This window comes from Oryctolagus cuniculus, chromosome 7 (genome assembly GCF_051225735.1).
Source record: "Oryctolagus cuniculus isolate XC-2025 breed Fujian yellow rabbit chromosome 7, ASM5122573v1, whole genome shotgun sequence".
NCBI classification, from domain to species: Eukaryota; Metazoa; Chordata; class Mammalia; order Lagomorpha; family Leporidae; genus Oryctolagus; species Oryctolagus cuniculus.
The window spans coordinates 86924107-87068285 of NC_142873.1; the positions used below are offsets into that span (position 1 = coordinate 86924107).

The 144179-nt window shown below is 44.0% G+C and overlaps 1 protein-coding gene and 3 pseudogenes across 1 annotated transcript; 2 read left to right on the forward strand and 2 right to left on the reverse strand.

Moving 5' to 3' along the window:
- Positions 1-8672: 8672 nt before the first annotated feature.
- On the reverse strand, positions 8673-9130 carry LOC100356890 (ATP synthase peripheral stalk subunit d, mitochondrial pseudogene; annotated as a pseudogene).
- A 10426-nt stretch (positions 9131-19556) lies between these two features.
- On the forward strand, positions 19557-23309 carry LOC100340929 (survival motor neuron protein-like; annotated as a pseudogene).
- Positions 23310-29214: 5905 nt separating this feature from the next.
- Positions 29215-119372, forward strand: LPAR3 (lysophosphatidic acid receptor 3). The gene is made up of 3 exons (XM_008264963.5): positions 29215-29411; positions 59422-60178; positions 117643-119372. Exons 2-3 carry the CDS (start codon positions 59443-59445, stop codon positions 117972-117974), a joined length of 1068 nt encoding a protein of 355 aa, XP_008263185.1. The 5' UTR covers positions 29215-29411; positions 59422-59442; the 3' UTR covers positions 117975-119372.
- Positions 110548-110908, reverse strand: LOC149125644 (large ribosomal subunit protein eL31 pseudogene; annotated as a pseudogene).
- Positions 119373-144179: the final 24807 nt, after the last annotated feature.

Here is a 144179-nt window from a genome sequence, read left to right on the forward strand (position 1 = left end):
CTTTGTTGCCCCAGAAGGAGAATTATCTTAGCTTCAACCTTGGAAGGAAAACTTCTGGATCCACATCCTCTCATTTCCATACAAGCATAGATGTTAGTGTGGGTACCTGTCAGCCAACATGAAGTAACGAGCCTGCTTCCTAGCAGCCAGTCACTTGGCTCAGTTACAGCTGGTGTCAAGAAAAAGCTCAATCTGTAGTCCTATTAATCCTAATTAAAATACCTATTTACATGGCAGGCTTTGTGGTGCAGTGGGTTAAGCTGTCCCTTGGGATGCCTGCATCCCATATCAGAGTACCTGATTTGAGTCCTGGCTACTTTGCTTTGGATCTAGCTTCCTACTAATGCAACCTGAGAGGCAGCGAAGATGGATGGCTCAAGTGGTTGTGTCCCTGCCACCCACATGAGAGACCCAGAAGGAGTTCTGGGCTCCTGGATTTGGTCTGGACCAGCCCTGGCTGGTGCAGATATTTAGGGATTGAACCAGCAAGAAATCCTCTCTCTCCCTCTGCTGCTGCTGCTGTGCCTTTTGAATAACTCATAAACATTTAAAAAATATTTACTAAGATTCACAAAAAGCATAACACAGCTAAATACATACCACAACACCAACCCGTTATGCCTTCTTCCAACTCTAAGCTTCCTGTGAATCCATCCCAGGCAGATTAGAAGTGGTAAACCAACACTCCCTCAATGTATGGAAAATGTGGAGGGCAGAGGAGAGAAAAAACCATCAGGAAGCCGGGGAGCCAGGCTGGTGTCAGTGGTGAGAGAACTCCCATAGCCTTGCAGGCTGATCCGCGGCAGGGAACACAGCAGGCACCTGGCACAGATCCTGGAGTTCCAGTTCTCTGTATCGTGCTCAGACAGCCAAGCCATGACCTTCAGACGATCCACACCAGCACAGTGACCCCGGAAGACCAGCAAGCTACTTTGAGGGGAAACCGTCCTTGCCCACAATTATTCCTGGACTATCACTACCAAGCCCTGGCCTGATCTTTGGGGAACTGCATTTCATCTTTAACTCAGACTAACAGGGACGCTGCTTCCCATATCTTTTCTCTTGAGGAGCAAGTCCCTGGAACAACCTTGAAGGAACCATGGCAATGGACAGAAGAAGAGATGAGTGGATCAGTGATGATTCTTCTCTTTGATTGTTATCTCCCTTTCACAAATGATTCCACAGTCCTTCTGGAAAAGATGAGCATAAAGAGATGATAGCAGACATGGGACTGTTACTGGTGGAGGTGGTTAATACGGTGATAGCACGAATTTGCCTACCCCACATTTCTCTTTAGGTTTAGCAAGGCCCTGACATTTAGCCCTTATGCAAAATATTCTGTCAAAGTTTCTACATTTGAGTGATTGAGACAACAGGCTTGGCATTTACTGTTGCACATAAGAAATAAAGCCATTAGCAGTAGGCATTTTGTGCAGTATTTAAGTCTCTGCTTCAGACATTCACATCCTGTTTTGGGTCTCCACCCCTCTGCTTCTGATCCAGCTTCCTGCTAATGTGCACCCTGGCAGGCAGCATGCATGGATCCCTGCCATCTACGTAGGAGAGGTGGATTGGGTTTCAGGTTCCAGTCGTCAGGGCTAAACCCAGCCCTGGCATTTGGAGAGTGAATCAGTGAGTAGAAGGAAGATCTCTCTCCCTCCCTCCCCTCCCCCGATCTGACTTTCAAATAAAATAAGTAAATATATGAAGTCTTTTTTACAGCAGTATTTGGTTGAATACCTACTGCTTATATGTTTAGTTGCTACTAATCTCAAAATTCTCTTAAGCTACATGTCAGGATCTCCATTTTACCAAAGGAAAACAGCAGAGAGGAGATTACCAAGACTGGCTTCAAATCCACAGCTTTTTAACTCCAAAGCCTTCTTTTTCTGCTGCCTGCCTTGAAAATGATTATACACTGAATGGAATTGAAATAGCAGAGAAATGGTTAGCCTACTTAAGGAGAACTGTGACTTCTATTTTCAAACAACACCTTGTTGAGCAACATTCCTTGCACTCAAACAATGCTGGTGCTAATGGCAAATCGTTTTTCCCTCTGTGGGAGGGTTGACAGCCCCACAGTCTCCCAGCTCACATACTGACTGAATTTCTAAGTGATTTGGAAGGGTTGTTGCGCACCCCTGAGTCTCAGAATCCTTGTCTGTATTACAAGAATAATAAAATGGAGAGTGCGGAGAGGTTAAGTAACTTGTCCAAGGTCACCCTGGGTGGGGAGTCAGAAACAGGCAACCCATCTGTTGCTGTGGATTTCTTCTGAGAGGAGGAGCTCAGTGGGGGCAAAAGGCGTGGAGTCACCACACAGACCCCGGAGTAGGGTGAAAGCAGGCCAGAGGCGAGCAGCCTGCACACTCGTTTATTTCAGTTGCTACAGCAGCTTAAACAGCCGAGGCAGCCAATCCAGTCAAGGAGCAGTTTATGCCATAACCAATCACAGCCAGTTGCCAGGCAGGCTCCTTCGCCAGGTGGGTTTTGAAGTTATTCCTGAGTAACTGATGCTCACGTGCCAGCGGCCATCTTGGCATGGCCTTCTCATTCCACCACACCGTCTTTAGGAGTAGATAGCTCACAAAGTTGACGTAAAATCTAGGAGGTGATGGACCTAAAAAGCTGGCAATGGGATAGACTGGACACATGGCATGAATGAGGATAACAAAGTAATAAGCCTGATTTTTTAGTACAAGAAAACATAAGAATCAGAGTTTGACAGGGACATCTCAAATGCCAATCCTTGTTGACCTAGCACGTGTTTTAAATATCCAGTGGTATAAAATATATGCTGGTAGACTGATCATCCCTCCTTCCTATCTCCTGTACAGTAAACCAGCCTGGCAGTCCTGATTAATGAATCAAAGTCACTATGCTCACAATTAGGCTCTCATCCAGCTTGCTCCTTAAAAAAAAAAAAAAAAAGATAATTATATCCACTGAGGTGGAGTTTCTGGCAAGTGCAAATAATGAATCACCAAATAGTTCAGATTGAGAATGATAGTTGCCCCATAAAACCCAGTCTCAGCACCTCTTTCATCTCACTGGCTGAAAGCCAGGAGAGCTGGTATTAAAATTGTTCGTGTCCTTTTCATGCCTTGGTGTAGTTTGATCATGGCTGGAGTCAGTGGCTGTGAATTAGAACATGTCCTTCATATTCTCTCTCTCTCTCTCTTTCTAGCGGATATTCTTTTTTTGAACTTTTATTTAATAAATATAAATTTCCAAAGTACAGTTTATGGATTACAATGCCTTTTTCCCCCCCCATAACTTCCCTCCCACCAGCAACCCTCCCATCTCCCGCTCCCTCTCCCATTCCATTCACATCAAGATTCATTTTCAATTATCTTTATATACAGAAGATCGATTCCGTATAAATTAAGTAAAGACTTCAACAGTTTGCACCCACACCAAAACACAAAGTGTAAAATACTGTTTGAGTACTAGTTATAGCATTACTTCACATTGTCCAACATATTAAGGACAGAGATCCTACATGAGGAGTAAGTGCACAGTGACTCCTGTTGTTAACTTAACAAATTGACACTCTTGTTTATGGCGTCAGTAATCACCCTAGGCTCTTGTCATGAGTTGCCAAAACTATGGAAGCATTTTGAGTTCACTGACTCTGATCTTATTTAGACAAGGTCATAGTCAAAGTGGAAGTTCTCTCCTCCCTTCAGACCTTCAGAGAAAGGTACCTCCTTCTTTGATGGCCCTGTTCTTTCCACTGGGATCTCACTCACAGAGATCTTTCATTTAGGTGTGTGTGTGTGTGTTTTTTTTTTGTTTTGTTTTTGTTTTTGTTTTTGTTTTTTGCCAGAGTGTCTTGGCTTTCCATGCCTGAAATACTCTCATGGGCTCTTCAGCCAGATCTGAATGCCTTAAGGGCTGATTCTGAGGCCAGAGTGCTGTTTAGGACATCCGCCATTCTATGAGTCTGCTGTGTATCCTGCTTCCCATGTTGGATCATTCTCTCCCTTTTTTATTCTATCAGTTAGTATTAGCAGACACTAGTCTTGTTTATGTGAACCCTTTGACTCTTAATCTTATCATTATGATCAATTGTGAACTGAAATTGATCACTTGGACTAGTGAGATGGCATTGGTACATGCCACCTTGATGGGATTGAATTGGAATCCCCTGGCACGTTTCTAACTCTACTGTTTGGGGCAAGTCCAATTGAGCATGTCCCAAATTGTATATCTCCTCCCTCTCTTATCCCCACTCTTATATATAACAGAGATCACTTTTCAGTTAAATTTAAACACCTAAGAATGATTGTGTGTTAATTATAGAGTTCAACCAATAGTATTAAGTAGAACAAAAAAGAAATACTAAAAGGGATAAAGTATTAAGTTGTTCATCAACAGTCAGGACAAGGGCTGATCAAGTCACTGATAATCTTATTTTTCTGAACCATTTGAGAGAAGGTTGCATATAACAGGGGCATAATATAGGTATTATGAGGCATAAGGGGGATGCCTCAGAAGTGCAGTGTGTAGTTCCTAAGCTCAAGAATAATCCCTTTTATATACTTTTAAATTTTTAAGATAGCATATTTTCATTTTGCATTATGGGAAAAGCTTCATCCTCCACTAAATAAAGAGTTAAACAAAAAGCAAAAAGGCCATAAGTCAGCAGGCACACAAGCAAGGGCCATAAACAACAAACAAATAGAAAGCTGTCAACTGCACCAACACACAACAAATGTCAAGATCATCAAAAAGGAATAATCTTTCACATAGTCACAGCACAATGACCAAACACAGAAACTTAAGCACTGAGACATGTGTCTATCAAATATGCAGTCTACAATCCAGTTTCACCAGTTGTCCCAATAATCCTCTTTCTAGCATTCTTTGCCCCTCCAGCACAAGATCCAATCCAGGGTTACCAAGGAATTTGGTTGTCTTGTCACCTTGGTTGCCTTTAATTTGGGCTATCTCCTAAGCTTTGCTTTGTCTTTCATGGCACTGAGATTTTGGAAGAATAACTGGCTGTTATTGTACACAAAACCCTTTACTCTGTATCTGTTAATGTTTCCTCACAGCTGGATTCAGGCTTTGTGTTTTTGGCAGGAAAGCCACAAGAGGAACCTGGTGTCCTTCTCAAGGTATAGCATCCAGAGACACAGGATGCTGGTCTGCCCTTGATTCGTGATGGTGATTTTTTTTCTCACCCACTCAAGTGTTGTTCAGTTTTGCCACTGTTGCCATGGGCATAAAAACACTACTTGGATATCTGCTGTGAGAGATATAATGGACGGATCACCCGCCCCACTGCCATGCTCATTGGGACCATGCTTCCCACTAACTTCTGGACAGTGAATATGTTAGTATCACAATTAGAATATGTGTATGTGCATATATATGTATATACATATATAAAAATTGAAGAGATTCATTTATTTATTTGAAAGAGTTACAGAGAGAGAAGGTGAGATAGAGAGAGATCTTCCATCCCCAAGTTCATGCCCCAGATGACCACAAAGAGCAGAACTGAGCCAAGATGAAGCCAGGAGCCAGGAGCTTCATCTGGGTCTCCCATACATTGAGCCATCTTCTGCTGCTTTTCCCAGGCCATTAGCAGGGAGCTGGATCAGAAGTGGAGCAGCCGGGACACAAACCGGCGACCATTTAGTATGCCAGCGTCGCAGGTGGTGGCTTTAGCCTCTACAACACAACACCAGCCCCACAATTAGTACATTTTCTTTTTCTTTTTTTGTTTATTCATTTTGGCTCAGGTTATGCAACACAAAAATCAGGGATACCGAAATAAAAGCAATAGGGCAAACTGTAGTGAGGCATGGCAAGACATGTTTACAAGAGCTACAAAACCCACTAAAGAAAGAACATCTCTTTACACTAAACACTGAAACTAGTTTTCTTCTCTCAAGCTATCCACATAGCTCTAAGTTGTGTCCATATCTAGTGACAGAAAGGTGAAAGGTGAGCACTGTTTTATTGGGCCCTGATTTGCTTATGTTTGTATAAATACATAATGAGAGTTTTAAAGGAGCGGCTAAGCACACAATAAACAATAATTAAGATTTTTACGGGCATGTTCCAGAAATGCTGGGTAAAGCTTTCTAATATCCAGCTGAACATCGTGGACTCAGAACAGGAATAATACCCGTGTTTATGTGATACTAAAAGGTTTACCAAGAGCTTTCACATATAGTTCTGGGCTTTAACCTCACAATAACCCTGTGCTGTGCAGTACAAGTATTATTATCTTTATTTTATTTATGTGAAACAGAAAAATAAAGGAAGAAAGTTCAGTAAAATGCTCATGGATTGTAGGAAATGTACTGGAAACTTGGTGTAAGAGGCACACAGTTTATGAAACTACCTACTGGTCTGCCTGGAAATGTTTATTTCTTTATATTTAATATTTAATGCACTTGCTAATACACTAGAGAGAGTGCTCTCAGTTTATGGAGAACCCTCACTGAAATCTGTAATTCCTTTTGCTGCTTTTTGCAATCAGGGTTTAATAAATAAAATAACACACATCCTGGGAGTGAATTTTTTTTCTTTGCCATCGTTGAAAATTTTAAGCAGCTTAAAACCTTTTGAGTTGTCATGTGGTTAAATAGAAATATAAAGAAAAAAGACTAAGAAATCTTAGTATTTTTTAGACCTAATATTGTGCGGAGGTAGGACTGGGAAATATTTTTTCTTTGCAATAGGAATATGTCTCTAAAACATGTGTTAGAATTGTGAAAAAATGGCTTTATAGACAAAACCTTGCTTTTTAGAAAAGCAACTTCATGGATAATTATTTCTTGTATATACATGGTTAATCGCTTTATCTAAAATAATGCTTTTGGTCTTATGGTCACTTTTGTTTGATATCAATAGAATTACACAGGCTTCATTTTTGTTAGTACTTGCTTGGTATATATTCCTTATTATGATTTAAATAGATCTCATTCAAATAGCAAGTCACTGGATCTTTTGGTTGAATTGTGAGATCTTATAACCTTACATTGTGTTTTCCATAAGTTGTTTTGTTCCTTCCCCTTCTCCTTTCCTTTTATTGGATTAATGGAGTTTTTCTTTCTATTTCTTTTCTTCTAGTATTTACTCTTTTTTTTTTTTTTTTTTTTTTTTTTGGACAGATAGAGATAGTGAGAGAGAAAGGTCTTCCTTCTGTTAGTTCACCCCCCAAATGGCCACTACGGCCGGCGCTGCGTCAATCCAAAGCCAAGAGCCGGGTACTTCCTCCCGGTCTCCCATGTGAGTGCAGGGACCCAAGCACTTTGGCCATCCTTCACTGCCCTCCCGGGCTGCAGAGAGCTGGACTGGAAGAGGAGAAACCGGGACTAGAACCTGGCACCCATATGGGATGCCGGCATCGCAGGCGGAGGATTAGCCAAGTGAGCCACGGCGCCAGCCCTCTCTAGTATTTACTCTTAACCTTTTAGGTTTTTATCTGAATTATAAAAATCTTTGCTTAATCAAAATCTGTGCTATTCTTCCTTAATGAGAGAACCTTGGACTTGTGGCCTCAGAATACCCCCATTACCACTTGGTCTCTCTTACACATTTCTCTTGTCTACTATTTTAGTTCCCCTTTCCATCTCCTTTCTCATTGATGGCTATTTTTACTTACTGTCTGATACAGACCATCTGCATTCAAATTTATTCATGTTTTTTCCTCTTAATGCAGGAAGATTGCTTTTTTGCACACTGCTTCTTCCTGGGCTCAACTTGCTACTTTCTTTAAGAGCTCTTTTACTGAGTCTCAGTCTCCATCTGAAACATTATTTAGTTCTTAGTTTCCAGTAACTCTTCATCTGGAAATTAAATCAGAGGTTGTCCCATATTTCTCTTGGATGTGTTGGCAACACCATTTTCCACTGGCCTCCAGTGATCCTGCCTGTTATCAGAACAAGCACTCTGGGGGCCGGCAGTGTGGCACAGTGATTTTAAGTCCTGGCCTGCAGCACCCACATCCCAAATGGATGCCAGTTTGAGTCCTGGCTGCTCCTCTTCCGATCCAGCTCCCTGCTAATGTGCCTGGGAAAGCAGCAGAGGATGGCCCAAGTCCTTGGGCCTCTGCGCCTACATGAGGGACCCAGAAGAAGCTCCTGGCTTCGGATAGGCTCAGCTCTGGCCATTGTGACCATCCGGGGAGTAAACTAGTAGATGGAAGACTCTCTCTCTCTCTCTCTCTCTCTCTACCTCTACCTCTACCTCTATCTCTCTCTGTAACTCTTTCAAATTAATAAAATAAATCTTAAAAAAAAAATAAGAACTAGCACTCTGTTTTCTCTTGCTGGTTGCTTTTAAGGTTTATTCATCTTAATGTTTCAGTATGTGTGAGTGTGTTTGTGTTACATTTAATTGTTTGAGGTAGTTGTGCTTAACATCTGAAAATTCGTGTCTTTCTTCAATTCTGAAAGGTGCTGAGTTATTGGTTTTTGAAAAATATTATTTCCTTCTGTTATTCTTCCTCATCTCACTTTATGAAACTGATGAGAAAGATGTTAGACTTTCTCATTCTCCTTTCCATATCTCTTAAATCTCTATTTCATATATCCCATCCTCTTTTCTCTATTTTCTACAGCCTACCAAATTTCTTTTTTTTTAATTGTGCATATTTAAATTTGAATGTCCAGGGTTTTGAATATAAGAGCCAGAGCTTCCTCCCATCCTTAGTTACATAAATTCTCGACTGGCCGATGAGGCCAATAGGGATAGTTCTTGTCTAATTTGGTTTCTGGGAAGACTTCATGCCAGTCCTCAATGGTCATTTGGCCAAAGGGAATTATGGTCTTCATCTTTACCAGCTTTTACTCATAGTCCTCAGTCTTGGCCTTGGCGGGAGACACGAGCTCAGCACAGCTTTTCACATCTTCTTCTTCCTCAGCATCCACTGGGGCAGTGTATTCGCTCTTGGGCACAGGGATCTTCAGGGCATTCAGCTTCTTTCCAAGCCGGCCTTGGCCATGCTGGCCTTGTAGTAGGTCCAGTCGATAGCTGGTGGATCCCTGGAGCTGAGGGTCTCATTCCAGGATTTCAGGGAGGTAGCAATGGCCTTCTGGTTTTGGCATTTGATCTCTCCAAATGCTAACCAGTCGACAGCTTTTCGAGAAAGTTTGCACCCAACCATCTTGGACCCTTCACCGACCCCAGTGACTCCTAGTCCACAGCAGCCATACTTTCTCTAGATACAACTTTCAGATCTTGAACCCTCTCTTCAGCCATTTATAAGCTTATAAGTGGCCCACTGGGTACTTTCTGTTTTAATGATTCAGTTTTTTTATTTCTAGAAATTCTTTTTGGTTCTTAATTTACATTGACTTCTTTTCCTTTTAATGCGTCTTTCTATATTTTCAATTTCCTGAATAAGCTTGACTCAATAAGATATGAATAGAAGGTAAATTTAATCTTTGCCAAATTGCTCATTTAAGCCTGATATATAATCTGGCCCTTTTTCTTATCTTTTTGGTTGTTATTTTAAACAGGTCTCATAAATGTACTAGTTATCACTAGATAATTAGGCATCTTGCAATTGTTTGTAAATGCAAGTTCAATCTTGTTTCAGTAGCTGTCATAATATTTTACCTGGCATAATAAGGAAGTTTCTGAATTTCATTCAAAGTTAAAACTCCCCTTCTTCCATGACTCGAGATTTTTCTAGCTAGAAAGTGGGAGAAGGGAGTCTGGCTGTCTTTGGTTTCCTTTTCCTTGTTTGTGCCCTCTAGTCAGTTGCTGTAGCTTCTGACCTCTCCAGTGTCTAGCTCAGGAAGTTAGGGGGATGGAAGAAAGAGAGCATTCTTAAGCGGTATCGATCTGGGACCCTTTGGTTAGCAAGTATTCAGATGCCATCTCTTTCTCTCACAGGATGCACTTCCAGGATTCTTAGATGTAACTCCTATCACACATGCACACACATACGTACACACTCACAGATCTGCATGCACACCATTAGCAAATGACAGTTGTAATCCCTGCGAACAGGCAATGCCTCACTGGTCGTCTATTGCTTCCTTTTGCTATTTCATCCCTGGCCTCTCGCAGTGTCCCTTCATAGATCACTTAGCTGTGGAGAGGCCTGTGCCACAAAGTCCACCTTCCAACCAGCCTCCGACTGATGGATCTCATTTGGTTCATACAAACCTTTCACAACCTCTTTGCTGCTACAGGGGAAAGAGCAGTGCAATGTGGGTGTAACTTCCTTTCACTCTTGCTCTGCCACCTCTGGGAAGCTTGGGCCCAGCTCCTCATTCCAGTTCTTCCTTCCCTCTGACTCTAGGACAGTGCCTCTGAGACTTTGATGTTTGCATCAATCACCTGGGGAACATCCTTACAGCGCAGATTCTGATACAGTGAGTCTGGGTTGGAGACTGAGATTTTGAATTTCTAACTACCAAGCAATGACTATGCTGCTGGCCCAGGGACCACACTTTGAGCAGCAGCAAGGAACCAGGACAAGTCTGTCAGGTTTATTGAATTGCACTCTTCTTTGCTTAAGATATAGGGGGAGCCCCTGCTCTTTTACCTGGGGCAGGGGAGATAAAACGTCTCAGTATTTCAATAACATTTCCCAGAGAAATCCCTTGGCTTGACCTCTTGCACTTTCACTTTAATAGGCTGGAGGGTGCCAATTGTCAGTGCTGGAAGAAACAGTTTTACAATCACTTACACTTGCACAGGAGGGCTGGGGCAGGGAGGCTAGCAGCTTATCTTCTAGCAGGAGGCTCTGATGTCTGTTTAGTTTTGTCCTTTGGGATGTCAACCAAAACAGAAAAGGAATGAAAGCCATGAAAACAGTGTGGTACCATCCTTTTCTTTTCTCTTTTCTTTTCTTTTCTTTCCCTTCCCTTTCCTTTCTTTTCTTTTCTTTCATTACAGTGTGTGAGAAGTGGTATATCACGGCAATTTTAATTTGTGTTTCTCTGAGGACTTTTGATCACCTTTTCATGTGTGTATCAGTCATTCACTTACATTCTTTTGTATTTTGCTCATTTTAAAATTTATTACTGACTTACAAGTGATCATTGTGTATTACAGATACAAGTTCTTGTCAAACACATGTAGAACAATTTCCCCCACTTTGTGGATTTCAATTTCATTTTCTTGACAGCATCTTTCAAAGAACAGAATTTTATTATCTTGAAGTTCAACTTATATATTTTTTCTGTTAGTACTGTTTCTTGTCTGCCAGTTCACTCCCCAAAATGCCTGCAGTGACCAGAGTTCTGGAGTCAGGAACTTTGAACTCAATCCAGGTCTCCTACTTGGGTGCCAGGTACTCAGCCACTTGAGCCATCATCTGCTGCCTCCCAGGGTCTGCATTAGCAGGAAGCTAGAATCAGGAGCTGAAGCCGGACCTCAAACTCAGGTACTCGGACATGGGATACAGACTTCTTAACCGCCAGCCAAACACCTGCCAGTGTCTAATAAATGTTTTACTATATTGTTGTATTCTCCTATAGTTTCTTCTAGAAGTGTTAAAATTTAGAATTTATTCTAAGGAGTGGGATGGCTGGGTTGAATGGTAGGGTTATATTCAGGTTTCTGAGGAATCTCCAGACTGACTTCCATAGTGGCTTGACCAGTTTACATTCCCACCAACAGAGGGTTAGTGTCCCTTTTTCCCCACATCCTCGCCAGCATCTGTTGTTGGTAGATTTCTGTATGTGAGCCATTCTAACCAGGGTGAGGTGAAACCTCATTGTGGTTTTGATTTCCATTTCCCTGATTGCTAGTGATCCTGAACATTTTTCATGTGTCTGTTGGCCATTTGGATTTCCTCTTTTGAAAAATGTCTGTTGAGGTCCTTGGCCCATCTCTTAAGTGGGTTGCTTGTTTTGTTGTTGTGGAGTTTCTTGATCTCTTTGTAGATTCTGGTTATTAACCCTTTATCTGTTGCATAATTTGCAAATATTTTTCCCATTCTGTCGGTTGCCTCTTCACTTTCCTGCCTGTTTCTTTTGCCGTACAGAAACTTCTCAATTTGATGCAATCCCAAATGTTAATTTTGGCTTTGACTGCCTGTGCTTCCCTGGTCTTTTCCAAGAAGTCTTTGCCTGTGCCTATATCTTGCTGGTTTCTCAAATGTTCTTTAATAATCTGATGGTGTCAGGTTGTAGATTTAGATCTTCAATCCATGTTGAGTGGATTTTTATGTAAGGTGTAAGATAGGGTCTTGCTTCATGCTTCTGCATGTGGAAATCCAGTTTTCCCAGCACCATTTGTTGAATAGACTGTCCTTGCTCCAGGAATTTGTTTTAGATCCTTGATCAAATATAAGTTGGCTGTAGATGTTTGGAATACTATACAGCAGTAAAAAACAATGAAATCTGGTCATTCGCAACAAAATGGAGGAATCTGGAAAACATCATGCTGAGTGAAATAAACCAGTCCCAAAGGGACAAATATCATATATTCTCCCTGATCGGTAACAAGTGACTGAGCACCAAAAAGGAAACCTGTTGAAGTGAAATGGACCCTATGAGAAACAATGACTTGATCAGCCCTTGTCTTGACTGTTGATGAACAACTTAATACTTTATCCCTTTTAGTATTTTTTTTGTTCTACTTAATACTATTGGTTGAACTCTTTAATTAACACACAATTATTCTTAGGTGTTTAAATTTAACTGTACAGTGATCTCTGTTATATATAAGAGTGGGGATAAGAGAGGGAGGAGATATACAACTTGGGACATGCTCAATCGGACTTGTCCCAAACAGTAGAGTTAGAAACGTGCCAGGGGATTCCAATTCAATCCCATCAAGGTGGCATGTACCAATGCCATCTCACTAGTCCAAGTGATCAATTTCAGTTCACAATTGATCATAATGATAGGATTAAGAGTCAAAGGGTTCACATAAACAAGACTAGTGTCTGCTAATACTAACTGATAGAATAAAAAAGGGAGAGAATGATCCAACATGGGAAGCAGGATACACAGCAGACTCATAGAATGGCGGATGTCCTAAACAGCACTCTGGCCTCAGAATCAGCCCTTAAGGCATTCAGATCTGGCTGAAGAGCCCATCAGAGTATTTCAGGCATGGAAAGCCAAGACACTCTGGCAAACAAACAAACAAACAAACAAACAAAAAAAACCAAACCACACACACACCTAAATGAAAGATCTCTGTGAGTGAGATCCCAGTGGAAAGAACAGGGCCATCAAAGAAGGAGGTACCTTTCTCTGAAGGGAGGAGAGAACTTCCACTTTGACTATGACCTTGTCTAAATAAGATCAGAGTTGGCAAACTCGAAATGCTTCCATAGCCTTGGCAACTCATGACAAGAGCCTAGGGTGATTACTGATGCCATAAACAAGAGTGTCAATTGTTAAGTCAGCAACAGGAGTCACTGTGCGCTTACTCCTCATGTAGGATCTCTGTCCTTAATATGTTGTACAATGTGAAGTAATGCTATAACTAGTACTCAAACAGTATTTTGCACTTTGTGTTTCTGTGTGGGTGCAAACTGTTGAAATCTTTATTTATACGGAATCGATCTTCTGTATATAAAGATAATTGAAAATGAATCTTGATGTGAACGGAATGGGAGAGGGAACGGGAAATGGGAGGGTTGCTGGTGGGAGGGAAGTTATGGGGAGGAAAAAGCCATTGTAATCCATAAACTGTACTTTGGAAATGTATATTTATTAAATAAAAGTTTAAAAAATTAGCATTTATGTATATGCCTATGATTCACCTCAAAATATTTTTGGTATGTGGTTGAGGTAGAGATTCATTTTTTTGTACATAGATAGCTAGTTGTTATCATTTGTTCAAAGGCTATGCTTTCTCTATTGAATTCCCATTGCTGCTTTGTTGAAAATCAATTGACCATGTATGCAGGCATGCTTCTGGACTCTATTTTGTTCCATTGATCTAGTTATTTAACACTACATGAATATCACATTTGATTACTATAATTTTATTTTCAAAACAAATAAGATAAGTCATCCATCTTTGATCTTTTTCAAAATGGTTTTGATCATTTAAAGTCCTCTGATTTGTTCATTTAAATTTAGAATCGGCTTGCTGTTCTCTCTCTATAAAGGTCTGGTGGTATTGTGATTAGGGTAGACTGATCCTGGAGATCACATTAGGGAAAATTAAAACCTTGAAAAAAAAAAAGATGTATTTTGTTTATTTGAAAGGCAGAGTTACAGAGAAAGAGGGAGAGACGGAGATCTTCCATCTGTTGGTTCACTTCCCAGGTGACCACAACTGCTGAAGCTGGGCCGACCTGAAGCCAGGAGCCAGGAGCTTCCTCCAGATCTCCCACACAGGTGCAGGGGCCTAAGAACTTGGGCCGTCTTCTACTGCTTTCCCAGGCGATAGCAGAGAGCCGGATTGGAAGTGGAGCAGCTGGGACTTGAACTGATGCCCATATGGGATGTCAACACTGCAGGCACAGCGCTGGCCTCAGTTTTCCCAATCTTTTATTACCTTTTTGATGTGTAGGATCTGTAGTGCTGTTCCTGTTTCATTGTTGGTATTGGTAATTTGTGGTTTTATTCTTCCTTATCTTGACCAGTCTACTATGGATAGATCAATTTTATTGATCTATTTAACAGACCAGTTTTTTGTTTCCTTGCCCTTCTCTCATTTGTTTTCTATTTTATGGCTTTCATTTTTATCTTTATGATTTTTTTCTACTTATTATGGGATTATTTTGCTCTTCTTTTTTCTAGTTTCTTAAGATAGAAGTTTTAGATCACTTTTTTAAACTATTTCAAAATTTTTTTATCAATATAAAGAGAGCAGACTTCATGTATTTCATAGAACATAAGAATATAATACTTCCCTCCCTTCTTCCCTCCCTCAATCCCTCTCCTTCCTTCCTTTCTTTTTTTCTTTAATTTTTGCAAATATGTAATTTCAGCTCAGTCTTTAATCACAAGCTTAATGCACTGCTAACCATAATATTCAACAAGTGAAAAATATAAAAACCACACTTCCACATGAATACAAACAAGGGCTAAAAACAACAATCGGATCACAAGGTATCTCTTTCAGGGCCCGGGCTGTGGTGTAGGGGGTAAAGCTGCTACTTGCAGTGTCGGCATTCCATGCGGGGTCTGGTTTGGTCCTGGCTGCTTCACTTCCGATCCAGCTCTCCACTATGGCCTGGGAAAGCTGTAGAAGATGGCCCAAGTCCTTGGACCCCTGCACCCACTTGGGAGACCTGGAAGGAGCTTCTGGCTCCTGCTTCGGATTGGCCCAGCTCTGGTCATTGTGGCCATTTGGGGAGTGAACCAGTGGATTGAGGACATCTTTCTCTCTCTCTGCCTCTCCTTCTCTCTCTGTGTAACTCTTTCAAATAAATAAGTAAAAATCTTTAAAAAATAAAAATAAATCTTTTAAGAAAAAGATGTCTTTCATTCCTATACTTTTTTGTAATCTGTATTGACTACTATGTATAAGAAAAAATCTATCATATTTGTCTTTTTGGTACTGGCTTATATCACTAAGCATAATGGTTTCCAGTTGCATCCATTTTGTTGCAAAATACAGAATTTCATTCTTTTTATGGCCAAGTAGTATTCCATCATGTGTATATACCATGTTTGCTTTATCCAGCCTTCAGCTGATGAACATTTTGGTTGATTCCATATCTTAGTTACTGTGAGCAGAGCTGCAATAAACACGGGGGTACAGATAACTCTTTCAATATGTTGATTTCATTTGGTTTGGGTAAATTCCCAGGAGTGGGATGGCTGGGTCATATGGTAGATCTATTTTCAGATTTCTAGGGATATCTCCATATTGTCTTCCATATGGTTGTACTACTTTACATTCCCACCAGCAGTGGATTAGGGTGCCTTACCATGCCTCCTTGCCAGCATTTATTATTTTTTGATATTTTGATGAGAGCCATTCTAACTGGGGTGAGGTGAAACCTCATTATGGTTTTTATTTGTATTTCGCTGATGGCTAGGAGGTCACAGCTTTTTAAACTGTCTAATATAAGCATTTAAAGCTATAAATATCTCTCTAGGTATTGCTCTGGGAAATTTTGATATATGGTATTATTATTATTATTATTTTTGACAGGCAGAGTTAGACAGTGAGAGAGAGAGAGAGACAGAGAGAAAGGTCTTCCTTCCATTGGTTCACCTCCCAAATGGCCGCTACGGCTGGTGCGTTGCGGCTGGCGAGCTATGATGATCCGAAGCCAGGAGCCAGGTGCTTCCTCCTGGTCTCCCATGCAGGTGCAGGGCCCAAGCACTTGGGCCATCCTCCACTACCTTCCTGAGCCACAGCAGAGAGCTAGACTGGAAGAGGAGTGACCGGGACAGAATCGGGTGCCCCAACTGGGACTAGAACCCGGGGTGCCGGCGCTGCAGGCAGAGGATTAGACAAGTGAGCCATGGCGCTGGCCAATATATGGTATTATTATTTTGTTCAAAATATTTTATAAATTCTATAATGGTTTATTCCTTAATCATGGGTTATTCTTATGTTTTTATTGTTTAATTTCCAAATATTTGGAGATTTTCTGAATATCGTTTTCTATCGGCTTCTAATTTACTACCATTTTGGCAATAGAATACATTCAGTCCTCTTAAATTTATTGACACTTGTTTTATGATTCAGATTTTAATCTATCTTGGTGAATACTGCTTGTGCTTTTGAATACACATGTGTTTTGCAATGATGGAATGTATTGTTTCACGAATGCCAGTTAGATCAAGTTGATAGAAAGTATGGTTCAAATCTTCCATAACCTTATTTTTTGCCGCTTTGCCCTATCAATCAGTGAATTAAAATCTCCAACTACAATTATGGATTTGTATTTTTCTCCTTCTAGTTGTGCTAAATTTTATTTAATATATTTTGAATGTTTGTTATTTAAAGAATTGACCCTTTTATCATTATGAGCTAATGCTGTTTTTTTTCTAGTAATAAACTTATTTAAAAATTATTACAGTATAACACCTCTTTTTAATTCTCATTGTATTGTAGATAGGTAATATATTGTTCTGTTTATAGTTGAAGAGACTGAATGAAATTGGCCAAGACTGTACAACTAGTAAATATGGTAGTGCATACTAAAGTTTTTGAACTAGATAGCAAATCTAAGAAGTCATGGGTACTTTAATTAATATCATATTCTAGGATAAAGTCCTAGGACATGTGTTATTTTTCCATCTTTTGGATTTTCACAACCTTTAACTTACATGCTTGTTCTGAGAGACCTGGGTCATTTTCTCCTTACTAATATTCATACTTTGCTCCTTGCTTCCATTGTTATTTTCCTATACTACATCTGGTCGATCAAACACGACATAAAAATCAAAGTAACTAAAGTAAGCTAGGTCCATTAAAATTAAACTAAGATTAACCTTCCTAGACAATCTTCTGCAGCAAGATAATTTATAATGACATGTTTTCTTATTGATAAGTAATATATTAATGATTGTGAAGCTAAGTATAAACTATGTAATATAATTAGTACAGTGTTTTTATGCTACATAATTCTACTTTTCTCTATTATTATCTTATTATTTCTATGTTAAAGAGAAGAATGAAAGCTTTTATTTTAAAAAATATTCTTTTACTTACTTGAAAGGCAGAGTGACAGAGAGAGAGGGAGAGACACAAAGAGAGAGATAGCTCTTTCATCTGCAGGTTCACTGCCTAAATGACCGCAATGGCTGAGGTTGTGCCAGGCTGAAGCCAGTAACCTGAAACTCCATCTGGGTCTCCTAAATGAGTGGCAGGGGCACAAGTACTTGGGACATCTTCTGCAGCCTCCCAGGCGCATTGAAAGGGAACTGGATTGGAAGTGGAGCAGCTGAGACTGAACTGGCCCTCTGATATGGGATGCCAGCGTGAAGCTTGACCCACTGTGCCAACACTGGCCCTGAATGAAAACTTCTAAGCTCTTGATCCTCCATTTTAAATGAATGAATTCTCTATTTTAAACTAACTAAAGCTAACATCTCAACTTGTTTTTTATGGTGCATCTGTGTTTGTCTGCTGTGGTATTATTCAAATTATGCAAAAACATTAAATATTAATCCATCAGATCCAGTAGAAAAAAATCAGTCCTGGAGATGAAAATGTTAGTGTCATATTACAGCTTTCTTCTGCAAAACAAGGAAAAAATTTAGTGCATAGAAGACAGGAAATTCTAGCGGGATTTATTTACAACTATTATCTTCTCATTTTTCTGGTTTACCAGGATAAATATTTGTGCAGCTGAAGTGTTTCTGGTAGCAGGTTCTTGGTGGTTGCTTCAGGCAAAGCAAATATCTACTCATTGCTTGAGCATTAGGTTTGGAAAAATTAACACATTCAATAACGTGCAATCATTGTCCACAAGTGGCTTCATCTCTGCCTGAGTAGACCCTCAACTCCTATAGCTGATCAAAACAAGTAACCTTGACGGTGTTCTCCCAAAGTATCTTGGGTGTGATATGTACACATTTCTCAGGACGCAAACATGAGCAAGTAAACATGACTATTTTTATAACAGTGGATCTAAATTCTGCCTTGACTTTTCTTTTTCTATGACTGAGACTTTTGTTTTTTAAAGATTTATTTTCTTATTTGAGAGGCAGAGTTACAGAGAGAGGGAGAGACAGAGTGCTGGTTCACTCCCCAAATGGCCACAATGGCCAGAGCTGGGCCAATCCAAAGCCAGGATCCAAGAACTTCTTCTGGGTCTCCCACGTGGGTGCAGGGGCCCAAGCACTTGGGCCATCTTCTACTGCTTTCCCAGGCCATAGCAGAGGGCTAGATCAGAGGAGGAGCAGCCAGGACATGAAGCAGTGTCCACATGGGATGGCAGTGCAGCAGGCAGAGGATTAACTTACTACACCACAGCACAGGTCCTGAGAAATTTTTTTTTAAGATTTATTTTATTTATTTGAAAGGCAGAATTACAGAGAGAGAGAGAGAGAGAGAGAGAGAGAGAGAGAGGGAGAGATACATAGATCTTCCATCCCCTATTTCACTCCCCAAATGGCCATAACATCTGGGGCGGGGCCAGGCTGAAGCCAGGAGCCAGGAGTTTTTCCAGGTCTCCCATGTTGGTGCAGTGGCCCAAATACTTGGGCCACCTTCCATTGCTTTTCCAGGTGCAATTACATGGAGCTGGATAGGAAGTGGCACAGCCAGAACTCAAACCAGTGCCCATTTGGGATGCCAGCCTCATAGGCAGGTTTACCAGCTACATCAGCTACAATGCCGGCCCCTAGTTGAGAATTTTATCTTTTCATTTTCCAAGTAGTTCAGACGTGTTCAGCAGTCTTTGTCCCCCATCCCCTCCCTGGCTTTTTTTTTTTTTTTCTGTTGTAGCATCTAAGTTCAAAGGGCTTTTGGGAGTATTCAGGTTTTGGTATAGAATGGTGGAAACTACAACTGGTTTGCCACATTCTTTTGAGAGATGATTGTCCTTCCTAACCTTTGGATGCTGGCCTCTGTCCCCACTGCATTCACTGTGGATGTTTCTCTGTAGGTATTTGCCAGCCAAGAACTGACTTCATTGCTGGGGCATCACCCTAGGGCTTAGAAAACTCAGGGTGAATTCAGTCCATCCTGTGTCTAGCATGTTTGCAACATCTTCAGTGCTTCTCTTCCCATCTTACCATGGCATGAAGCACATAGGTATAAACAATTGCTATCCAAGTTCAGGTACAAAACAGTGCATAGCTCTCTCTATTTATATTAGCCAGGATAGCTGAGGTTTTGCTGTGGTGAGGAATGCTCCCCAAATCTCAGTGGCTTTGAAGAACCAAGTTTACTTCTCACTTGCCTGGTCTCCCTGGTCAGTTGTGGTGCTATTCCATGCCCTCTTCGCTCTGGGATCCAGGCAGTTGGAGCTGATACTGCTCAATTCAGGGTAGAGGAAGAGAGAATAAAGAGACCCTGGGGCTGGTTCGTAAAGCTTACAATTTATTGGCCAAAGTAAGTCACATGGGTCAGTTTGACAATGGGGTGGAGAAGTTCAATTCTCTCCTAGGAAGAGGAAGCTTTTATTTTTAAATCACAATAACTTTAAAATCATAAACCTACTGCATTATTGCTAGGTTCCTAAACTGAAGGAAGAACTAAGTTGTCTAATAAAAACCTGAGAAGGGGAGTGTTATCAGTAACCCTTACCTGGGACTTTCAGTGTTATTTCTTCTCTAATGCAAATTCTCCACCCCAGAAACCCTATCTAGGAAACCCTATCTAGTCTCCAGGGAGGGTGGTCTGGTTCCTCATCTGTTCTATTCTAATCCATTCTCTACAGACAAATGTTTATGTTTAGCTTCTTTCATCATCGAGCCCTTTGAAGCTCTGGGGAACTTAGCCTTTGCAAATGACAAGTCATGGTGTTTAAGATGTTTTTTTCTGTTCCGAGGGCCAGAAAACCCATTTAGGAAGTTAGGAGCTGAGCATTGACATTTTTTTTTTTGTTCTTCCTGGTATTTTCCTTTCAAGATTTTTTTTGTGTCCTCCTTGGCAAATGGTCCCAGGACACAGTGGATGCTCTTAGCCCACTGGGCTGAGGAGTCACAGGGGCAACAGAGAAAGGGAACCCAAGAAAACCCCAATATTGTCTCCAAATGCAATTTTGTCACAATTGGGAAGTTGATGAAATGGCTGCTAAGGGAAAGCCTGCTTGCGTGAACGCTTTAGGACGTTGTGATTCAAAAACGACTATTCAAAGCATTCTTCCCATGGAGGTATGTAAAGCTCATTATGAAGGATTTATAGTTTCAATGCTAATTTTCAACAAGGGTATTTCAAAAAATCTGTGAAAAGGGGAATTAAGAGATAAATTTATCTTGATGCAAAAATTTTGAAATCCACACATATTCAATGTCTTCAAAAATTCATGGAAATGCATACTATGAAAAAATTTATGCATGAATTTCAAAAATATTTTGCACCAAACTAAACTTGCCTTTTAATCTAGTTTTCCGTGAACTGCTAAAAGCACTCATGTAAATGTGAAAGCTATGCACAGAAGGGAGTAGCAGAGTGGTTACCAGAGGTTGGGAAGTAGAGGGGTTCCAGAGAAGGGTGGAGAAGGGTGGCTGCTAGTGGGTACAGCTGGGTAGGAAGAACAACTTCTAATGTTCTATAGCACCAAAGGGTAACTATGGTTGACAATTCCATGTTTCAAAATAGCTAGTAGGGAGAATTTTGAATGTTCACAACACAAAGAAGTAATACATGTTTGTGGTGATAAAAATGCCTATTACCTTCACCTAATCGTTACACCTTGTATTCAGATGTTGAAATATCACACTGTACCCCATAAATATGTAAAATCATTACAAGTCAAATTTATAAAATGGGCTCTTCTGACCAGTAATATCCATTATTCAAAATTTGGCGCACTCAGACAAGCAATGGCAACTAATCCAAAACTGAGAATAAATGAAATACGTTATATTGAAAACTACCCACCATAAAAGTTTTGCCAATTCAAAATCCCACCAGGAGCACACAGAGTTACACATTTCTCTTACACTTTAATCAGTATTGGGAATCTCTCTATAAAAAACCTTTGTCACTTTGATATTTGATATGTGGTATCTCATTTTAATTTATAGTTCCTTTACTGTTAGACCAGTCAAATTTATTCTCATAAAACTGTTTGTAATTCATCATCTGCCAGTTGTTCATATGCTTGTCTAATTTTTCCATTTTGATGTTATCCTTTTAACTATTTTGAGTTCTATACATGCCTCTCAGTAAATAACATAAAAGAGATACTTCTGCACATAAAAAATAATGCCATAAGTTTACATAAAAATCAAACAAGGAACAAATGGTATCTCAACAATTAAGACCCCCATGCCAGAGTACCTGAGATCAAGTTCTGACTCCATCTTCATTTCTAGCTTCCTACTAATTCAGATACTCAAGTAATTGAGCTCTTGCCATCCACGTCGAGACAGATCAAATTCTCAGCTCCTGGTTTCAGCCCAGCCTTGGCTACTGTAAATATTCAGGGAGTCAACCAGTGGATGGGAGTGCTGTCTCTCTCTATTTCTTGGTTTCAAATAAAAAGGTTTAAATAACCCCAAATACAAAACTACTTGCAACATAGGATAGATGAAGAATTAATGCCCTTTGGCAGGAGGCTCGCTATGGCAATGGGCATTGGCAGTGGTGGTGGCAGTGGCGACATCTGGTGTCCTGGGGCTGGAGGACTCAGTGCTGTTCTGGTGCAGAATGGGCCGGAGTGCTGATTCTGACATTTGGGATGATACAGCATTGGTAAAAGCTTATGGTAAAGCTATAGCATCATTTACGCATGCACTGAAGAATGGTGGCATTTGTGAAGCTTCAGATCAACCAAAGGTCATAACTAAAAGAAAATCTGTTAAGAAGAATAAATGCCAAACGAGGAATACTGCAACTGCCTTGAAACAGTGGAAGGTTGGTAAAAAATGTTCTGCCACTTGGTCTGAAGATGGCTGCATCTCCCCAGCTACAATTGATTCAGTTGATCTTAAGAGGGAAACCTGTGTTGTGGTTTACACTGGATATGGATATAGAGAAGAGCAAAATCTGTCTGTTCTACTTTTCCCAGACATCTGAAGTAGCTAATAACACAGAACAAAATGCTCAGTAGAATGAAAATGAGAGTCAAGTTTCCAGTGAGGACTTCTCCCGGACTCCTGGAAATAAATAATATCAAGTCAAAAGCTAATCCTTAGAGATTTTTCCTCCCTCTGCAACCCCCATGCCAGGGCCAGGGACCAGGAAAGCCAGGTCTAAAGTTCAATGGTCCACTTCCACCACCATGACCAACCGTACCACCCCACTTCCTGTCATGCTGGCTACCCCCATTTCCTTCTGGGCCACCAGCAATTCCACCACCACCTCCCATATGTCCAGATTCTCTCTCTCTCTCTTTTTAGATTTATTTATTTATTTGAAAGTCAGAGTTACACGAAGAGAGAAGGAGAGGCAGTGAGAGAGAGGTCTTTCATCCACTGGCTCACTCCCCAGATGGCCACAATGGCCGGAGCTGTGCCAATCTAAAGCCAGCAGCCAGGAGCTGCTTCTGGGTCTTCCACATGGGTGAAGGGGCCCAAGGACTTGATCTTCTACTGCTTTCCCTGGCCATAGCAGAGAGCTGGATTGGAAGTAGAGCAGCTGGGACTCGAACTGGTGCCCATATGGGAAGCAGTGGCTTTAGCTGCTACGCCACAGCGTGGGCCCCTCCAGATTCTCTTGATGATGCTGATGCCTTGGGAAGTATGTTCATCTCTTATTTCATGAGTGGCTATCATCCTGGCTGCTATCTGTGCTTCCAGCAAAGTCAGAAAGAAGGAAGATGCTCACACTTCAGTTAAGGAGTGAGTGCATCATTTTAAGGTGAACCTTTGCTATAAATGCTGTGGTTTGTGGAAAACAAGTGTTTTGATAATTTAAGAAAAAGAAATGTGAAAAAATTGAAAAGTTAACATAAAGCAATAGTAAAGATATTTTGATGACAAAGCAGGTAAATAAAAGATTGAGCTGTACCCCACCAGGATTTTCACCAAACACTTGCTGGCTGGCTGGCTGGCTGGCTGTATGGAAAAAAACTCACTTTTACAATGTGTAGATCCTTAAAATCTGAAGACACCTGCATCACTGGTAGTCACACAGCCAGACTCTCTCTCTCTGGTTTGTAACGCGTATGCAGTATGCTGTATTGCTATGAAGTGCTCTTGTTATAACTTCACTGGAGTTTAGTTGATCCTTTAGAGCTGGTTTCCCATTTTCAGGAAATTCTGGGGCTAAGGCAACAAGTTAGATGACAGCTAATCATTAAACTAATGACCGGATAGATCCTGAATGTTGTAGAAAAGGACTGGCCTCATTTCTTCAAAGTATCACTGTCTTCAAAGAAATAAGGAAGTAGGGGGGAACTGTTGTAGATTAAATGTTATGTAACAGATGTCATAGCCAAATATAATGTGGGATCTGTGATTGGACTGTTTGGTTAAGAAGCCTCTGTAGGGAGCGGCACTGTGGCGCAGAAAGCTGAGCTTCTGTCTGCAGTGCTGGCATCACATATTTGTGCTGGTTGGAGTCCTGGTTGCTCCACATCTGATCCAGCTCCCTGCTAATGGGCTTGAGAAAGCAACAGAGGATGGCCCCAGTACCTGAGCATCTGCACCCACGTGGGAGACCAGGGAGAAGCTCCTGGCTGCTGGCTATGGCCTGGGGAGTGAACCAGAAGATAGAAAATCTCTCTCTCTCTCTCTCTCTGTATCACTGCCTTTCAAATAAGTAAATCAATCTCTTATTTAAAAAAAATAGAAGCCATTGTAAACACTTGGCAAGGGATAACTGAGGGAATTTGAGTACAAACTGGGTTTTAAATGATACTGGATTATTGCTAGGATAAGAATCATATAGCTTATAGAAGAATGCCTTTTAATCTGCACACTGAAGGATTTGGGAGTGAAGTGTTGTAGAGTTGTCAATATATTTTGAAAAGATTTAGCAAAATATATATGTGAATTTATGAAACATAGAAGGCAAAATGTTAATGAATCTGATTAGCATATGTGGATATTCACTGTACTATTTTTTCTATTTTCTAATGTTTAAAAATATATAATAAATTTCACATGTAGTCTGGCACATTAATATTTTCCCCTATGATTTCCTTCCTTCCTCATATATTTAAAAACGTTCTCCCCAAACTTGAAATCAAATAAGCATTAATATTTATTTTTTAAATTGTTTAATGATTCTCTTTCTCCTTTTTGACAAATCATCTCTTTTAAGCATATGAAAATTACTTTGGTAAACATCTAATCTTTTTCCTCCAAAGTCAGTAACTTGTACCACTGACTGAATAAACCTTCCTTTTCCTATTGATTTGTCATGACTATTTCTCCAAATACAAACTTTTTTATGTTTACTAGGATTTGTATATGGAATTACTATTCTGGTCTTGCTTTGTCTCTCAGCTCTTACACCAGTATCATTTTGTTTTAAAAATTCACTAAGGGATTGCTTCTCAACCTTTTGGCTAAGGTCAAGTGTAAAAATTCTTTAAGGTGACTATATACTTTTGCAAGCAACCTAGATACTTTTGCAACTGAACTATATCTGGATGACAGACACAAATCTAGATTGTCTTGGGAAAACCAGCACAAAGGGTACCCCAGGTACTATGTATGGCTTTATAATGTATTTTCTTCTCCACTATATCAAGACTCCACTCATGACTTTCATTCTCAAAACTTGTCACTCTTTTCAGAAGCATAAAAATATGCGGACTTGGGGCTGGCAGTGTGGTGTAGTAGGTTAAACCTCCCTCCTGTGGTACCAACATCCCATATGTGTGCCATTTCATGTCCTGACTGCTCCTCTTCTGATCCAGCTTTCTGCTTATGGCTTGGGAAGGCAGTGGAAGATGACCCATGTGCTTGGGCCCCTGCACCCACGTGGGAGATCTGGAAGAAGTTCCTGGCTCCTGGCTCCAGCCATTGCAACCATTTGGAGAGTGAACCTTTCTCTGTCTCTCCCTCTCTCTGTAACTCTGCTTCACGAATTCATAAATAAACCTTTTAAAACATATGCAGAATTAATTGGCATTGGGATGAATATCCAAGAAGTATTTCTACTTCTCCCCAAAGTATAAAGTTGTTTCATACTTCATATGTGATATGGTTTGCTCAATCTAAATGAATTTATGTAGAATCTGACTGTTTTGGTATCATTGAACTATTTTTTAAACAGATTGGTTTTGTTAAGATTTTATTTATTTATTTATTCGAGAAGTAGAGTTACAGACAGAGAGAGGGAGAGATAGAGAGAAAGATCTTCCATCTGCTGGTTTATTCTCCAAATGCCCACAATAGCTGGAGCTATGCTGATTCGAAGTCAGGAGCCAGTAGCTTTGGGTGCAGGGGCCTATGCACTTGGGCCATCTTCTACTGCTTTCCCAGGCCATAGCAGAGAGCTGGAACAGAAAAGGAGCAGCCAGGACTTGAACTGGCACACATATGGGATGCTGGCACTGCAGGAAGAGGCTTAGCTCTATGCCACATAGCAGGCCCCTCGGTGAACTATTTCTGTGTCTTTCCGATGGAAGTTACTCTCGTGCAGCCGAGAGCTGCTCCACGGGGCCACCTGCCTTGCCTATGCTATCTTTCTTTTCCTTTGTTTTCTATGGAGCTGTTTACTCGGTCTATCCTCAGAACATGCCAGCTGTTACTGTCCCACTGCCACCCTTCACTCTACAGCTGCCATTCCACTCTCAGACGAGTCACCTGCATAGGCATGCTTGGCACAAGTTAGAGCAGATGAACAAAATCAGCGCAGACACTTCCCAAAGGTACTAACAGAAGATCTGGGAGCTCCTGCCCAGATGCTCAAAGGTTCAAGCGGAATCTGGAACAGAGGAACATGGGCCTCTTTCCACAAGGCCAAAGAGGAAGAAAAGACTCCCATGTTGCTTTCCACCGTGGCAGGGGGCCATTTTCAATCTTACTTGCTTATTTATCTTGCAGCATTTATGCCCTGCCCTTATGTAAATGCTGGCTGGTATAGTTTCTCCAAGGTCATAGCTGTCCATTCAGCCACCACCATTCAGTTCTATTGGGCACTGTCGCCCTTTCCTTTATAGAAACAATGTTACAAATCTGTGTTCCCAGGAACCCCAGACCCCAACACCAATGTTTTTGAATGAGGGCTCAGCCACTGATGTGTAAGGCCAGGTAAACCCTCAGACTTCATGTCTGCCATTTCTGATGCTAATTCTAATTTGTTTTTTCTAATAAAAACATTTTATTAGATGTAGAGAAAGGAGACACCATAGACCCAAGGACTTGAAGAAGGTTCCCCCTAAAAACCAGGATTTGGGAGTGGGGCACGGGGGTAGGAGGGGTGTCTCTTCTTTCCAGTTCTCTTGCAGCTCATCTTTTTTCCTTTTGCTGCTCCTGCCTTTGGGTCTCTGTTGCTGCTCCTGTTCCCCTCTGTCCCTTCTTGCCTTGCCCTCAGGTCTCACCCACACTTGTTAACAACCATGCAGCTAGAACAACTTTTTCTTATTGTAACACAGATCACCAGGCCCCGTCTCCTTTCTCCCCTTGAAGGCATCGCACCTGGCTCTGCAGGACCCATGCTCTCCTCTGCAGTGCTCAGGAAGCTATGACGTAATGCGCTTCCAAGTGCCTGTGTTAATACGTCGTTTGGAACTTGGAACAGATTTTCCCAGCCAAAGAAGGTTCGAAATGGTGTTTACAGTTCCCAGTGCAGCCTATAACAATTTACTCACTCTCCATGCTACACATTTGTTGAGTCAAGTAATCACTAAGTGCTGGTGGTTGAGAATTTTGATGTTCCCAGCTGCCCTCAGTGCCGTGATGTTTGAGTCGAGCTGTTTACTCCCCTAATCCTGGTTTCATAGATCATAGGCAAGGTTTCTGCTTGTTCCAGTACACAGGATCTTTAGCGCTAGCTTTGCAAGTTGTACCGCTCTCCTCCACACAGTTCATCTGCAAGACCCCACTGAAATTTTCCAAATCCTGGATGAAGCAACAATCACAGGGTGATCAAAATCTAGCCATATCCCTGTGAATGTGTGAGGCACACTAAGCTGTCACAGTCTATAGGATGAGATGAAATGCCCTGGGTAAGGAATCTAACATGATTAAAGCATTGTTTTCAGAGACACACAGAGAGAGAGAACCAGAGAGAGAACAGTCTCTGATGTTAGAGATTACTGGACAGGTGGTTTCCTAGGATGTAGTTGTTCATGGGCACAGAGAGGAGTTGATGATCAGTGTATGTGGATTTCATGTTTTGCAACATTTATTTATTTGAAATGAGGGGTGGGGGTGAGAAAGAGATATTTTGAGATTGTCTATCTGCTGATTCACTCTCCAAAGGCCTGCAACAGTCAAGGCTGGGCCAAGGTGAAGCCAGAATCCAGAAGTCAGGAACTTTGATCCTCAAGTACTGGAGCCATCATATACCATCTCTCAGGTGCATTAGCAAAAATCTGGATAAGAAGTGGAGGGGCCAGGACTTGAAGTAGGCATTCCGGTATGGGATATGGGTATTCCAAGCAGTGCTGGACCTGCTGGGCCACAATACCCACTACAATGTGTGTGTTTAAAAAGTTGTCTTAAATTTATTTTATTTGAAAGGCATCTCTCTCTCTCTCTCTCTCTCTCTCTCTCTCACACACACACACACACACACACACACACCTCTTATCTGCTGGTTCAATCCCAAAATGTCCACAACAGCAGGAGCAGGGCCAGGCCCAGCAGGCCAGAATTCAGAGTTTGCCACCTGATGGCAGGAACCCAAGCACTTGAGGGATCACCTGTTGCCTCCCAGGGTGCACAATAGCAAGACTGGAATTCACAAGGGAGCACTCCCCTATAGGTTGGGAGCATCCCAAGACAAGTCTTAACTTCTGGGCCAAACGCTCCCTCCCCCCTCCAATTTCAATGTTGCATCCACAACAAAAGGATGAATGAACGAATGAAGGAATGATTGGCAAAGGGTTAGGAAGACAATTAGGCACACGGAATTTGTGTTTCCCAGGGCTTTGAAGCATGAGTGAGAAGGACTTTTTGCCTCTCCGTATTTCCTTCTTGCAAGCTCACCAGGCACACTCAACTCTGAGTGCCTCTGGGCCTTGGTTTTGCTTTGCAGAGTCCAGATAGAACAAAGCCTAGAACAAAGCCCTGACGACATTTGCTTTTCTTTTTTACCTGCTTCTTCTTTACCAAAGGTGGGTCCTTGGAAGCTTTATATTTCAGTTATGCAAAACAATGTATCCAGGACTGTTTACCAGGGGAGGCCAAGTAGCCTCTTACAAGAAACTTAAATACGTTTTGTCTACTGTTGCTCTAAGAAAGGATAGGGCCCTGGGCCAGATCTATGCGAACATGAACATCCGGGGGAAGCTTTGGGGTTCTAGTCTTTGAGCTTGCGGGCTGGGGCTGGCGAGGAGCGGGCCTCCCACAGGTGGTGAGCCAGGGCTGCAAGTCCTGCCGCCCCCAGGTGAGGAGGCAGGGACCGACGCCTGGCTGTCAGGCGGTCTTTCAGCGAGCGCCAGACCCTCTTCGGGCGGCCACCGCCTTGAGGACAAACCCACGCAGGAGCGCGTTTGCGGGAGGGCCGCGGCCTGGCCGGTGGGGGGCGCCCTCCCGTGGGAAAGTGCAGACGAGCGGGGCAGGGCCAGGCAGGGCGGGGCCGGGCGAGGACGCGGCCCCTCCGCCCCTTCCTGACTCGTGCAAACTTTCTTCGGGCTCCGGGCGCGTAGCAGCGGCCGCTGGAGAGGAGGCGCCCCGCCCGCGCGCCGCGTCCTCGGCTGCTCCACGCGCCTGGCCGGAGCTCGGCGCCCGGTCGCCCCGTCGCGCTCGGCTTCGAGGGCATGCGGCAGCCGCAGGGGTCCCCGCTCCTGGGCTCGGCGGTGCGGGCGAACGTGAGCGGTGAGTGCGTGCCGGGCGCGGGGAGGGTCCCGGAGCCACGACCGGCCGGGGCACGCGGGTCTCTGCCGGGCCCAGACCTCGAATTTTCGGGGCTGCCCGGTTTTCAGCTTGGGTCCCAACCCCACTGGGCCGTCCCGAGTTGGGACTCTGAGGGTGGGAGTGTGGCGCGTCTTGCCGGTTTCCGTCGCTCCTTCTCGGAGCAATGAAGAGATGCGGGCTGAGGGCCGCGTGCGCCCGTGCCGCGCGCGGGCCGGTGCGTTGGGCGCCGCGGCTGCGCTCGCTCGCACAGGTGGTTCACTGTCACCCTCGGTCTTGCTGCGGTGGCGGTGATTAGGCAAGTGTGTTCTCCACAGACCCCAGGGAGCTAACGTTTCTCAGCCTCTCTCTTCCACACGCGGTGCGATGACATGCCCGTGCGGGAACGGTTGGAACCATGCGCAGGCATCTAAAGATCGGAGAAAATAGTGATTGCTAACTAACTAGCCACCCGGCTGTGCTGGGTGAGTGGCGTGTCCCCCGTCAACCCCCACGTCACCCGCAGACAGAAGCGCTTTGTTCGTCGCAATGTTACTTTATTGCTTTCTCTCACCAAGTTCCAGCTACCCCAAATTGCTTAGAATTTTCTCAAGCATATAATTTGAGGAGTGACTGTGAGTATCGGAAACAGTTTTGGTCTTATTAAGGTAATCATTAAAACGGCCTGAAAAGCATGTGTAGGTCAATTTTTAACTGAGTAATTTTCGCTCAATGTTTCCTCTGATTTGTTGCCCCCCCCCCCCCCCCCGCTCCCCTTTCCTTGACCTGGTGTCTTGGAATTCACTTTGGAAATGAAGGGCGGGTCAACCTCTCCGGATTGCACCTTGTTTTTGCGAAGTCGGAGAAAGTGAACGTCACAGGCAGTCCCTTCTTCACAATTGGGCAGTTGCTCCATGCACCGTATTTCAGGAGGGCACGAACTGTTTCCGTTGCTGAAGGAGGCTTGCTGGGTTTATGCAGTGGGCTCTGTATCAGTGTTTGCGAACCCTGCTTCCTAAGAGGCCTTGAACTGACTCGGGGAGGCCGTCTGCGCCTGGTGAATGATGTTTCCCTCTTTTTCAACCAGGAGTGATACAGTTAGAAGCACGCAGGCTTGGCTCTGTTCACACCATGCCTGTTTAAACAAACTAGTCATTCTAAAAAGTCCAGCACGCAAACCCTGCCAATGAGGGTTGTGTACGTGAGATAAGCTTCACTTGACTCTTGGGTTTTGAGATTGTATTCACTTCATATCGTCAGAGGACTTGGACATCCAAACATCTGGGCAGCACTTATGTTGATACTACTCAATAACTAATGAGATTGGTCATTTTAGCAAATTTTTCTTACTTATTTAATTATCTTTAGAACTCAGAAGTTTGTAGCTTTGATTTAGTTTCAAATGACTTATTTCTAAGTCTAACAAAATGCATACAGCAGCTCCCAGACTCTATTAAATCAGATGCAGTTTAGGGGTCTGGCTGTTTTGTAAGATGTTTGGTAGAACAGGTCTGTTTGTGTCTTCTATGAATGAAGACAGGTGAAAAAACTAAAACATGTAACAGTCTTTTTTTTTTTTTTTGAGATTTTTTTATTTATTTGAAAGGCAGAGTTAGAGAGGAGGAGCGACACACAGAGATCATTCATCTGCTGGTTCACTCCCCAAATGTCCCCAGTCACCAGGGCTGGGCAGGACGAAGCCAGGAGCTTCCTGCGGGTCTCCCTTGTGGATGCTGGGACCCAAGCATTTGGGCTGTCCTCTGCTGCTTTCCCAGATGCATCAGCATGGAGCTGGATTTGGAAGTAAAGTAGCCAGCCAGGTCTGGAACCAGTGCCCATATGGGATGCAGCAGGCAGAGGCTTAACCTGCTAGGACACAATACTGGCCCTGTGACAGTTTCTCTGGCATGTCCATCAAACCTATTTGAGACATGACAGCATGTTAACCGTCTCTCAGTTTTGAAAAACACACACATGCACAGAGGAACAAATGCACCCACAGCACTGTAGCCAGGCAGCCACAGAGGGACACTGTCAAAGTCACATGTACGTGCATGCGTTAGGCTGGCTGTGTCTCCTTGGGTTTCCCAGCTCTCTGCGGAGGAGAGTAATCCCCATAACTTAAGCCCAACCTCTTATTTCTTTGGGCTGGGGCAAGGGGAATCACCAGAACTCACATGGGAATGACTGTAACTCACATTACCCATTAGCAGTTCTCCTTGGAGTATACCTTCGTTCAGATGCTTTCTGGCCTGTGATTATACCCGTGTGGCTGAGTCTGATTGCAGGCTTTTAAAATGGCAGAGACCAGGCCCAAAGCATTATTAATGTGGGGCAAAGGCAAGAACAAGACCCCGCAACTAGACCACCCTTTTTTCCAGCTCAGGCATTGCTGCCTGGGACATGTTAGGTAACTTCACCTTTCTGAGCTTGAATTTCCTCATCTGTAAAAATGAGGATTATAGCCACCACCCAAGATGAAAAGGCAAAGCTCTTTTGCAGAGTCTCTGATGGACAGGAATTACTCCTGAAATGCTGGTGGCCGTCTGTTCCTCCCTGGAAAGTATTGATATTAGTGTAAGCAGGAGTGCAAAGATAGATCCCAAGCCCGAAGTTACTTATGGTTTTATGCACACTTTTCCTGCATGTCTTTCCCATCACTAGCCCTTTTGCTCCCTCCCTTATTCCTCCTCCAAGTATTAAGCCCTCCTGCTTTCTGTCCTTGATGATCCTTAGTCCTTCGATTCTGTATGGACATACATGGGCAGAGCCCTGGAATCTATTCCTGCCATGGTTGGGGGAAGTAATGGTAAGGGTGGGGGACTCTCTGCTTAGGTGCTGAGAGTTTGTGCTTGTTACAAATGAGGGGCTGGAGGTACTTAGAATACCGGGATCTGAACTCTAATGCTAGCCCTGCTTTAAAAGTTTTTTTTTTTTATTTCATTTTATTTGAAAGGCAAACAGAGTTTGCAACCACTGATACACATAGTTCACTAGAGAGACAGATGGAGAGAAATCCTTTATCTGGACAGGCAGAGTTAGACAGTGAGAGAGAGAGAGAGAGAGAGAGAGAGAGAGAAAGGTCTTCCTTCCGTTGGTTCACCCCCCAAAATGGCCGCTACGGCCATTGCGCTGCGCCGATCCGAAGCCAGGAGCCAGGTGCTTCCTCCTTGTCTCCCATGCGGGTGCAGGGCCCAAGCACTTGGGCCATCCTTCAGTGCCTTCCCGGGCCACAGCAGAGAGCTGGACTGGAAGAAGAGCAACTGGGACAGAATCCGGCGCCCCAACCGGGACTAGAACCTGGGGTGCTGGTGCTGCAGGTGGAGGATTAGCCTAGTGAGCCGTGGCGCTGGCCCTTTATCCATTGATTCACTCCCCAAATACAGTCAACAGCCAGGGCTAGGCCAGACTGAAGCCAGGAGCCAGGAACTGCATTCAGGTCTCCCATGTAGGTGGCAGTGACTCAAGTACTTGATTCATCCTCTACCTCCCAGGGTGTGTGTTGGCAAGAAGCAGGATGGGAAGTGGAGTGTCTGTGGCTTCAATCAGACCCTTTGATATGGGTTGCCATAATCCCAGGCAACCACTATGTTCTTAGCTAAATTCCCACCCTCCAGCCCCACTTTGGTGAGCTTCTGCAACCTATCATATAGTACTTGTCATCCATGAATCTATTTTCTTCTTTTCACAAATGTGGATCATGCCATTTCTACCTCTCTGCCTGGGTTAAGTCACATATGTGGAAGAACGCTGCTCCCTGTGCAGGGCCATCCAAATGCTGGAATTAAAGAAGCAGAGCCTCCAGTGTGTGAGGTCCCAGGCAGGCTCACTGAGCGGGGGCTCTGCAGGGGCGCTGGGGTCTCTGCGTGGGTGCCTTATTGCTGAGTGGCCATTGCGGCTGTCCCTCCACATCCTTCTCTCCTGTCCTCTGCTGTTACACTCACTTTCAGGAGGAAATCACACCAAAGCTTGGGCAGCTGCTCCGTGGGGAATGGGAGAGGGAGGCCGGCTTCAAGCCAGAGATTACTTAACACTATGTGCTCAAGATGGAAGGCACAGGCAAGAGTTCCACAGATGCTTTCATTCCCTCTGAGAATTACCTGTACTGTCTGCTCCTCAGGTCTCAGCAGACAGAACCCGGTCAGTGACTCCCCCAGGATGTCAGGAACAGAGTGGAAGCAGCAGTCCTCAGACATTGAAGTGGGGTGCACCTGTACCACCCTCACTGCCCGGTACCTTCCTGCTAACTTGGTTCTCTAAGGTTCAGTCTGAAAAAATGCTAAACTGACTCAAGCATACCCCACACCCCAAAACACAATTATTTAATCCTGTTTGAAAGCTGTGTGTGGTTCTCTGCCTGTTCTGGTGAGCCAGGAGAGTAGTGCCCATTGGGAGGAAGGTTGTAGCCCATGGCCCTTGTCACTACCCCCTGGGCCTATGTCCTCTTCCCTTCTGTCCCTGGCTGCTGAAGCCCCTGACTCCTAGCGTCAGGTCCTGTCTGCCTACAGCCAAGAACTCCTCCCTTCCCCATGAACCCAGCTACGACCCTGCTCGCATGAACCTTGTCTCACCTCCCCAGCTGTGAGTCACTCATATACCCCAGGCTGCACAAGACTGCGTGTCACTCTGGAAAGCAGTCTGCCCAGTACAGCCTGCCTCACCCTTTCCTAAGAGTGGTAATCAGTCCCCCTAATTACTCATTGTTCCTTGAGACATTAGGCTGGAGCTCCTACCAGTCTGACCTTGACTCAGTCGTGGGCAGATTCAGTGGTTATCAAGGGAGTTTGGCAGGTGGGAGCACGGGGTTGGAGGGCACCTTGGCCCCTCCACAGGTGTACCAGCTTGCTCAAAAGCCTTCAAAGCAAGCATGCAGTCTAAATAAACACAGTGTGCTTGCTTAGTAACTGAAGCTTTAGGGGCAAGCTCCTGGTCTCCCCTGTTAAGCCAGGCTGCCCCCAAATCCAGCCTCTGTTGGAATTCTGAAGCTCCAGGCACCATGTCAGTCCAAGGTGGGCAGTGGGGTCAGTTAGAGGCATTTATTCCCCAGTGACAGCTGGCAACCCAGAGTGAAGGTTCAGAGCCATTGGTGGTAACTAGTCATTGAAGAGCAAAGTAAGGGGTTGGGTGTGGAGTCTTGCCAGGAGAACACCCAGGAATCATTTTCTTCCTGCCCTGCTTGATTTTTGATGTCATCTCTTTTAATGGGGCTAGTCCCTTCCTGGGCAAAAACTAGCATGTGGGTCTGGCAAACAGAAAATAAGCATAATCTTTGTTCTCTGTTGCCACAGCATTAGAATTAAAAAGTGTCTCTGATTTTCTTTTTCTGTCTCTATAAACACACACACACACACATACTCATTAGATACTGTACAGATTTCTTTTTTTTTCAATATTTTTTTGTAAAAAATACTTATCTTTTAATTCATTTTTTTCTGTTGACTTTTTGATGCATTCTTACCTGCATCTATAAATACATATGTCAAATCATTTTAATGTCTTTTTTTTCTTTTTTTTTTTTTTTTTTTTTTTGACAGGCAGAGTGGACAGTGAGAGAGAGAGACAGAGAGAAAAGTCTTCCTTTTGCCGTTGGTTCACCCTCCAATGGCCGCCGCGGCTGGCGCGCTGCGGCCAGCGCACCGCGCTGATCCGATGGCAGGAGCCAGGAGCCAGGTGCTTTTCCTGGTCTCCCATGGGGTGCAGGGCCCAAGCACCTGGGCCATCCTCCACTGCACTCCCTGGCCACAGCAGAGAGCTGGCCTGGAAGAGGGGCAACCGGGACAGAATCCGGCGCCCCGACCGGGACTAGAACCCGGTGTGCCGGCGCCGCTAGGCGGAGGATTAGCCTAGTGAGCCGCGGCGCCGGCCCATTTTAATGTCTTTATCTTGTATCTGTATGTCACATAGGATCACTAGTGTTTATTCTGACTCCTTTGTGAACAAATTTCAAACATTATTCCCCACCATCCTTAAACATTCCAACTCTTAAAAACCAGGTCCTGGAGTCAGTGCTGGGGTGTAGGGGGTGAAGCATCTGCTTTTTTTTAAAGATTTATTTATTTATTTGAAAGTCAGAGTTACACAGACAGAAGGAGAGGCAGAGAGAGAGAGAGAGAGAGAGAGAGAGAGAGAGAGAATCTTTCATCCAATGGTTCATTCCCCAATTGGCTGCAGTGGCTGGAGCTGCACCAATCTGAAGCCAGGAGCCAGGAACTTCTTCTGGGTCTCCCATGTGGGTGCAGGGGCCCAAGGACTTGGGCCATCTTCTGCTGCTTTCCCAGACCACAGCAGAGAGCTGGATTTGAAGAGGAGCAGCCGGATCTTGAACTGGCGCCCATATGGGATGCTGGCACTTCGGGCCTGGGTGTTAACCCGCTTTGCCATAGTGCCAGCTCCAAGCATCTGCTTTTGATGCCAGCATCCCTTATGGGCACCAGTTCAAGTCCCAGCTGCTCTATTTCCGATCCAGCTGCCTGCTAACATGCCTGGAAAGAGAGCAGAGGATGGCCCAAGTGCTTGGGCCCCTGCACCCACATGGGGGTCCTGGATGAAGCTCCTGGCTGCTAAAATCTTTGCAGTGTACTGGGTAAAGATCTTATATTCTGCAGGATGACCATCAGCCTAGGTCTCTAGAGCATTTCCTTGGAACCAGACTCAGGTTGTACATTCTTAGAAGGAATATGGCAGTAACAAAACTGCAGTTCTCAGCTCCTCACAAGAGAAGGTACCTGTTACAACCCATCCCACCCCTGGGATATTGACCTTGATCATCTCCTTGTCTTTATATCTGCCAAATCTTGCCACCATAAATTCACCACTTTGTCTTTTCAAAGTTACTGGTGTTTGTGGGGAAGTGTTCCAAGGCTGTACTAATAGCCTGCACCTCATTAAACCCCTGCCTACAGACTTAACATTTGTGATGACTTCTGCCTGAATCAGCCACTCTGTGAGGGTTTCCAAATGGTGACTCTTTGTTTCCATTACTCTTTCTACATTTATTACTTGGAATTCTACTCCAAGGAAGATGGACCTTTCTCTCTTTGCCAAGTAGTCACTTATATTGGGAAATATTCATGCATTCTCTTTGTAGCCAATAATTTGATGTCTTTTACTATCATTGTTTGTTTTAATGCTCAGATTGTCCTCTGTTTGACCATAGGGATGTCACAGAGCTGGATCCTATGTCCTTTTGACACATCTCTGTTATTCATTAAGCACTTCTTTGTTTTCTGCAAGATGTTCCATGCTCATCTTGTTCTTTCCCTGACTTACCCTTTTAGTAGAGAATGGTATTTTTTCTTTTCAAAATTTATTAATTTAAGCTAAACAACATGATATTTTGATTTAGGTATCTTGATATGCATGTACGTACTGAGGTGATTACTGCAGCCAAGCAAATTAACATACACCTCACATAGTCATTTTGTGTGTGTGTGTGTGTGTGTGTGTGTGAGAGAGAGAGAGAGAGAGAGAGAGGGTGAGAGAGAAAGAGAGAGATAAGAATTGCTGGAATCTACTCTCTTTACAAATTACTCTCTCTACAAATTTAATGCAAGATTATTAAACTATAGCTGTCATGTTGTACAAGGAGGAGTGTAGAGGAATGGGAAGATATAGACTGAAAATTACAAAGTTGCAGGTATATAAAATGAGTAAGTGTAGAGAGGTGATGTACAGTGAGAATGGTGTACTGATTTCAAGATACAGAGGTTGGTATGCCCATTGTTACTAGGGTGTCATTGCTTCTAAGTCTCCCAGAGGACAGAGCGAGGACATGTATGCATATATGTTTACACACATTTATATACATGTCTAAATTTATAAATTTTTCTGCCCTTGTAGTAGGTCATGCATTGTAAAATGGTGGGTTTATCCTAAATATTTCCAATTTCAATCCAGCACTCTAGTGAACATTTCTACTCTTTCCCCTTTATATTATTGGTATTATTGGTATATATCTTCTCTGGTGGTCAGAAACGTGACTCTTAGTATATTCAGTATTTTTACTTATCTGCTTGAAGTAACTAAACTCCCAGCCATGAAGGTCATCCTGTCTCCTCTGGGTCCCCCTCCCTTCCTGCTGCCTCTTGTCCCTGGCTGCTGGGCCTGCTGTCCTGTGTTTCTGTGCGGCTTCGTCCTTGGCTCTGGTCCCTCCAGCTCACAGCTAGATGTGGCTCCCAAGCGACAGCTCATGACAGCAGCCTCCCCTTCATGGTAACCCATTCTCCATGCTCTGTCCTGGGGAGGGAAGAAAAGAGCAGGGTAAGGAAAAGAGAAGATGGGAACGGGAGGAAAGCAAAGATGGAATAATAGGTGCATTGTAGAGTCTTTTGATAGACGTTGCCAAATTGCCCTCTCAAAAAGCTGTTACAGGTTTATATTCTCATCCATATATTATGAGGGTGCTATTTTTCCCACCTCCTTGTCAATCTTAAGTGTTATTCACTTGTTTAAATGTTGTCAATCTGATAGAACTTCAGTTTTATCGCTGTTACGGTTTGGACCAAACTTACTCCAGTACTACCCTTCTATGTCCTACCCCAAACTGTATATCAGGATTTCTCGGCCTTGGCACTGTTGGCATTTTGGCTTTATTGTGGAAGGATGTCTTGGGCATTGTCACATGGGGAGCAGCATCCCTGGCCCCCACCCAGTAGATGCCAGTAGCACACCCTGGTCCTTTTTTTTTTTTAAGATTTATTTTATTTACTTGCAAGAGTTAGAGAAAGAGAAGAAGAGAAAGAGAACTTGCATCTGTTGGTTCACTCCCCAGATGGTCACAGTACCTGGGATTGGGCCAGGCCAAAGCCAGAAGCTTGGAAGTCCATCTGGATCTCCCACATGGGTGGTAGGGACCCAAAGACTTGGGCCTTATTCTACTGCCTTCCCAGGTGCATTAGCTGAATCAGAAGTGGAGTAGCTGGGACTGGGACTGGCACCCATATTAGAATGCTGATGTCACAGATGGTGGCTTAACCCACTATGCCACAATGTCAACCCCACTCCCAGTCTTGACTGTCACAAACATCTCTAGGTATTGCTAACTGCTTCCTGAGAGGAAGAGAGGATTGGTTCTGCCTGGGTACCCGCTGCACTAGATTAAGAGCTTCCTAAGGGCATTTCAAATCTTTATTCAAGTCTTGTGCATCTGTTTGTCTTACATGCCATGAACAGTGAGGAAATGTTAACTGGACAAGAGTGAGTGAACTCAATGGTTGGATAGAATCCATTATAACAGGACCATTACATTACATGTGTATAACTCACCAATGTGCAAATTCCAGAGACTTGCAGCAGAGGGAAAGGGGGTGGAATGTTAGCGACATTCAAGTTCCATGGATTGCTACCAGACCATCATTAGTCTTTTTCAGTTTGTTTACATACTGTTTTCTTTCTAAAAATGTTTACTTATTTTCACTCTGCTTTAAAGGCAGAGTGACAGAGAGAAATTTCCATGTGTTGGTTCACCCCTGAAATATCTGAAGCCAGGAGCCAGGAACTCCATTCAGGTCTCCCACATAGATGGCAAGCACTCAAGCACTTGAACCATCACTTGCTGCCTTCCAGGATGCATTAACAGGAAGCTGGATCAGAAGTGGAGTAGCTGGAGTCAAACCAACACTCCAATAGGGGATGTGGTTATTCCAAGGGGAGGCTTAATCCATTGAGCCACACACTCAAATCATTGGTGTGTGTAGCCTCATTCCAAAGTCTGTTCATTGATTAGGAACATATAGTGCTTTGGGAGAAGGTGTTAAGCTCCATCGTTCAACATGCTAGATGTAAACAGGGTTGCTTTGCTTCTTTCTCTGAAACGGGTGAACTGACTAATCATTGCTATGTTCTATCATGTATTTAGAGTTTTCTTCTGACATTTCCATTTGGTTACATAGGCCTTCCCCCCCATAAACTCTGGTCAGAAATCCCAAGGATGGTTACTCTTGCAAATCTTTGATGCCCAGACCAGAGTCAGATTGTATTTCTCCTAGCATCAGTAAATGTTTACAAAAGGCACGGATGTCATCAAGAAGAACAAATCTACAAATTGCATTTCCCATGGGGGCAGAGCATTTGCTATGAAGAAGAGGCTCCAGTGGTCAGTGTGGTGGAAAGAGCCCCATGCCAGGAGGGTGAGGGCTGGTTGGGGTGCTTCAGTTTCCTGGTTTAAGTTTTCTTCTCTGTGAAGTGGAGAAGGTTTTACTGCCCATTTCACTGTGGGGTCAGGCAGGGAAAGAGACATGAACTCATTTTGAAAGCCATTCTACCCTGTATCAGTGAATGGATTTTGATGGATTACTCCTGACAGGGTGGTCTAGAGGAAGTGTGGTAAGTAAGATAGTTAGAATGTTAAATGTCAGGTTTTCAGCCCAGCTGGCTCTCTCCCTCTTCCCTGATTATATGTATGCATCTGGGACCAAAGGCTTTCAAGGACAGTGAAAAACACCAGCTAGTGACTCTGAGCAGGCAGCTGATAGAGGAGAAAAGGCCTTGGCCTTGGGGTGGTTCCAGTGTTCCAGTGACCTACCCAAGAGCCTCCTCCCATCGTCTCCTTCTTCCCCCTGGTCTCTGTTGGGGCCCTGGCTCTCCACCCCTTGGGAACAGGCTCACCCTGGAACTCAACGGACTTTCTACAACTCCCCTAGACCAGGAGTGAAATGCATGTTTTATATTATCTAGTAACTCAACACATTTGATTTTGGCAGAAATTGGGGCTCCAAGAAGCTAAAGAACTTGACCTAGGCCCCGTTGATGGAAACAGGAATTAAGTAGCACTACTTGTCAGAGACTATTCTAAGCATCTTATTTACTTAAATCTTCTGACAGCCTTAGGAAGAAAGCACTCTTGGCTATTCCCATTTTGTGGATGAGAAAATTAAGGCACAGGGAAATTAACTAACTTGCTGATAAACATAACTTTTAACTCAGGCTGGTTAGCTCCAGAGGCCATGCCCTTTTGCATGTGAATATCCCATTTGCCCAGCACCATTTGTTGAAGTGGCTTTCTTCCTCCTGTTCTTGGCACCCTTATTGAAGACCAGTTGATGGATTTGTTTCTGGCCTTTATAATTGTGTTCTATTAGTTTATATGTCTATCTTTATGCCACAGCCATAGTGTTTAATGACTGTGGCTTTGTGTTTGGAATCAGGAAATGGGAGGCTCTACCTTTATTCTTTCTCACGATTGTTTTGGTTATTCAGAGTCTGTTGTACCATATAACTTTGAGGGTTGTTGTTTTCTATGTCTATGAGAACCGCCCTTGGGATTTTGATAGAGATTAATTGACTCTTTAGATGACTTTGGATATGTTAACAATATTAAGCCTTTGATCCGTGAACATAGATATCTTGCACTTTATTTGTCTCTTTTGAAAAAAAAATTTATTTTGGGGCTAGTGTTGTGGCATAACAAGTTTGGCCAATACCTGTGACACCAGCATCCCTTATGGGCACTAATTCAAGTCCTGGATGTTCCACTTCCAGTCTATCTCCCTGCTAATGTGCCTGGGAAAGCAGTGGAAGATAGCCAACTTTTTTGGCCCCTGCACCCATATGGGAAACCTGGATCAAGCTCCTGGTTCCAGGCTTCAGTCTGACCTAGCCTTGGCTGTTGCAGTCATTTGGGAAGTGAACCAGCAGATGGAAGATCTCTCTCTCTCTTTCTCTCTAACTCTGCCTTTCAAATAAATAAATAAATCATTTAAAAAAAAAGAAAATGGAAAACCACTTATTTCCATATTAAAAAAATACTTATTTGAAAGGCAGAATGACATAAAAAGAGACAGAGACAGAGAGATATCTTTCATCCACTGGTTCACACCCAGCTGGCTGCATCAGCCAGGATTGAGTCAGGTGAAAACCAGCAGTCGGGAACTAACCTAGGTCTCCCGTGTGGGTGGGTGGCAGAGGCCCAACTTATCGGGCCTGCCTTCCCAGGTGCATTAGCAGGAAGCTGGATTGGAAGTAGAGCAGCTGGGACTTGAATCAGTGCTCTGATATGGATGCTGGTGTTCAAGGGGCAGCTTAGCCCACTGTGCCACAATGCTGGTCTCGATTTGTGCCTTTAAAGATTTTGTTTCATCAGTGTCTTATAGTTTTTGGTATACAAATCTTTTGCCCCTTGATCAAATGTATTCTTCAGTGTTTTATTCCTTTTGATCCTATTGTAAACGTAATCATTTTCTTAATTTCTGTTTTGGATTGTTCATTAATCATATATGGAAATGCAACCAATTCTTTTTATATTTATTTTTTGCCCTGCAGCATTACCAAATTAATTTATTAATAGGTTTCCTTGGGGAATTGTTAGTGTTTTCTACATATAAGATCATGTCATCTGCTGACAGAGATAATTTTATTTTTCATTCCTATCTGGATGCCTTTTAATTCTTTTTCTTGCCTAATTGCTCTGGCTAGGACTTCCAGTAGTATACTGACTAGAAGTGATGAGCGGACATCCTTGCCTTGTTTCTTGATGAAAAAGCTTTTAGTTTGTCACCACTGATGTGACATATTCTAACCACTTGGCTCATCTGCTTATTTCGGGGATTTGAACCCCGAATCCAAATCCTTTGTCTTCCACCACACTGTGTTGCCTCCCCTCCTGCCTCATTTCCCCTCCCCTACTGCTACCTCCTAGGCTCTGTTTTGAGCACTGTCTGAAGCTTAGTCACTGTGACACCGAGCCCATATTCAAGCAAGAAATTTCTTTCTTGAGCTATAATTATTTTAGTGTCATTCTAGGATGGCGTTGTTATTCCTGTTAAACTGTAGTATTAGAGAGCATGCACAGTTAATCTCCCAGAATGCCAGTTGTTTATTTCCTTGAACTTTCTAGAAATGTTGAGTCATCTAGCCTTCTTGGGAAGTACAGTCTACCATTTATCTAATACTTTCTGTGTGCTGTGTTGCAAGCATCACTTTTATTTAATCTTTTCAGTAACTGTCTCCAATTGTTGTACTAATTATGTCATTTTTTAGGGAAGAAGGCAAAAGTGCTGGCCAGGTCAGCCATGCGCCAGTTTAGAACCACTGCCAAAGGTGAAGAGCCTGGTGCAGGTGACACCCAGCCTCCACTCCTCTGCCCCACATTCTGCCGCTCCCATGTCACAGCCCATGGTGCTTGCTCTAAGGATGTAGGCTGTCCCAGAAGTCTACACCTCGGGCTCTCCCTTCTCCAACCTCTGTCTTAAATATCCAGGCTAAAATGTTCTTTCCTTTCTTTGTTCTGACTGAGAAACATCTACAAGAAAACCACCATAACAACTGCCATTCAGAAGAACTGGTGACCATAGCAGTCCCAGGTGCCTCAAACTGCCGAAGCCCTGCTAGGCTAGAATTCTTCAGATGCCCCTTTTCTGGGAGTGGAGTAAGCTCTGTGGCTAATCCCTGCTTCTGCTCTCTCAAAGAGGCCCTAACTCTGGCTCTGTCCCCTGGGAAGTCCTTCCTTGTTCTTGGCCCACTGTAGGCATCTTGGGAGTGGCTGTTGGACTGCATTTGCCCTGTGGGGGAGAACATGGGCCTTTCCTGGCCAAGCTGTGGCTTCCCTGGCAATATGAGTCCTTAAGGACTTCATGGGTTTCTTATCTTCTTCTAGTCAGTGCCACACGCCAGTGAACACGTCCAAATTCTGTTGTGGAGCAGGTTCCTAAGCATACCTTATCTCCTAGCCTCTGCACTTGGGTCATCTCTCTTCTCTTCAGTCACGTGGTGTCTCCTTTGAGGTCCTCTTCTGACCTGTACAACAGGTCTGCCTTGTGTTCAACAGCAGCGCTTTATTGGGAAGTCTTCAGGAGAGGCTGTGATACCATTTTCTACTCTGGGGTAAGAGAAGTGGTGAACTTTTCCAATCCTGCAAGGTACTCAGTTTCTAGACACTGTCCATCCCTTTCCACCTTTGCTTAGAAACCTACCATTCTTGCCTGAGCTCATCTCTTGCTTATACTACTTGCTAGAAGCTGCCAGGACCAGCCAGCCACACTTAGGTTCTCATTCTGAGAACTCCTTCATCTACAAGAAGCTTCTTTTTTTCTTATGTTAAGCAGCCCTGATTTTGAAGGGTTCCTTTCATCTTGTCCCTCCACTGAGGTAGTGCTCCTCACACTCTGTGGCTGAAGATTAGTTTTCTTTTCTTTCAATAGAAATTATTCTTAATTGTATCAAAAATCAATGTTTCTGTTTATATGCTGTTCAGAAACAAATCCACTTGCATCTCACAGCAATTTCAAGTTGCTAGAGTCATTTCTTAGTGTTTGTTCACAACTTCTGAACTTTTTTCCTCGTTGATGGAAACTAGTGCCAGGACTACTTTGATTTTGGGTTCCCCGGGCTTTGCTGTGGTCTGAATGTTCGGAGCTGAGTCAACAGCCTGTTTGCACTCCAACTTGCAGGAAGGGGAAAGAGCATGGACAGTGCACCCTTGGTATTTTAGGGTTTCCTGGCCGTGGCACACTTCATTTGTGAATATATTCCCTTGGCCAGCACTTAGTCATGGAGCTGCCCTACCTGCAAGGTGGCTGCCAAGTGAAGTGTCCAACTACAGGTTTGCTACTCTATAATAAAAGGAAAGCATGATCTAACACTCTGTATTGCAGAACATAAAGTTAAATAATAATACAAAAGGGGCCGGCTGTGGTGTAGTCGGTTAAGCCTCCAACTGCAGTGGCGGCACCATATGAGTGCTGATTCATGCCCTGGCTGCTCCTCTTCCTATTCAGCTCTCTGCTGGTGGCCTGGGAAGGCAGTGGAAGATGGCCCATGCACCCTCATGGGAGACCTCGAGGAAGTTCCTGGCTCCTGGTTTTGGCTTGGCCTAGCACAGCCATTGCAATCATTTGGGGAGTGAACCAGTGGATGAAAGACCACTCTGTCTCTCCCTCTCTCTGTCTGTAACTCTGCCCCTCAAATAAATAAATAAATCTTTTGAAAGATAGTAATGCAAAAAAATAATTATAAGAGAAATCAGAGGGTACAGTGATGGGCAAATGAATTAGAAGAATTGTGAGTTCGTTGTCACCCCAAGCAGAACAGGGCTTCTCAGAACTGGAGACTAGGATCTGGTCCCTCAAGGAAGCCTAAAGGTTGTAGGCTGATGTTATGTTGGGGTTAACAATGGGAAATTCAAGGGAGAAGAGGCTGAAACTCATTCTTAGGGAAATGTCCAAAAACCAAATGCCCAACTTCGGTGCTGAGTTAGAATCCACAGGCCATGTCCAGGGTGCTTGGTCAGGGACAGACAGAGGCAGGGAACACTACAGTAGTCAGGACCCACAGGGGTCTCAGGGAAGGTGGCTCCAAGAGTCTATCCTGAACCCAACCAAAACGCTAGAGAGAAAGAGAGCAAAAGATCTTACCTGGGGATAGCACTCGACCTAGTGGTTAAAATACTGGCTAGGATGCCCAAATCCCATATCAGAATGCCTGCATTTGATTCCTGGCTCCGTTTCCAATTTTAGATTCGTGCTAATGTGGACTCTGGGAGACAGCAGATGAAACCTCAAGTAGTTAGGTCATTGCCACCCATTTGGGAGATGCGAATTGAGTTCCCAGCTCCTGACTTGGGCCTGGACCAGTCCTGCCTGTGATGGGCATTGGGGGAGTGAACTTGCAAATGAGAGTGCTCTTTTCCTTTCTTCCTCTCTCCTTCTTTCTCTGCTCTTTGCCCCCCCAACCCGATCTCTCAGATCAATCAATAAATTAATTTAAAGGTTATTATTGACAAAACCAATAGATCCTACCAGTGTAAGCTGGATAGAAGCTTTCCAATTCCAATGCACCTTGCCAATTAACAATGTCAATTGTTAAACAACTAGTACAGCCGGAGGTCCCCATCATGTTCACTGTCTAAGTTAAAAACCTAGTGCTTCAAGTTTGAACTTTATCTTTTGTCTCTGGCAGCTGGGCTGAGGGAGGTTGAGAGTTCCAGAGAGCCTGCTTGCCGCTCTCACGGTGCCTTTCTTCTTGTTTATCATTAGGGCGCTTTGGGCTTCTGGCAGGTGAGTGGGAGCCTAGCATGAGCAAGGGTGTGTGAGAGGTATCCGGGATTTAGGTAATTGTTGAGGGCTCATCCACAAAAGAGGCAGTATTTCAGGAATAGTGGTCTTGGTGGACTAGAGTTCAAGGGCAAGGGGCAGGGCACAGGGAGTGTCTACATGCCAAGGCTGTTGGAGGAACAGGGACAGGAATGCTGAGGACAGTGGGAAGAGAACCAGGAAAGTGGAGCCACAGAGGCTGAGGGAGGAAGTTTCAGGAAGGGAATAGTCACTGTCAGCTCCCATAGAGAAAAAGAAAATGAGGGCTGGAAACAAGGAATTGGGAAGTATATGAACAAATAGAGCCTATTGCAAGCCAGATTCTGTTTGTGCTTCAGAGAACAGCGAGTCAGTTTACTGGTTTCTAACAGAAGTGATGGTAAGCCAAATAAATATTTAATAAGGCATGCTGAATGCCACAGGAGAGGTACCAACTATCTTGCAAACAATTTTAAAAAAGAATAGCCTACACGTTCTTTCCACTCCTTTATCATCCAAGCATCATTCAACCCCGTGTGTTCAGATTTCCATCTCTTCTTCCAGCTAGCAAACTGAAACTAACACACCAAGCAAACCATTTTTTTTTTAAAGATTTATTTATTCATTTGAAAGTCAGAGTTACACAGAGGAGAGGCAGAGAGAGAAGGAGAGAGGTCTTCCATCTGCTGGGTCACTTCTCAATTGGCCAGAGGGAGAGAGGTCTTCCATCCGCTGGTTCATTCCCCAATTGGCCACAACAACTGGAGCTGTGCTGATCCAAAACCAGGAGCCAGGAGCTTCTTCTGGGTCTCCCACCCAGGTGCAGGGGCCCAAGGACTTGGGCCATCTTCTGCTGCTTTCTCAGGGCATAGCAGAGCATTGGATCAGAAGTGGAGCAGCTGGGTCACGAACTGGTACCCATATGGGATGCCAGCACTTCAGGCCAGGGCGTTAACCTGCTGCACCACAGCGCTGGCCCCCCAAGCAAACCATTTGCTTTGCATCTATGCCATGCCCCTGCACTGGACATTGGATTCAGAAACGTGAGTAGGAAACTATTCTCACCCTTAAGCAGCTCATTCTCTGGTAGCAAAGGTTGATGCACAAAGAAAGCTTAGTGCAGTGTTGGGCGGCCTCTCCCCAAATGGCTAAGTCAGTCTTGTAGGTGAAAAGTCACTTTTCGAGAATCAGTGTGTACATGTATGATAGTTCCATTTGTACAGATTACAAAAATCTCAAAGTCAAGGATCACCTCTGATCTTCCCCAAGCATGGTTGAATTTGGATTGGAACAGGTAGAAGAGCAGAGGTTAGGAATGGCTGCAATAAGATGAGGCTGTTGATAGCATAGAGAGAGCTTATTCCTGAGCTCTCCTCTCAGTCCTCTGACCCCACATTTCTTTGTTTGGGGACTGTGTTCTGCTCATGTCACCAAGGTCTAAAGATTATCTGCCCTTATAGTAGTTCCACCAAGGCTGCAGACAGCAGACCTTTTGGGAGAGCATTTTTCCAACATCTTCTCTGGCTGGCCAAGTCACTGGGAATTCCACTGTGGCAGATGGACCAGTGGTGTACACCAAAGTACAGCCCTTGTAGCTACATCTGCATTGCTTTTGCCTTGTATCAGGCTGCCTGCTCCCACTGTCTTCCTCACAGACATCGGGAGAAGAGTCTACTGCTCCATTCTCTGCAGTGTCTAACTTCAAACCTGGCGAATCCTCCGTGTCATGTGCTTTCCATGGTGTGCAAGACCAGAAATATAGATAGATTTAGAACTGAACTTGGATTACCTTGAAGGACATTTGTGAGTTAGTCTCCAGCGTGCAGAGATCTGGGATCCAATGCAGTCATCTTTGTATTATCTATTAGTAAATTTCTCATTTATTGAACCATTATGCACAGAGAAATCTCCTAAGGTTTTGGTGTGTGTGAGGGGACTTTGAGGGCAACAAAACAATTGGTCTATGCCCTTGCGAATATAATTTAGTCTTCTTTCCTTCTCTTAGAGCTGTTATATTTATAACTAGGAAGTGTTAGGTGCACTAGATCATTCTAAAAGACTTACACATATTTTAACTTACCAAATAATGTTTCTGTTGTATTAAAACACATCTTGAAAGTCATCTGTAGACTTCTACCAGAAAGAGATGAGACAGTCAAGCTAGTAATGGGATGGGGGTACTGTTAATACAGCAGGGACAGAATTCATGGAAACTGCCAGAGAGGGTACAGTGTCCCCCAGCCGGCAACAACAAAGAGCTCAGAATAGAGAGAAGGGAGGCTACCTGTATGCAGAGGGCTGCCGGCAGTATGTAACCCAGCCAACCTACAGCACCCTGGGAGAGAGGGAGCAGGGAAGGGAATATCTCAACCTCATTCCCTCCCTCCCTCCCCATCTCTTGCTGTGTTTCTCACTGGCAGATGCTGGAAAGCAGGGGAGCCTGCTGCTGCGGTCCCTGAGGGCCAGCCCAGCGAGCTGCTGAGCGCATGGAAAAGGGCAGGGCGGGGCAGCTGATGAGCTCAGAAGGTGCAGCAGAGTTCAATGCCTTTTATACAAGGCAGGCACAGGGTGGGGGAGGGAGGCAGGCAGGTCGGGAAGAGGTGAGCCTCCTCCTTGGGTGATGAGGTCTACTTCCCAATCAAAGCATAGAATTCTTCAGGAAACCCCTCAGACTTGTTTGTTGAGCACCCTAACCCTAACCTTAACCCTAAACCCTCCCCTTGAGGGTTGCTGAATCCTCTTTTAGAAGACCTTGCTTTGAAAATACTGTTTTCTTGTCCGCAGAGAGTTCGAGGGCTCAGTCTGGCTGTAGCCTGGGAGGGTGTGATCTCTGGAAGCAAGAAGTTACTGAAGGTCACTCTTAACCTGTTGCTGGTAACAGTAGGGACAAATGGTGTAGAGCAAGAGACTGTTGAATGTCCTTGTCAGTATTGGAAGTAGGGGACGGGTCACAGGGTAGAGTGAGCAAAGGGAGGCCACACTAGGGCTGGATCAGGAGTGCTTTGAACCCCCAAGTTGTCTGGGATGTGGATCTTACCATGTAAATGACAGGTTATCTGGTACTTTATCTGGTGCTTTGAAGTTGCTCAGAATTTATTTTTGCAGATATTCAAGGTCTTTTAAGAGAAGCTTCAATGTCCACTTTCTTTTTCTTTTCTTTTCTTTTTTTAAAATTTATTCATTTATTTGAGAGGCAGAGTTACAGATGGAGAGAGGGAGAGACAGAGAGAGGTCTTTTGTCTGCTGGTTTGCTTCCAAAATGTCCACAAATTCCAGAGCTGGGCCGATCTGAAGCCAGGAGCCAGGAATTTGCTCCGGGTCTCTCACATGGGTGCAGGGGCCCAAGGACTTGGGCCGTCCTCTGCTGCTTTCCCAGGTAGATTAGCAAGGAGCTGGATCGGAAGTGGAGCAGCCAGGACATGAACTGTCACCCATATGGGAAGCCAGCACTGCACTGGCCCCCACACTTTCAATTTTGACATTTGACTCCTTCAGACAATGAAACTGCTGAAATATGATTACACGATGGTCTAAGGATTATTAGAACATACAGAATTATATATAAAGAATGTTAGTTTTAAGCATTATGATAAACATCTTCACTTTTATGAAGGTCAAGGCACAAAATGTATGCTATCTTTCTAACTTAATGAGTTAGATAAGATAAAATTTTGTAACAGATAAAGCAAACAATTAAAGGTTTACATTGTGTTTGGATAAACTGAACTCAGGAATCTGCCGATCACATGAAATTCATGTGTCACCTCTTGAGTTTAGCTCTGTGTGCTTTCACGTGTTTCTTCCTGTTTAATCAAGAGGCTTTAGACAGTCTTCAGCCATCAGGAACATCTGGGGAACAATACCTTTGATGATAGCTGTTTATTAAACATGTCCTGGGATAGGAGCCGTGTGTACACCACAGCCTCTGCAGAGCCACCCCCTTGCTTGTGGAGAAGGCAGTAGGTGAACTGGCTGACACGCCACAGGCTATTCTGCTTGCCCAGAGGGCTCGTGAGCTTGCTCTGACACAATGACCGCTTTATTCTCCTGAGCTCAGCTTGCAGTTTTCCCCTGCGTGTCATCATTGTTGAGCTAAAGATGTCTTGAGACGCCTGTGTTTCATGTTGTTTAAAGTATTTTCCCAAGCACAGTCTGTGTTTGTCTCTCCTCTGTGTGGCCACTGCCTTACTAATGGGTGAATTGTGGAGACTTTGCAAAGACTGGAGGATCAGAACTATTTTAGCTATGTAAGTGTAAGATTTGTTCATAAGAAGCAGAGTTATCAAGGGGTGGGTGTTTAGCAGTTAAAACATGGACCTTCCAAATAGGAGTGTCTGGATTCTATTCCTGGCTCCAGCTCCTGATTCCAGTTCCTTTCAGTGCATCCCTAGGAAGCAGCAGTGATGGCCCAATTAATTGGATTTCTGCCGCCTGTATAGGAGACATGGGTTGAATTCCTGGCTCCTGGCTTCAGCCCAGGCCCTGCCTTGGTTGTTGTGCGCATTTGGGGAGTGACCCAGGAAATGAGAGCTTGCTCTGTTCCTATCTCTGTCTGTTTCCCTCTGCCTATCACATAAATTAATTAATTAATTTAAAAAGGAAACAAGTAACCGAATTTTAGCAAAGTTGAAGGTTTAACTTTTTCAAGAGAAATGATGTATTAAGATAAGGAAGCACATTTGTAACAGCCTTACCCTTAACTCATGACTGGAGCATAGGGAGATTACTGATGCCATAGACAGGAGTGTCAATTTGTAAAGTCAACAACAGGAGTCACCGTGCACTTACTCCTCATGTAGGATCTCTGTCCTTAATGTGCTGTACATTGAGGCTTAATGCTATAACGAGTACTCAAACAATATATTTCACTTTGTGTTTCTATGGGGGTGCAAACTGTTGAAATCTTTACTTAATGCATACTAAACTGATCCTCTGTAAAAAAAAAAAAAAAAAAGAAAGAAAGAAATTATCAACTCCCAACTTGACTCTCACTGGGATTAAACATAACAATAGGTCTGATCTGATTTCATCATCATTTAAAAAAAATCATCTATTATTTTTCACTTTATGTTTCTGTGTGGGAGCAAACTGTTGAAATCCTTACTTAATGTATACTAAGCTGATCTTCTGTATATTAAGATAATCGAAAATGAATCTTGATGTGAATGGAAGGGGAGAGGGAGTGGGAAAGGGGAGGGTTGTGGGTGGGAGGGACGGTATGGGGGGGAAGCCATTGTAATCCATAAATCGTACTTTGGAAATTTATATTCATTAAATAAAAGTTAAAAAAAAAAAGCCCTACCCTTAAGCACCCCTAAAGTAAACATATTAACTTTATCCAGGGATATCAGACTTCCAATACTCTACTACAGACAATATGCATTTAAGTTTAATCTTGCACAAATTGCTGCTCCCCCATATATTTTACCATGACAAAGAGAGCAGTAATTGCCTATGAAACATCCAGGCTCTATTTTGAAACAGCTGCAGTGCAGTAGCTGATAACATCCTGCTCCCTTTTTTACAAATTACTTTTCATATTTATTGACAAACAGTTTTAAATTTATAGGAAAAATAAGCAGCCAGAACCGCAGCTTTCTAGATTATATCCCCCCCCCCCAAGGCAATCTCTCCTATGAATTCTGACATTACTGTGGTCTGTTTGTTATAATGAATGAACAGATACAGATCAATTATTAACTGAAGTTTTTCTACCGGGTTCCTAGTTTTGACTCAGTTCCATGCTGTCTCAACTCGGACACACATTATATTCCGTTGTTGGGTCTCCTGAGGCTCCTCTAGGCCGTGACTGTTTCTCAGATTTTCCTTTTTTTTGATGACCAGGACAGTTTTGAGGAGGAATTTTGTAGAATTTGGCAGGGATTTTGTAAAATTTCCCCCATTGGGATTTGTCTGGTGTTTTTCTGTTTTGTGTTGATTTTTTATTTTGTTGTTTGTTTTTTAATCATGATTAGGTTTTGAGGAGGAAGGGCTGTTCTTGCCATGTCATATCAAGATTACTGATGAGCGACATGACTTAGCTCTGTTGATGTTGGCCTTCACCATGGGCCTGAAGTACAGTTTGTCAGTTCTCCCCCTCCCCCACATCCCTGTTGTCCTCTTTGGCAGGAAGTCATCGGTGCACTTCACACTTCAGGAATGGAAAATTGTCCTGCCCCTCCTTTGGGGTGGAAGAGCTGTATGATCGATGTGGAAGTCCTCCCTGAGACAGTTTTTGTTGTTTGCCATTGATTATTTCATTTAGTTATTTATTTCAGTATGAACTATGGATATTTGTTTTATACGTTGGATTACAAACTCATATCATTTTATTTATTTTGTTACTTTGATTGCTATATCTTTGGCCATTGGGCTCCCCACCTCTTTTCTTTTTTAGGATTTATTTATTGGGGCTGGCATTGTGGCTCAGAGGGTTAACGCCCTGGCCTGAAGTGCTGGCATCCCATATGGGCACTGGTTTGAGACCTGGCTGCTCCACTTCTGATCCAGCTCTCTGCTGAGTCCTGGGAAAGCAGTAGAAGATGGCTCAAGTCCTTGGGCCCCTGTACCCATGTGGGAAACCGGAAGAGGGGCCTGGCTCCTGGCTTCGGATCGGCGCAGCTCCGGCTGTTGCAGCCAGTTGGGGAGCAAACCATCAGATGGAAGACCTCTCTATCTCTCTCTGCCTCTCCTCTTTCTGTGTAACTCTGACTTTCAAATAAAGTTTTGTTGGGAGCCAGACTGACAGGGCGGGGAGAAAGAAAGATCTTCCAATCCACTGATTCACTCTCCAAATGGCTGCAGTGGCTGGGGCTGGGCCTCGCCTAAGCCAGGAATCTGAAACGCCATCCACATCTCCCATATGTGTGTCAGGGGCCCAGGAACTTGGACCATCGTCCCCTGCCTTCCTAAGTACATTGGCAGGGAGCTGGATTGGAAGCAGAACAGGTGGTGCTCAAAACTCGTGCTAGGTATGGGATGCTGGTGTCACAAGAAGCTTAACCTTCTGCACCACAACACCAGCCCCTCCCCTCTCTTCTGGGGATAGTTTGGGATATCTGCACTCGCTGTGGAGAGGTCTCTGTTGTGGGACTGCTCCTCAGACCACCCAGACTTGCCTGCTGCCATCAGCCACTTTTCAAGGACAGCACATGCCACTCATCACACCTCACAGTCGACCAGACTTGGAGCCAAGTCTGTCCAGGGAAATGAAAGAGTTGGGAGGCACAGATTAGAGAGTGTGCAGAAGGAGAAACCATCATGGTCGCTGTGGGTAGGCGAGGGGGTGTGTGGGCATTGGTGCCCCGGGATATTGCATTTTATTCCACATTTAACAGGCATTTACTGAGTGCCTACTGTGTGCCAGGCAGTGTTCCAGGTACTGCAGGATGCATTATAACAACAATCAGAGCCCGCCTTCCTAAACATGGCTTCCAGTTAGGGAGGGAGACCATTACACCAGGTAGGTGGTGTCGGGTGGTGACAAATATCGAGCAAACTAGAGCAGGGAATTGACTTATGTGCAGTGGGGTGGGTGGGTACTAAAGAGTGGGGTGCGGGGAAGGATCCCTGAGAACTGACATTGGAGCAGGAGTAGGGTGTAGAAATCAGCCCTGTGGGTATCTGGGAGGAAGGGCTTCTGGGCTGAAGGAACAGGGTAAAAGCCTTGGAACTGATGGTTAAAATGAGCCATAGAGATTACATGTGGATTTAAATTGCCCATGCTCTCCTGATTTTGCCATTAACATGAAATATTTAACAGAATTCAATAAACAAAGGTGATTACTAATGCAGGGTGGTCCTAGGGTGCTGACCAACCTGATGTCCAGCTCCCTTCTGGATTGGGGTGTCCAGCGTGGAAAGGACTGGTCCGCATTTGTGGGTTGTAGGAAGAGAAAATACTGCAGCATCAACTGACCTTGTGTTCCGTGTATCCTCCTAGGAGGAAGAGGTGGAGAGCGTGACAGAAAGCCAGCTCCGAGGCAGGCCAGCCAGAAATAAACGCTGCTGGAGTGGTTTTCCAATGTCTTAATTTTCATAATTGTTTCCACATTCCATGCTGGCTGGACATTTTTTCAGGGAAGCAAGTTTGGGAGAGTCTAAATGAAAGCTTTGCTCATGAAGTTTTCATTTGGGTTCCGCATATAGACCTCGTAAGCCATCATTTTATGAAGTCTTAAATTACTGAAGTTTGAAGTTGTGGTAATCGCTCCAAAGTCTAGCATCTTTTGTTTCTGGGTCAGAACTATCAAGCCCCTCTGAACCTTTAGTATAAAAACAAATGAAAAACCGCTTGGGATTTGGCAGAAGTAAAGTTCAGCAACCTTAACCTGGTCCTGAATTGTCCATTTTGTGTCCTGCTTATCATAAAAGTTGAAAACATATTTTCAGAAAATTGCCTTATCTACCCTTCCTTGGGCAAATTAAAAAGAAACCGAATTCTATTTCGGATGTACTTTTTTTTCTTCCTTTTTTTATTAATGGTGAAAAGCAGTCTTTGAATGTGATTGGATCAGATTATCCTATTTTGGTATAGTTTCTATAGTTACTGTAAGTATAACCATAGTTCTTGGTTCTGCATGCTCTTTCTTTTGCCTGTGGAGAGAAAGATAATGTGTTGTAGATAAGCAGCAGTGCTATGGAGTGATTCTGCCTTAATAGAATCCAGGGTCTTCACTGGCCAGCTGTGTGACCTAGAGCAGGAGTGCTTCAGTTTTCCTCATCTGCAAAATGGGTATGATAACAGTATCTACATTCAGATATTAGTGATTAGAAATGGTAATAACAAGAGGGAAACATTTGGTAACTCACCTGGTGACACAGAGGTAATCAGTGATGGAGCTCTGCAGTTGTATTTTGTGCTTGCCATGTGAGTCAGCAAAGGCTTTTCACCGAAAGCTTTCATTTCACTCGGGGGCGGGGGGGATAGTGTAGGACACTCATTCATTCAGCAAGTGCAGACGCTGTCATGGCGCGCAGGTGGGGTCCCTGCGCTGCTGGAGCGGAATGGTCTAGTGCCGGGAGGGGGACGATAAATACATAAGCACAAACTCGAGTCCCCGGGGGTGACTGAGCCACCGGCTGGCTCTCTGAAGATGCTACAGGGCACTCTGGGAATGAGCGCTGTGGGGCTGCTTCGAATCGGTCAGGGACGATGTCGTCGTGGAAGGGGTGTTTAGGCTAGGACTGAAGAAATAATTTGTCTGAAATCACAGAGTCAGGTTTTAAGGTTTGAGAGAGGGCCAAGGGATGATAAACTAGTCATTTGTTACAAGCTTGCTCAAGATTTGTTGGGGCCGACGCTGCGGCATAGCGGGTAAAGCCGCTGCCTGCAGTGACGGCGTCCCATGTGGGCTCTAGTTCGAGTCCTGGCTGATGCTTCTCTTCCGATCCGGCTCTCTGCTGTGGCCGGGGAAAGCAGTGGGGGATTGTCCGGGTACTTGGGCCCCTGCAACCGCATGGGAGACCTGGATGAAGCTCCGGGCTCCTGGCTTCAGATCGGCCACATTCTACTGATGTGTGCTTTTTCTTGTCTCCCCACATCTTCATGGTAAACATGCTTTGCACTTGCTGTATAATATTTCATCCTGAAGGAACCTTTTTATTACATCCCTATGAACTTTTTTGCTCTTATTGCTGGTTTTGCTCAAAAGTAGAATCTGGGTCCAGGGGTTCAGGAGGGAGCTGCTTTGTGGCTGAATCACAGTTTTACTGAGATATCACGATTTTGTGGAACAAAAATCACTGCTCAGTCTCAGGATGCTGTTTGCTGAAGCATGAATAAGGATGTGTCATTTTGGTTTTGATGGGGACAAGCTGAATTTGAAGATTTTTGCAGTAAAAATCATTGAGGTTTTAGTGTATCATATGATTATAAATTCTACCAAATGTAAGAACCAAAACTAAAAAGATAAAATCCCTTCAAAAGAAAATTGGAAAAAATTTCAAGGTTTTTTTTTTTTTGTAGTATCTTAATTCTCACATCTTTGTGACGTAGTAATCTTTTTTATTTTTCAAAAAGATGTATTTGTTTGAAAGTCAATTACAGGCCTGCGCCACGGCTCAACAGGCTAATCCTCCGCCTGCGGTGCTGGCACCCCGGGTTCTGGTCCCGTTGGGGCACCGGATTCTGTCCCGGTTGCCCCTCTTCCAGTCCAGCTCTCTGCTATGGCCCGGGCGTGCAGTGGAGGATGGCCCAGGTCTTTGGGCCCTGAACCCACATGGGAGCCCAGGAGAGACACCTGGCTCCTGGCTTCGGATCAGCGCCGTGCGCTGGCCGCAGTGCGCCAGCCGCAGTGGCCATTGGAAAGTGAACCAACGGCCAAGAAGACCTTTCTCTCTCTCTCTCTCTCTCTCACTGTCCACTCTGCCTGTCAAAAAAAAAAAAAAAAAAGAAAAAAGAAAAGAAAAGAAAGTCAATTACAGAGAGAGGTCTTCTATCTGCTGGTTTCACTTCCCAAGTGGCTGCAATAAGAGGGAAGAGCCAGGTTGAAGCCAGGAGCCAGGAGTTTCTTCTAGGTCTCCTACTTGGGTGGCTGGGTCCAAGCCATCTTCTGCTTTTCCCAGGCACATTAGTAGGGAGCTGGATTGGAAGTGGAGCAGCCAGGACTTGAACTGGCACCCATGTGGGATGCCGGCATCTCTGGCAGCAGCTTTATCTGCTACACCACAAAGCAGCCCTGACAAGCTCTCTCCCTTTGTGTAACTCTGCCTTTCAAATAAATAAATAAATCTTTAAAAAAAAACTTTGATATTTCTAATAAATTAACCAAGGATAACACAAGTCATAAATTAAGAATGTGTTCCTATTACCTATCTAGAGCATGTAACAAAAGAAAATACATTATATTTAGTGAAAGGACACACAATAATTGAACCATAAAACTTTTCAAATGATCTCTTAGCTCCTGCTGCTGTAACAAGGATGCTGAGACTTGGTTAGTTTATAAACAACAGGGTTTCATTGCTCACATTTCTGTTGGCTGGGAAAAGGTGATGGCCAAATACTTGTGTCCCTGCCTCCCACGTGGAAGACCTGGATGGAGTTCTGGGCTCCTAGGTTTGGCCTGACCCAGCCCTGGCTGTTGCAGGCTCTTGAGAAATGAACCAGTGAATGGAAGATCTCTTTGCCGTTCAAATAAAGTGAAAATAATAAAAATACTGAGTCCCCTCTTCCTGTGATTAAAAGGCACTGGGATGGTTTGTCTCTTGCCACCACTCCCAGCTTGTTTATTTTAAACATACACAATGATATTTTACGTCCCATTTGCTGTGGCAGAGAAGTAAGTGGCTAATTCATTTAAAAGTAGCATTACACTACTAAAATATAAATGAAAAAGAACTCTGTCTCAGGTACACTTCTGTTTTGTACTACTTAAAAGTATGATCTGAAGCGGATGTGGTTTTGGATTTCAGAACTTGCAAGAACTTTAAAAGCTGGCGATTACTACCAGGCTTTTACTGTGAGAGCCACTTAATTCCCACCAGTGGACGTCTCAGCTCCTGGGCATACTGGGTCTCTGGTTTCCCTGCAAATAAGCTGCAACTTCATTCTTTGTTGAGGAGTCCATAATCTATTCTACTGAAAGTTAGACTCCTAGTGCTAGAGCCTGAGATCCTTTGTAGAGATCTTCATGGGTGTGGCCATCTCACTGTGAGGTAGAACATCCTGCCCAGCCCCTCCTCAGCCAGAGTTCCTCACCTTTCAAGTCCAAGAGATCTTGCAGTGAGAAGATTAGTATCTCCCCTGTCTGCCCGTTTCTTCAGCTTGGGGTTTCATTTCAGACATGTGACCCAAAGATTTGTCATCACTCGGCAGGTCTATCCTGATGCCCACATTAGGTTGGACATCTGCTAACCTGCAGATCTCAGTGCCCATGGAGCCGTGATCCTCTACCAGCGGCCATGTAGAAAGTGCCATGGAAACAACCGACAGAATGGGAAAAAATATTTGCAAACTATGCAACAGATAAAGGATTAATAACCAGAATCTACAAAGAGATAAAGAAACTCCACAAGAACAAAACAAACAACCCACTTAAAAGATGGGACATCAACAGTCAGGACAAGGGCCGATCAAGTCACTCTTTCTCATAGTGTCCATTTCATTTCCTTTTAGTATTTTTTTTGTTCTACTTAATACTATTGGTCAAACTCTGTAATTAACACACAATTATTCTTAGGTGTTTAAATTTAACTGAAAAGTGATCCCTGTTAAATATAAGAGTGGGAATAAGAGAGGGAGGAGATGTACAGTTTGGGACATGCTCAGGCTGACTTGCCCCAAATGGTAGAGTTAGAAATGTGCCAGGGGATTCCAATTCAATCCCATCAAGGTGGCATGTACCAATGCCATCTCACCAGTCCAAGTGATCAATTTCTGTTCACAATTGATCACAATAATAGGACTAAGAACCAAAGAGATCACATATACAAGAATAGTGTCTGCTAATACTAACTGATAGAATAAAAAAGGGAGAGAACCATCCAACATGGGAAGCAGGATACACAGCAGATTCATAGAATGGCAGATGCCCTAAACAGCACTCTGGCCTCAGAATCAGCCCTTACGGCATTCGGATCTGACTGAAGAGCCCATGAGAGTATTTTAGGCATGGAAAGCCAAGACACTCTGGCAAGAAAAAAAAAAAAAAAAAACTAAATGAAAGATCTCTGCAAGTCAGATCCCAGTAGAAAGAATGGGCCATCAAAGAAGGAGGTACCTTTCTCTGAAGGGAGAAGAGAACTTCCACTTTGACAATGACCTTGTCTAAATCAGATCGGAGTCGACGAACTCAAAAGGCTTCCATAGCTTTGGCAACTCATGACAAGAGCCTAGGGTGATTACTGATGCCATAAACAAGAGTGTCAATTGTTAAGTCAACAACAGGAGTCACTGTGCACTTACTCTCCATGTAGGATCTTTGTCCTTAATGTGTTGTCCAATGTGAATTAATGCTATAACTAGTACTCAAACTTTACACTTTGTGTTTCTGTGTGGGTGCAAACTGTTGAAATTTTTACTTAATATATACTAAATCAATCTTCTGTATATAAAGATAATTGAAAATGAATCTTGATGCGAATGGAATGGGAGAGGGAGTGGGAGATGGGAGGGTTGTGGGTGGGAGGGAAGTTATGGGGGGGGGAATCCACTGTAATCCAAAAGCTGTACTTTGGAAATTTATATTTATTAAATAAAAGTTTAAAAAAATATTTTTGCAACAACAACAAAAAGTGCCAGAGAAGGAGACTGACTTGAAGTTAGTGAATTGGAAAATTCCTTCAACAAATTCTCAGTGGTACAGTTTGGATTAGGAGATGATAAGGAAGACGTAAATGCAAAGGTTAGGAAGAGGTGTTGAGAGCAATGGTTCCTCCCTGTATCATGTGCTTAAGAGGAGAATGTTGTAATCACAGCTTGAAAGCAAACGATGGTAAAAGGAGTCTCAGTAGTGGTGGGAAATTGAGCTCTTGGGGAAACTATCTGGTCATGTGAAGAATATTTCAATCCCCATTATTGGCCAGAATTACCAACCTGCCCTTGATTAATGAACATAATCCATAAAAAAAGAAATTAACTGCAAACCACCAGGGAACAGCACAATGTGCTCTGTTCTTATAAGCATTATCGATGTCGAGTGGGTGTTACAGGCTCAGTCCGTTTGCCCTGTTGACACCTCCATGGTAATTCATCCACTTAGTCAGCGACTTACCTGTCATGAGACAAGCAGGCAGCTTGCTTCTGGGGTCAGAATGATGAACAAGACAGAGCCTTCTTTGCTGAGCTTGCTGCCTAGCTTGCAGAACAAATGGAGCACAAGCTGCGCACTGTGGTAGGAAGTCAGGCGAGGGTCCCTGAGCAAGGGACCTGTACTCTGAGGCCTGAAGGGCTACTAGGAGTTAGCCTGAAGAAGGGGCTTAGCAGTTGGTGGTTTAGCGACTGATTCTGCAAAGAGTGATGTTTGTTTCTTCTTTAAATTTCTTTCTAGGATGTTCAATTCTTCACCACGATGAATGAGTGCCATTATGATAAGCGGATGGACTTTTTTTATAATAGGAGCAACACTGACACTGCTGATGAGTGGACAGGAACCAAGCTTTTGATCGTTTTGTGTGTTGGAACATTTTTCTGCCTGTTTATTTTTTTTTCTAATTCTCTGGTCATCGCAGCTGTGATCAAAAACAGAAAGTTTCATTTCCCATTCTACTACCTGTTGGCCAACTTAGCTGCTGCAGATTTCTTTGCTGGAATCGCCTACGTCTTCCTGATGTTTAATACGGGCCCAGTTTCAAAAACGTTGACTGTCAACCGCTGGTTTCTCCGCCAGGGGCTTCTGGACTCTAGCTTGACTGCCTCCCTGACCAACCTGCTGGTTATTGCTGTGGAGAGGCACATGTCAATCATGAGGATGCGGATCCACAGCAACCTGACCAAGAAGAGGGTGACGCTGCTCATTTTGCTTGTCTGGGCCATCGCCATCTTCATGGGAGCAGTCCCCACGCTGGGCTGGAATTGTCTCTGTGACATCTCTACCTGCTCATCCCTGGCCCCGATTTACAGCAGGAGTTACCTCATTTTCTGGACTGTGTCTAACCTCGTGGCGTTCTTCATCATGGTTGTGGTGTACCTGCGGATCTACATGTACGTCAAGAGGAAGACCAACGTCTTGTCTCCCCACGTAAGTGGCTCCATCAGCCGCCGGAGAACACCCATGAAGCTCATGAAGACAGTGATGACTGTCTTAGGTAAGAGGAACCAAGCAAACCGTGATTCCTGTGCGTTCATTGAGGTTTACTGAGCCTCTGCTGAGTACAAAGCACTTCCAGTCCCTGTTGGCCCGGAGCTTATGCTCGAAGGGGGGAAGACAAAATAAGTAGAAATGATAAAGTGAATGGTATGGAGAAGGACAAGTCAGGCAAGGGAGATAAGAAGTGGTAAGCAGGCATCGTTTGCGATTTGTAAAGGAAAGTACAGTGAAGATCAGCGAGGAGTAATGGGGGAGGGGCATCTGGGGGAGAGAGCTCCAGGTAGAAGATGAGCAAGCACAGGAGCCCTAGACAGCAGGGAGGCAGCGTGGCTGGGGAGGAGTGAGCCAGAGCGAGCAGGACGAGGCCAAAAGGCTCATAGGTGGTGATGGGGAGGGCAGCGGGGCAGGAGCCATCCGAATTGTCTAGCTGTGAAGACTTCAGCTTTTCTTATCTGAGTGAAATGAGAAGCTGCTGGAAGAGTTTGAACAGAAGAGCTGCACGCTCTAGCTTACACTTTGATGGCATCTCTCTGTCTTCTGTTTTAAGAAAATGCTATAGTAAAGCAAGGGAAGAAACAGGAAAATTGCTCCTGAGGGTATTTCAGGACGTGGGAGAGATCAGAATGTCCGGAGGGCAGTTGGAGGTGCTAATCAAATTCTGGACATTTTTTCAAGGTAGACTTGATAAGATTTGCTGATGTGTAAGGTGTAGGGGTGGTGAGAGGTGGAGGGGAGGGTGGGAAATATCGTCAACCTGGATGGGAATGACTGAAGAGGAGGAATTTGGGGGGAATGATCTGGAGTGTGGTTTTGGACAAGCTGAATTTCGGATCCCACTAGACCCTAAGTGCAATGCCAGTCCTGTTGCAGAGGGAGCTAGAATCCAGCTGGGCTTGAGGTCTGAGCTGGAGGTGCACATTTGAGAGTCCCCAGAGGGAAGAAATTCTATCTTAGACCCCAAGACTGTTTGAATTCACCCTGAAAGCAAATGTGATGTAGAGGAGCAGAGGACCAAGGAAGGAGCCTCAAGGTGCCCTGATGTGAGGAGGTAGAGAAGACAAGGAGCCCAGAAGGGGAGCCAGAGCACCCCTGATATGGTGTTGGCTGCAAAGACAAAGTGAGAAGGCAGTCGGGGAAAGGGAGCACAGGTTAAGTATCCCTCATCCCAAATCCTTGGGACTGGAGTATTTTAGATATTGGAATTTTACAAATTTGGGGATATTTGCATAGACTTTACTGGCTGAGCATCCCTAATTCAGAAGTCCTCACTCCAAAATGCTGTAAAATCCACAGCCTTCTGAGCATCACGGCAGTGCTCAGAAATTTCAGATCAGGCAGCTGAACCTGCCGTAGGAGGGTTAGTACCCCGAGATAGGCAGTAAGACAAAGGCTTACTACTAAGTGGTAGCTTATTGATGACCTTGAGAAGGTCATACATGTCATTTCTAGGATCCTGATTGGTGTGAAATTAAGAAAGAAAGGGAGGAGAGCTTAATGCAGTGGGTTGGGACGGCTCCACGAGTTCTGCATTGTACTGTGAGCCCTGTGCCAAGACCACACATCTGGTTTAGTAGAATTTGCTCCTTTTTTCTCTGTGGTAGGTGGTCTAACCCCTTCCCCCACATCCCCCGCCCCAATCCCAGTCCTGGGTTACAGGTAGACAAACAAGATGTTTTGTGGTTTCCCAGGCCTTATGTTCTAAGGCACTGAGACATTTCCCACCATATGTGGTAGGTTTCATAATGGGGATCCCTGGTTGAGAGAGGTTCACGTCTGTACACTGTAGGGACTGTACACTGATTTCTTGGGAAACAATCCGCACCAGAGGTGTGGGCCAGGCCAAGGCTGGGAGGTGGGGACTCTATCCAGGTCTCCCACAGGGTGGCAGGGACCCAATACTTGAGATGTCACCTGCTGCCTCCCTAGGTGCACATTGGCAGGAAACTGGGGTTGAGAGTGGAGCTAGGACTTGAACCCAGGCACTCTGACATGGAATGCAGGTGATGTCTTCAACTGCTGCACCGAATGCCCAGCTCCACCTGCCTGCTTAAAGAGAACTTGTTCAAGCGTGTATAGTAGATAGCATGAGATAGAAGAGGCTGCCGTGCTCTTTGGGGCCGCAGTCATGGTTGTTAGCTTCATGTATGGCTTTATCTAGAACAGTTTCAGAAGGGGTTACAATGTAGGAGCGGTGTGATTCTGCCAGGTGTGGCACTGGGTAAGAGAAGCACGGGAGTAAATGATGAAATTGTCTGGTAAATAAGAGAAGTTGTAGGATTGAGGTGGAGCAACATTGGGGAATTGGTTAATGGTGGGAAGACAGTTTGGTGTCAGGGACCTGGGGAAGTTCCGTGGTGGTTAGACAGAGGGTTCTAGTGGAAGACAGGAAGTTTGGGGACAGGGAAATGAAACTGGACTGATGTGGAATAAGGTTTTTCAGACTTCTGGCTCCTGACTTCTTTGGATAACAGATTTGCACTTTAGCCTCAGCTCATTCCTCTTCTGTAAGAGTGATTTTTTTTCCCCCATGTTTTCTGGGTTAGATTTCCTCATCTGAAATGGAATAGGTAATCTTTAAGTTGTTCCCAAAGGTAGGAACAAAAAAGAAGGATGTATGTAAGGAGGGGGATTGAGAGAGAAAGAAAGAAGGGAGAGAGGAAGAGAGGGAGAGAGAGAGGGTGGGAGGGAGGGAGAGAGAGACAGAGAATGTTATGAAGCAGCAGTCAGCACAGTTCTGATAATTGATTGTGGATCACAGCACATGAGGCAGGTGTTTGGTGCAATGGTTAAGCCACCAGTCGGGACACTTGCCTTCCATGTTGGAGTGTCTGGGTCTGTATCTGGTTCCATTCCCAATTTCAGCTGCCTGCTAATGTGCACCCTGGGAGGGCAGGTGATGACCCAGGGACTCAGGTCCCTGCCACTCACATGGCAGACCTGGATTGAGTTCCTGGTTCCCAAGTTCGTCCCCATTCTCTGCACCAGGGAAGCAAACCAGCAGGTAGGGGATCACTGTATGCTTCTCTGCCTCTCAAATAAATTATTTTTAAAAGTTAAAAAGCATAAAGCTTCTTTCCCTGGGTATACTTACCACAGTAATTCCTAAGAAGAAAGCCCCAGTTGTTCTATCTAAAATATGTAAGAATTCAGTTACCTAAAACAAGCATCTCCCAAACACCAGGGTATTAGAATAATCAGCAGTGCGGCCATCTGTTGTCATTGAACTCACTGCTAAGTTTTTTTTTTTTTTTTGACAGGCAAAGTTAGACAGTGAGAAAGAGAGAGAGACAGAGAGAAAGGTCTTCCTTCCGTTGGTTCACCCCCAAAATGGCCGCTACTGCTGGCGCGCTGCGCCAATCCCAAGCCAGAAGCCAGGTGCTTCTCCTGGTCTCCCATGGGGTGCAGGGTTCAAGCACTTGGGCCATCCTCCACTGCCTTCCCGGGCAACAGCAGAGAGCTGGCCTGGGAGGGGCAACCGGGACAGAACCGGCGCCCCAACCAGGACTAGAACTTGGAGTGCTGGCGCCACAGGCGGAGGATTAGCCTAGTGAGCCGCGGTGCCGGCAGACTGCTAAGCTTTTCTAATTACTCCTTGATAAGTATCTTGTAGGAAAAGTTTAAGATTCAACTGGAGTTTATTACAAACCTTCTTCTTTTGCATATTAGAAAGTCAGCCAAGAGGATATATTAATTGTCTGTTAAGCAATATCTAAGAGGTAAGTGGTCTGTGAGTTCAGGGAATTTTATCTTACCTTAGAGCAGGAGGAAGGATAGACAGAGCTGTAGAGATGGGGGAAGGCACTTAGAAGGCCTGGGATGGAGTAGGGAAGTGGGTTTGAATGGCCAAGAGGAAAAGGCAGAGTAATCAGAAGTGTAGTGGGAGAACTATCTAAAGATTGTGTAGCACCAGAAGGAAGGCCCAAGGAGCACAGACGCTTGTGTGGTGCAGTGGAAAACAGCTCAGCTGTGAGCTAGAGAAGTTGTGTCGGCTTTCCGCTTCCGAGAAGAGGGATCAGATGGCCTTGTGTTTCTCTCTGCTTCAGGATTGTGGCTGAACACAGAAGTACACAGAACTCGATGGAGAACAGGCCTTTTTTTCTTCAAGGGGGGATGGTAACCATTGTGTGAAGCTTTTTTTTTTTTAAAGATATATATTTATTTGTTTGAAAAGCAGAGTTAGAGAGCGAGTGAGCAAGAGAGAAAGAGAATCTTCCATTCACTGGTTCACTTCCCAGTGGCCAGAGCTGGGCTGTTCTGAAGCCAGGAACCAGGAGCTTCATCTGGGTCTCCCATATGGGTGACAGGGGCCCAAGCACTTGGGCCATCCTCCGCTGCTTTCCCAGGCTTATTAGCAGGTAGCTGGATTGGGAGCAGAGCAGCTGAGACTTGAACCAGCACCATATGGGATGCCAGCACCTGTAATGCCACAGTGCCTGCCCCTGTTGTGTGAGTTTTAAGTTGGTGTGTGACTGGGTAAGCAGCCAGGCAGCTTGTTCCCCTCTCTGCAGCCTCCAGGCAGAATGCTTGCTCCCGGCTGGGTTGCGATGTGGGATGCGGCCTTTCACATGAAAAAAGGTGCTTATTGAATGTTCTCACTGAAAAGACATTGGAGACACATGATCCTGCTTTCCAAATGGTACCAAGGCCCTGCCCAAGAGAGGCTTGAAATCCTGCTTGTCAACAAGTCTAATCAGCTACAGCCGCTTGACACACAGGAAGCCCGGTGGAAACCCCGACATTTGTTGTCAAACGCACACCATGTGTACTGTGTACACAGCAATGTTTTGTTGTTTCCCAGAAAATGGGCTGGACTTTCTGCTATTTTGTGTGTGTGTGTGTGTGTGTGTGTGTTTTGAAATACAAAAGAAAAGAATGGATGGGGACTGGTGCTGTGGCAGACAGGGCAAAGCCACCTCCTGTGGTGCCTGCATCCCATATGGGTGCCAGTTCAAGTCCCAGCTGCTCCTCTTCCAATCCAGCTCTCTGCTATGGCCTAGGAAAGCAATGGAAGATGGCCCAAGTTCTTGGGCCCCTGAGCCTGCATGGGAGACCTGGAAGAAGCTCCTGGCTGACTTCAGATACAGCTCTGGCCGTTGCGGCCATTTGGGGAGTGAACCAGGAGATGGAAGTCTCTCTCTTTCTCTCTCTCTCTCTCTTTCTCTTTTTGCTTCTGCCTCTCTGTAACTCTGCCTTTCAAATAAATAAGTAAATCCTAAAAAGAAAAGAAACAAAAGGGTGAAGGTATTTGTGACCCAGACTTTTCAAGTCTTCCATAAACCAACCTTCTCTTATGGTGATGTTTTTCAAACTGCATGTTGTGACCCACTGTTGTAGTTCCCCCTTATCTGTGAGAACTGCGTTTCAATACTTGGAACGTGCCTGAAACCATGCACACCATCAAGCCCTCTATGTACTGTGTTTTTCCCTCCACCAAGATTGATGCTCACTTTTCCTTTTTTTTTTTTCTCTCAGGAGAGAGGGGAAGGAGATGAACTGGTGGCAGGTGGAGAAACAGTACCTGGGGTTCTCTTGCTAAGAGGAAGTAGGTGAAAATTAAGTACTACAAAGAACCTTGCTAGGGGCTTAACAGGTTAAGCTGCCTGCAGTGCCGGCATCCCATGTGGACGCTGTTTTGAGTCCCAGCTCCTCTACTTCCAATCTGGCTCCCTGTTAATGTGCCTGGGAAAGTAGCAGAAGATGGCCCAAGTGCTTGGGCCCCTTTGCCCAGGTAGGAGACCTGGATGATGTTCCTGGATCATGGCTTTGGTCTGGTCCAGCGCTGGCCGTTGCAGCCATCTGGGGAGTGAACCAGCGGATAGAAGACCTCTGTCTCTCTGTCTCTCCCTCTTTTTCTGTAATTCTGACTTTCAAGTACATAAATAAGTCTTTTTTTAAAAGAGCTTGCTAGAGTATTGCTCATAATTATACATGATATTTCTGAATCCTGTGTCTTCCATGTTTAAGAACATTGTTCTCATTTGGTCTCATGGAAATCCTGCAAAGTGAGTAGGAAAGATATTATTATTCTATTTTCTTTCCACTGTCCTAAATGCACCCTGTACTCAAGTTGTAATAAATTATTTGCAGTTTCCCTTTGCCCCTCTTACACCTTTCCCCTCATTCTTCCTGGAAAACTCCCATTCATCTTGGATGACGCAACTCAAATATTTAGTCTATTTGAATCTTTCTGTCCCTGCCCAGGTAAATCTGATTTTTACCTCCTTTGGGCAGCCTTTCAATCTTATCTACACCTCAATCAATATACTTCATTGTTTACATGTCTTTATTTTGAAGGAGAATGTATACACTTTGAAGTAAGGGACTGTCCCGTGGTTATCTTTCTTTGCATAGCTGCCATGCAGTACCATGTGTGACACATACTTGTTGAGATTATCATAGAATGAATAAATGCAGGAACTGAGTTTTAGGGAAGTTGAGTGGCTTTTCAGAAGCTGGAACTAAAAGGAGAACCTAGGTTTCCACACTTCCAGCTTTACCGTTGGCAGGTTCTGGCTGGAACACGCCTGTAAGGTAGACAGTGGCAGGGGAATGGGTGGGCACATACAAGAAATTGAGGTCTCAGAGGGGAAGTGATAATTCTGTCTTGGGAAGGAGAAAAGAAATGAATATTTCTTGAGTGTTTTCCATGACAAGGTCAGAATGTTCTATACTTTTAGAAGTTTGTGCCATTGGCCACTCAGAACAACTATGTGGACCTGTTTAAAGGCATGATATCTAGTCCAAATGTTTTAATAGTAACAATACTAATAATGATAATACCCCTAACAACAACAAAAAGATAGTTTGTCCATAGACCCACGCTGGTAAAATTGTTAATAGTTAATATTCATGTGTATTATCCACGGTTCTGAGTGAACTACATGTTGTTTTCTGCTTGTTTGTTTCACTACAACCATGAAGAGAGGCTCTGTTATTATTACCAGGTGAGGGAACTGAGACTCAGAGGGGTTTGAGTCTTGTCTGAGATCAGCAGCAGAGCTGAGATGGGAGTAGCTCCAGGACCCCGCTCTTTATAGACAATTCATAGCCTGTTATATTCATATTCATAGCCACAGTGACATGGACCCAAGCCGTAAGGTTTATAACTTTTGTCTTCTTTGGTATGTGGCTAAGTTTGTTTCTACAAAGTCACATGATCTCTCAACACTTAGCTGACTCTTGATTTGTTCTCAAAGTTTTGCAGCATACTAAGGACACTTGCAACATCCTCTGTAGAATGTCAGCTCCATACTCTTCAAACTTGATGCTTATTAGAGTAGACAGTCAGAGGAGGGCCTCTTGAGTCAGGGAAAGAGCTAGACTTGCCTCGTGGCTTTTTGACTTCCAAGTTGTGTGACCTTGAGAAATTTACTGAAACCCTCTGTGACTTAGTTTCCCTATTCATAATATTGGTACTTAGACATGGTGAGGTTTTGAGGATTAAATGAGATAATGCACATAAAGCAATCATCATGGTACATGGTAGGTAGTAAGTACTGGGTAAATATTAGCTAATCTTCTTAGGCCTTAGTTTGAAGAGCCTCACCCTGTATTCAAGCAGAGTGTCCCTTTATCCCCAATAATGTCCCCCAAGTACCCTGGAGATGGGGAATAGAGGTCCACTGTTGGTGTCACCATGATGGCAGATTTTGTAATATGGACAAGTAGCCAGGAGGAAGCTGAATAGGTATTTCTTGCAGAGGCTGCCCAGCAACTAGCAAATCGAACCAGCTATGTTACTGAACACCAATTCCAACACATGGTCACCATAGGACTGCAAAAATCGGCACTTGCATTGGTCTCTACGTACTGCTCTCTCCCTGTGAAATTCTGTTGGTGATTCCTGTCCCTGCTAGATTATCTTTGCATTAATGACTCATTTCATTTTACAACATTATGAAGAAATGTAAATGAGAGCCTGAGCAGCAATCGCTAGCTGAATGAGAGTCCTGTAATTCAGCTTCCACATCTTGTAGATCTATAGGAAGTTCCTCATAGAAACTGTTCCCATCTTGATGACAATCAGACCTGGTGTCTAGTCAATTAAATGCCATTGTCACCTTCGTGGGACTGAGAAATTTTCTCTGGGTCTGAAAAGAATTGGGACCAGAACCCAGGCTTTTAACATTGTTCAATGAGCTTTAGAAAGGGACTAGGGGGAGAGGGAGAGAGCAAAGAAGAAAAGGAAGGAAGAAAGGGAGGGAGGGAGGGAATGAACCTGCATATACACACACACACATACACACACATACACACACATACACAAATACATACACACACACACACACTCTTCAAAACCAGGAGGCAAGAGAAGCATGGCTAACGAGGCTGAGACATTTCTGTTCAACTTCCATGGCCCTGTAACTCCTTCTAAAACACAGAAGCCTACTTTAGTGTTTGTTACCTTGCATGCCTTAATAATCAAATATCTGAAATAAAAAAAGTTTAATTTCTTAAGCCTTGCCTTACAAAATGCTGAGTGAAATAAACAGCTCATTGGCATACAGGGTCTCGCCTTGTGGGCATACAGAAGTGCCATATCAGCAAAGAATGACTACGTCTTTTCAGAGTTACAAATACTTAGTGCTTAGAGCCCAGGGAATATCTGTACTTTTGTCTTGAAATATCTGATCCAAGGAGCACCCTTGTTGCAGACGGTTTTCCTGGGTGCTTGATGACATTGCAAGAGGCGCTTTAGTGGAGGGAGGCCTTGGCTCCAGGGGGAGCTGTCACTGTAAATAAGGGAGTGCACTCAGGCGCTGCCCCAACAGTTCTGTTGGACTCATCCCTCGCATGCTGCAGGGGAACGACGTGACGATTGAGAAGACCTCGGTCTGATGTTAGAGGGAAGATAGTGTCACTGCGTGTGCCCCTTCTTCCCACCTTGTCACCTGCCACCTTACACCTCTTCAACCGCAGCGCTGTTAGAAGTCTCTCTGTGTCGTCTGCCTGTGCCGCACACGGCCCTTTGCCATCTCAGGTCTGGCTCTTGTTTTTGTTTTTTTCCATTTTAGTGCTTTCGGTGCCTCCCTTTGTGGTCAGTTCAAAAGTCCCTTTTCCAAAGCATTGTCTGACTTTTTCCTTCTTCCTTTTCCTCCTCATCTGCTCAAGTTCAGTTACACTAAGTGCTCTCAGCTCCTTTTATTCCCCTTTCACTCTTTGTGCTTCAGAACCTTTTCTCTGGCTTTCCTTCCGTTTAGAACCTCAACTCGGCTGGAACACTGATTGCGTATTTTCTGAGTGCAAGTTACAGAAACGCTTTTCCAATTCGACGTCTTTGAGAAACAGGTTAGGAGAACTAGCTGGAGTTGTGCAGGATGAGCTGACCCATGGTAGGATTCTGTCAGATTCCATGTTAACATTACTTATACTTTGAAAACGTCAACCGGGGACTGCTGCATTCAGTGTGTGGCTCAGGCAGAACTGGGGCTTGCTGGAGTCACTGCTCACGGACCTAGGGATCAGCATGGAAGCTAGGGCGAGGGGCAGGAAACCCAGGAGGTGTTGGTGGGGGCAGCACAGGTGAGCAGCCCTCCCCTCTCACTCTGACAGTGTCCCTCCAGCTTGGCCACCTGCTCTCCCTTTTCGTCAGATTGTTACTGTGAGCTGTGCAGGGTGTATGAAGGATGGATGCGGTTGCCCTGAGGCATGGATACCTGTTGAGAGATTCGGCCAAGGTCAGCTGATTGCTGGTGCAGTGGAGCCAGCCTCCTGAACTTTTAGTTCTTTGCTCTTCTACTACATCCCAGCTTCTTGCCTTGATGAAACGTATCTGTCCTTAGATACACAATAAGGATGTTTGTTTTCAGGAAGTTTTGAGAGCTTCCACCGCTCAATACTGAGCCTGTTTTATTCTCTGTATTTTCTGAACAAAAGAGATTTCTGCTCTTTTTGTCTAAAAGAGATAAAGCCACATCTCAGGTAATGAGTGGCGAGAAGAGGGTGTGGCATTCTGAGTAGGGCAAGAGGCAGGGCAGGAGACAGGTGTTCCCATATGTAGGGCTGTCGGTGGGAAGGAGGAGCAGGACAGGTGAATTTCTGGAATAAGGGGTTTAAACAGCAATGATGATCTGATTTGAGAGACATCTTAGAGCCAGAGAATGGAAGGCCTTGAGTCCTAAGATTGTGTGAACTTTACTGTCAAGTGTCTTCAAGAGACCAGGAATATAACATGGGTGTGTTAATTGGGCCTGAGATGGGTCTAAGGCAATAGAGAGAGGTGGCACCTGTGGCCAACTGGATGACTCATGGCCTAGGTAAAGACATTTGGCCGTTAAAATATTATGAAGAGGGTCCAGTGTTGTGGCATAGCAGGTAAAGCTACTGCCTACAATGCCAGCATCCCATGTGGACACTGGTTCAAGACCTAGCTGCTCCGCTTCCTATCCAGCTCTCTGCTAATGCCCTGGGAAAAGCAATGGAAGATGACCCTAGTGTTTGGGCCCCTGCTACTCATGCGAGAGATCTTGAGGGTGTGATGGGATGTGAGGAAGGTAAGACTTGTGACACGCAAAGCAGAGTTTAATAGCGATGGGAGGTGGGTCAGAGGGAGAGACATCACTGTGGAGAGGGCTGGGAGAGGCCTACCACCCGGGGACAGTGGGCAGCTCAGATGCCAGAGAGGCTGAGTTGGCCTTCATAGTCCTGCTGCAGGAAGGTGCATCTGTCAGCAGCAGGCCGAGTGTGCACAGGCAGGAACCGCAGCCGGGGGGCTGCCGGGGGCTGCAGGGAAGCAGAAGGGGAACAGGCCCGCAGAGCATAAGCTTGCAGAAATCTGGCAGGAGGAGGCAAAGATTTAAAACATAGGTGGTCAAAACTAGAGACATCTGGAAACAGGAAGGAGGACTCCATTGTGGGAACCAAAAAGCAAGAACAAGATCAGACCTCATCACCCCACCACTTTCCCTGCAGCCTCTGAGCCTTGCCCTCCCTCTCGCCTCCCAGCAGAACCCGCAGTCCTTGCTTCCTTCCTCTGACCTGAGCACCTCCACTTTCCCCCTTTGCCATCTTAGTCGACCTGTCAAGGCCTCCACCCTTCCCTTTTAGCTTAGCTGCAGGAGCTGTGGAACCCGAAGCACATGCTTTGTCCCTGTTTTTGCTCTGCGGTGTGCTTGATCATTAGCAATATACCCTCTCGCCTTCACTCCTGTTCCAACTCCCGCTCTGCGTCCTCCCTCCTTACCAGATTCTCCCCATTCTTATTCTGTTTTCTTAATCCTTTTCATCATAGTACACTAGCTTCTTCCCCTAAGTTCTGACAGCTGTGCTTAACTAAGGCATTGTCCTGCCAGCTGGCAAATACACCCATTTGACTTGACTCCTTGTGTGTGGCGGCCTACTTTGTGCTATCCTTGATGGTTTCTTTGTACTTCTCTTCCTTCTCTGTTGCTTGTCCAGTACCTTCCATTTCAAACCACCTCTGAAATGCTTGGTTCCTTTACCTTTGGGTGCTCCAGTTCTCTCGAGGTGATCTTACTCTTGTGACTTGAACCAGTGTCTCTATGAGAATACCTTCCAAAGCAGTGTCTCCATCCTCAGCCTCTCCCAAGAGATCGAAATCTCTGTTTCCACCTGCCCGTTACACACACATTTGAGTGTCCTGCAGGCACCACAGACTTCCTCTTCCCTTTAAACCTGCTCCACACATTGCACTGGATCTCTGCAGTGGTGGCTCCATCTGGCTTGCCTTCCAAGTTGGCAGACTTGGCAGCACCCTCTTTCTCACTATGTGTCTCCTAGTAGTCACCCAATCTATTCAGTGGTGTCCCAGGACCTACGCAAGCCCTAAGACCAAGGCTGACCATCTGCTGCTAACTATCATTTCTGTCTGGATTCTTTCTTCCAGGCTTTTTCTGCTCAGGCCTGCATTCCACCTGCATTTTCCTAGAAAGCACAGGTAACTCTGTCTGATCTTTTCTCATCTCCTCTTGCATAATTGAAAAAGCCCTAATCCCTTAGGGGGGATTCCAAGGCCTCTTTCCCAGGTCTGTTCACAACTTCCTTTTCCAAGCTACACTCTTCCCACAAAGCCCCCGCTCTGTCATGCCAGACTTGTCACTGTTCTGCAGTCACTATTTGATGTACCCCTATGTTTTCAGCTTGACAAACTCCCTGCCATGTTTCAGGATATCCAACTCAAGGGTCTTCCTTCTCTATGATACTTTTCTCTCATTGCTCCAGGCAGAGCTAAATATCCAGAGCTTCTGTGATACACTACTTATATACGTAAAGTGCTTAACTCATTTTATCACCATTGATTTGCTAAATACCTATATCTCGTATAAGACTGTGAGCTTGTCCAGGGCAGGACTTTGTCTCTCTGCTTTCACTTCTGTAGTCCCTGGTACACAGTTGGTATTTAACACATGCAGAACCAACAGCACACTCACTGGTGGGTCTTGGGACAGGAACTGGTGGTTAATGAAGGGTCTGCTCACAAGAACAAAGGTAAGAGGGACGAGGAAGGAGACTGTAACAATCAGCATTCATGAAGCACTTGTAGTTGTCAGGCTTCTTAATGCACCATTGTCTCATTTCTAAATAACAACATGAGGAGGGAGAGCAAAAGTTTTATTTGATTACACCACATTGTGCTAAGCCTCTTCAAAGCTCTGTGAAGAAGGCCTTGCTGCTCCCATTTTAAATATGAGCCTCAAGGAGGTAGGAACCTGCCCCAGGTCATATATCAAGATCTAGTAAAGCCCCAGTTCAAAACCTGCTGTGCTTGCCCCAGAGCTGTGCCCCTCCTGGGGTTGGAAGCCCAGATTCCAGCCTTTCTAGAGGTGGAGCATCAGAGAGGCAGTAGCTGGTGAAAGCCAGTGGTCCTTGTCTTTGGGCTTGCCCTTGTGTGGAACATAACCACAGAGACTAGTCCTGTGTCACTAAGGACTCTGTGCTCTGTGGCTTCATGCTGTGATTTGTTGATATAAGTCCTGTGTCCTGGTTCACACCAGTGGTCGTCTTTGTTTGAGCTGTTGGGCATCTGAGGAGGGCATCTTGCCACCCTGGGACTGGAACTGACTTTGACGAGGGACCCTTAGCTATGAAAGAAGATTTGCTGGTAGGGTTAGGGTCCTCAAGGTCCCTGGTGATTAGCATTTTTTCTTGTTTATTTATTTCAAAGGTAGAGAGAAATAGAGAAATATTTCATCCATTAGTTTACTTCCCTGATGCCTACAACAGCTGGAACTATACCCGAAGCCAAGAGCTGGCTCAATCCAAGTCGCCTGTGTGAGTGGCTGGGATGTAAGTACTTGAGCCATCACCTGCTGCCTCCCAGGGTAGGTTAGCAGGAAGCTGGAATCAGGACTGAAACCAGGACTTACTTGATCCTAGGCACTCTAATATGGGCTGTGGGCATCCCAATAGTGGCTTAGCCACTAAACCGAAAGCCCACCCCTGATTAGTCTTCAGTTCCCTCCCTCACAGGGAGGCTGGCTACTTGGGAGGCGCTTACTTCACCACTGCTAACAGGGCCTGCTGCATAATTTTGTGAGCACCTGTTCCAAAGGCGGGATAAAGTGCTACTAAAATATGAAGCTCTTTCCCTTCTTCTATGTATCTCCTTGGCTCAGCCTCATGCTCTTTTGACTCACAAAACACAAGTTCAAAGATAGAACTTTGAGGATTTCAGGACATCACCAGCAGAGCTTTAAACGCAGTGCAGTGGCCGGCGCCGCGGCTCACTAGGCTAATCCTCCGCCTAGTGGCGCCGGCACACCGGGTTCTAGTCCCGGTCGGGGCGCCGGATTCTGTCCCGGTTGCCCCTCTTCCAGGCCAGCCCTCTGCTGTGGCCCGGGAGTGCAGTGGAGGATGGCCCAGGTGCTTGGGCCCTGCACCCCATGGGAGACCAGGAAAAGCACCTGGCTCCTGGCTCCTGCCATCGGATCAGCGCGGTGCGCCGGCCGCAGCGCGCCGGCCGCGGCGGCCATTGGAGGGTGAACCAACGGCAAAGGAAGACCTTTCTCTCTGTCTCTCTCTCTCACTGTCCACTCTGCCTGTCAAAAAAAATAAATAAATAAAAAATAAATAAATAAACGCAGTGCAGGCCCTTCTGAGTGCCAGCCCTGTGTGACTGATCCTATGTGACCACGTAGGCTGCAGGCCCATGAAGTTGGCCCTGGCTGCTGAGTATAACCCACTGGCTTTAACCATGCTGGGGCTAACCGTATGACAATCCAGGGCACCTGGGCAGACATGTCTTGTTAAATCAGCTCCCTGAGGATTGTGTGGACTAGCTGGGCATCCTGTCTCAGGATCATGCTCCTCGATATTCTTAGAGACTTCTTGTCTTCTCTAGCCAGGGCTGGTACCCAGGGTGAAGCTCCTCATCCCTGGTCTGGAGCACTGACAGGAGCTGGAATGCTGCTGCACAGCAGAGACCTGCAAGTTATCTGAGCAGTGCCGAGTCCCCCGGACTCGCCTTGGTGTGTCTATGGTGCCACACTTTCAGAACTGTGCTCGCTAATGAGTCAGGGGACAGTCTGTTCCTACTCTGTATCTGGCTATCAGGGGCCACACAAGGCCAGTGACACAAATATTGCAGCCAGAACAGCCTCCTCAGGACGAAGGTCACCTCAAGAGCCCCACAGATGGACCTTGAACCAAAGGTCAGGACTTCTTGTGCAGCTTGCACATTTCCTGCCTTGCAAGGTCACTGCTTTCCTCCCCAGGACGTGTTCTGAGCTGCTTGGTCCTAGGTGTGGAGGCTCTGGCCTCTGGATGTGTTGTATTGAGTTGAATTCTGAGGGTCCAGGTGCTGTGAAACACGTAGCAGAGTTCCTCAGATCTGTGTGACCACTCGGATCTCCCACTGTGACCACAGACACATGGCGGACTTGTGAGTGCTGCCGCAGGGTGGAGCTGAGTGCTTCCTGCTGGGACTGCAGGATCTTCCCGGATGCCATGGTGGCACAGCGACCCGTGTTGCTCTAGGGGCTCTCACTGAAGCTAAAACTGTCTTTTCACCAGTATGGAGCAGAGCCTCTGAAGGACATAGAGATGGTCCTACAAGAACTTAATGCTAATGCATGCATTTTTTCTACCTTAGAAAGGAAATCTCATTCCTCTGCTTCAAGTCAGCTTGCAGTCCAGGGAGGCAGCATTTTTGTGCATTTGGAGAATCTTTAGGCTTCCTGATTCTTCTCTGCTGGCTTCCCCATTATAAGTGATCGAGTAGCATCATCCTTTGCTCTGGAAGGAGCCATTTATAAAACAATCCTTTTTCTCTTCTTCATGAAGGTGCTTCAGAAAGTTCATGGAAAATAGACCCAAAAGATACATCTATTTTGGTGTACAAATTTTTTGAAGCCCATGCATAGTTTCCATGCATAGTTTCCATATACTGTTTGAAGACCCCTCGTGTATCGTAACAAGTCTTTATAAATTTTTGTCATTGTCTTGTTCCTTTAGTTATTAGGAATAAACTATTTTGTTAGGTTGAAATTAGCCTGTTTGAATTAGTGTCAGATCTCATTTGCTGTGACACAAATAATCCCTTTGTGGGTAATGAAAGCAATTTAATGGCATGGTCTGAAGGAGAAAACAATATTACTCAAGCTATTAACACCAGGGGACTTCTCGCTGACCTCTTACAGTGACCTGCAAACTGTGCTTCCAACATTGTTGCACTCTTGAGGATCCAGGGCCTGAAGTCTGGCCTGAAAGTATTTTATAGAACTCTCCATCTGGAAAAGTCATAAAGAAAAGCGGAGAAATAGAAGTCGCTATATGTGGGAAGGCAGAAGGGACTTCTGGAATTGACCATAAGGTTTGCTGTGTGTTTTGTTTGTTTGTTTGTTTGTTTTTTTTTTTTTTTTTTTTTTTTTTTGAGCAGTACATCTCCAGGTTGTCTGTTTGGGCACAAGGGGCAATCACTGCAGCCTCATGAAATTAAAAACTCTATGGGGTTCTGCAGCATTGTGTTTGAGACTCACTAATAGGACTGGAATCTACAAGGAAATGCAGATGAGACAGCATCTCTGACCTTAACTGTGGTGGTGTGATTGGTCATTCTCTACTGTCCCTTTATAGTGCTGCAGCAACTTTAAAATACCTTAAAAAAAAAAAAAAAAACCTGGGAGATATATCTGAGAAGTCTTTTTGGCAATATTTGTGATCAGTAAACTCACCATCTTAAGTTTGTATTAACTCACTGAACCCCTGGTACTAGGAGCTTGATAGAACTTTGCAATATTAGACTGCAACTTGCTGCCTGCTCAAAACTGAGGGAGTTGGAGCTCTCCCACCTTATTTAGAAGTGTGCTCTCTTATTTGATTACTTGGCAAGAACAATAATTTAGGATTGTGGCTGTGTGGCACTGGCAGAACGTGGTGTCCAGTCCTGGGTTTGGATACCTTGTTTGTATATGACAGACAAGCAGCTTTCAGAAACTTCCTGGTGGATGAAGTATCCTTTATACAATTTGGTGGTTTCACTGCTTTTTTCTTTTCTAAAGGTTTCATTTTTCCTTCAAATGCAGGCACGTTCATTTTATCAAAGCTGGCATTTTCTCTTCTTTAAAAATCTTAAGTATTCTGAAGAAATTTTCCAAAACTGGTAGGGTACATAAAAGCATGTTGTGTGAACATAATTATAAGGATTAATTGCTTTGCTTTTGCTAACAGTGGACCAACATTTGGTGTGATAAGAAACATAGTTTTTATTTTATTTTATGGTTCAAAGGCTGCACACTACTGCTCCTGATCATAATCTTAGCTCTTTTTGTCAGATGGATTTAGTCCAGAGCGTCTTTTCCTTTTTTTTTTTTAAGTTTTATTTATTTATTTGAAAGGCAAAGCTACAGAGAGGCAAAGGCAGAGAGAGAGAGAGAGAGAGAGAGAGAGGTCTTCCATCCACTGGTTCATTCCCCAAATGGTTGCAGTGGCTGGAGCTGAGCTGATCGAAAGCCTGGAGCCAGGAGCTTCTTCCAGGTCTCCTGTGTCGTTTCAGGGGCCCAAGGACTTGTGCCACCTTCTACTGCTTTCCAGGCCATAGGCAGGGAGCTGGATTGGAAGAGGGGCAGGTGGGACACAACCAGCATCCATATGGGATGCCGGTGCTGCGGGCGGAAGTTTAACCTACTATACCACAGCATTGACCCCCACAGAGCTAATTTTTAAGTCAGAGCATTTGATTGTAACTCTGCTTTCTGAGGACAAAAAGTAACTTTCCCATGCCTTAGTTTTGTCTTCTGGGAAAGTCAAAGTCCTTCTTAGAGAGGATTCTTGGGTGTAAGTTAAATGTAACACGACTGAGCAGCTTAAAGCATACACATGATGGCCTCTTGAGACTTAACAGTGATTCAAAAACATTCCTCAAAGGACATCATGTTAAGTGAAAATAAGCCACTTGAGATTTAATAATGATTTAAACATGTGTCTCAAAGGAAATGATATTAAGTGAAATAGGCCAGACAGATAAATACCGCCCCTTATCCCTCATATGAGGAAGCTAAAACCTCAGTTTGAACACAAAATAATGTTTGCTAGGAGATGGGTGGAAGGAATTGAGGGAGTTTGGGTAACACATACCAAATCAGAGTTTGATCAAAGAACTCCATCCCTCGTATTCAGGCATGGCTGGGTGACTGTACTTCGCAGTAAACCTTTATGTGTTACATGAGTGAGCAGAAGAGCGGTGCTTCATGGTTCCAGTATTCAAAAAGTGATAGCAAGCAAGGGAAATGTTGATTACCCTGATTTAATCAGTAGACATTGTATATGCGTTTGGAAATGTTGCACTGCAGCTCATAAATATGTATGATTATTAAATAAAAAATTAAAGTTAAAATTTAAGGTTTTTTTTTTAAAGATTTTTTTGAAAGGCAGAATCACAGAAATAGAGAGAGATCTTTCATCCACTGGTTCACTCCCTAAATGGCCTCAGCAGCTGGAGCTGGGCCCATCTGAAGCCAGGCGCCAGGAGCTGTGACCAGGTTTCCCATTTCATGGTTGCAGGGGCCCAAGCACTTGGGTCCATCCTCTGCTGCTTTCCCAGGCACAGTAGCAGGGTGCTGGATTGGAATTGGAGTACTGGGACTCAAACCGCTACCCATATGGGATGCTGGCACTTCAGGAGGCACCACTATGCCACAATGCTGGCCCCTAAGTTTTTTGTTTGTTTGTTTTTGTTTTTAAATCTTCCTATGACTTTAATTTAGCTAGCCAGTAATCCTGAGCAGAAGATAGGAGAAATGTTCCCAGCCTCATTTTATGGGTCAGGAATAAATAAAGCCTAGAGAAGTGTCTCTGTTTGTTCATCTGGACCTTGAGACCAGAGCCCAGAATTTTAGTTTTATAAATATTGAAGAACTTTGGCTCCAGAATTTAAATGAAGTTTAGCATCTTTATTTTTTGTTATTCTGAATGTGACTTACTTGTCACTAAAGTGTGTGCATCACAAAATTTATGATTTAGAAAGTGGCAGTTGGAAAAAAAAAAAGAAAATGGAAATTACCCCTCCATTCTGTTTGGAGATCTCCGAACCACTGGTGATGGTTTGGTGTACCCTCTTACAGGTGCTCTCCCTGTGCTAATAAACGTGTGTGTGTGTGTGTGTGTGTACAGTGCTCACATGCACATAGAAATGACTTTGTGCAGAACTGTGTTCTTAATAGGATGGTTTTCCATCTTCCTTTTCATACTTGACAGTATAAACATATAGGTCTAATTCTCTTCAGTGGCTGCATAGGGTTACATCGTATTCCATCGTGAATGGTTGCTGTTTTGTCTGCTGATTCTGATTTTTCGCCATTAAAATAATGCTGCAGTGGGCAACCTGGAATATCCATACCTGAGCATCCCTGGAACTGTTTTATGACCTGTGGTATCTGAGAATCACTCGGTCAAGAGAAGTCCTGTTTGAAATTTGGCTAGGTCCTTCTAAATTATCCTCCAGGGCTGCATCCATCTGCACTTCCACGGACAGTGAGGGAAATCTCCTGGGCTTTCCATCAACACCAGGTTTTTGTGATTCACACTCCTTTCGGTGAAGCCTCTCTGCTTCAGCACGAGGCATTTGGAAGGGGAGAGCTGCCCTTCCATCACTCCCTGTCGGCACACCAAGGGCAGGTGGTGTAGAGGAGTCAGCTAACGCTGACAGGGAGGTGAGCATCTGTTAAGCTAGAAATGGCTTCCGCTCCTGTGCATTCATTCAAATAGCATTTATTGAGGGCTGTTACTGGGCAGAGACCCTGGGAATAGCATGATAAACAAGACAACGTTTTGCCTTCATGAGCTTGCATTCCAGAGTAGGTCAACCATAAACATTATACCTGTTATATATTATATCCAGTAGAATATAATGTCAAGTATGGTGATGACTTGGGATGACAAATAAAGCAGGGAAAAGGACAAGAGGAGGGGTGTGTGTGGGAGGGAGACCAGGTGCAGGACAGGATGCCGCTCTAGACCAGATGGTCTTGGAAGGTTCTCTGCTGATGTGACTTTTGAATACCTACGTGCAGTGAAGACTGAGCCCCCCTGATAACCTGGAGAAGGCCCCGCCAGCTGGAGCTGGCAACAGCAAGTGCAGAAGGCCTGAGTACAGAGCCAGTTTGGCAGGTTCCAGAAGAAGCCCCAGAGCTGCACCAACTTTTGATTTGCTAGAGGAAGATAACTGAGCTACTTACTTTCTTTGTCAAATGCCACATTCAGGCGAACGAAACCATGAACCGCATGTGTGTGTCTTTCAAAGAGCGATGCTGTTCCTGTACAGTAACACTTGAACCACTAGAACACAAGTCATAACCACTAGACAGCAAGTCTCTGCCAGCATTCTGCAGAAGGAAGTGGCATTGCACGCCACCTCTCTCCCTACCGCAAGGCTGCCTTTGTTGAAATTCACACAGGTGTTGAACAGACCTCCGCACCTGCAGCATGGAAAAGGCTAGACCAGCGCGCTCTTGTACCTGACCGTCCTTCGTTCTGCCTCTTTGCTTTGTTCGTTATTAAATGTGCTTTCAAATCTCTGGAGAGAACTCACAGCTGAAAATAAAGTGGGTTGGAGGAAAGTCACAGATAGCACTGTCCACTCACCAGGCCCAGTTTTTTCTCCTGTATCTAAGGACAGGTCACCTCCCTGTCCTGGGGACTTTCACACTGATTGAAAGTCACAGCAGGAGACCAGTGGAGGGGACAAGAGAAGGAGCAAAGGCAGTTTGAAATGTGAGGCTGAGGACAGGAGTTAGAATTTCCTGCTGGCCTGTGCCTCGCGGGTTTGGGGGAGGGGGGCTCCTGACTCATCCTGCTGGACCAACTCTGAGCAGAGTGAAGACTAGGTGAGAGTCCACTTTCTCGTCATCATTTGGTCCCCATCCTTTTAAGCCTCAACTTTTGCAGAAAGGATAACCTTGCCCAGAGAGAAATGCTCATGGAGATGGAAGCATTGCTTATGGGGCGGTTTTTGTTTCCTGCACAAGACTTCCTCCGTGTCTCAACATGTAGGGAGCCTATTTTTTTTTACTTTGCTCTCCTCCAAGCGTCTTATGCAAGAGGGCTCAAACAAGAAAAACCTCACCTCCTTGTGAACAGAGCAGCACCCCTGGAAGACTTTGAAATCCATGCCAAATGTGATATTGAGCCTGAAATTCAAACATGGCTCTGTTGTTATTATCTTCTGCTTCCAAAAGGAACTCCCAAGCCTACCCTCATTTACCTACAGAACAGAAAAATGTGCTTGCTCATAAGTACTTTCACAGATAATTTTTTTAAGAGGACAGTCTCTGAAGAGTACTATGAATCAGCTGACTGGTGAAGTTAATTTGCACTAATACTTTTCATTTTATCAGAATGAGAACTAATGGAGGTGTATTTCTTTTAAGGTTTTGGTTTAAAGCTCTGATGAAGCTGAAGGAAATGTGAGGAAAATGATTTCTGCTGGTTCATTTGCATCATTAAAATCATTTCTGTAGCCATGCATTATGGGTCTCTCCAGACTCTCTGGGGCTTCCTCACCTTTGAGCAGTGACCAAGGTTTTTGATTTGGATTCTAAGATTACAGCAAATGACTGAGCTGACGGAACTGGTTATGGCCTGTATGGAAGAAACTTGCATTTCAGTTTCTAGTTCTATACTTAGATATAAAATTCCATTCATGCATTAACTATTCTTTTGATTGTAAAAACAGGCACTAACTCATGTCAACTGAAGCGGAAAAGGAGCAGAGCAGGAGTGTCTCACACAATCCCAGGGTGTGGAGATTTGCCATGCCTCAGGAACAGCCTGGAACCAGGGATTGGAAAGCCTCGTGTAGTCCAAGTTCTTTGTATTCACTTCTCTTCTGAGTTTCTCTCCATATTCTTTTTTTAAGATTTATTTATTTATTTGAAAGTTAGAGTTACACAGCAGAGGCAGAGAGAGAGAGAGAGAGAGAGAGAGAGAGAGAGGTCTTCCATCTGATGGTTCACTCTCCAGTTGGCTGCAACACTGGAGCTGCACCAATCTGAAGCCAGGAGCCAGGAGCTTCCTCTGGGTCTCTCACGTGGGTTCAGGGGCTCAAGGACTTGGGCCATCCTCCCTTGCTTTCCCAGGCCATAGCAGAGAGCTGGATCTCTGTGGAGATCTCATAGTGGAGCAGCTGGGTCTCGAACTGGCGCCCATATGGGATGCCGATGCTTCAGGCCAGGGCGTTAACCCACTGTGCCACAGTGCTGGCCCCATATCTCCATATTCTTATTTTGCTCTTCTTCTATGAACATTGTACCCTAGCTGCTGCTTTTTATATGGCTCAAAACACGACAGCCCATGGCTCCTGTGTATTCAGGTCAAGGTGTCTTTTTCCCAAGTACAAATTCTCAGGGAAGGGTCTCAGCTGGTCCCTTCTGGACTCAGATGCATTCAAATCTGGCAAGAGCTGGAGTCTGGGGAGGGGATTTGGTAGATCTAGTTTGGGTCAAGTACTTTGAAGCAGCAGTGGTGATCAGCAGTGGGATCAGGTTTGCCAGGAGCCTCCCTGTGTTTCCGTGTAGATGCATCCTTGCCTATGGCTCTTGGAGGAGAGAGATTGAGTAATGGAGAGGGCTGTGCCAGTAGAAGCAACTACCATAGAAGAGGGAATCTTCGACTTGCAGGTATACATTTTAGTCTCAGAATATGAAGCAGTAACCATGGAATGATTTGAAAATACAGAGGTGGAAGCTTGGAAACTGACAGAGGAACTGTTGAAAGTTCTTAGACTCTCGTGGACGCTTCATTCACTTTTCTCTTCCTCTAAACAACAAACCCCATTTCAACAGAATCCAAGGACTCTCTTGATTTTTACTTGTAATGGGGATTTATTTCAAAATGTTTTGATTAACTTGATGAATAGAACAAATACTGGTCATTAAAGGATCACTGGTTGTCCTTACAAACCCCTAAGAAAAATGAAGATCTTTATAATTATGCTAATATTTTAAGTAGGATTTAATAAAAGTCACAAAAATAGGAAATGGATCTCAGGAATTCATTTTTTTTTTTTTGACAGGCAGAGTGGACAGTGAGAGAGAGAGACAGAGAGAAAGGTCTTCCTTTGCCATTGGTTCACCCTCCAATGGCTGCCGCGGCCGGCGCACCACGCTGATCCGATGGCAGAAGCCAGGTGCTTCTCCTGGGTGCAGGGCCCAAGCACTTAGGCCATCCTCCACTGCCCTACCTGGTCACAGCAGAGAGCTGGCCTGGAAGAGGGCAACTGGGACAGAATCCGGAGCCCTGACCGGGATTAGAACCCGGTGTGCCGGCACCGCAAGGCGGAGGATTAGCCTAGTGAGCCGCGGCGCCAGCAGGAATTCATTTTTGATCTGTGATTTAGAAAAAAAAATAAGATGTGGAACTCATTGGATCCTTTATTATCTTCCTTCCTAGGTATTGCCAAAGACAGGGTAACTGTTGAGAACTGAGGGACTAGGGGCCGTGTGTAGTGTAAGTTCTAGTTCCTGTTTCTTCACAAGGCAGTTCCAGTGGGCATTTGCAGGTGTCACAGCCACAGGGACCAAGGCTTCTGGTTGCTCAGCTGAAAGGCAAGTCTGAATAAAACTTCTCTCTATTCTGTGTCTCCTCTCTCAGGCAGTGGGGTTTCTATTCCAATAGTCATTGAGCAAAAGATAATGTCCCTGATGGGAGATAACATAATAAATTCCTCCACAAAATCCCAGCACAGCTGATTCCTGTGGTGATGTCTTTCGTTTAACAAAATCAGTGTTTTAATGAGACATCTGCTTTGTTCTTAAGAGTACACTGTCAAATCCCCTGTGGATGCCTGCAGTGCAGTTTTTTTCATTGTCAATATGTAAATTGTTAAGAAAAATTCCCTTATCAAATGATATTTCTTTGACTCTAGACATTCTCATAAATCTAAGAGACATTGCCTTCTAACTTTATTATCAATTCAGTCTTCTTGTATAGTAGTTTATCCTTAGTGTAAGCAAGTGAAATGCTTGGAGTGGCACTTCTGGGCTGTATCTTCTTTGGAGTTTGTTAGGGGCCTACTGGTTCTTCTGCTGTTTTGTTTTAAAAGCCAACTGATAAGATATTTAGAAGGAGTCTTTAAGCTAGGTGTCTGATGCTTTGTGACAAGTCTTTGGATGACATTTAATTCTAGGACCAACATATATTTAAGAATTTTCACTTTATCTCTGTCAGTTCCTCTTGGTTATAAAATTGAACTGGTGATATTCAGTTTTGCAAGTGCTTTCAGCTTCTTCATTGATGTTAAGGCTAAGAACAATGAATACTTAAATAACTCTTATTATATGCTAGGAACTCATCAAAGCACTCCACAGATACTTACTTGTTTAGTTCTTCAATGAAGTATGCAATATTATCCCTCTTCTATGCAGAGAAGTTAAATAATTTGCTTAAAAGCACTCCGGAATGGGAAGAGCTGAGATTTGAATGAAACACATTGGTTCTGGAGTATGCTGCCAACCCCGGCATCATATTGCAAAGCATTGCCATTTAGTAATTCTGCAAACACTCCCTGAGCTGAGCCTACCAAAAGTCAGATGTGTTTTTTCCCTTAAGGACCAACAACCTTTGGTGCAGAAAATTGGGGAAAACAGCTAGTTATACAAAGAGGTTGTTGTAAAGTTCTAAAACATCAACCAGCTTTGAGAGATCATGCATGCTTCGAGACCAAGCGATACCTAAAGTGCCTCTGCTTCCTTACCTATAAAATGGGAGCATCATACTACTCACCTCAAAGGTGTGTATAAAAATGCTCCGGTGGAGCCCCAGACAATAAATGTAAGGTACTATGTTTATTAAACTGAGCACTGCCAGCTATAGAGTTGTGTGAGGAAATAGGTTGTGGATTTGTCAAGCAAGCTGAAGGCAGAGGGAGCTGCAGAGAGAGAGAGAACCAGAAATGATGACTGGATGGCCAGTCCAGGGAACTGCAAATAGCACAGGAGACAGAACAAGGAAGCACAAGAGATGTTGATCAGAGGAGCAAGGAGGCGGACAGGTCAGCTGGGTGAGTTCATGAAGGCATGTCTATCAGGTTGTGGACTTCAGGCCTTATACTGGAAACTTTTTTTCCCCCAAATATTTATTTATTTGCGAGACAGACAGCAAGAGATCCTATCTGCTGGTTTACTCCCCAAATACCTGCAGTGGCCAGGGCTGGGCTGTGCCAAAGCAGGAGCTAAGAATTCAGTCCAAAACCGAATGGCAGGGACCCAGCTACTTGCACGATCACCTGCCAGGGTCTGCATTAGCAGAAAGCTGGAGTCAGGAGCCAGGTCTGGGTGTTGAACCCAGGTACTCTGATATGGGATGAGGTTGTCTTAACCACTAGGCCAAATGCCTACCCCCAGAAAGCTTTCAGGAAGGGAGGTAGCATTGTCAGACTTGCCAGTTATGATGATCATGGACTACACTGTGCACAATGAACAGAGGAGATAATACTGGAGGCAGGAAATCTGTTTGGAATGTTATTAAATGAATCCAGATGAGGGATGATGGCAGTATGATGTAACTCTCATCAGAGGGATAGGAAAGTTGGAAAGAATGAATAGATTAGAAAGGCATCAAGGAGGCGGAATTGACAGCACTAGTGATGCTCAGACTGTAGGAGGAAGAGGGATTAGGCAGGGGAGGAAGAAATCAAAGACCCCCAAATTTCTGAACTGGACAACTGGGAGGATAGTAGTACTGGCTCTGTACATGTAACCCGTGTATGAGTACAGATATTGCAGTCACTGAAAATGGTACCAGGAGTAGATGGCGGAATACGTTCATACAGTACAGGAGGGTGCTCTCTGAAGGAATCCACCTGGGTCCACGAGTCAGTACTGGCTGCACAGTTTCTTAGCATTTATGTAGAGACACTAATGACCAGCTACTGACACAGGGCTGTTGGCAACGGTGATCTCTCCGCCAGGTACCTTTTGTCCCAGGTAATTCCTGCTTGTTTACCAGCTCCCAGGGTCTATGCTGGTAGGAAGTGAGTACAGCTTTTATCTCCTGGAGGTGGCCTGATGTTCTCTATCCTCCAATATGTGCTAGGCCTGTGCTTTGCAGAGCTCTGCAATTCCACTGTATTACAACAGTAGGGTCAAGCCCCACAGGAAGATATTTCATAAGTAGATGTCGGTGCTAAGTGATGTATATTCTAAGGTACCATTTCTGAATCATGTCATTTTTTTTTCAGCTCCAAGTAACATTCTTTTCATCCTTAAATAAGAATGTAAGTTTCTACATAGAGGTAGAAACCATATCCCCTTTGATTTTACCTAATAAAAGTTGTATAAGGGGAAGTGAAGTGTGATTGCAGTCTGTACAGACTGTTGCAGCCTCACCAGTCTGTTTCTTCATCCTCTTACACCATTCGTATTTCAACCCTCCTTTTCAGTAGCAGCCAACTGATATGAATGCCATTGTGTGTGTGTATGTGTGTGTGTGTTTGTGTGTGATACTGAAAGTAATAAAGACTCTCCTGCTAGACCATATTTCCATGCCTTATGATGAGAGCCCTGCCTGTCATTTCATGTAGTGCCCTTTTGATTCTATCAGAGTTGGTATTATCTTGTTTCTTTTCTGGAGTGGAAAAAGACCCCAGCTTCTTCTTGCTAGCCCCAAACTTTGCTCAGAACCTGAAGGGAACCACATCTGCTAACTCTGTGGAATTGGCCTAGAGAATTTTCTGTCTTTCTTTAAAATGTTGTACTCATATCAGGTGAGGTTGTTTTTATAAAATTATTTTTTTCTTAAGAGTACAGAGCTTTTAGTTTTCAAGTTAGATTAGCTTTCATTGAATCATTTGCTGGTAATCATTATTTAATCCCTTTGTGTGTAAATTTCCTCCTCTATACAGGGAAGGCATTAGAAAGCACAGAAATTGCTGTTACTTTTGAGTATTATGGTTTTAGAATTTTGTTCTAATTTTCTAAATAAAATTCCAAATAAATTGTTATAGTTGATTGAAATGAAAGGTTATTGTTCATAGACTGTATGTGAAAAAAATGAGTGCAGCAGTTTTGAGCATCAGAACCTTATGTTTCATTTTCTGACCACGTTTAGAAAATTTTGAATATATAATAAATATGAGCCATGTTTTATAAGGTTGGAAAATAAGGCATGAATTTACATTGTTTACCTAACTACTTTAATGTTTAACAAAGACTCCTATATGCTTGACAAAATTGCAGAATGGATTTTTAAGTAAAAAAATAGAAGTGGTGTTTGTAAGGCACCCTATAAATTAAATAACAATTAACCCATTACATTTTGTGATATGGTTGCCAGGCAGGTAGATCAAGAGAATGCTGTAAATGGTATGGATGTGACTGGATGTAAAATTCTGGTGAGCAGACTGATGGAACAGTTAGGAATGTGTCAGTAACCAAATTATACCTAAAGGCTGGTAATTAGCAGGATTGATGTCCATCTAACAAGAATCTCAAGGCTAACTCTGCGCTTGGCCTGTATTTCCTGAGCAAAAGAACAACAACTTAAAGCAGACATAAAAACATTGCTATAGGTGGCTCAATAGGTAAATGACAAAAAGTGGGGGGAATAGTTAGGTAGAAAGATCCACACGTCAACAGATATCAACAGAGTACAATGATATACCAAAAGAGCGGAAACAGTGTTTTATAATAATGGATGTGGGTGTTGAGTTTAGGTAACACACACCACACCCATCCAAACACAAAGATGGGGTAAACCTCCTTAACAACAATCAATGTTCTGGGACAATAAAAGCCTAAGGATTTTTGTTAATCAGAAGTGCTGTAGGGTAGGGGCCATCATGCCCGTGTTCATGTGAAAGGGGAATGTGATTGTAGGCTCCTAACTTGAATGAGTAGAATCCAGAGTTGGGGAAGAAATTGTTTTGTTTTCTCTGGATGTATGTAAAAGCATACTGGCAACTAAGGCCAGCTTAAGCGTATTCAGCACCTTTAGGAAGGAGCCTGGGTTTTGAAGGAGCCAGAACAGATGAAAGAATGGGGGGAGTGTCCCCCAGAGAACAGAAGAAATGGAGACATGGCAGTTAGAGCAGTTTAAGACTTGCTTCCTGGGAAATGAATTTTATTTCTGAAAAATAGAAGCTAAAACTAGGACCAAGGATAGGAATTACAGAAAGGATATATTAACTCATTATCAGGAAACTTTTTTCTCTAAAAGCTGGAGCTGGTCTCCAGTGGAGCTGGCTGCCTGTTGGACTGTGGTGAACTCCTCATTACTGGAGCTGTAAGGTAGATGTAAGATGGCCCTCAGATATGGTGCTATTTAGGGGATTCTTCCACAGCACAGGAGGATGGATGGACCACCTCTCAGAATTCTTGCAAGTCTCAGAGTCTCTGATTCTACAAGAAAACAGTTTTATTGGATTCATTGAAAGATTTTTATAAGTATGGAAAGATGACGTGATATCATTTGACCTGAACATGAACATTAAATCCTTTAATTGCACAAGTATGTATCATCTGCATAAAGCAAATGATCTTGCCAAAGGTCCTGTGAAATGCCATTATTCTGGCTGGCGAATTAGAACTGACAAGGAAACAAGATGATTCATAGTAAAACTTCAGTGTAATCACTGTAGGCTTATAGGACCTGCAGAATTGACATTTTGGGTTATGGGAATCTCACTACTGTTCTACTTCTCTTCCCATTGCTTTCATCTTCTGTATGGTTAGCCAATGGTTGAACTCTGCTGTTTGAATTAAAAGGACTTCTTTAGGCCGGCGCTGTGGCTCAATAGGCTAATCCTCCGCCTTGCAGCGCCAGCACACCAGGTTCTAGTCCCGGTCGGGGCGCCGGATTCTGTCCCGGTTGCCCCTCTTCCAGTCCAGCTCTCTACTGTGGCCAGGGAGTGCAGTGGAGGATGGCCCAAGTGCTTGGGTCCTGCACCCGCATGGGAGACCAGGAGAAGTACCTGGCTCCTGCCATCGGATCAGTGCGGTGCACCGGCCGCAGCGCGCCAGCCATGGTGGCCATTGGAGGGTGAACCAACGGCAAAGGAAGACCTTTCTCTCTGTCTCTCTCTCTCTCACTGTCCACTCTGCCTGTCAAAAAAAAAAAAAAAAGGACTTCTTTAACCTAGGCTAACATCTACATGTATACATGTATGTTTATTTTTTTTTTTTTAATTTTTTGACAGGCAGAGTGGACAGTGAGAGAGAGAGACAGAGAGAGAAAGGTCTTCCTTTTGCCGTTGGTTCACCCTCCAATGGCCGCCGCGGCCGGCGCGCTGCGGCCGGCGCACCGCACCGATCCGATGGCAGGAGCCAGGAGCCAGGTGCTTTTCCTGGTCTCCCATGGGGTGCAGGGCCCAAGCACCTGGGCCATCCTCCACTGCACTCCCTGGCCATAGCAGAGAGCTGGCCTGGAAGAGGGGCAACCGGGACAGAATCCGGCGCCCCGACCGGGACTAGAACCCGGTGTGGCGGCGCCGCAAGGTGGAGGATTAGCCTATTGAGCCACGGCGCCGGCTCGTATGTTTATTTTTTTTAAAGATTGATTTATTTATTTGAAAGGCAGAATTACAGAGGGAGGGGGAGGGGGAGAGAGAGAGACAGAGAAATCTGCTGGTTCAATCCCCAAATGGCTGCAGTGGCTGGAGCTGGGCCTATCTAAGCCAAGAGCCAGGAGCTTTCTCTGGGTTCCCACATGAGTAGCAGGGGTCCAAGAACTTGGACAATCTTCCACTGCTTTCCCAGGAAGATTAGCAGGAAGCTGGATCAGAAGTGGAGCAGCCGGTATTTGAACCAGCACCTGCTACACCACAATGCCAGCCTCTTACTTGATCTTTTTTTTTTTTTTTTTTTTTTTTTTTGACAGGCAGAGTGGACAGTGAGAGAGAGAGACAGAGAGAAAGGTCTTCCTTTTGCCGTTGGTTCACCCTCCAATGGCCGCCGCGGCCGGTGCGCTGCGGCCGGCGCACCGCACCGATCCGATGGCAGGAGCCAGGAGCCAGGTGCTTTTCCTGGTCTCCCATGGGGTGCAGGGCCCAAGCACCTGGGCCATCCTCCACTGCACTCCCGGGCCACAGCAGAGGGCTGGCCTGGAAGAGGGGCAACCGGGACAGAATCCGGCGCCCCGACCGGGACTAGAACCCGGTGTGCCGGCGCCGCTAGGCGGAGGATTAGCCTAGTGAGCCGCGGCGCCGGCCTTACTTGATCTTTAGATCATTCATTTATTCATGTTTGATCATTCATTTATGAATAAATATTGATTAAGTGCTACTTTATGTGTGTTGTTGTATATATGAGTTTAGTCCCAGTCCTTGAAATACATGAGAGTACTTCAGATGTTAATGGAAATTGGCATTAAAAGACTTGTGTTTATACAAAAAAAACAAAAACAAAAACAAAAAAAACTTTAAATTCCATGCATAGTTTTCTCATAATGCACATTTCCATGAACTTTTTGAACCTTCTTATGGTTTAGTTGAGAAAATGGACATAAAAATATATTTACAGCCTTTCTGGTGCTGTATAAGAGGTATGCTGAATGTAAAGGTCAGTATTGGCAACTTCGGTCACTTGGGTCATTTTCACTTAGTTTCATCTATATAGTTATGTTCTAAATGGCTGCATTTATTTTTAAAAACTGTTGTACCTCTGGGATTACTCAGAAAACAAGAGGTAGTTTGTGTATCTCAAATAGCTCTAGTTTCTCAGTATTTTCCCACCTCTTCCTAGACTCTTTGTTTTTGTTTGTTTGTTTTGTTTTGTTTTGTTTTTGACAGGCAGAGTGGACAGTGAGAGAGAGAGACAGACAGGTCTTCCTTTTCTATTGGTTCACCCCACAATGGCCACAGCGGCCGCCACACTGATCTGAAGCCAGGAGCCAGGTGCTTCTCCTGGTCTTCCATGCGGGTGCAGGGCCCAAGCACTTGGGCCATCCTCCACTGCCCTCCCAGGCCACAGCAGAGAGCTGGACAGGAAGAGGAGTGACCGGGACAGAATCCGGTGCCCCAACCGGGACTAGAACCTGGTGTGCCATTGCCGCAGGCGGAGGATTAGCCTATTGATCCGTGGCGCCAGCCCTCTTCCTAGACTCTTAAGTTTGGTTCTGATCATCTTTAAAGCTGGAGAGAGAGGCCAACAGCAAAAACGGCTAACATGCAGAGCCTCCCTCTGTGCCAAGCTCTGTTCTGGATACCTGATGCATAGTAAGTCCGTTGGGGACAGGCATTTGGCCTGGCAGTTATGCCTGAATTCACTTCCTGGCCCTGACTCCAGGTCCAGCCTCTTGCTAATGCAGATCCTTGTAGGCACTGGTGATAGCTCAAGTAGTTGGGTCCCTGCCACCAATGTGGAAGATCTGGAATGAGTTCCCAGCTCTTGGCTCTGGCCCCTGGCCCAGCCCATGCCATTGTGTGCATTTGGGGAATGAAACAGTGAATAAAAGTGTACTCTGTGTGTGTGTGTATATATCTGCCTCTTTCATTACTATATTAAAATATATATTGTGATACATAAATATAGACTTATATAATACATAAATTTATATGTATATCCCTTAAAACAACCCCAGCAGATAGATATTCTTATTTTTAATATATAAATATATTTATTTATTTGTTTGACAGGCAGAGTGACAGAGGTATAGGGAGACAGAGAGATAGAGAAAGAAGGAGAGAGAGAGGGAGAGGTCTTCCATCTGCTGGTGCTGGCACTGACTAGACCAAAGCCAGAAGTCTAGAACTCTGGGTCTCCCACAAGGGTACAGGGGCCCAAACACTTGGGCCATCTTTCTTTGCTTCACCAGGCCCATAAGCAGGGAGCTGGATTGCAAATGATGCAACTGGGACTCTAACTAGCACCCATGTGGGATGCCAAGATTGTAGGCAGCAGCTTAACTCACTGCAACACAATGCCAGCTTCCAGATGGGTATTCTTACTATCATCTTGTGATGGATAAGATCATTAAGGTACAGGGGGAATCAGTAGGTTAAATGAATATTACTCAATTTTATATAAAAGGAAGTGGTAGACCTGGGATTTGAACCCAGTAGTCTGACTCTAGAGGCTAAGCTGCTCAGTTACTGCGTCATATTGTCCCTCTGACCAACGCTGTTCCAAGTTTCTAAATATCAGACTATAATAGGCCTTTCCTGGAATAATAATAATAATAAGAGCCAATGATACAGCCATGATCGTGATGATGATGTAATGATCAACACCGCACGGAAGGGCCTCGTACCCATTTTCTCAGTCCATGTTCATCACCCCCTGAAGGATCTCTGTTTTACAGATGAGGAAACAGTGCTCAGAGGGTATTACCCAGGTTTACCTAAATAGTAAATCCTTGTGTATATCTACATCATTAAGTAAAAATACCACATTAGTCATTGCATACAATAGTAAACACAAATGTTTCAGGAAAAATGTTGAAAGAGGGAGTTTTTACATTTTTCCTATGGGTGGAGAGGGGAGGTCTAAGGGACCAGAAGATGAGCTTTTTCTGTTCGAGTGTCATGATTTCTTTGGTTCCACAAACTCTTGAGACTCCTTTTACTGAGCGAGGGTGTTTGATTTGTCCCATATCCTAGACCAAGGTAGACAATCTCTAATTTAAAGAAAGACCACTTTACACTTTGAGTGATCTTTCTCAGCTTATGTATTTATGTGATTTAGAAGTTTCTTCTTCACTGATTAACAATTTAAAAAATATTTATTGCTTACACATTTTGACCTACTAATCTATCAAATTACTAGGATGATAAAAATAACTTTTTGAACGGAAGATTCTCTGAAACTATGATGTGTGTTTTAAATGTGTTTGACTTATACAAATGTGGAAAAACATACACTGTACGAAGATCCTCAGACTCTTCTGGTCTATATTAAAATAAACATTGAAAATCCAGGGAGGAGCCCTGGCTTCCCAGTACCTGTGATAACATGGTTCAGAGAGTTCTTTTGGGTGAAATGGGAGTTGTTCCAGCTTGTTATTTCACAGCACCAAGGTGTAGTACTTGATCTCAAAAAAGATTGGTAAATTTATTTGTGACGTTTGGCCAGGGGCCGGGACAATAGTTTGAGAGTATCCTTTCTCCCCAATAATTCAAGCCCTACTTTCTCCATCATGTCTTCGTCAGTTACCCCAACCTGTGATCACTTCTCCAAGTTCCTGTCTCATTCGCCCATGCCATTCATTTCCTGCATGTCATTTACTACCTGATGACAGTTTTTTTTTTTTCCAGTGTACTCCTGGAATACTTTAAAGGCAGAAACTGTCAAGTCGTTTTGAGCTCCCAACATTTATTGGAGAGATTAATAATTGTGTTGATGATTATTGAAAAAATAAGAAATAAACCACATTAACTTTTTGTATTAGTATTCTTAGATGAAGAGGGGCCCTACATATGGTTGGCAACACACATCTGAACTGTGATCTTCCTTTGCCATAGGAAAACCTGGTGGTTCCACAGGATGGCACTGCCAGCAGCAGCATTCCTTGTATTTAACTTACTGCATGCTTTCCAGGATACAGTTAGGGAAAGTCTAATTCCATTTTCAGCAGAAATAATGTCTTAGTAGAGAACCATGTTCCCAGTCTTGCTATAATGGAAATTTGCACCAATAAGTTCTGAATTAGATATTTATTTGTATATAACATAAAACAAATATATTAAAGTATGCACAATATGTGTATGTATTATACATAAATATATGTATATATGTCTATATGAATTGTATGTTTTAAGAATTATCTCATTTTCCAATACAGAGATATAAGAGGTATCTGAAGGATCTTAAAGAAATAACCAGCAAACCAGAGACACCTCTTCCACCCCTTGCAGGGACAGGTGGGGTCTTATGTAAGACAAGGCTCACAATTTGAGAGGAAACGATCAGAAATTTTTCTAAATATTATCAAGGAAAAAAAGGATATGACTAGCCAAGAATAGATTAATGAATAAAACCACTGCAAATCAACTTGCTCTAAGTCTGCAACTGCCTATGAAGCAATGAACTGTATATGGATGAAGCAGACTTTTATGAGTGACTTACTGTGTCCATGTGCTCATAACAAAGTGTATTTTGAAAGTCCAACCACCAACTTGAAAAATTTGGGAATAGAATAGACTAGGGATAAATTCATATTGAGAAGAGGTGGGTCTCCTTCAGTGCTGTAGGCTTGATGGCACCAAAAAGTGATCAGGGTTGATTTCTTGGGAAATGTTCTATCTGAAAACAGTGCATTGGAATGAGAGATTTTACATGAAAGCCTAACAGGGAACATGTTTGATTTTTCATTGTGTTTCCTCTCTGTGACATTTCAACTTCCCTCTCATGCCTTCCTGGAAACTGGGCACCTTCTACACCTGTCGTCCCATCAGATGTCCAGAATCCATGGTGACTGAGGCAGTGTTTCTGCCCTGGAAGTGCTCTCAGTCTAGTGGCCAGATAGAAGGAAAACCTAGTAATTGAGACAATAAGTGTGGAGGGGGCCATAGAAGTGTGGGGCAGGAACACTGGACTCAGCCCTTGGGAGAGTGACTGGGGAAAGCTTTGCATGGAGTCTGATGATGGGCTGGCCTCCAAAGAATGGGGAGGCGATCACTGGGCCTGAATAGTGGCCGAGGGAGGAATGTGAACAAGGAATGAGGTCAGGCCAGCTTGCCTTTTCCTTCCTCCCTTTGCCTGCCCTCTCTGGTGGTGGTGGTAGGATGTGTGTGTGTGTGTGTGTGTGTGTGTCTTGTCTGTCTACCTAGAATGCCAATGTATTTATTTGGACAAAAGCAAAATAATTACCAAGGGGTTCAGGTAACTGGAAAGTTCAGTTATAATCACAAGTTGCCTTTTGTACCCTAAATTACTTTTGGTAGGAATGTAAACTGGCACAGCCTCTGTGGAAGACAGTATGGGGATTATTTCAGAAATCTGAATATAGACCTACCATATGATTCAGCCCTCCCATTCCTGGGAGTTTACACAAATCAAAAGAAATCAGTGGGGCTGGCGCTGTGGCGCAGCAGGTTGACACCCTGGCCTGAAGCGCTGGCATCCTGGGTGCCGATTCTAGTCCTGGCTGCTCCTTTTCCGATCTAGCTCTCTGCTATGGCCTGGGAAGGCAGTGGGAGATGGCCCAGGTCCTTGGGCCCTGCACCCGCATGGGAGACCCCGAGAAGGCTCCTGGCTCCTGGCTTTGGATTGGCACAACTCCAGCTGTTGTAGCCAACTGGGGAGTGAACCAGTGGATGGAAGACCTCTCTCTCTCTCTCTCTGCCTCTCGTCTCTCTGTGTAACTCTGACTTTCAAATAAATAGATCTTTTTTTAAAAAAAGAAAGAAGCATATGAAGGAGTTATCTGTATTCCATGTTCATTGCAGCACAGTTCACAATAGCTAAGAAATGGAATCAACCCAGATGTCCATCAATTGTTGACTGGATAAAGAAATTATGTTATATATACACTATGGAGTACTACTCAACAGGAAAAAAAAAATGAAATCCTGTGTTTTTCAACAAGATGGACACAACTGGAAATCATTATACTTAGTGAAATAAGCCAGTTCCAGGGCCGGCGCCGTGGCTCATTCAGTTAATCCTCCACCTGCAGCGCCGACATGCCATATGAGCGCTGGGTTCTAGTCCCGGTTGCTCCTCTTCCAGCCCAACTCTGTGCTGTGGCCCAGGAGGGCAGTGGAGGATGGCCCAAGTGCTTGGGCCCTGCACCTGTATGGAAGACCTGGAAGAAACACGTAGCTCCGGCTGTAGTGGCCATTTGGGGGTGAATCAATGGAAGGAAGATCTTTCTCTCTGTCTCCCTCTCACTGTCTATAACTCTACCTGTGAAATAAAAAAAAGAAAAGAAATAAGCCAGTTCCAAAAGGAGATATGTTTTCCCTGATCCAAGGTTACTAATAGAGTACATAAAATATGATGTATTGGCATGAAATGAACATTTTGAGATTCAATGATTGTTTACAGCCCTTGTCTCTTCTGTTGAGGAACAGTGTTTTTTTTCTTAATACTATTTGTTGAACTCTTTTACTTATTGTGTAGTTAACTACATGATCACTAAGCAAACAGAAAATAGATCGTTGTAAAAATTAAGAGTGGGAACGGGAGAAGGTGGAGGAAGAACATTTGGAGCGTGGGCGAGATGGAGGTAGGATGGGAAGTATCACTGTGTTCCTAAATCTCTATATATGTAATACATGAAACTTGCATAACAAAGTTTTAAAAAATTTAAAAATAAACAAAAACTTGAAAAACAAAGTTGTCTTTTGAACAGGATCAGATAGTAGAGAGAGTCCAGGGGTAAGAACAGCCTGACCTTGACATCTTGACCAAGAGTTTTCCCCAAGGGAATAGAATTGGGTCCTTCCGGGCTCTGATGGTGTTCTTCTGCCTAGATGATACTGCCTTCAGTCCACAGCAGTAGTGGTCTAGCCGACCTAGAGCTGCAGTATCTCTGTCTGGTGACTTCAGTTGAGGGCTTACCTCAAAGAGTAACCCTTTTCCCCCATGTCCAGGTTGTCTCCATGGCATCTATCTGTAGTCCCTGCCATGTCTGTCTGCCTCCCTTCTCTGCCTTTCCTTTCCCCTCCCCCTTCCCTTCCTGTTTGTGTCCACCATGTGTTCCACCTCTGCTTTCATCCTCACTGTATGCGTGAGTCTCCCATCACATTCCATCTATGAAACTTCAAAAAGTTGCTCAGTACAAGATAAGAAAATGTTTCTAGATAGCATTTAGCTCTTGCCTTTGTCTAGTGGCATAATTTGTTTGTTACAGTAAGTTATTAACAAGATTGGGCCTTCCCAGTGCTTTTCTTGGGCATGAACCTCACTGGCAATGGTTTCCCCTAAGTCCCGTGAGGCCTGTACCATTCATTATTAGGAAATGACGTTTCCGGGGAGACTCCAGAACGTATCAGAGCTGAAGATCCTCTCCTTTGCAGCAGAGGACCTCTGAGAAACCTTTTCTTTGTGAGATAGAAGGAGATATGGTCGTCAAGTATTTTGATTGGCCACAGAGAATTGAAGATCATGGTTTATGTAAGATGCAGCAGCTCCCACATTTGCCTGAGCATGGGAATCCTATGTGGCATTTGTTGAACATCCCTTCTTTGGGTCCCTTCCATGGAATCGGAATTGTAGAGGGGAAGTAGGTAGCCTTGTATGTGTGGGAAGAGTCTGTCAGTAAATTAAGCAGGAAAATCCCTGCTCTCAGCCTTCATTTGCAACCGGTCCAGTGGCATTTGGTAAATATATCACTCAACCTATCAATTCATAAGAAAATAATTGCACGGAGTAATACAGGGAAGTCTGGCATAATAATATTTTAGGGAATGACTGAACTGGACACAGCTTTTATGGCACAAAGAAAAGGCCTCTCCAAAGAGGCAGTCCTGAGCTGAAGCTCTGAGAAGGAGCTAATGAAGTCAGGAACTGGGAAAGACTGCCTGGCTTATCCGTTTCCTGAGCAGTCAGCACTGACACTGGCTCCTCGGAGAAGCTCCATAAGTGTTTGCTGCATGATGCATGAAGTCCTCAGACAGCAATGCTGTATGCAAATCTGAACAGTGAAGTCAAGTGAGTGCTCTTTAAGTTTGAAAGAGTTAAAGTAGGTGAGGTTGCCATCACAAATAGGATACAAGCAGAATTCCTAAGGAAAAAGCGAAAATAAAGAAAAGTGAATAAAAGAGCATGTGAAGAAACTGGGCCAAGGAAGGCAGTGCAACAGCCAGGGACTAGAGGAATAAGGAAAGTAAGGAAACAAGTCCATAGTTGCTCCTCTGGCTTTCCATACCCCCAGTTAATGAAGTTAATCAGTAATTATTGCTATATTCTTAGAATTGAACAATGTGCACTTAGTGGCATTGCTTTGCGTCTTACAAAGTAAAATTTAAAGTCTTTAGAAAACAAAGGTGGTGCTACATTGCATTCCTTTGAAACAAAGTATGGTAAACACTAATTGCAAAAGCTTAAAGAAAAGTCAGATATGATAAGGATTAGCAAGTACAGATATTTTGACAGAATTTAAATGGTACTCTGAATTCTAACCTGGCCACATTAAAACTACACATGTTTGCTATTTGGATTATTTTCTTCTTGACAGCGTAAATCATAAAAAAGTGAAGCGAGTTATTGGAGAAGCTGGGTACTTAGGAATTAGCAGGGTGTACTCACAGCAGACTATCTTTAAATCTGTGTGTGTGCAGATGCTTGCTTCACTCGCTTTCACTGTGTGGGCTTGGAATAGAATGAAAAAGGAACTCAAAGTGTTTTCCTGTGTCCTTATGCCAGTGTCAAGATCTCAGGTGGAACTTAAATGACTTGCTTAGTAACCTTTTTTGGGGGATTGTTTTTTGTTTTGATGTGATTTTAGATAGTCATGATGATAGTGAGTTAGTTTTCCATCTTTCATGGGACAGATTGAATTATTGAAATTAGCTCATATGGATATGAATTCTGTCTTCTTGGTGTCCCCATATTGACATGATCTACAAAACAGTCTTCTGGCACCTGTACCTCCTGTGGACAACATCCTGTCAATACATACTGTTGTGTCAAAGTCTTTTGATGTGCTTTGTTGCTGATATCATTCTTCAGAGCTCCATTGACTTTATTCAGTTGCAATTCTTACCAAATTTGGTTATTTGCATTCTAAGCTCTCAATATGTTAGAAGCAGCCAACTGAAGGGGAGTGGGGAACACCCAGCATGGCTTGTTAGAGGCACTGACACACTGGCCATGGATGGCTAAGGACCTTTCTCACTGGGGACAAGCGAAGGGTAGCTGTCTAGTAATATCACCCGCTCTGCAGGTGACAGATGCTCATAGCGGTGACTTAGTCATCAAGAAAAGGCAAAGAGGGGTAGGCATGTGGCCTAGTGGTTAAGTCATCATTTGAGATGCCAGTGTCCCATATTGGAGTGCTTAGGCATGATGCAAACCTACAGCTCCTGACTTCAACTTCCTCCAATTATGTAGCCTGGGAGGCAGCAGGCAATGGCTCAAGTAATTGGTTTCCTTTCAATCACATGGGAGATCTGGATTAAGCTCCTGGTTCTTGGCTTCAGCGTGGCCAAGTCCCTACCATTATGGGCATTTTGGGAGTTGAGCAGCAGAAGGGAGTTCAGTCTGTGTGTGTGTGTGTGTGTGTGCGTGTGTGTGTGTGCCTCTCAAACAAATTTAAAAGGCAAAACTAAAAAATAGCCAGGTTGTGATCAGTAGGCTCCATTTCTTAAGGAAAGGGGTTAGTGCTTCTATTTGAAGGGTGTTTAAGCCTCATTTGTCTGGAAGATGGACTTATGTGGCCCTTCATCATCTGATGGTAAATAAATAAAGGAGTCTAGGGCCCTCCACCCCATAACGCTCTGTGGTGGCCTCCACTTCCCCAGCCCCTGTGTTCAGCTGGGGACTACCCATAGTCATGGTCTTAGGGGAAGGGGTCATTTGGGACCTTTTGGCTCAGTATACAGTACAGTATATTTCTCTTTCTTTAGCTTTGGACATTTTTTTACTTAATGTACAACCAATAGACAAAAATTTAATTAATATTTCAGTAACCTTCCATTTTACACAGTTTATTTTTATTGATTCCACCTCAAGAGTTATTACATAAGTTTGTCATTTAATGACTTTATGTTCTTACTGGGTATCTTCCTATTTAGTAAACTAATTACAACAGAATGGAGTGAAACTGGCATTAAAACATTCCTTGGGAGAAGCAATCGTCAACTTCTAGTTTCACAACTTGTAGAATCCTCTTGTGGCATTTTTGCAATAGAATCTAGCTCATGAAAATATATTTGTTGGGGGATGGCACTGTGGCATAGAGGGTTAAGCCTCTGTCTGCAGTGCCAGCATCCCATATGAGCACCATTTTAAGTCCCAGCTGCTCCACTTCTGGTATAGTTCCTTGCTGGTGTACCTGGGAAAAGCAGCAGAAAACGGCCAAGTTCTTCGGTCCCTGCACCCACGTGTGAGACCTGGAAGAAGCTCCTGGCTCCTGGCTTTGGCCTGGCTCAGCCCTGGCCATTGTGGCCATTTGAAGAGAAAACCAGAGGATGAAAGATTCTCTCTTTCTCTCTCTCTCTGTCCCTCCCTCTCTCCTTCTCTCACTGTATCTCTGCCTTTCAAATAAATAAGTGAATCTTTAAAATTATATATATAATACATATAGTATATAGTATACAGTGTATATTTGTCACCAAAATAGAAATGGAAGTAGTTTTAGTAAGGGTATGTTATTTAAAACAAAAACATGCTTACAGCAAAAAATTAACACAATAAAAGTTATAAGGAAGAGGGTAAAAGTCATTTGGGGGGCCAGCACTGTGGCATAGTGGGTAAAGCCACCTCCTGCAGTGCCAGAATCCCATATGGGTGCTGGTTCTCATACTGACTGCTCCTCCTCTGATCCAGCTCTCTGCTATGGCCTGGGATAGCCGTGGAAGATGGCTCAAGTCCTTGGGCCCCTGCACTCACGTGGGAGACCTGGAAAAAAGCTCCTGGCTCCTGGCTTGAGATCGGCACAGCTCTGGCCGTTGCAGCCATCTGGGGAGTGAACCAGAGGATGGAAGACCTCTCTCTCTGTCTCTACCTCTCTCTGTAACTCTTTCAAATAAGTAAAATAAATCTTTAAGAAAATTTCTAGAATTCTGAGGGGTTTTGTAAATCTTAAAGTTAAAAAATAAGAACTTTTGCTGTGGACTTTGTGGCATAGCAGGTAAATCCGCTGCCTGTAACACCAGCTTCCAGTATGGCCCTGGTTCAAGTCCCAGCTGCTCCACTTCCAATCCAGCTCTCTGCTAATGCACTTGAGAGAGTAGCAAAGATGGCCCAAGTGCTTCGTCCCCATACCCACGTGGGAAACCCAGAAGAAGTTCCTGGCTCTTGGCTTCGGCCTGGCACAGCCTTGGCCATTGTGACCATTTGAGGAATAACCTAATGGATGGAAGATCTTTCTCTTTTTCTTCCTCTCCCTCTGTTTCTGTAACTCTGCCTTTATAATAAATAAATCTTAAAAAAAAAAAAAAACTTTAACCATTCAAAAAAAGCCTCGAGTAAGTAGAAAGAAAAAGAATCTTGCAGACCCACAGTATTCACTGAGGAACATTTCTGACCTAAAATCTTGGCTGAAATTCTTGTTGAAGTTTGCTGATAAAGTATTCATCAGAAAGGACAAATACTGACTTGTGTGAAGAGCTAGCAGATAGTCTTCAAACTGTGTAAAAATCACTTCTGTCAGTTTTTACAAGATGTGCCTATTGAGCACTCCTGAGCTACTTGAGAGCTGTTGGGTAGTGATGTTACTGCTGGCGGAGTCGTCACACTGCACAGCTCTGTGGGCGCCGTTAGGCTCTGTGACTGGCATTTCCAGGGCGCTGCAGTCCACACCTGGGCGGCCTCACCCACAGGTGGTGTGGTGTCTGCACAATGTCTGCGTGATGGTTTTTTCTTCACTTAGATGGCTGGTGGGTTCTGTTGGTGCACAGTCCCTCAACTTGTGACTTTGCAATATTGCTCACTCACATGGTTTTGAGTCCCCTCAAGAGGGAAGAATTGGGGCCCTGAGGGGCTGCCCACTTTCCTAGTGACAAGGACAGGCCTGACCTTGCCTCCTGGAACTTTCTCTGAGTTAGAAACCTCTTAGAGTTATTAAAAACCTTGGAATATTTTATTTAATGGTGTATCTTTAAACAGAGGTATCTTATAGTGCAGCAGTCATAGACTTCTTTTTTTAAATCTTTTTTTATTAGTATAAAGAGAACAGATTTCATGCGCTCCATAGCTATGGTTCCAAGAAGAAAACCACACTCCTCACCTCTCTCCCTCCCTAACAAGATAGTAGAAGGGAGAGAAAAAGTCCAGTCCTGGGAGCAAGAGCACCAATCCAGTGGTCCCCCTACATGACCTTTATCCACAATGCACAGCCAGAGGTATTCCTAATACGTCTATCCATTTAAATACTAAATCCAGGGCCGGTGTCGAGTCTACTGTTTAAGACATGTTCCACAATGGAGTACCTGGGTTTGATACTCAGTCCCAGCTCCTGACTCCAGCTTCCTGCTAATGCAGACCCTGCGTGGCAGTGGTTGATGGCTCAATGAACTGGGTTTCTGCCACCGCTGTGGGAGACTTGGGTTGAGATTCTACCTCCTGCTTTTGCCAAGTTCAACCCTAGCCCATTACAGGCATTTGGAAAGTGAAGCAGCAGATCATGGTTTTCTCCCTCTATCCATTTCTGTCTCTCTGCCTCTTGAATAAATCAAAAAGCCAAAACAAACCTCAATCCATGGTGATGCTACTGGGGACACTCATTCTCACTGTCATGGAGACGATGAGTCAGACCCTTACAGCATCTTGTTTATGCCTGCATAGTAACCGTTTACGCATCGGTCTCCTTGTTATTGCTGGTGATTCAGCACAGCGCCTAGGACTTAAATGCTCCCTGTACACTAGTAGAATAAATATTGAATGTCCAAAAGAGCTCTGAATGCCCCATCAAGACCCCAGTTTCTGCTGCGATCATGACATGCATCTGAAGTTTTACCACAGAATTCTCTTACCTGGCACTATGCGAGGCATCCATTTTTGCCTTTCTTCTCAGTTACCTGGGCTATATATTGGCTATAATTAAAGAAAACTGAATAAAAACCATAACCATAAAATGTAAGCATCAGAAGTAGCCCTACAGGTCATTCTTGCCCAACACGTTAATATATAGGTGGAGAAACAGAGAGCAGAGAAATAGAATTACATTATGAAAACTGTACTCTAGGTTTTGGACTCTAATAAAGAATCCTACTCTTCCATCTGGTGAGCATCCATTAGGTACCTACTGGGTCTAGGGCACTTGGCTAAGCACCGGATAGTCTCAGTTGAGAAAGATAAGAAAGGGATCTGTCTCTCTTGAGGATGTCAGTCAACAAGGCAGGTACAAGAGTATAGAAATGGGGGGAGTGTAATTAATTGTGAGTGTGAGTGCACAAGTGCTGTGGTTTTAATGTCCCCTCCAGAACTCATGTTGAAATTTAATTGCCACGGGGCCAGCGCTGTGGCGCAGTGGGTTAACGCCCTGGCCTGAAGTGCCAGCATCCCATATGGGCGCCAGTTCGAGACCCTGCTGCTCCTCTTCCAATCCAGCTCTCTGCTGTGGCCTGGGAAAGCAGTAGAAGATGGCCCAAATCCTTAGGCCCCTGCACCCATGTGGGAAACCTGGAAGAAGCTCCTGGCTCCTGGCTTTGGATTGGCACAGCTCCGGCCATTGTGGCCATCTGAGGAGTGAACCATCGGATGTAAGACCGCTCTCGCTCGCTCTCTCTCTCTCTGCCTCTCCTTCTCTCTCTGTGTAACTCTGACTTGCAAATAAATAAATAAATCTTAAAAAAAAAAGAAATGTAATTGCCATTACAATAATATTAAGACATGAATCCTTTAAGAGGCAGTTTGGCCGTGAGGGCTGTGTGCTCATGAATAGCCCAATGTCGTCATCCTGGGACCGAGCTAGTTATCTCCAGAGCAGGTTTGTGCTAAGCTTGCTCCTCCCCCCGATCTTGTGCATCCTGCCATGATATGTCACAGCACAGAAGTCCTCCCCAGATACTGGGCCACATGATTTTGCATTTCCCAGCCTTCAGACCCACGAGCCAAATAAACTCCTATTGTTTACCGTTTTCTTAGTCTGTGGTATTCTATGATGGCAGCAGCAAATGGACTAAGATGTGAGTGTGCACACACCCACGCACATACACCTGTAGGCACACAGCTGCTACTGAGGCACTGCCTATAAACTGCAGAAGAAGCACGGTAGGGGAAGTAACCAATACTTGTGGGCAATCGAAACTCACATTTTCTGAGCGTTTTCTGTGTTTGGCCCTCTTCACATGTTGTTTCAATGATTCTCACAAAAGTCCCATAGTTCGTTTCATAGCTAATAGGAGGTCCAGAAAAGAGAATGGTTTGCCTTCACTCATACACTGAATTTCTTTCTTTTATATATATATATAATATATATATACTTATACATATTTATATATAAAATATATATATTAATATATTAATATATATATATATTAAAGATTTATTTACTTGAAAGTCAGAGAGAGAGAGAGATCTTCTATCCATTGGTTCACTTTCCAATTGGCCACAACGGCTGGAGCTGCGCCTATCTGAAGCCAGGAGCCAGGAGCCTCCTCCAGGTCTCCCACATGGGTGCAAGGGCCCAAGGACTTGGGCCATCTTCTGTTGCTTTCCCAGGCCATAGCAGAGAGCTGGATCACAAGAGGCGCAGCCAGGACAGGAACCAGTGCCCTTATGATACGCCAGCACTTCAGGCGGCATCTTTACCCACCATGTCACAGTGCCGGCCCCCATACACGGAATTTCAACTCAGGATCTGCTTGACCTCAGGCCTGTGCTCTTTTTACTGGAAGAGGAATGGGAAGTGAGTTTCCTCTCCCTGAAAGTTTCCACTGCAGGGCTGGAGGCTGCCTGGAGAACTGGACAGCAAAGGACTCTGTGTCAGAGCTGGGCTCTGAAGCCAGTAGTGTTGTGGTGGTTAGTGATGGCTGCTGGGCTAGGGTGAGGAGCGGAAGCTCGATGTGAGGACGTTGGCAGCCCTGAGCTCTACTGTGCTGCAATCCTTCCAGGTTCATCTCCGACAGGAGGCATGGTTTCAGCCCACTCCTCCAGTTCCTGCTCACTTCCCATTCCCTTCCTCTGGGCTCAGAACAGCGTTTTGTGCCGTCTGCACGTCCAGAGTCTGGTTTCCTCTTCTAGTTGACTTTCCTGTGCACTGCCCCATGCTTTTAGTCCTTTCAAAAATTTTCAGCCCCGTAAAAGAGAGCCCTCTTCCATTCCCTCAGGGCCCTGTTCTGTGCTAGTGCAGTTTGTGTGATAAAATGTTCTGTACCTACAGCTTAATGTGTCAGTGCATCTCCGGGAGGCACAACGAAGGCCTTCCTCATCCGCAGGCACACCTCCAGCTGGAAGAACTTCAGATCCTTGGGCAGGGCTAGTTAGGATCCGTCAGTCTCTAAGACTCCACTGAGCAACCAGCTGCTCCTCTGCCCATCCAGATAGCTGACCTCACACCTCTCCTTAGATGCCAGAAAGCCCTTGGTGTGATCGTTAGTGAGGGAGTAAAGCATTGTTGGTCGGTACACATGGTGCTTAACGTGGCATCTGGAGGTGGAGATGGTGTTTTCTTACTTATATAGTTTATGATTTCCAACTATTGCCAAGAGTTAAACACTAGAATTAGGTCTAGGCTGTGGTTCTAGCTGGTATGACTCTGTTTTAAATTTCATCTCACAACTCCCTGGCATCGAGATTTCCAGCTTTCCAAAGCTGGCCACAAATTTAAAGCAAGTGTCTAAACTGGTTGTTAGAGGCAAAAGATCCAGCAGTGGTAGCAGTGCTGCTAAATGAATCATTTGTGGGATATCTGACTCCTTGTCACCTAGTTGAAGTATCTTTGTGTTTTCTTGTTTTCTGCAGTATAAATAATTCAGACTTACTAAATCATATTTTCATTCCTTCCACCTATGTGACAATCTATTTTCTCAATCATTGGGCTTCTAAAATTCTGTGGGTAAGGGCTTGCGTTGTGGCGCAGCAGGTTAAGCCACCACCTGTAATGCCAGCATCCCATATATATTTGCCTGTTTAAGCTCTGACTGCACCACTTCCAATCCAGTCCCCTGCTAATGTGCCTGGGAAAGCAGCAGAAGGTGGCCCAAGTCCTTGGGCCTCTCTACCCATGTAGGAGACCCAGATGGAATTCCAGGCTCCTGGCTTTGGCCAGCCCTGACCATTCTAGCCTTTTGGGGAGTAAACCAGCAGATGGAAGATCCATCTCTCTCTCTGCTCCCCTCTCTCCTCTCTCTCTCTCTCTCTCTCTCTCTCTTTCTCCCTCTCTCTCTTCCTCTTTCTTTGTAATTCTGCCTTCCAATAAATGCATTTTTAAAAAAATCCTGTGGGTAAATGAATATGAATCTAAATGCACACCACATCCGAAAGTTGTATTTTAAAATTGTTGAACAAGTTCCTTAATGCCATTCGTGAATTTTCACCTGAATATTCTATTCATGTGACTCACACATTATAATGCTTCTAACCCAAAATAGATACGTGCTTCAAAATTTTACTTTCAAAATTCTTTTTCAAGGAAGAAGAGTACTTCCCTAGGATGAGGTCCACAACCTGATTTTTATGTGGAGTTGTAATTTTCTATTTTAGTAAATCAGACAGCCCTGTGGCTTCCTAGGTTAGTATTATTGCTTGTGTCCTGCTGCTTTTTCCTGGGCTAAAAGCAAAGAATAACAGAGTGAACAGATTTAAATCATATCCTCCTGGCTGATGAGCTTAGTAGTCCTTGTGCCAAAGTGAGACTACTTTGTGCAGTTGTTTGTATTGTTATGGGTGTTTTATCTGTGTGCCACTCACATGTCAAGTTGTTTGTTTGTTTGTTTGTTAATTCCGTGTGTGAGCTTTTAAACAGATGGAAATATGCCTCTAGGATCACTGGATGGAAGAGTAAAGGATGAGTTCTGAAGAGCAGGTTTCATCTAGCCCCAGCCTTCTGAACATTCTGTCTCTAACCCAAACCCCAGGAATGTTTAATCTCTTCTTAATTAATTAATTTATTTCCATTGTATTTGAAAGGCAGAGAGATACATAGAGAGAGCGCTTCCATTTGCTAGTTCACTCCCAAAATGCCCCTGACAGCTAGGGGTGGGCCCTGTTGAAGCCAAGAGCCTGAAACTACATGCAGGTCTCCCACATGGGTAGCAGGGACCCGAGGACTAGAGCCACTGCCTGCTGCCTGCTACAGTGCCCATAAGCAGAAGCTAGACTGAGAGCAAGGGAGCTGGGAATCTAACCAGGCACTTCCATGTGGGGTGTGGGTGTCTGAAACTGCACCTGAAGCACAGCACCGCAAGCCCACCTCCTGAACCATCTTAAATACACTCCAGGGGGGTGTGTCTCCCACACACGAGTGATGTGCTGCTTACTTCCTAGAATGTGGAGATGAAGCCAGAGCCAGAGCATTGTTTGAGATGTTCTGTAAACTTCCAAATCGAGGTGAGCAGTGGCTACAAATTGTCTAAGTATAATATTGATTAGGAATTTTGAAAGATCTTATTTTTACTTGTCACCAACATTTTCATTTTTAATTGTAACTTCCTTCCAAAGTTTTATACATTCCTTAAGTTGGTGTTTCTGATTACCTTAAATTTCAATAATTAAAATGTCATCTCAATACTGTAATTGAATATTCATATATATATGATATACTTTAAAAATTAACATTGAACTTATTGATTTTTGGTATAGACTAAAATTATTTTATTTAATTATTAAAGGAAAGCTCATATATTGTCTAACTGAACTATTAGTGAATCTCAAACAGATACTCAAGTAAAATTAAAAAGTCATTAAAATAAAAAATGGTTGCTTGTTATCAATGTAACTGCCCATCACTTGATGATAGAAGGACATTAGATTTGCTCTCCAAACTTAATCATCATGAAGACATTCACTCTTCATAGTTGACACATGCTAGGTGTTTATTTAGGAAATGTTTATTAATGGAAGGACAGAAGGCTTCAGTGCCTCCCATTGTCGCTGAGTCCTGAGTCCACATTTCGACTTGGAGCTCTCAAGGTTCTGACCCCTGCTTCTGGCTGCCTTCTACATCCCCAACCAGAGGGGTTCCAGACACTCTTAAGCACCCACTGCCTAAAATCTCCACCTTGTCACCATGTCCCTCCTCTGTCTCCCCTACCCAGTTATCCCAGCCACGTGCTACCCAGCCTCCCTGGGTTCTTTTTTCCACCTCACTTCCTAGACCAGTGCTCATCATGACGTCTTAGGTACCTTCCTCCTCACCACCTCAAACCCATCTACTTCTGTTCATCTCCACACCCACTGTTTGGTCAGTGTCACCTGGATTTTTGCCAGTCCTAAGGAGTCTCCCTGCCTAGAGTCATTGCTCTCAAATGTTATCGTGCATTCCCCAGGGAACTGGTTAAAACTGGAGATGCCCAGGTCACACCTTCTTCTGTATCTCATTGGGCAGGACTGGGTAAGGGCACTCATGTGAGGCTGATGCCATTGGAGCAAGACTTTAGTTTTACATGCCTCCTTTCCCCCTGAGTACTCAGATAAAGCTTTGCTCTAAATTACAATTGGGCGGGGCAGGGGTGGTAGGCATTTGGTGCAGCACTTAAGGTGCTGCCTGGGATGCCCACATTCCATGTCATAGTACACGGTTTGAGTCCCAGCTTCTCTGATTCTGACCTTGCTTCCTGATAATGCGCTCACTGGGAGGCAAAGATGACAGCTCAAGTAGTTGGGTCTTTACAACCCATGTGAGAAACCCAAACTGAGTTCCAGGTTCCTGGCTTCAGCATGGACTAGCCCTGGCTGTTTGGAACATTTGAGGAGTGAACCAGCAGATGCAAGATCTCTCTCTCTTTCTGCCTTTCAAAAATGAAGAAATTTTTTAAAAATGAAACACAATTGTTCCAGTCTATCCAAGGGTTCCTCATCCATGGATTTAATTAAGGATCAAAAATCTTTGAAAAATAATTGTGTTGTTGTTGATGTGTACTGTGTACTTAGATCTACAATGGTCGAGTCTGTACTGAACTGTACTGTTGCTAACCAATATAGTGTAATAATTATTTACATAACACTTGCATTGTATTAGATATTACAGATAATGTGGAGATGATTTAAATTATATAGGAGCATGTACATAGATTCTGTACCATTTTATATAAGATATTTGAGCATGTGTAGATTTTAGTATCCATAGGAGGTCCTGGAAACAATTCTCCCTGATACCAAAGGCCAACCATATAAGGCTTATCCACACCATTGATTAGAATTCTTCAGGGAACCACTATTCTATAATGGTAACTTTCAAAGTGTGGTCAGTAGCGTTACCAAGAGTTTCTTGGCACCAAGTAGTGCCTTAGTGTGTGCATGGGGGAGGAGTTTTGGAGTGCAAAGATAAGAGCAAATTTTACAATGCAAGACTTCAGCCAACACCCTCTCCCCCCACCCCGACTTTTTTTGTTTGTTTGAGTTTTAAGCCAGAGCAGCTCAGATTATGAAGTTTAATAGTACGTTTCTTTTGGGTGAAATATTTCTTTACTTTAAAAAAAATGTTTGAGGAGCCAGTGCCATGGAGCAGTGGGTTAAGTTGCGGCCTGCTGTGCCAGCATCCCATGTGGGTACTGGTTCAAGTCCCAGCTGCTCCACTTCCGATCCAACTCCCTGCTCATGCACCTGGGAATGCAGTGGAGGATGGCCAAAGTCCCTGGGCCCCTGCAGCCACATGGGAAACCCAGAAGAAGCTCTTGGCTCCTGGCTTTGAAGCCTTTAGGGAAGTAAACCAGCAGATAGAAGATCTCTGTCTCTCCTTCTCTCTGTAACTCTACCTTTCAAATAAATAATAAATCTTCAAAAATATGTAGGTGGTATTAATTTTTAAAAATTCTTTCAGGCACAGATCTGTGGAAGCAGATTTCAAACTTCTGATTTTAAAAATTGAATCCCACAATAAGAAATGCATACATTCAGAGATGGCGCTCTGGCAAAGTGGGTTAAGCCTGTGGTGCCGGCATCCCATACGCGTGCTGATTTGATACCCGGCTGCTTCACTTCCCATCCAGCTCTCTGCTGTGGCCTGGGAAAGCAATGGAGGATGGCCCAAATCCTTGGGCCCCTGCACCCACGTGGGAGACCTGGAAGAAGCTCTTGGCTCCTGGCTTTGGATCGGCCCAGCTTTGGCTGTTGTGGCCAATTGGGGAGTGAACCAGCAGATGGAAGACCTCTCCCTCTCTGCCTTTCCTTCTCTGTGTAACTTTCAAATAAATAAATAAATCTTTAAAAAGAGAGAGAGAGAAATGTATACATTCTGTATCACAGGGCAATACACATATGTTTTTGAATGTAGCTGAAATAACTTTCATACTACACTTGATGTACTCTGAAGTTTTCTGTTTCACCTTTTTTTTTTTTTTTTTGGACAGGCAGAGTTAGACAGTGAGAGAGAGAGAGAGACAGAAAGGTCTTCCTTCCGTTGGTTCACCCCCCAAGTGGCCGCTACGGCTGGCGCGTTGCGCTGATCTGAAGCCAGGAGCCAGGTGCTTCCTCCCCATCTCCCATGGGGTGCAGGGCCCAAGCACTTGGGCCATCCTCCACTGCCTTCTTGAGCCACAGCAGAGAGCTGGCCTGGAAGAGGAGCAACCAGGACAGAATCCAGCACCCCGACTGGGACTAGAACCTGGGGTGCTGGTGCCGCAGGCGGAGGATTAGCCTAGTGAGCCGTGGTGCCGGCCTGTTTCACCATTTTTTAAATTGCTGATTGCAAACCCACTAAATTGATTTCACAACCTAGTGAGTTGCTACTGAGTCTGAAAAACCTTTGACCTGAGCTTTCTCATTAGGGTTTCTTTATGAACCATAGAATAGAGAAATATTTCCTTAATCTTCTCAAAAGCAGTATATAATTCATATCATTGTAGATACTTGGAAAAAAAAGTTATTTCATTATATACAATGGTGTCTGAAGGCATTCAGACTAAAGTCTTTGGATGAACTCCTGGTTGTGAAAGGCTGACAGTGTCTATGCTTTAACCCAAACTCCTGAGTACTTCACACAGGATCTTTTGGGTCTGGCCCTGTGTTCCCTTCTCAGTTGCCTTTCTGGTTAAAAACCATCCCAAACTATGTGGAATTCCTCAAATGCATCATGCTGTGTTTCATCTCTGCACTGTCATTCCTAACCTTCCTAACGCAGTTCAACTGGGTGTCACTTCAGCTAATTTTCTGACAGTACTAGAGTCACCATGTTCAGCTTCCATCCCTGTCAGTCCCTGATGGGCAAGACAGTACACTACTTACTTACATCAACAAGAGCTGCATCTGGTACAGTACCTGGCGCTGTACTGACTTAATCAGTTCTCATCCACGTTGACTGTAGATTGTTGAAAGTGTGACAGGTACATAGGTAACCAAAGCGCAGAGCTTGTTTGGCGAAACTTCATCCTCATTATGTTTTCTGGACAATCTCATGCGAATGTGGTATGGGACATTCCTTATTCCTTTGATGCTGAGCCTGGTGTTGATGCACACATCTGGAGTCCCCTCTCTTTCATGGTGAACATCTGGATCTCTGTGAGTGCCTGAGGGGCACACTTGTTGAAGCCCACTCCATGGATGCACTTGTGAATGTTGATAGTGGATCCTTGGGTCACCACCTGGTTGATGGCAGAATGGCCCTTCTTCTTGCCACCCTTCGTTGTGAGAGCCATCTCATAGGGGCCAAGTTGGAAAGGAAGCCTCTTTTGACTGTTAATTAACTTCAGTTACATTCGCCTAACTCATCTCTCCTGCTACTAAATGTGGGCCTTCTTGCTCAGTTCCCAGGGTACAAACAGGTATGAGGCACAGCTTGCATACTTAGGAAGTCTGTAACGTGCCTGAGAGATAGGACTCATGTATTAAAACCTACCTCCATCATAACATAGTGCTCAAGAGCGTCCATTGGGAAGGCTCAGGTTCAAGATATAACTCTTCTATTTGTTGGCTCCTGAACCTAGGAAAAGCTATTGAACTTCAACTTTTTCATGTTAGGTGGAGTTAATGGAAAGAGTAGTGAGCTTGTAACAGGTTTGAAAGAGAGGAGCATCGAGGTCTTATGCACATGGCACGGCCCAGAGCTCTCAGGAAATGCTAGCATGGAATTAAGCAAATAATGTACCCAGTGCCACAGGAGTAGGGAGTGGGGAGTGGTCACTGTGGGTTGGAGAAATGGGAGTTGTCCAGTAGAGGAAGTGGAATATGAGCTAAGCTTAGAAAGAAACATAGACCTTGCACTGAGAGGTGGGAAGGCATGCCTGGCAGGGCAAACCAAGTAATCAACAGAGGCCTGGAGGAGAACTGTGTATGCATGGCCTATAGAGTAGCTTTGCTGCCAGTGTTGGTAAATTTGTGAAGATACTTCAAAAAGTTTGTGGAAAAGGGCCAGCAATTGTGACACAGTGTGGTTAAACTGCTGCCCACAATGCAGCATCCCAAATGAGTGCAGGTTCAAGTCCCAGCTGCTCTACTTCCAATCCAGCTCCCTGCTTGTGTGCCTGGGAAAGCAGAGGAGGATGGCCCAACTACTTGGGTTCCGTTACCCACATGGGAGACCCAGATGGAATTCCAGGGTCCTGGCTTTGGCCGACTATTGCAGCCATTTGAGGAGTAAATCAGCAGATGGAAGATCTCTTTTTCTCTTTCCCTCTCTCTTTCTCTCTCTATAACTCTACCTTTCAAATAAATAATTTATGGAAAATGGAATTCAAAGATAAGTTTATTATGGTACAAAAAATTATTGAAATATTCATAGATTTTATATAATATGTATTTGAAATCATAACTTTTTGAAGACTCCTCATGTTTATGTGTTATGTGCCCATTTTTCCAAGTACAAATTGAAGATACCAATCTCTAAAGATGCTTATTTTCCTGCTTTAGAGAATTCTGCCCACAGTCTTTTCCATGGCTCATTGCTAAGTCTGTAAGAGTCTGTGATTTTACTGATGGAATCAGCTTGATTAAGCCATTTGGACTCAGTATGAGAAATAGTTCTCAAAACTAATCGTGTGTCATAATTACCTATGGAACTTCTTAGTCCTACAGATTTTCTTATCCCCCAGAGGTTCTGATTGTTGGATCTGATGTGGATCCCAATCAGAATTTGCATGATTAAAAATCTCCCACGGTAGTATGGATGGCCAGCCAAGCTTGGGAACCAATATCTTAATGAAACCATTATAATCAGTTCTTAGCCTAACCATCCTGTTCCCATATTGTGTCTGTGAAATAAGTCATATTTACTTGAATTTTATAAGAAGTAGAAACTCATAGTTCAGTAGAATTTAGGGAGTTTTTTAATGTGTAAAGTGAACACTAAGCCCTACCTTTCATTTAGGAAAAAATCCCTTGCCTTTGTTTGTCTCAGGACAATCCAGGCAAAGGAAGTGGCTGGTCAAGGGAGGCTGTGTGTGTGCTGAACAGCAGACTCCTCTCTGCCATCCCTTCATCTGCTTGGAGGAGGTGTGACATCCCAGTCTTGTCTCTTTGTCCTTTTCCACTTGTTCAGGTGACCTGACACGGCCCGAGACACCTCTGTGCTCCTCTCACTGTGTGATGCCCTTGAGATTTTGGGAGACGGCTAACACATGTCTTTTCTAGGCCTTTTCTCCTCCAGGGGAATCAGACCTAATTTATTCTCCTGGGTCCCAGGTAGATACTTCTGGACTCATTCCTGTTTGTTTTTAAAGAGATTTGGGCCTGGCACGACATCTTCTCTGAACGCCGCTGGTTCCCAGCAGTTGTAGTCCGAGCTTTGAGACTAAACATCAACACACAAACAGCAAACCTTTTAGTTTCTTCTTCTACAATTTATTGAAGACTAATAGGGGACTGGCTGATACATATATTTCATACACACACACACACACACACACACACACACGCAGGCTTTCCCAGCTTTAAGAATTAGAACAGTTGCCCATTTGTGTCTTTCTATCCGCATTCTCTAAGGTCTCTTTAAGGTTACAGATTCCCAGAGCCAAAACCATTCTTGACGTTTTCTTCTTTTAAATTTTTTCTTGGGTGCTTCATATGTAGCTGAAGACACAGAGTAAAAAGCCCTCATCAACGGACCGCTGGATGAACTGAGCATCTGTTCTGAGATGGGTTTGGAAAGAAAGCTTCGCCTTTGGATGGAGGAGTCAGAATGGCCATGTTCCCCAGGGTCACCTCTGGGCATGTGGTCAGCTCAGGGCAACCTCCCTGAAGCAGCCGTGCTCTAGTTTAGCAGCCTGGGCTTAGGGGGCTGCTCTTCCCAGGTGCCTTGCCCTTTGCTGCTGTTGGAAACAGTAAGGACAGAGCAGCAGATGCTTGTCTCTGTTCTAACCCAGTGGCCAGCCTCTACGTTTGTTGTCCTTCCGCCTTCCTCCTCCTCTCCCTACCTTTCTCCCTCTGTCCCTCCCTCCCTTGTTTCCTTCTTTCCAGTCCTCCCTCCTTCCCTCCAATCCAACCTCCTTCCTTCTTTCCTTCTCTGGCCAGAAAACCCTTTTGTTAGCAAACCAACAGTGGCGACTTCAAAGTCCAGAAGTATCTCCGCCCATCTCCCATTACTCACTTTGTGGCCCACTGTTGGGCAGCCAGGCATGTGGACAGAGTGCAGGCTCTGGACCCAGGCTTCCTGGACTGCAATCCTGCCCCTGCCTCCGATCAGCTGTATGACTTTGAGAATATCACCTAATTTCTCTGTGCCTCCATTCCCTCAGGTTTAAAATGAGGGCAGTATTAGTGCCTGTTTCCAAGTGTTGATATGAACATTACATGAGTTAATTTATTTAAATTCTTACTGCCAAATACAAAATTATTATTCAACAAAAAGTTGCCAAGTGTTAACTGAGTGGTTTGTTTTATGTAATTTGACACAAAGGGAAAATAATTATGAATTATTGCATGATGATAAATTTTGTGTCAATATTCATAAAGATATAATGTTAGACCTCAAGCTGCTTAGATTCATCTGTCTTTAAACTATATCTTAATTTTCATTGACTTTGATTATCAATGTATTTGTATTCATTTCCATCATCAAACTGCATTGTTCCATTTTCTTTGTACATTGCACTTGTTGCTACCTCCTTTCTTTTGTATTGAGAGTTTTTCTTTTTCCTTTAGTTCCATTTCCCTCCTTATGTTAGTTTGCAAGTAATATCTTCTATTAAATTTGGATGTGTACTTTTATAGAGTTTTCCCCTCCTTCCCATTAATACAAGGGCCTTGGAACACTTCCAGCAGGATTTCTTTGGAAGTATGCGATTGCATGTAGCAAAGATTCTTCACTTCCGCCCTGGCAGCTCCAGTGCTTTGAAGTCTGCTGTGTGTGGTTCTCCTCTCAGGACTGCCTGGCAGCCCCTCCCTGGGAGAGTCAGAGAACACAAGTGTTACTGTTCTACCACTTGTTACTGTTGTAACTGGAGTTGTCTCCTGCACTAGTGTTTTCAGAATGTTTGACCAAGCCCAGTAGTAAGAAATAGACTTTTATTTATATGCAATATATACATAAATATAATGTGTTCCTAAAAACATTTTTCATGAAAGAAAGCTTCCCTTAGTCTATATTATATACTTGGAGCTACTCTATTCTTCTCTGTCATTTAAAACAAAAACAAACAAAAAAACTGATCGAACCCATTAAACTATATATCCACCAAGGAATCCTGACCCATGTTTTGAAAAATCCCAGACCTAGACTGCAGTCCTCACTTTACAACTGAACAAAGCCCAGGGCCATGCAGTTAGGACCCATATCTCTGATCTCTTATCTCCACATCCAGTTCTTTGTCCACATACATCACTGAGACCAGTAACAATACAGGACAGAAGAAAAAAGGGAGTGTTTTGTGAACTATACTCATGAAACAGAGAGCCAGACCCTCCAGCTACCTCAGAGACATCAGATTTTGTTGGGAATGAAGAAGCTAGAATAATCACTGCTTAGTAAACCAAACACAGTGTTGGGCACCATTTTCCATTATCTCTAATCCTTCCAACCACCTCCCAGCCAATCCAGTTCATGATCTTTATTTTATAAAGGAGAAAATGGAGGCTCAGAGAAGTGATTCACGTAACTAGAAAAGTAGCTCATCAGGTGTAGACATGGGCACGGAACTTTCCTGCCTTCCACCACTTCTCTGAAATTCTTTACTTGTCTTGCTGGAAAGAAGTTAAAACCACAGTTGTACTCTCCAGGACTCACTCCAACCAGCAAGCATAACTAGTTAGTGATACACTGTATAGACTTGCTTGTTTAGTCTCTCTCTTCCATTAGCATTTTAGCTTTCTGGATGCTTGGTCGGTCTCTACCTTGTTGACTGTCTGGTATAGCTTCTAGCACATTTTAAGAATGAGCTGAGGGGGCTGACACTGTGGCACAGCAGGGTTAGCCATAGTTTGCAATGCTGGCATCCTATATGCATACCGGTTTGAGTCCCGACTGTTCCGCTTCTGATCCAGCTTCCTGCTAATGCACCTGGGAAAGCAGCAGAGGATGGCCCAAGTCCTTTGGCCCACATGGGAGACTCGGAAGAAGCTTCTGGCTTCAGACTGACCCTTCTCCAGCTGTGGTGGCCATTTGGGAATAAACTAGTGGATGGAAGGTCTCTCTCTCTATATATATAAAACTTATAACTGACTTTCTTTTTTATTTTTATTATTTATTTATTTATTTTATTTTATTTTATTTGACAGGTAGAGTTACAGATAGTGAGAGAGAGAAACAGCGAGAAAGGTCTTCTTTCTGTTGGTTCACTCCCCAAATGGCCGCCACGGCCAGCGCTGTGCTGATCCAAAGCCAGGAGCCACGTGCTTCCTCCTGGTCTCCCATGTGGGTGCAGGGGCCCAAGCACCTGGGCCATCTTCCACTGTCTTCCCGGGCCACAACAGAGAGCTGGACTGGAAGAGGAGCAACCGGGACTAGAAGCCGGCACCCATATGGGATGCCAGTGCCGCAGGCGGAGGATTAACCAAGTGAGCGATGGCGCCAGCCCCTAACTGACTTTCAAAAAACAAATAAATATTTTTTAAAAAATGAGATGAATCTTTGTTGAATGGGCATAATACAGAGTTGGGTCACCTAGTAGACAAGGGCACAGCCTGTGGAGAAAGACTGCCTGTATTCAAAAATAGGTATCCCTTAAAAGCTACTTGATCGTAGGCAAGTTAGTGAAGTTCTCTTGTGCCTCATTTTTTGCTGGGGACAATAATGCCAAACTCCACAGAGCGGTCCTATGTGTTAGTCAAGGAAAGAGTCAACACTAGCGTCTGGCTTACAGTAAGCATAAAGGTTACCTATGGTTATTACAACTAAGTTGGGCAGTGTTGAGCCTCTGTCTCATGTTAGGAGAAAACTCACAGAATTCAGAGATAAGTACGACCCACTGCCTGGAGACTCAGAAGAGACTTCACTGTTCACATTCAGTTGTAGCAGAATTTAAAAAGCATGTTTTTAACGATCCTATCATGAAAGATTTATTTCAGGCAAAACAGATCTAAACCTAGAGCCTATGATTAAGCAGATAGCCTGTGACTATGTCAACAAGAATGGAGTGCTTTCTAAGCATCAACACAGATGCACAAAGAATAAAATTTGCGAGTAGGTAATTTAGTTAAAACACTAGGAGAATGCAGTAGCTGCAGTCCATCTTATTTGCAGAAATGCACTAAAAAATCTAATTTAGAGGCCGGCACCGTGGCTCACTTGGCTAATCCTCCGCCTGCTGTGCCGGCACTCCGAGTTCTAGTCCCAGTTGGGGCGCTGGATTCTGTCCCAGTTGCTCCTCTTCCAATCTAGCTCTCTACTGTGACCCGGGAAGGCAGTAGAGGATGGCCCAAGTGCTTGGGCCCTGCACCCGCATGGGAGACAGGAGGAAGTACCTGGCTCCTGGCTTCGGAGTGGCGCAGTACGCCGGCTGTAGCGGTCATTGGGGGGTGAACCAACGGAAAAGGAAGACCTTTATCTCTGTCTCTCTCTCTCTCTCGCACTAACTCTGCCTGTCAAAAAAAATCTAATTTAGAAAACAGAAGAATTTAAGATTAAGTGTAAGCCCTGGAGACAGGGAGTCCTCCCCCACCATTTCACCCTGGAATTGAGCCACAATTTTCTCAGCTGTCAAGTGTGGATAGTGATGGCAGGTGCCACCAGCATGGTTCAGAGAACAGCCAGAGATCATGGATGTGCAGTGGTGTTTTGCAGATAAGGGAACTAGAATGTGGCTGATAATCAAGGCAGTTCCCAGCTGTTTGCCTCCCCAAAGCACAGATTTGCTTAGATGAAGGGTGCAAGTCTGCTTTGCAGTTGTCCAAACAAGTCCTTACGGGCCCTGGATGCCACTGACCAAAAGCTGGGAGAAAGGAGCCCCGAATAAGCAGCCTGGAGTCTGAGCACCTGTTGCTTCCTCTTCTCTCTCCCCAGGGGCATTTGTGGTCTGCTGGACCCCAGGCCTGGTGGTGCTGCTCCTGGACGGCCTGAACTGCACTCAGTGCGGCGTGCAGCACGTGAAGAGGTGGTTCCTGCTGCTGGCACTGCTCAACTCCGTCATGAACCCCATCATCTACTCGTACAAGGACGAGGACATGTACAGCACCATGAAGAAGATGATCTGCTGCTTCTGCCAGGAGAACAGCCCCGAGAGGCGCCCCTCCCGGGTGCCCTCCACGGTCCTCAGCAGGAGCGACACGGGCAGCCAGTACATAGAAGACAGCGTTAGCCAAAGCACAGTCTGTAATAAAAGCAGCAGCTCCTAAGCTGTGGCTGCCCCTGGGGTGACCTGTCTCCACCAAAGCCCATGGACAGTGTTATTTGAGGTCTGAATTGATCACTGCTAGATTTAGATTTTTTTTTTAATATTGTCTTCCATAATTTCAAAGCAGGGACACCGGGCGTTTTGAGAACATGCACGGTGGATTTCTGCTTGTCCTGGGAAGTGCTCAGAGCATCTGCCCACCCCGCCGGCGCTCTGGGCTCTGCTGCCTCCACCAGAGGATGTTGTTAAAGGGCTCAGGCCAAAATAAATGATAAATAATGTTACTTGAGCCACCTTAGGTAGCTTCTTGGAAAGCCTCTGTAGTCCTTCTTGTATGCATTTGTACTTTTTAGAGATGCTTGGGCAATAGTTTTTTTCCCCATCAAAGAAACATGGCCAGTAGCTAAGTGTTCAATAGGAACCTAAGAATAACAAATCCGTTAAAGGCTCCAGATTCAACCTGATGTTTAACTAAAGGAACATTCCGAGGAAAATACTGACTTAATAATAACAAACAAGGGAAACGTTTAAAGCCTCCTTGGGAGTGAAACAGGCCTCAGTGTGCTGCTCCGAGTGTGCACACGTGTGCAGATGTGTGTGCCTGTGTGTGTGTTTATATGACCTAACTTTGTGTTTAAAGACTCCAGAGACACTGATGGCGAAGTAAATCTGCTGGCACCGAGACTGCTCCATCGAGGACAGTAGCTGCAGACACAGCCTGTTGTGGTCTAAGAGAAAGGAGAGAGAGGTGCCCCTTGGAAACTAGCAGTTTCTAGAGAGCCGAGTCAACGCTGTGCGGATGAGCAAGGTTATCTGCGGATGAGCAGGCCGGATCCCTAGCAGAGAGCCTCAGCTGGGAGCTTCGCTTCAGCCCTTGTGTTTCAACCACTGATGGCTGCTCAGACCGTATACGTGGGCGCTTTTCACGTCTCCTATTTTGCCCAGAGTTATCCACGTGTTTCTTGCACTTGTCTTACTTGTGGGCAGAATTTTGCCGTGGGTTCTATTTTGAATTCTCCTTCGAAGATCTAAGAAGGTAAGGTAAAGGGCAAGTTGGCCAAGAAGAAAACGCAAGGTTGCACTCCCGAAAGCTACTGACCAAAGTTGGCTGTGGAAGCACTCAGAGTGTGTTCTGACCTAAAGGAAGAAGAACATCCAGGCAGATATGATCGTATTTATGTAGTTTGCAGAAGACGTTTACATTGTTTGCTGTTGTGATATAACATTTTTGTGCAAGAACTACTTGTAATAAAAAGATTTGAGAAGCCATGCTTTTAGATAGAATGGCCTAAAATAGAGAGTATAATGATTTGAAAGTATAGATTTCACAAACTGTGTAGTCAGTGGGTCTATCTGAAGCTTATATCAAAGCTACCTGTAAAATAAAATTTTAAAAAGATGTGTCCTCTCTTGTTGAGCTACTTATTGTTTTGTGTGTTTTCTAAGTAAACAATGCAGTTTGTGGTAACTCTAGCACACCTTTCTATTGCAGAAGACACATCAAGTTTGCCACAAAGTACATACTCTCAGTGTTTTATGTAAGCATTTTGAGTCACAGCTGGCCAAACAGTGGGGAATTGAAACTGAATTCCAGTCCCCAAATAGCTACTCAGGGATCTGCAAAGGTTTTATTTTAAGGAAAGAACCATTTTTATACCGTGCAGCAGAGAGCCATGTTCAGGATGCTGTCTGGAGGGGCTCTGAAGTGTGGAGACTCCCGGTGGAAATGTAATGCTTTTCTTTTTGTGCACGCACACACAAATCCACAGCGGTGCAAGAGTAGAAAAGAATGTATATCTGGAAATGACAGGCGTCTGGGTTCTCAGGTCTTGCTGAAAACACTCGACAAACCCAGCCCTTAGTAGGGGGTGGAGAGAAACAAAGAATATTCTTGCTTAGATTCTACAGTCCCAAGGTTATCTGCAAGTCACTGCTATGGTGATACTGCAGATTTCATCCAGACTTTGCCAAAGCACCTGTGACTCAAGGCATGGGCCGCTCCCCATCCAAACAAGATTGCATTTTCTTAGATTTGTCCAAGTTGTTCTGATCAGTCTGTGTTAGTGAAAGAAGTTAGGTCTCCATGGCAACTGCCTGCTTGAAAAAAAAGAATGTTTTGGAAATAAATTTTTTCATGATGAATTTTTTTTCATGTGGGTAGTAGGCTTGGGGCCAGTTATTGGCCTTCAAAAGCCCTACGTTGCCTACGTTTGTGCTAATTCCAAACACACCATTCCAAACCATACAATAAATGCAAGTCTCTGACACAGTTCTAATTTTCCTCAGAATCAGCACTTAGATGCTTTTGTAATACTACAAATCCCAATGCAGACGTGTTGGTTCCCTGGCTCCATCAGCATTCAGAGCACATGATTAGCCCATGGTAGGATGGCCGGGGACCAGGTCCCTGTGGTGTCGCATCAGAAGTGTTAGTGCAGGCGGCACAGCTGCACTCAGTTGCAGCATGGTCCAGTGCAGAGCCCAGGGCGTGCTGTGCTCTGTGTTTATAGACTGGTTTTCCTCCTGAGAGGCAGAGTGCTTTGTGCTTATTGGCTCTCTGATCTTCTCATCATTATGGGCAGGAGGTTGAGGGGTGGGGGGAGCAGCAATAAGATGGCTTGGGCTTCTTTTTGATTGGTTGATGATGAATAATGAAAGTAAGCCTTGGGAAGACACCTGGGAAGGTGAGTTATCAATGAACTCCAGCCCTGTCAGAGCCTGGAGTGAAAATAACCAAAGCATTAGCCCACATGATGGTGCACCTCACTGTGTACTACAGTTACTAACCCGCAAACACAGACCTAACTCTGGGAAGTCTGTCAGAGAATTCCATCACCCTGGTGGACCACTGATGTGGAGTTAAACTGGGAACCCCTAGGGATCTGTCTGATGTTACACATACTGTATTCAGGCACTGGAGTTGGGGTTAGAGTCACTTAAAGATGAGGAATTCTAAAGATTTTAAAGGAAGACAGGCTGCATTTTGTGTGAAGGATGCTGTCCTGAACACAACACATAATTTTAAGACTATTTTCACAGAGAAATAAATATTAGAACAGATGCTGTTGTGAGGTTGGTTTGTCTTTTGTTGTTCTGCTGTATTTTATCTTTATACCATTGCTCCAGTGCTTTTTAGAGTGTGCTCTTTCCTAAATTAACAGATTGCAAACTATTGATGGCAGTTGGTAGGGGCTCATAGAGTTTTGTTATTTATACTTTTTTAAAATTTATTTATTGGGCTGGTGCTGTCATGCAGGGATTAAGCCACAGTCTGCAGCACCAGCATCCCATGTGAGTGCCAGTTTGAATCTCTGCTGCTCCTCTTCAGAGCCAGCTCCCTGCTAACGTGCTTAGGAAAGCAGCAGAAGATATCTTGAGTGCTTGGGACACTTACCCATGTGGGAGACCTGGAAGAAGACTTCAGATCAGGCCAGCTCCGGCGGGTGTGGCCATTTGGAGAGTGAACCAATGGATGGAAGACCTCTCTCTGACTCTCTCTCTCTTTCTCTAATTCTGACTTTGAAATAAGTTAGTAAACACATCTTTTAAAATACCCTCAAATAGATAAACACCCCTTTAAAAAGATATTATTTATTTATTTGAGAGGCAAACCCAGCCCTTTGTAGCCCCCTCAAGCGGAAGACAGTCTACATCACACAGCACACGTGGGCTAAGCATGTGCTGTGAGACAGTCTACAGACACACAGCACACATGGGCTAAGCATGTACTGTGAGTGCCAGTGAGGCCAGGGACCCAACACCTCTACATTGGGATTTGTAGTATGTAAAACATCCAAGTGCTGATTCTTGGGGAAATTAGAGCTGTGTTGGAGACTTGCATTTATATTCTGGTTTGGAATTGTGTGTGTTTGGAATTAGCACAAATATAGGCAAGGTAATGTCATAATCATTTCTGTGCATAGGCTGATGAAGGCCAATAACTGGCCCCAAGCTTATGCATATGAAGAAAAATTCAGTAAGAAATTGAAAAAATTTATTTCTAAAACATTCTCTTTTTTTTTTCAAGCAAGCAGTTGCCATGGTGACCTAATTTGAGCCCCCCTGGGCACATTAGCAGGGAGCTGGATGGGAATTGGAGCAGCCAGGACTCCAACCATTACCCATAATGCATGCCAGTGCCACAGCACCGGCCCCCATCTGTAACTTCTGAGCTAAGTGTTTATAGTGAAATCACGTGTGGAGATTGCAAAGCACATGAGTGAATGTGTGGGCAACACTTCAGCATGTGACACTGCAGTGACTGTGCGTGGCAATCCACAAACATGGTTTGCCATTCACTGAGCCAGCCAGTCTTGGAATTTGCAGTTCCTAGCAGTTTTTTGCAGCTAAACAATATAATTTTCTGTACTAACAATTTCAACTTTGCATAATTCAAATTTCCATAAAGTCCATCTGTACTTTATTTTCTGTTGAGAGTGTGTGCATTGCACAGTAATAAGGTACATTCAAGAGAAAGGGGAGGAGATGCCTGCTAGGAGACAGTTTTACATCTTAGAAAGGCGTATGCCTTCATCAAGATACATTTGAATCTATTCAAAATTCAGAATATTCAAAACACAATGAGTAACTTGGAACTTTACTGCAATCTGCCAGAAAACCCTGTCAATTAATATGCCTGTCAACAGTATTCCTAGCGTAAGTAGAGTTGTGTAGTTCACCACTCCAGCAAGTGCACATGATAACCCATACTAAAGAAAGTACTGAGCTAAATTCTGAATATGTGGGTTCTGACTTCTTTCCTACACTGTCTATGAAACTCTAAACATGATTGCTGGGCTTCTAAATGAGAGGTTGAAATTAAAAGATCTGTAAGGATCTTTCCATCTCCAAAGTCCTGATTTCACATCGCATCTCCCAGATGAGAATCCTGGAAGGAGCCATAGTCAGGATACTGTGACTTTCATTTATTGCATAGGGATTTCAATGGAAAGGAGCCCTATTGTCATTTACTGCAGTGTTTCTCAGGTTTCAGAATAAGAATCACCTAGGGAGATGATCTAAAATCTGCGTTGTAGGTAGTTGTGACATGTATGATCATAAATCCATCTTCAGTACAGAGCAGGAGGGTTTTCTGGAACTAAATGGAACTGCTAACCCGTGCAGAGAGCCTAACAGGCTGGATGACCTCCTTATGTTTCCTAAGAGTGGACTTAATGGTGAAACACGTGAGCTGCTCTTTTCTTCCTCATGACAAATAGAAAACCGCACATTAATCTCTTGAACATTTCCAACGTGCTGGGGACTCTGCACTCTCCACCGAAAAAAACTCTTGCTCTTAAAAGCGTTAGCAAAATCATAAATCAAACATATACACAAATACCAAATAAGGGAACTGAAGTGAAAGGGAGCTGAAAAAAGGAGGGACATGTGGTTCTTGTTGCTGCCGGTCTTAAGGTATAACGATAGCACATTGATGATATCGATAAACTTTGTGTATTTGGCCTCTGGAATATCATTCTTGATAACAGAATTCTCTAACACCTATTGGAAGAAAAGGGCTACTTTGGGGGTTAAAACATTTTACAGTTTATGAGTTGGGGATATGGTACTGATGATCTAAACTAGACTTCTGTGTTTTGCTTTGCTTGTGTGCATACTTGACCACAGGTTTATATAAATTTAGCAGATGGGACACATCAGTTAGTCTTAAGTCAGAAAAACAAACTATTCTGGGTATTTAAGGCAGGGAAGTTTTTAAAACAGGCAATTAGGTGCTCATAAAACAGTTGGAGAGGCCAGAGGGAGCTGGAGAAGGGAAGCCCACAATTAGGTTTCAGGTTTGCAGTTAACTTTTCGCCATTTATTGCTGCACAGTTCAGGGCTCTCTGGAAGCAGCCTGCTGAGGTCAGTAATTTGTGGAAGGACACCCAGAGGCCACTGCCCAACCTCAGATTTCAAATCTGCATCTAGAGGAAGAGTGTGGCTCCTGCTTCCCTTCTGGTCTCTTCATCTCTCATAATTAGCTGGCACTGGCAGGTCTAACCTGGGACGTTTCCTGTCTCTATATTCTGGGAAGTGTAGTGCCAAGGCTTCCAGCCCTCCGGATGCAGGAGAACGTAGAGAACAGATGAGCAGCAGAGCTGAGCGCTGACGTACAAACCAGCCCATGGGGAAAGGAAAAAGAAAGGGCAGGGCCGGGGAACGGTTCTTGGCTTCTGGCACTTTCCCCTTTTCCTCAGACCTATTAGGGAAGAGATAGTATAACTAGTTCTACAGTAAGGGGTAAAACTTCTTTAAAACATTGTGTTGGTACATGCCATGTGAAAGTTCCTCATTATAATATTGGGATCTTCCAAAAGCATTGTCTTCCAAAGACAAAAAGAATGTAAGAGCATAGCTCGTGTGTTATTAGCTGTTCATAATCCATATCCGTGACATCGAAGCTGACAGTAATGCACAAGAAATAAATTATTCAAATTATTCATGGTTAGAGTTGACATACAACTATGGCAGATATATCATTACATAATCTTTCCTTCAGGTTTTCAGGTAGTAAGTAGAATAGGATCTTGAAATAATGTAAGCAAAGCTAATTGTCAAACTTGGATGTGCAAAGTCATTTAAATGGCAGATTTCCAGGGATGGATGTTTGGTGCAGCAGGTAAAACATCTTTTGGGATGCTTACATCCCATATCAAATTGCATTGTTTTGAGTCCTGATTCTGCTCCTAATTCCAGCTTCCTGCTTATGTGCACCCTGAGAAGGTAGCAGGAAACATCTCAAGTACTTGGGTCCCTGGGAGACCTTGATTACATTCCTGGCTCCTGGTCCAGACCCTGGCAGTTGGGGGTATGGACCAGAAATAGAGGATCACTTTCTGTCTCTATGCCTTTCAAATTAATAAGAGAAATAATTTTTAAAAAAGACTGCAGTGTCCCTATGATCCTAGAAGATGCAATTGGTGAGCCCTTTATAGAAGAGAATAGCAATAGATCTAAGTTCAGAGTTTACAGTTCAGGGGAGAAGTCACACTAACATTCTTTCTTCTGATAGCCTGATTAATACACCTTCTGAGGAAGTTCTAATATAGGGGTCATCTTAATTTTACAAATGAGGAACTTAAGACCACAAGATTGAGTGGATATTTAAGATGCATTAGTGACTAACTCAAGGATCAAACTGAGTTAAGTTCTCCTTTATATTTGTGTATAAGGGGTGTGGGGTAGATGGAAACTCTTTGTACAATTGTATGATTTTTATTTTGCAAATGTCAAACTATTCTGAAATTAAAAGGTAAAAACAGTGATTTATAGCTACTGGACACTTCTAGACAATCTAAGTATTCAAGCATAGAATTAATGCATAACCTTATAGTTAAGCACATGGAAGCTGGAACCAAAGGGCTTAGTTTTACATCTTAGCCCTTTTATTTACTTGCTGTGTGATTTGGGGCAAGGTTTTCTGCTCCTTACCTTTTTATCCATAAAACGAGGATAGCAATGATACCTCTATCTCATAAGGTTTTTATGGAGATTCTTATGGAGAACAGCGTTGAGCAATGTATATTTGTAGTTATTGTTATGGATGTATCTTAAAAATGACTTCAGGGGCCGGCACCGTGGTGCACTAGGTTACTCCTCTGCCTGTGGCGCTGGCATCCCACATGAGTGCTGATTCTAGTCCTGGTTGCTCCTCTTCCAGTCCAACTCCCTGCTGTAGCCTGGGAAGGCAGTGGAGGATGGCCCAAGTGCTTGGGCCACTGCACCCACATGGGAGACCAGGAGGAAGCACCTGGCCCCTGGCTTCAGATCAGCATAGCTCCGGCCATTGTGGCCAGTTGGGGAGTGAACCAGCAGATGAAGACCTTTCTCTCTATCTCTCTCTCTCACTGTCTGTAACTCTACCTGTCAAATAAATAAATAAAAATCTTAAAAAAAAAAAAGACTTCAAGCACTTGAGTCCAAAACATGGAATTTATTTCTTTGGATGGAGTCAAAGAAGATGGTAGGGGTAACAGATGTGGGAGTGGGTGGAAGTCAGGAATTTAGTTTTCCATGTGTCACATTTGATGCTGCAGAGACACAACCAGGTGGAAATGTCAAGAAGGCAGCCAGATCAGCAATTATGAAGCTCAGAGAAGAGATGCAGACAAGAGATATTAACCTCACAGCCACCTAATATGGTCAAAAGTTAAAGCCATGAGATTAGACAAATGACTGGGACAGTGAGTGTAGATAGAGATAATAACAGGTCTGAGACGTGAGCCCTGAAGATCCTCAATGTTTAAGGTCAGAGAAAAGAGCAGGCAGTTAAGGAGCCAGAGAGGGAGAAGCAGAGGTGTAGAAAGAACCCCAGATGTCAGCTGAGACCCAGAGTGCACAACTGAGTCAACTACTGCAAACTGAGGGTTAAGATTTCACAGTTGACTTGGCCATGGAGGTTATAGGTGACCTTGACAAAGCTGTTTCAGTGGAATGGTGGGGAGGGAAACCTGATTGGAATATATTCAAGAGAAAATGGGGGAGAGCATAGGAGACACCAGGACTGGCTATCTTTTGAGGCGATTTTTATTTTTCCTTAAAAGGGACTTGAGAAATGGGGCAGTGGCTAGAGGACATTATGAGATCAAGGGAGGAATTTACATTAAGATGAAACTTATTACTGCCTAGTAGATCAGCATGGAAATGATGCAGTAGATATGGAACAAATGACAACTCAGTGGAGAGGTGACAGTTGCTGAAAGGTACGGGCTCCAGAGTCTAGGTGAAAAGGTTTGGTCTTTGATCCAAACCAGGACATTCCATCCACAGTGAGAGGAGGGAAGACGGGTATGCATCAGGGAGTTGGAAGAGTATGTGGGAGTATGCTTACTGTTTTCCTCTTAGCAGTGAGGGAGCACACGGGGTAATGATAGGGTAGGAGGAGCGGGAGGTGTGAGGTGGGCAAAGGTGAGAAATCATAGCCCCAAGGAGTGGGGCAATGAGTGGACTTGGTAGAACTGCCGCCCAGTGAGGAGGGTGGGCACGGATTGAAGATGTGGCCATTCAGAAAAGTCACGTGTTTCTCACCAGCCCAACTGTCCGGCTGTATTTATGCGTGTAGACAGAGAGTTGAATTGTTTTGTCAGGCCATGTCTGGATTCCACCAATTTAATCAGAATCTTGGGGGATTAGGCCCAGCCATGGGTACGTCCAAAGTGATTGGCACGTGCAGCCAGGGTTGAGAACCATGGATTAAGGCAAGAAGTGAAGGGACGGTGCACTTAAGAGCCTGGGACCCAGGAAATCCTGCTGTGAAAACTTCAGTGCATGTTTACCTAAGTGAGGGCTACAATTTTAACTGCTACTGTAATGCAGAAAACAGGAGCCAAGGGGGGTGCCAACATGGATTGAGTGGCCACTATGGTCTAGGAACTGTGTTAAGAACTTTACATGCTTAGCTGTGAAACAAACATAAGAATTTTAAGTTCTACTTTAGAGGTTAAAAAAAGAAAGGTGGTATTAGTTGCCCACAGCTCCACAGCTAATAAATGTTATAAAGTCCGGATTTGAATACAGAACCAATTTACCCAGAAATTTTTTTGCTTCAATGCATTATGTCCCATTGTCATAATATCGGACATCTATAAAGACTTAAATTGCCACATATAGTAACTTTGAAGTAAATACTGTATCATTGAAATCTTCACAAAATTGAAAATTTGGGATTTAATAAGTTAAAATTTTGTGAAAAATGTGACACTTTAGCAGTGTGTTAAACAGGAGTAGTAGGGGCCGGTGCTGTGGTGCAGCAGTTAAGCTGCCACCTGCAGTGCCAGCATCCCATATGGGCACCGGTTCGTGTCCCTGCTGCTCCAGTTCTGATCCAGATCCCTGCTAATGTGCCTGAGAAAACAGCAGAAGATGGCTCAAGTGCTTGGGCCCTTGCACCCATGTGGGAGGCCTGTAAGAAGTTCCTGGCTCCTGGCTTCAGCCTGGCCCAGCCCCAGCTGTTGGGGCCATTTGGAGACTAAACCAGCAGATGGAAGATATCACTCGCTCTCTCTGTCTCCTCCTCTTTCTCTGTAATTCTGACTTATAAATAAATAAATAAATAAATAAATAAATCTTTAAAAATATGAGTAAATTAAAACATATAAGATTCATTTTATTTCTTTCAAAGGAGCGGCAGAGAGAGGGAGAATCAGAGAAAGAGATTTTCCTTTTTTTAATTTTTTTTTTATTTGACAGGTAGAGTTATAGACAGTGAGAGAGAGAGACAGAGAGAAAGATCTTCCTTCTGTTGGTTCATCCCCTCAATAGCCGCCACTGCCGGCGCGCTGTGCCGATCCGAAGCCAGGAGCCAGGTGCTTCCTCCTGGTCTCCCATGCAGGTGCAGGGGCCCAAGCACTTGGGCCATCCTCCACTGCCCTCCCGGGCCACAGCAAAGAGAAGTAACCAGGACTAGAACCCAGCACCCATATGGGATGCCAGTGCCACGGGTGGAGGATTAACCAAGTGAGCCACGGTGCTGGCCCCTAGAAAGAGATTTTTCATTCATTGGCTCATTCTCCAAATGCCCACCACAGCCTAGGCCAGGCCAGACTGAAACCAGGAATTCCATACAGGTCTCCCAGGTGGGTGGCAGGGCCCAAGTACTTGGGCCATCTTCTGCTGATTTCCCAGGTGCATCAACAGGGAACTGAATTGTAAGAAGAGCAGATAGGATTGGAACTGGTGCTACAACATGGGAGGCCAGTGCTGTGCTCCAGAGCTGTTCCCAGGAGTAGTTTTTTTTTTTTTTAAAGATTTATTTATTTATTTGAAAGTCAGAGTTACACAGAGAGAGGAGAAGCAGAGAGAGTGAGGGAGAGGTCTTCCATCCACTGGTTCACTCCCCAGTTAGCCACAATGGCCGGAGCTGTGCCGATCCAAAGCCAGGAGCCAGGAGCTTCTTCCAGGTGTCCCACATAGGTGCAGGGCCCAAGGACTTAAGCCATCTTCCACTGCTTTCCCAGGCCATAGCGGAGAGCTGGATCAGAAGTGGAGCAGCCAGGACTCAAACTGGTGCCCATGTGGGATGCCGGCACTGCAGGTGGCAGCTTTACCCACTATGCCATAGTGCCGGCCCTGAGTTTTTTAATTTTATCGATACAAAAGGACTTTCCAGCTGGAGGGAAAAAGAAAAAGAAAAAGAACATGGAGAATGTGATGAATACAAGGAATGGTCATGAAGGACGCCTTGAGGCCAGATGGATTATAGTAAATGGAGGGACAAATTATGCAACCAACCACCCAACCGAGCAGTAAAAGGACTGGGAGAGTCTCTGTCCTCTGCGGCCTGAAGCAAGACGGCTGCCAACATGCTTGCGCCTGAGGAAGCTGCACTGCAGAATTCCTAAGTGAATGCTCCCTGCTTGGTTTGTACAACGCATTATTAAAAAAAAAAAAAAAACTCTACCATTTGGGGCAAGTCAGCTTGAGCATGTCCCAAATTATATATCTCTTCCCTCTCTTATTCCTACTCTTATGTTTAACAGGGATCACATTTCAGTTAAATTTCAACACTTAAGAATAACTGTGTATTAATTACAGAATTAAATCAGTCATATTAAGTAGAACAGACAAAAAAACTACTAAGAGGGATAATGTATGCCCCAAATGGTAGAGTTAGAAACATACCAGGGGACTCCAATTTAATCCCATCAAGGTGGCATGTACCAATGCCATCTCACTAGTCCAAGTGATCAATTTCAGTTCGCAATTGATCATAATGAAAGGACTAAGAGTCAAAGGGAGCACATAAACAAGTCTAGTACCTGCTAACACTAACCGATAGAATAAATAAAGGGGAGAGTGATCCAACATGGGAAGTGAGATACTCAGCAGACTCATAGAATGGCAGATGTCCTAAATAGCACTCTGGCCTCAGAATCAGCCCTAAAGGCACTCGGATCTGGCTGAAAAGCCCATGAGAGTATTTCAGGCATGGAAAGCCAAGACACTCTGGCAAAAGATCTCTGTGAGTGAGATCTCAGTGGAAAGAACAGGTCTTCAAAGAAGGAGGTACCTTTCTCTGAAGGGAGGAGAGAACCTCCACTTTATGACCTTGTCTAAACAAGATAAGAGTCGGAGAACTCAAGGGGCTTCCATAGCCTTGGAAACTCATGACTGGAGCATAGGGAGATTACTGATGCCATAGACAGGAGTGTCAATTGGTAAAGTCAACAACAGGAGTCACTGTGCACTTACTCCTCATGTAGGATCTCTGTCCTTAATGTGCTGTGCATTGAGATTTAATGCTATAACGAGTACTCAAATAATATATTGCACTTTGTGTTTCTATGGGGGTGCAAACTGTTGAAATCTTTACTTAATGCATACTAAACTGATCCTCTGTAAAAAAAAAAAAAAAAAAAAAAGAAACTATCAACTCCCAACTTGACTCTCACTGGGATTAAACATGACAATAGGTCTGATCTGATTTCATCATCATTAAAAAAAATCATCTATTATTTTTCACTTTATGTTTCTGTGTGGGAGCAAACTGTTGAAATCCTTACTTAATGTATACTAAGCTGATCTTCTGTATATTAAGATAATCGAAAATGAATCTTGATGTGAATGGAAGGGGAGAGGGAGTGGGAAAGGGGAGGGTTGTGGGTGGGAGGGACGGTATGGGGGGGAAGCCATAGTAATCCATTATTCGTACTTTGGAAACGTATATTCATTAAATAAAAGTTAAAAAAAAAAAAAAAAAGACAGCTGTTGGGCTCCACTGTGGTAAAAAATAGTCTTTGAGTATAAGCTCATTATCATCTGTCACCATGGCATGGGAGTTTTATGTGTCCACAGAATCTCAGAATCTATATTTCTCCAGCTTTAATCTCAGGGTCGATATCCCAACACAGCACTGCTCATAATATATAGTGAGTATTAACTGATAAAGTGAGCTACTGTGTTTTATTTTATTTGGCTTTCAAGCCAATCAATTTTATAGCTGTCCGTCTGAGTGCTGAAGAAAAAAATTCTAAAGACAGCTAAGAATCATCTGAAAAGCTAGAACATGCTGACAAAGTGATTCTTCATCTCCCCTGCTTCCTTCGCTGAAAGAGACCGTAGGTAGACTGTTGGTTATGCATCCAATAAGGCGGCTGATCCTGAAAATGGCCCTTTTGGTGGATTTGCAGACTAACTCTGTTTTGTGCCCTTTGGCCCATAGATAGTTTCTCACATGCACCTGTGTAATAAGCTCAGTGATGACACTGATTTTCTTGCTTTCTCAGAGTCTTTTTTTAAAAAGCAACTTTGATAATATGGTAAATAATAATTCTTTAAATTGCAGCAAAAATGGCAGAGGGCAGTATTTGCAAAGTAAACCAGTATCCATCCTCAGCAGTACTGCTGGTTAGAAAGTTGCAGCTCCCTTCTCTCTCTAGTTACTCTTTTTGGAAATACATATGGTTCAAATAAGTTGAGTATATCCCCTGTCCTTGGGTACAAAATAAATTCACTTTTGAGTTTTTATGTTACAGGAAAAAGAGAACTACAAATGATCCAATCAAAAAGTTGCAATAAATTCAACATAAAAGGCAGCTTCTAAGTATAATTGTTTTGCTTGTCTGAGTTTGTTTCTATCCAAAAAATTATTTTTACATACCAAATAAATAACTAGAGGAGAGCAGTGGGTAGCCTCCAAATATGAAGAAAAGGTAAGGAAATGAAAATATTAATTGCCTAATTGATCAGTTTGTACACTATACATGTGTTGAAATATAAAACGCACAGAAATGACATGTTAATCAAAATTTTAACTGTTTTTATTTTGAAAAACAAAATCTCGTTTCAAGGCATTCAGTGATGAATGAGTCACTGAGCAAACATTTATGTAGTACCCACCCTGGGCCAGCAGCATGCTGGTACTAAGGTACTAAGGTACTGGGAAAGATTCTGAGGGAAGTAACATGGATCCTGAGCTCAAAAGGAGCTCTTGCTTGTGACTACGCCTCTTCCAGTAGATTTTCAGGGGACGGAATGGGCTACCTACTCAGTGACTGCCACTCTGTCTAAAATGTATGAGTAAGTCTCTCATTAGGTTGTCTATCAAAAGTGCCATTGGGATTGCCTTTGTACACTGTACAGGGTAAGCAATAAAATTCATTGTTGCCATGGAGCCAATTAGAATTTTTCTGAAATCTCACAACTGAAGGGGCATTTCAATGTGTTGTGCATGTTTTATGTAAATTATATAAATGAGTTACAGACATACTTTTTATTGTTACTTATTTTCATTTTATTTGAAAGGAGGGAAAGGGAGATAGAGATAGAGATAGAGATAGAGATAGAGATAGAGATAGAGAGAGAGAGAGAAAGAAAGAAAAAAAGAAAGAAAGAAAGAAAAATCTTCTACCTGCTGGTTCACTCCCAAATGCCTGCAACATCCATAGCTAGGTCAGGCTGAAGCCAGGAGCCCAGAACGCAAACCGGGTGTCCCAAATGGGTGGCAAGGACCCAACCACTCTCGCCATCATCTGCTAGCTCCCAAGGTGGGCATTGGCAGGAAGTTGGAATCAGAAGCAGATCTGGGACTTAAATCTAGGCACTGCACTATGGGATGCAGGTGTCCCAAGCAGCATCTTAACCGCTGTGCCAAACAGCTTCCCTTACAGATACACTTTCTGAAAACTGCTGCTATCCTGAATCACATTCTTTGACTTTTATTTCCATTCGTATTTTAAAACAATTAAAATCCATTTGATTCTGCACAGAAATCTATGCAGAAAGGCAAAAGACACTGAGCGGGAGATGAAGAGTTGGGGTGACTGGGAGGATTTACAACAGGTGCCACCTGGACTGATAAGGGGCTCATTGTCACCGTGACATGAGAATAGGCCCAGAAAGTGAAAGGCAGACTCCAGCCCCATAGAGAATACAGCTTCTTGGCTTCCAGGGGCCACATTCTCTTGGTTGTCCCTTCCAGGTCTCTTACTGGTTTTGCTTTTTTCTCTGGATTCTAAATGTTGGAGGATTCCACCTGAGTCCAGTCACCTTCTGTATCTGCCCTGTATCTCAGTGACTTCATCCAGGAACATGGCTCTATATTCCATGTCAATGCTGACAACTCCCAAATTGTACCTACAGCCAAGACCCTCTCAAGCTCCAGACAGATGTGGAAAACTCTGCTTGCATGTGCAATATACAGCTCATCCCAACTGCTCCACTCATAGCCCCACCTGTTTCTGTTGCTGGTAACACAGTCCTGCAGGTTTGCAGGTCAAAAATCTGAAGTCTGCCCTCCACATCCAATCGGTCAACAAGCTGCCTTGCCTCTTTTCAATACAAAAGTGGAATCTGACCACGTGTTCCACCTCCCACGCCACTTCCAGGTCTGAGCCACTTTCATCTCTTCCCTGAAGACCTACACATCCGGGGATTGGTCTCTTGGTTTCCACACTTCCCTTTCTACAGTCTGCTCTCTCCACTCCAGCCAGAGTGGTCCTTTTGAAATTAAAGTCCAGTCATGCTACCCCTGGCCTATTGTCTTACTCCAGTGAGGTCAAGGACTTCGTGATCTGGCTGTGTCACCTTGCTCCTTCTCCTACTTTCCCCTTGCTCACACCACTGAGTTACATTGTCTTTTTGCTTGTCCTTGAACAAGTCAGGGCTGCTCCTACCTCAGGTCATTGCTCTGTTGGTTCTCTGCCTGAAATGTTGCCTCCCTGTGTAACTGTGTGTGGTTCACTCCTTCACCTCCTTCAAGTCTCCACTCAAATGACTCCCCCATGAGACCTGGCCTATCCTGTTGAAATTGCAACCCATTCCACCCCTAGCTCTGCCCTTCCCCCTCCCCTGCACCGTGTTTTATTCCTAGTGCTTATCTACAGCTTCTGAAATGCTCCCCTGCACGAGAACTGAAACTCCACGGTTGCCTGTTTTGTCAGTGATCTAGCCCACGTAGAACACTGCCTGGCAGACAGTAAGCACTCATAAATATTATAAATCTTTTATTTATGAATAAAAATGAATATGTAAAATATGCATGGAGGAACGTCCTTTTAATATTGGAAATATTCTTTAAAAGGAGATATGTGTGGGTACTTCAAAAAGTTTTTCATAAGTTGGAATATTAAAAGGTCACGCACATTTTCCATGAACTTTTTGAAGTCCCCTCATAATTGATATACAGAAGTTGCATACTCAGTGTGTACCTTTGGGTGAGTTTATGCTTGTGCATATACCTACATTGCCATAACCACAAAGTACTGAACAAAAATCTATGTTTCCTTGAGTTCTGTGTGTGTGTATGTGTGTGTATGGTAAAAACATGTAATATATTGGGGCTGGAGCCGTGGCATAGTAGGTTAAGCCTCTGCCTGTGGTGCCAGCATCCCATATGGGCACTGGTTCAAGTCTCGGCAGCTCCACTTCTGATCCAGCTCCCTGCTATGGCCTGGGAAAGCAGTAGAAGATGGCCCAAGTCCTTGGGCCCCTGCACCCACGTGGGCGACATAGAAGAAGCTCCTGGCTTTGGATTGACTCAGCTCTGGTTGTTGCAGCCATTTGGGGAGTGAACCAGCAGATGGAATATCTCTGTCTCTGTCTCTGCCTCTTTCTTTAATTCTGTCTTTCAAATAAATGAAATAAATCCTTATTATGAAAAAGAAAAGAGGCTTCTTTAGCTCACAGTTCTGGTGGTTCAAAAGCTGGTTCAGGCTTCCACTCACCTGGTGAGGGTCTCACAGAAGATTGCATCACTGAAGTGGGAGCAGACGGGGAAGGTGAAGATCACACACATGATGAGTCAGAGACCGGGGAAGGGCAATCTTCCTGCTTTAGAACAACGCTCCCTCAAGAATGAACCAGGCTCCCACAAGAACTACATCATTTTTTCTAAAGTCAATCCCTTCAATGATTGAATATATCCCGCTAAGCCCACCACTGGAATATTCCACACTGTCTCCCAACACTACCACACTGGGGGGGGGGGTGGCTAATGAGTCCCTGGGGACAAACACATGCAAACTGTAGCATGTTGCAACTCAGTAAAGTAAGTTGGTGTGGTTTTCACCTCCATTGTGTAAACATGAGTACCCCAACTCAGAAAGCTTAAGGGATTTTCCTGAGCCCCAAAGTATATATATTTGTATGTATATGTGTGTATAAATGCATGAGTTTCTTAACAACTCTACAATTTTACCTCCTTTAGGCAGACTTATTATCAGAATTGGTTCTTTAAGATTCCTTTTTCAACAGTTTTTTCCAAAGCCCTGAGAAATTCCTACCCACTGATTGAAACTGTTGGTGGAAAGACCTCAGAAATGTGACTCACCAGTCAGACAAAGCCATAGACAGATGTCAGACCATGTTAATAACCCTCAGAATTGATCATTCTAGGCCGACACCGCGGCTCACTGGGCTAATCTTCTGCCTGTGGTGCTGGCACTCGGGGTTCTAGTCCCGGTTGGGGCGCCAGATTCTGTCCCGGTTGCCCCTCTTCCAGGCCAGCTCTCTGCTGTGGCCCGGGAGGGCAGTGGAGGATGGCCCGGGTCCTTGGGCCCTGCATCCACATGGGAGACCAGGAGGACATGCCTGGCTCCTGACTTCAGATCCGCACAGTGTGCCGGCCGTGGCAGCCATATGGAGGGTGAACCAATGGAGGGAGGACCTTTCTCTCTGTCTCTCTCTCTCTCACTGTCTAACTCTGCCTGTCAAAAAAAGAATTGAGCATCCTAATAGATTGGAAGGGTATGAAAAGTATACAGAGTTTTGTCAAGTTCAAAGCTCAAATACCTGTAGAGATATCCAAACAATATATTTGACTATGTTAAGTAGTTATAAATGCAATACTTGATCAAATGAAGTATATGGTCCAGCTTTGTTGGGGGTGGTAGATGTGGACTCTGTGAGAAGAATAGGAAGATTCAGTAAAATATGAACTTGGGGACATGGACTGTGAGACAGCCTCATGTGAACAGCATTAGCAAAACTGCTTAAAATAGAATTTAGCAAATCCCAGAAGTGTTGTTGCTGGGAAGGCAAACAGTGTCCCAAGCATCACCTCTGGGTGTTCCCATGACTCATGGGAAGGACAGCTCTTCTGTGGGTATAGTAGCTTGAATAGTGGCCCCTAAAAAGATACTTGTACATGTTGCCTTATTTGAAAAAGGAATCTTTGGAGCCATCATTGTGGTGTAGCAGGTAAAGCCGCTGGCCATAATGCCAGCATCCTTTATGGACACCAGTTCGAGACTTGGCTGCTCTACTTCCCATCTAGCTCCCTGCTAATGGCCTCGGAAAGAAGTGATGGATGGCACATCTGCTTGGGCCCCTGAACCCATGTGGGAGACCCAGAAGAAGCTCCTGGCTCCTGTCTTCAGCCTGGCCCTGCCCTGGTCATTGCAGCCATTTGAGGAGTGAACCAGTGGATGGAAGTGCACTCTCTCTCTCTAATTCTGCCTTTCAAATAAATAAAATCTTTTTTAAAAAGGAATATTTGCAGATATAATAAAGCTAATGACCTTAAAATAAGATTATTCTGGAATACCTGAGTGAGCCCTAAATCAAATGACGGATGTCCTTACAGGAGACAGAAGAGGAGACACGTGGAGGGCAAGGTGATGTGAAGGTGGAGGCAGGGATTGGAGTGATGCAGCCTCAAGCAAGGAAGCCATGGAATGCTTAGCAGCCACCCAAAGCCAGGACAGGCAAGGAAAGACTCTCCTTCAGAGACTCCAGAGAGAGTGGGGTTGGCTGAGACTTTGATTTCAGACTTCCAGTCTCCAGAACTGAGAGAGAATAAATATCAGTGTTTTAAGACCCCCAGTTAGTTGTGATTTGTTATAGCAGCCTAACAAGCTAACACGGTGGAGAAGCATTGCTTAACTCCAGCTGATGTAGCTTCAAGCAGGGATGTGTTTAAGAGAAGTATATGCATTGCATATTAATGTCATATATTGGTATTTGGCACCTCATATGCCTGTAAAACTTAAGAGAATTTGGCCTAATAGTAGAATTAACCGACTTTACATTCTAATTTATAATGTGTGAATAATTTATTTAGATTTTCAAATTATAATTTTGCTAAGTTTATTTACAGTATGACATATTTAAAAGAAATGAAGGTTAGCCCTATTTACAATTGGTGGGCTGGTGCTGTTCTATGTTATTTTTAATACTCTGGAAAGTTATATTAGTTTACTTAAAATATTAAAGTAATTTTTGAAAAGAAATAAAATAAATTGATGTGTAAGTGTAACTTAAAATGCTTGAGGATGTTGCATTAGCTAAGCTTATACGTAAGATCACATACCATTCAAAGGCCCTTAGCATAGTTTTCAAAAATATAACAGAATATGTATGTACAATATACAAGGAACAGCAAGATTGATGCCCAGCTTAAAAGCTTCAGGAAATTTAGTTTTCTTAATCGGTTACTTTAATAAATCGAATATTAATATTTAAAAAGCAACATTTACCTGTGAATAGTTTGTACTAGTCCCAAGACCACTGGAGGACACCAAAAAGCTCACATGTATTACAAACAACACAGAAGAAACTTTCTAGTTATTCCACCCTTCGGGCTGGGGCCGGGGCCATGAACCGCGCTGCGGGTGCCTTTGTTCTGAGTCAGAGTGTTCCTTGGCACACGGAGGAACACCCGGTCCACAGGCCTCTAGTGACGGAACAGATAACAAGAATCCATCAAGGCTTGCCTCCTGCCCCTGCCTGCCCCTCCTCCCCAAGACGGTGCAGTGCCGGTGGGATTTGGTTGGACGTTTGATTTTTCTCGAATTCTTTTATTTCGTTTGAGGAGCTGACCCTGCCCCCATGGAGAAGGCTAGGGAACCGTTATTTTGAAGTGGCAACTGTTTCTGGTTTTAGGACTTTTCTCCCCATTCATTGATGCCTGTATCGCTGGTTTTCTAAAGCGTGGCTGCCGTTCCTAAAATTTCCTTGTGCTTCCAAGCTGGCCAATTGGTCAGACCCTTTCTCCCCTAATGTGGACAGACCTGTGACTATTTTAGCAAATATAATACAGTGCAGGTGAGGGGCCAGCATTGTGGCATAACAGTGAAGCGGCTGCCTGCGGTGCCAGCATCTCCTCTGGGCGCTTGTTGGAGTCCTGGCTGCTCCAATTCTGATCCAGCTCCCTGCTGATGGCTTGGGAAAGCAGTGGAAGATGGCCCAAGTACTTGGTCCCCTGCGTTCATATGGGGAACCCAGAAGAAGCTCCTGGCTCCTGGAGTCAGCCTGACCATTTGTAGCCATTTGGGGAATGAACCAGTAGATGGAAGATATCTCTCTTTCTCTCTCTCTCTCTCTGTCTCTCCCTCCTTCCCTCCCTCTCAACTCTATTTTTCAAATAAAATAAAAATAAATCTTTAAAAAGATATGGAGTGCACCTGATAGGATGTCCCTTCTGGGTTGTGTTACGAGATAACAATGTCCCTTGTGCCAGGAACCCTTTCACTGCTGGCTGTGAAGGAGCCGACTGTCATGGTGGAGAAACAACAGGCAAGGAATTAAGGGCAGCCAAGGGCTGGCAGTCAGGAGGAAACCAAGGCCCTCAGTTTACTGCCCACAGGCACTGTGTGCAATCCACAACTACATGAGCTTGGAAGTGTGTCCCTCCCCAGGCAAGCTGAAGAGTGAGAGTCCAGCCCTAGCTCATCCATTGATTGCCGCTTACAAACAAGACCATGAAGCCCAGCACCCAGCTAAACAAACCTTGACTCCCAACACACCAGAATTGAGAGAAATTAAATGTTGTTTTAAGCTTCTGATTGGGTAGTAATATTGTTACACAACTGTAGGTAAACTTATGTAGGTGACCAGGGACAGCACCTCAAGTGACATAGATAGCTGATAGATAAATAGTCCGTCCCCATGGGACTTTAAAAGAAATACTCAGAATAGTGTACTACAAATCTGATATAATCCTCAAAATAATGTCTCCCCTCTTAAAGCCACTGACCAGGTCTTGCTGTCCTCTGAGTTTTCTCATCTGTAAAATAATATAATAATGGTATCTACTACTTAAGGCTGCAAGTTAGCTCATTTAAGTCATGATCTGTAGCTGGACACTTAGTAAATGTTCATTGCACACTCCTTCTCAATCTCCAGGGCCGACCACAGTACCTGGCACATGCTTTATAAATGTTTCTTGAGCAAATGACTGAATGCAAGAATTTGCCTGCTCAGAGCACCAGGTCATGACTGAAATAGGTATGTGGGTTTCTCCCAGGGGTTCTTTGAATTTAAAAAATCCACACCTGGGGCCAGTGCTGTGGCGCACTAGGTTAATCCTCCACCTGCAGCGCCGGCATCCCATATGGGTGCCAGTTCTGGTCCCAGCTGCTCCTCTTCCAGTCCGGCTCTCTGCTGTGGCCTGGGAAGGCAGTGAAGGATGGCCCAAGTGCTTGGGCCCCTGCACCTGCATGGGAGACCAGGAGGAAGCACCTGGCTCCTGGCTTTGGATCGGCACAGCTCCAGCCACTGCAGCCACTTAGAGAGTGAACCAACGGAAGGAAGGTACCTGTCTCTGTGTGTGTGTGTTTCTCTCTCACTGTCTGTAACTCTGCCTGTCAAATAAATAAAATAAAATCTTAAAAAAAAAATCCACACTTTACACTGAGAATAACAAGCAGTTACTATTACCTATCTACAATGGGATATATAAGATAATCATTAGATTCTTATGTAACTTTTTAAAATTTATTTTTCATTTTTTATTTGAAAAGCATACACACACACACACACACACACACACTCACACATGGAGATCTTCCATCCACTAATTCACTCCCCAAATGCCAGCAACATCCAGTGCTGGACCAGACAAGTCCAGAGTCTGAAACTCCATCCAGATCTCCCATGTGGGCTCTGGGGCTCCATGTGCTTGGGCCATCAGCTGCTGCCTTCCAGGATGCACATTAGCAGGAAGCTGGATTGGAAGTGGACTCGAATCAGACGCTGTGATTGGGATGTAAGTATCACAAGCGGTGCCTTAACTGCTGTGCCAAACACCCATGTCCTGATGTGACTTTAATTCTTCCTGTCAAAGAATCTGATAAGAATTTTAATGCTACCTTTGCTCCTTCTTTCATTCAGCCTTCGAACATGTATTGAGGACACAAACATGTATTGAGGACAACTGTGTGCCAGTCACTGGAATAAGCACTGGAAATACAGCAGTGGGCGAAACAGACCTGCTCACTCTGAGATTTCTCTTAAAGATAGATCTGGTCCAAATCTCTTCCCTTTGTACTAAGCAGCTACGCTGGAATGCCTTGCTCTTGTTCCTAGGTTTTTTAGTAATCATTGCAAAGACTTTACCTGATCTTGTGCGCTTGCTTCATGAAGAATCTTTAGGTATGGAGTCTTCATCAAGTAAATGTAAGGGCGGCTTCTCTCCCTCTGGTAAGCTCCTTCCCCTGGGACTGGGAACGGACCACTGCTTTAAGCCCTCTGTGTTCTCTTTTCTGATGTTTTCTCTGAGAGATGTGAGCTGGAGAAATAGGAAGGGATTTTAATGGTGAACAAGTCTTTTATGGCTTAGAAGATGAGCTTGAAGTGGACCCCACATTGTATAATGCTCCACACTTCCAGATATTGTAAAAGGTAGATGGTGGGACACCTGACCTGGGTGATGCTGACAGCAACTTTTTATTGTGGAATGGAGTGAGGTGATCATCAGAGCACAGAGAGCAAGCAACAAGAAAAAAGCCCAGCTATGAGCAATTTGACATATCCCAAGTGGCAGGGGAGGACCAGCTCCTGATAACCAACCCCACCTCACCTATAGCTACTGCTTAGTTTTATTTATTTAAGCTTGGGGCCAATAGCTTTGATTTTACCAAATGGAATTATAATGAGTATTATTTTAAAGTTTTTCTCCTTAAATAAAGTAGGACAATGAACGTTCATTTATCTACCACCCAACTTAAGAAACAGAACATTAAAAATATCACACTCCCTCTGAGTTGCCAGATTTAACCAAAAATAAACAGCAAAAAAGGATGCCCAGCTAGCTTTGAGTTTCAGATATACGATGAATAATTAATCAGTATAAGTATGTCTTATGCAATATCTAAGGCATACCTACACTAAAAGTGTCTTTGTTATTTAAATTCAAGCTATCTGGGTCTCCTTATTTTTTCTGGCAGCCCTACCTGTGAGATCCTGCCAATCACAGCCCATGGTCCCTCCCTGACAGATACCCATTACCTTGAAAGTTGGCTTTATCATCTTTTTGCTGTTGTTAGATTAACAACATTTACAACAGAATATGACTTTTCATGTTTGTTTGCTAAGGTAATGAAAATATAGTATTTTATGTATTTTCCTCTCATCTGAGGAAAATTGAGATTTTATTGTATAGTGGATTCACTTTCATTGCTACAGATATTTATGAATAGATGACAATTGACTTGTCACTCTCTTATTGGTGAAGACTTTGGTTGTGTTCAGTTTGTTATTAAATATAACAGTGGTGCCTGGAACTTGTCACCTGTGCTCATGTACAAGAGTCTTTCTAGAACATATTCCTGGGAGTCATAGGAGATGTACAGTCTCAACTATACTAGACCATGTCAGAGTGCTTTCCACAGTGATTGTATCATTAACTGCTAGGTCAGTTTTGTAATCATATCATTAAGTTCCATGAGGAACTATTGAGGTATCAACTGGAATTTTAATGTATGTGGGCAGAGTTGGTGTATTTATTAGTCAGATCTATCTACCAGTGAACATAGTAATCTCTCTATTAGTTCAGGTCTTCTTTAATGTCTTTAATGAAAACTTTTTTCCATAAAGATGTTGATCTTACCTTATTATAGTTTTTTTAAAGGATTTATTTATTTGTTTGAAAGGCAGAGTTACAGAGAGGTAGAGGGGGAGAGAGAGACAGAAAGATTTTCCATTTGCTGGTTCACTCCCAGATGGATGCAATGACCAGAGCTGGGCTGGTCTGAAACATGGAGCCAGGAGCTTCATTTGGTCTTCCACGTGGGTGCAGGGGCACAAGCACCTTGGCCATCCTCTGCTGCTTTCATGGGCATTAGCAGGGAACTGGATCAGAAGTGGAGCAGCCAGGACTCAAACCATTGACCATATAGGATGTCTGTATCTTTTGAAAAGTACACAACTATAATTTTTATAATTAATGTATGGACATGAAGTTGTTTTTTGTACACATAACCCCGTTGCTAAATTCTCTTCTTAATTCTAATGTTTTGGCTTTCAATTATTTTGAATATTATCCATAGGCAATCATATCATTTGCTAATAATGATAATTTTATTCCTTCTTTTTCAATTTGTATGCCTCTTATTTACAGTCCTGTTTTTTATTATTTAGTTTTTATTTTAACTATTATTATTTTCCATTTTAAACTGAATATAATGATAATATTGGGCCTCTTCAGCTTGTTTCTAATTTAAAGGGAATACTTGTAAGTTTATCCTTAAGTATGGTATCTGCTGTAAGTTTCTGGCTTCTATCCTATTTAAAAAAATCACCTTAATTATAGTTTTCAGTGTTGCTATCACAAGTTAGGTTTCTTTTTCTCAAATGTTTTCCTCCATCTATTGCAATGGTCAAATGGTCTTCTTTTTCTAAGTTGTTAATGTAGTTAATTATATGAATTTTGTAAGGTTAATCCAACTTTTCATTCCTAGGATAAACCAGATTTAGTATGATGTATTGATTTTTTTTGACAGGAGAGTGGACAGTGAGAGAGAGAGAGAGGGACAGAGAGAAAGGTCTTCCTTTTCCATTGGTTCACCCCCACAATGGCCGTTGCGGCCAGTGCTTCTCCTGGTCTCCCATGCGAGTGCAAAGCCCAAGGACTTGGGCCATCCTCCACTGCACTCCGAGGCCACAGCAGAGAGCTGGACAGGAAGAGGAGCGACCAGGACAGAATCCGGTGCCCTGACTGGGACTAGAACCCAGTGTGCCGGGATGTATTGATTTTTAAATACTCAGATGGATTTGGTTAATAGTAGCTTGTTTAAATAAAAATAAAGCTGAAAGCATCACAATACCTGATCTTAAGACATCTTACAGTGCAGGTATAATCAAAAGAACTTCTTACTGGCACAAGATTAAATATGTTGACCAATGGAATAGACTAGAGACCCCAGAAACTAACCCATGTGTCTACAACCAACTAAACTTTGACAAACTAAAATCACCCCATGGAGAAAGGATAGTCTATTCAACAAATGGTGTTGAGAAAATTGGATCTCTGTATGCAGAACTATAAAACAAGAGCTCTAACTTGCATCCTATACAAAAATCATCTCACAATGGATCAGGTTATAAACCTAAGACCTGAAACCATCAAATTACTAGAGGAAAGCATAGGGGAAACTCTGCAAAGACATTGGCATAGGAAAAGACTTCTTGGATAAGACCTCAGAAGCGCAGGCAATAACAACAAAAATATAAAAATGGGATTACATTGAGCTAGGGAGCTTCTGCATTACATAGGAAATACTCAACAAAGTGAAGTAGCAACCAACAGAATGGGAAAAAATATTTGCAAACTATGCAACTGATAAAGGATTAATATCCAGGATATATGAGGAGCTCAAGAAACTCAACAATAACAAAACAAGCAATCCAGTTAAGAAATGGGCTAAGGATATTTTTGAACATTTTTTAAAGATTTATTTTATTTATTTGAGAAATAGATTTACAGGGGGAGATAGGAATCTTCCATCTTCTGGTTCACTTCCCAAATGGCCACAATGGCCAGGGCTGGTTCAGGCCAAATCCAGGAGCCAGGAGGTTCTTCTGGGTCTCCTGTGTGGGTGCAAGAGCCCAAGGGTTTGGGCCATCTTCAGCTGCTTTTCCTAGGCACATTAACAGTGAAGATATGGTGAAAAAGATACCCTAATCCACCACTGGTGGGAATGTAAACTAGTACACCATTATGGAAGGCAGTTTGAAGACTTCTCAGAAATGTGAAAATGGACCTACCAAATGACCCTCCCATTCCACTCCTGGGAATTTACCAAAAGAAAATGAAATCAGCATATGAAAGTGTTATCTGTATCCCTATGTTTATAGCACCTCAACTCAGAATAGCTATGATATGAAATCAACCCAGATGTCTACCCAACTGATGACTGGATAAAGAAATTTTCATATATACACACTATGGAATACTACTCAGTCATAAAAAGAATGAAATCTTGTCTTTTGCAACAAAATGGATGCAACTGGAAACCATTATACTTAGTGAAATAAGCCAGTCCCCAAA

Excerpts from the sequence above, each read along its gene's own strand:
- LPAR3 (XM_008264963.5), top strand. The coding sequence starts at position 59,443 with ATGAATGAGTGCCATTATGATAAGCGGATGGACTTTTTTTATAATAGG. Across the intron at positions 60,179-117,642 it reads GACAGTGATGACTGTCTTAG|GGGCATTTGTGGTCTGCTGG; the intron begins GTAAGAGGAACC and ends CTCTCTCCCCAG.